The sequence below is a fragment of the Stegostoma tigrinum genome, chromosome 4, assembly GCF_030684315.1.
Source record: "Stegostoma tigrinum isolate sSteTig4 chromosome 4, sSteTig4.hap1, whole genome shotgun sequence".
Lineage (NCBI taxonomy): Eukaryota > Metazoa > Chordata > Chondrichthyes > Orectolobiformes > Stegostomatidae > Stegostoma > Stegostoma tigrinum.
Window position 1 is genome coordinate 68,305,826 of NC_081357.1, and position 121,896 is coordinate 68,427,721.

Below are 121,896 nucleotides of genomic sequence, written 5' to 3' on the forward strand. Positions count from 1 at the left end.
CCAAATCTGTTGATTTTGTACTCTACGTGTTGGATCTTTGCTGTTTAAGCAAGTAACTTGTCTTGGAAAAAAATTATGACTCTGGGATGGGGCAGGTTGGTGGTAGGTGCAGGACAGAGTCAGATCCATTACCACTGGAAGTAAATCAAAGGTGTCCATAGGTGTCTGAATGCCAAAGTGGGCTGGCTAAAAGGCCTAACTTGGTACTGTGAGATTTTACCCCAGTCTTTTTGTTAAATTTTATGTACTCTAGCCATCAACCCTCATAACCTATCAGCTCTATCCTCGATGTCTATCCTTCCCAGAGTTCATTATACCATCAAGTTTTGTGTCATTTGCAAAGTAAAATTGTGCCCTGCCTATTCAAGTCTAAATTAAGGGGGTTTACATGAATTTCAAATGTTGCTCAAGCTTCTTATACTACTGAGATGGATCAAACCACTGAGATTTTTAACAGCTATGAAAAGCCACGAAACTAAATATGTACTACAACCAATGGAAGACAATCACACTGGTCCAGTCGAACCCTCATAAGTGTAATATTATAAAATTCAGGCAATTCTACAATCCTCCAATGTACGTTCTGTGGCTCCAACTCCGTCATGAATGGCTTTACAATGAAATTAGATAAAGGGCAGTGGACACTTAGACTGATTCAGGGCAGAAGGACAAGCAATACAACCCAGATTAAAGTTGAGTTCTATCACTTCATTCACAGATGAAGTATCATTTTACAGACTGGAAACTTACCAGTATATTTTCAGTGTAACATAACCACGTAGATCAATATCAGTTCACATTAAAAGAACTAATAAATAGTTATATTGGTCACAAAAAGGTTTTTGTTCCATGACATAATTTCTTGCCAGCTGAAGCTTCTTTTTGAAAAATCACTTTATCACTTAATAACGGTTTATCTTATAATATAATCCAAAAGACAAATACAACACATTTGTACTTACCTTTAAAGTAATGACAGGTAGCCAAAGAAATAAAGAATAAAATAGCTGTCAAATGCTTGTTCATTTCCACACGGGAAACAACACCCATATTCAACTGGAATGAAATTATACAAAGTTGACAACAATATATAAGATCGAATGAATAATTCTACATGGAATAAGATATCCATTTCAAGAAAGGCTGTTGGGTATTCTGAATGGCAGGAAAGGGAGAGTAATGGTGGGTAGTTGTTTATCAGACTGAGTGAAGGATTATAGAGCAGTTCCCCAGGCATCTGTAGTCAGAACTCGGTTCTTCATGATATATATGTTGATGACGACTTTGTTGTACAGTAGTCAATTTTAAACTTTGTGAACACCAAAACCTTGGATGCGTTCTGAACTATGGGGGAAATAGACTTTAATTTTAATATGTATAAGACTGATTAGTGGAATGGGAAGGCAAGCCCAGAATGAGATGACAACAAATGCAGAAAAGAGTAAAGTGATTTATTTTGATAGGAAGAACATGAATTGACAAATAAAAATAATTTTTACAAGATTGTAAAAATGAATCATCCATTTTGTATTTCCAACATCTGATTTGAATATCTGTGACCTTAAAAGACTAAAATGGTTTCAAAAGAGGAATGCCTTTGGTGGTCACCTGACTAGATTGATTCTAGATTATGAAAAAAATCAATAATCAAAAATCAGTCTGAACTAAAATTGTTAAAAGGCATTGGAACTCAAATCTGTGTTTCCTGCTTAATTCTCACCTATCTGGAAGTTTCACACTTTGAGACGGAAGTTGCCCGATTTAATCAAAGTTTATAAGATCCTGAATGTTCTTGACAAGATGGATGTGAAGAAGATGTTTACCCTTGTGGGTAAGTTCAAAACTAGGCAAAACTTATAAAATTAGGAGTTGCCCTTTTAGGACAGAGATGAGGACTTCTTCTCACTCAGACTTTGGAATTCTCTGTGCAAATGAGCCAGGCTCATTGAGTATTTTTCAGGAGATAAACTGATTCCTGTTAGGCAAGGGAATCTCAGGTTATTGGGGGTAGACAGGAATGTGGAATTTGAAACACAGACTGACCAGTCATGATCTTATTGAACGGGGAAACAGACTAAAGGCTGAATGGCCTCTGCTGGTTCCAATTTGTATATCTGTGTTGAAATTAGGATGTTTGGTGATTGTATTGTGGGAAGGCCCAGAAACTGCAAAGGAGTTCAGAATGCAGGTTAATGGCAGATAATGAGCAGAGCCATCTTCTGTCTCAAGTACTGTATTTCTAGTCCTTCTCTGAATTTGTATTCGTTGTTGATGACACAGGATCTTAACCTGAAATAAATAGAAGGAAACATGCTGTACATCTGATTTTGTGGAGCAGGCGCAGAAGGAGAACAGGATGAAATTCTATTTAAATTGCACTTTATAATGTCTAATTTGAAATATTTCACACTCAGAATATTTACGTGGCATAAAATTTAGGTTGTAAATGTTAAGACTATTACAGTCATGTCAAGGCGTCCAAGTGTGATAATGCTACATGGAGACAACTTGAATTTTACTACAATTCCTGTAATATTCAAATGTTTTGTCATGCAATTTTTTTCAAATTTTATGAATAAAGTATAATCTTGGAAAGAAAAACTCACCTCTTAAATGCTGCTAGATTTTATTTTCTATTGACTTGATTCACTGAATGTAACCTACGTGCCAGAATTAGCTGATGATTAGTATGCTAAACCTGGCGGGGCCAATGAAAGTGACTGTGCTGCCGACATCATATCCAATGATGCTGACTGACAGATAACTGCAGGATTACATCATTACAGATTCTTGGCCCTTATAATATTAGACATACAATTAGGCGGCACTGAGGTTGAAATTGTAGGCATCTATAGAAGAGTTTGCTCTCTCTCTTACTCAACCAAACACTAACAATTTATTATAAACTATCTCCAATTCTAAAGTGTAAAACTGCATCAGACAATAGATTCCCTACAGTGTGGAAACAGGCCCTTTGGCCCAACAAGTCCGCACTGCCTTTGAAGCATCCCACCCAGACCCAAGCCCCTGTAACCTGTACACCCCTGAACACTACAGGCAATTTAGCACAGCCAATCCACCTAGCCTGCATGAGGAAATCGGAGCACCTGGAGGAAACCCACGCAGACACAGGGAGAATGTGCAAACTCCACACAGACAGTTACCCGAGGCTGGAATCTAGCCCAGGTGCCTGGCACTGTGAGGCTGCAGTGCTAACCACTGAGCCACTGTGCCGCCCCAAATTAGTGCAATCATGTTAGCCATCACTCTCATGACTTCTGATTTAGATTGTTTCAAAAATGACCATCAAAGCATTTTTAAAAAATTCAATGCAACTACCTTCATGAAAGTGAAAATCATAGCTATAAATATATTTGGTCATGTATTCTAACTTAAGCATAAGACCATAAAACATAAGGAGTAGAAATAGGCCATTCAGCCCATTGAGTCTGCACCACTATTCAGTGATATCGTGACTAATCTGATAATTCTCAACCCTACTTTCCCACCTTTTCGCCATAATCCTTGATTCCCTAACTCGTTAAAAATCTGGCTTTCTCAGCTTTGAATAAACTTAACATTGCAGTCACAAAAGCGTCCGTAGATTCACTACCTTCTGGCCGAAGAAATTTCTTTTCATCTCTGTCTTAAAATGTGTGATCCTCTTTTCCTGAGATGATTCCCTCTGGTCCCAGACTCTTCTACTATCTAGCCTGTGAAGTCTCCAAGAATCTTATGTTTCAGTAAGGTTGTCTCTCATTCTCCCAAATTCCAGTAAGCACAGGCATACGTCTCCTCATAAGACAGGCTTTCCATACTTGCTATCAATTTAGTGAAATTTATTTGGACTGCCTCCAATGCCATTATACCTTTCCTTCAAAAAATGGTCTAAAACTACTCAATATTCCAGCTGTGGTCAGATTAGTGCCTTGTATAAGTTTAGCAAAATCAAACTTCTTTTATGTTCCACGTCGTTTGAAATAGAGGCCAACATCAATTTGTTTTCCCAATGCCTGCTGAACTTAGATGCTAGCTTTTTGTGATTCATGCATGAAGATCCCTGCATCCCACTGTTCTCTAGCTTTCTGCTTTCTTTCTTCATCTAATTAATATTCAACTCTTCTATTCTTCATGCCAAAGTGCATAACTTCACAGTTTCCCCCATTATTTTCCATCCGCCAAGCTTCTGCCTGTTCACTTACCATGTCGACATCCCTCTGCAGACTCTGTGTCATAATTTGCCTTCCCACCTATTCTTATGTCATCTGTGAATTTAGCTGTAGTACATCCACTTCCCTCATCCAAGTCATTAATACATATTGGAAATAATTATGGATCCAGCAACGATCAATGGCACTCCATTAATTACAGGTTGCCATCCTTCTCCTAACTGTCTCTTTTATTGGTTAATCGATCCTCTATTCATGCAAATAAACTACCTCCATTGTAACAATCTTTTATCTAATTTAGTAACTAGTGTGTGGCACCTGATTAAAATATATTTAACACAATTAAAATCCAAATGTTGGATTCACGGGTTCCCTTTTATCTAAACTGCTTGTTACCTCCTCAAAGAATTCAACTAATTTATCAGGTATGGTTTCCCATTCATACAGCCAAGCTGACCGGGCTTGATCACAGGTATTTCTAAATACTCTGCTATCATATCTTTTATGACCGACCCAAACATCTTCCCAATAGTTGATGTTATGCCAACTGGCCTACAGTTACCGGTTTGTCTCCCTCGCTTTAAAAATAAAGGTATAGCATTGACAACTTTCCAAGCTCTGGGGCTTTTTCAGAATCTAAGGATTCTTGGAAGATTACTACCAGTCTTCTTCTATCACTGTGGCTACTTCCTCTAACATCCTAGCATGCATTTCACCAGATCCAGAAGACTTATTGGTCTTTCAACCCATTTGTTTCTGTAGCATTTTTTCTCTAGTGACAGTTATTGTATTTAATTCTTCCCTTCCTTTTGACCCCCTGACAATTTACTCATTTTGGAGTGCCATTATTGTCTTTTACTGTGAAGACTGTTGCAAAATAATTATTCACAACCATATCATTTACTGTTTCCTCACCATTATTTCCACAGGCCCATTTACTCAGCTGTCTATTTTCACTTTGCCTTTTACTTCCTTCTTATATTATGTTTAAGAAGCTTGATCTGTCTGTCTAGATACTACTTGCAAGTTTACTCTCAAGGTCCATCTTCTTTTCTCTTACTTTTGAGGTCTCTTTTGTTTGTTTTTTAAAGGTTTCCCAAAAGAGTAACAGCAGTGTTAATGTTTCAATCTCAGAATGACTCTACTCGTTCACCTTGATTGCTTTTGATCAAATTTCACATTTCTAGCTTTGGATAATTTGCTGTTAGCAGTAGAAGTTCAATGTTAATAATGGTGGCTCCCTGAAAGAAGTACATCTCATTGAACCATGTGATCTGTTACAGGACCAGATAAAATTCAACTGCGGAATTACAGTATAAAGTCTGAAATATCTGAACAGTCAGTTTTATTTGAATATTGTACATTTGCTTTTTTTTTACATTTGAGAATAAGCTTAACTAAGTACAACATTTTGTTCTTCAAAGTGCCTTAAATGAATAATAATGAGAAGATACATTGAAAGTAAAATAATGAGGCTGCTCTCTTTTATACTTCCACTAGATAACTGCAAAAAAAGACTTACTTGGAAGGAAACTTGCTCCTGGCCATAAACAGGTAATATAGATGTGTGTTCCTAAGTACCCAAAACATGGCTGCAAGTTTCAACTACACATGCATATACAAACACATTAGCATGCAAATAATTGACTTTTCTGCTCTTCATAGAATAGAGCTGATATACAAGTTTACAACAAAATACAGAATTATACATAAACATTGTAAAATAAACATTCACATTAACTAATATATACATAACAAAATAATAAATTTTTAATGGTAATTTACTTGCAATGCATATGCAAAATGTGTAGATTTAAAGTCAATATAGGTACTGGAGACTACCAATTATAATTTTAGCAAACTTTTCCTTCTGAGCCATATTGATAACAGGAGAGGGATGCTTGCTCTAAAATGTTACAAAGGATTAAAATGTAGTAGTGTTTAAGAAAGTCAGTATGCAAAGACTGCACTTGCTGACCTGCACAGTGCACTTTAAAATGCTATATGATTGAAGTTTTTATATCAAATAAGAAACTTTGACTTTGTTTCTGTGCAGCTCGATTACATACAGCTGCTGCAGTTAGAGGTTTTCTTGCCCATCGTGATGGTAAACGGCGGTTCTGTGGTCTTGCAGGACGTGAAAAGCTCTTTCTATTCAATGTCATTGTCTCAGGTGACAAGATCTAACAGACAGAGGTTTTGGAAGGCACTGTTAAATATTACAACATCCAGTGACAATTATAAAATCTGAACCCATATAAAATCTGATATAGCCTTATAAATATTACATTTGACGTAACATCCCATGGAAAATTCATAAAACATTAATCAGGCCCCACTTATTTTTATGTTTGTAGCTTTAGACAGTTACCTTATAGAAAGAGCATTTAAACTGTAGCATGCACGCACAGCAGTGCTGCTTAAACTGTTTTCCAGAGTGGCATCTTTTCAGGGCTAGAAAATGGTTGCAACTCTTTCTTGATAACTGAGAATGGGGTGGGGGTGGTAACACTTATGAGTGCAAGGTTGGGGGTGAGACGACTTCCAGGGTGATGTTATAAGTGGGGAGAATATGAGAGCTAGAGATAGAAAAGGAAAGGCAGAGAGGAAGAGGGAGAAACGCAGACAGGTGGATATACATGCATCACTTTTGGAAGCCCCAGCATAAAGTGTCAAAACTATAGCTACATGGTAAGGAAAGCTTAGTTAAAACAGACCTAATATACCAGAAAAATTTCTACTGAAACAGAAGGTTTATAAAGTCAGAGGTTTGTCAAATTATAAAGAGGATGTAAAGAAAGATAATTTTCTTTGATTCCAGTGTCAGCGAAAGGGCTATTCATTCATATTTGTTATAGAGTGAAGCTAGAGATTAGAAAGTACACCTTTAGACAGAGGATTGTTGGAGCACAAATATATTGTCATGGGGACTGATTGAGATACAGAGTATTCTATGTTTTAGGGGGAAAGTGGATTAATAATTGAAGCAGAATAAAATAAAGCAGAATGGCAGAGAACAGGACAGTGAGATTAGTTTCAGACTGCTCTTGCAAACAGCCAGCAGGGACACACTGTGTTGAAGGGGTTTTCTCTCAGGTGTAAACTTCTATTGTTGTATCTGATGTAGCTTTGAAATGAACACAATCAGAAGGTTTTCCTTGTAAAATATCCCCATATAGCATGTTTTAAAATTCTTAATATCTTGCATAATGTTGAATATACACATCCTCTCCAAAACCCCTCTCCCATCATCCAGATTCATTTCAAAGAATCTCATGGTTATCTGTCCAAATAGTCAGCACATCTCCAGTTACTCACTTGTTCAGCACAACACCATTTCTGGGGGATCAACCGGGGATAAATCCCAAGTGCTGCTTTTTACAAAAACCACATGCCTTCTTGGCAACAAGGTCTACAGTCATAGGAACTGCTTTCACATTTATGCTGGATTATCTGGCTTTCTACTTCTTTATCCTTCTTCACCACATCCATGTTATTTGCTACCAGTTCCTTGATACAGTCATAGACTCATAGAAATATACAGTATGGAAATGCACTCTTCAGCCCAACTCATCCAAGTTGACCAGATGTCCTACAAAATCTAGTCTCATTGGCCAGCATTTGGCCGATCTCCCTCTAAACCCTTCCTAATTATGTACCCATCCACATGCCTTTTAAATGTTGTAATTGTAACTGCCTCCACCAATTCTTCTGGCAGCTCATTCCATACATACACCACCTACTGCATGAAAATGTTGCCCCTTAGGTCCCTTTTACATCCTTCCCCTCTCACCTTCAACCTATACCCTCTAGTTTTGGACTCCCCCACTTCACGGGAAAGACTTTGCCTATTTACCCTATCCATGCCCCTTTTGATTTTATAAACTCTATAGGTCACCCTCTCAGCCTCCAATGCTTCAGGGAACATAGCCCCAGCCTGTTGAGCCTCTCGCAATAGTTCAAACCTTCCAATCCTGGCAACATCCTCATAAATTTTTTCTGAACACTTTCTAGTTTCACAACATCCTTCTGATAGCAGGGAGACCAGAATTGCACGTAATACTCCAAAAGTGGGTGAACCAATGTCCTGTACAGTTGCAACCTGACCTTTCAACTGCTTTACTCAATGCCTCTGGCATGGGAACCTCATGACAATGAGAAGATCAAATCCATCAATTTGCTTTGCATCTTTGAAAGCATCCTCAATACCAAACATAAACAAAATTCCTGGTCACTTTTGTTAATCTCTCCCTTCCAGGCTTTGCCATTTATTATTCTTACACATACTTGTGAAACTCCTTGTAACACTTCATGTTCCACAAACGAACAAAGCCCAAGTCATTGTATTGTTACTGAGAAAGCACACAAATTGAACTGACAACACTGAGCTAACAAATCTCAACATTCACATATTTTAAAAAGTCCACACTAACAGGTATATTAGACATTAATTCTTCCTATGGCTGCAGTCTCAAAGTCTCTTAAGTCTTGCAAAAACATGGCGAGTCTGTGTAGTAATATTTGTACTTAAATGGTCAATTATTTCTAATATATTTTCTGCTTAAATGCTCCTGCCCACCAGCTGGACAATTGATGGGAATCTCTGTTGGCAAGGCACAGTTAAAGTATGTATCAGTCAGGATTTACAGCCTCAAATCGCAGAAACTCACTGTTCAAGAGCTCATGGCGAATCAGAGTTTGGCAGCTTTCCAATTGCTGGAATTACCTTCCAGAGCTTAGAGTCATAGAGCTGCACAGCATGCAAACAGATTTGTCCATGCTGAGGAGATATCCTAAATAAAGCTAGTTCCATTTGCCAGTATTTAACCCATGTCCCTCTAAACCCTTCCTACTCATATAACCATCAAAATGCCTTTTAAATGTTGTAATGATACCAGCCTCCATCACCACCTCTGGCAGTTCATTCCATACATGCACCAACCTCTATGTGAAAACATTGCCCCTTGCTTCCTTTTAAATCTTTCCCCTCTCACTTTCAAGATATACCCTCTAGTTTCGGACACCCCTACCTTCGGAAAAAGACCTAGGCTATTCGCCCAAATCATGCCCCTCATGATTTTATAAACTATTATAATGTCACCCCTCAGCCTCCAACACTCCAGGGAAAATAGCCCCAGCCTCTCCCTAAAGCTTCCAACCCTGGCAACATCCTTGTAAATCTTTTCTGAACCCTTGCAAGTTTCACAACATCTTTCCTACAGTAGGGAGACCAGAAATGCACATGCTATTCCAAAAGTGGCCTAATCAACATCCTGTTCAGCTACAATATGATCTCCCAACTCCTATATTCAGTGAAATGATCATTAAAGGCAAGTACGCCAAATGCTTTCTTCACTATCCTGTCTACCTGCAACTCCATTTTCAAGTAACTATGAACCTGCACTTCAAGGTGTCTTTTGTTCAGCAACACTCCCTAGGGCCTTACCATTAAGTGCATAAGTCCTGCCCTTATTTGCCTTCCTAAAATGCAGTACCTCATATTTATCCAAATTAAACTCCGTCTGCCACTCCTCGACCAATTGGCCCATCTAATCAAGTTCCTGTTGAGCTCTGAGGTAACCTTCTTCTCTATCCACTACATTTCCCCAATTTTGGTGTCATCTGCAAACTTACTAACCATACCTCCTATGTTCACATCCAAATCATTTACATAAATAATAAAAAAGAAGTGGACCCAGCACTGATCCTTGTGGCCCACCACCACTGGTCACTGGCCTCCAGTCTGAAAAGCTGACTTCAACACCCTCTGTCTTCTACCTTCGAAACAGTTCTGTATCCAAATGGCTAGTTCTCCCTGTATTCCATGTGATCCAAACTTACTAAACAGTCTACCATGAGGAACGCTGTTGAATCCTGACGTCTATATAGATCATATCCACCACTCTGCCTTCAACAATCCCCTTCATTACTTAGTCAAAAAACTCAACCACATTAGTGAGACATGATTTCCCATGAACGAAGCCATGTCAATCATCCCTAATCAGTCCTTGACTTTCCAAATACATGCAAATCCTGTCCCTCAGAATTCGCTCCAACAACTTGCCCACCATCGATGTCAGGCTCACCGGTCAATAGTTCCCTAGGTTTTCTTTACCACTTTTCTTCAATAGTGGCACCACATTAGCCAACCTCCAGTCTTCTAGCACCTCACGTGTGGCTATTGATGATGCAAATATCTCAGCAAGCGGCCCAGCAATCATTTTGCTAGCTTTCCACAAAATTCTAGGGTACATCTGATCAGGTCCCAGGGATGTGTCCATCTTTATGCGTTTCAAACCATCCAGCATGTCCTCCTCTGTAACATGGACGTTTTTCAATGTGTCGCTATTTATTTCGTCATATTCCATTTCCTTCTCCACAGTAAACACTGATGCAAAATACTCATTTCCTATCTCCCCTATCTCCTGTAACTCCACATACAGGCAGCCTTGGTGATCTTTAAGGGGCCTGATTCTCTCCCAGTTACTCTTGAACCTTTAATGTACTAGTAGAATCTCTTTGGATTCTCCTTAACCCTATTTGCCAAAGCTATCTCATGTGCCCTTTTGCCCTCCTGTTTTCCCTCTTATGTATATTCCTACTGCTTTTATATTCTTCTAGGGAATCATTTGATCTCTGCTGTCTATGCCGGACATACACTTTCTTCCTATTCTTGACCAAAATCTCAATTTCTCTAGTCATCCAGCATTCCCTACACCTACCAGCTTTGCCTTTCACTCTTACAGGAACAAACTGTCTCTAGACTCTTGTTATCTCACTTTTGAAAGCTTCCCATTTTCTAACTTTCCCTTCAGCTGCAAACATCCATGCCCAAGTAGTGTTTGAAAGTTCTTGCCTAGTATCATCAAAATTGGCCATTCTCCAATTTAGAGCTATAAATTTTAGATCTGGTCTATCCTTTTCCATCACTATTTTAAAACTAATAGGATTATGATCACTGACCCCAAAGTACTACTCCACTGACACCTCAGTCATTTGCCCTGCCTTATTTCCCAAGAGAAGGTCAAGTTTTGCACCTTCTCTAGTAGGTATATTGACATCCTGAATCAGAAAATGTTCTTGTGCACACCTAACAAATTCCTCTCCATTCAAGCCATTAACATTATGGCAGTCCCAATCTATGTTTGGAAAGTTAAAGAGCCCTACCAAAACTACAATTATGCTCACAGTGATGCTCCAAGGTCTTCACTGGAAATCATTATCGGAATTCTGCAGTGAGGTGAGGATGATTGCTGGAGAGGGGGAGCAGTGGATTTGGAAATGAAGACAGGGAGAGGTTTTTAGTGGCCTATTTAATTCCTGATGGTGTGTCCCTGATGGACATAGTGTCCAATATTGAGTACAGGAACTTCAGACAGTGAGAGTTGGGAAGAAGACAACCGTGCTCCCTTTTCACAGAGCTAACTGTTGCATTCTGGTAAACTCCATTTCAATAGCTTTTCACTACATTTGTGAATGTGTGTCAGGTAAATGTTATTTTTTAAAATTCATTCATGAGATGTGAGCATTACTAGCTGGGCCACCATTTTGTTGCCCATCCCTAGGTGCCCTTCAGAAGGTAGTGGTAAGCTACTGCCATGTCCTCATTTGGGATATTTTTAGTGAAGGAGGCTCTGGACTTTGATTCAGAAACAGTGAAGGAATGGAATAATAGAATGCCATACAAGATGGCACAGATGGTAGGACATTGCAAGATAGAATGATAATGTAGTAAAGTGCCAGCTGGGGAGGGTGGTAGGGTGCAAGATCAGGTACGAAGGAGTTAGGTGTTTTCAAAGCATCTTGAGGAAGGGTGCAGTCAGGAGGCTGAGAAGATTTGGAGATAATAAGAAGGAGTTGGAGAATCAGGGAGAAGGGTTGTGAATGCTGGACAGCTGGATGGTCAATAGACAAAGGGTCAGTGTGGTTGAAGGATCAGACAGGCAGGAGTTTGGAGATTGGGACATTTGGAAGGTTTTGGCGGTTAAAGGTTTGGGGGAGTTAGAGGGTTAGGTGGTCATGGGGATGGGGGGAGACGGAGGTCCAGGGTTTTAATCCATCAAGTACTTCCTGGATAACCATTCCCAGTTAAAAAGACGGATTTATTCCAAGTTTCCAACTCAAATCCAAGGTCAGAGACATTCATGCAGGGCTCTGTATAGCTGGAAAATTGCCAATCAGAAGTTTAAACTTCCGAGGGGCTCCCATCGTATCACTGTGTCAGGACTTCTGAGGGGGTCCAATGCATATCTTGGATGGTATGACTCGTCTCCAACAATCCAGAATTGGAAGATCTGGGTTAAAACATTATTACTTTAACCAATACTTATGGTCAATGCATACCTATTCAATTTAGAATAAAACAACAAAGTTAAAATATACCTACTTCTGTGAAAAAGTGCATATACACTGTGGTTACAATTTGACAAGTGCATTGTAAGCAAAGTTTGTAGATGATACCAAAATAGTACAAAAATAATCAACAGTGGAACCATTTTTGGGAAAAAAACGTAGTTTTGATATCTGGATCAATAGCTGGCGGCTTAGCAAAGGGAAAAAAAGAAGCAATACAAGGGCTCTGTGCTGAAAAGGACAAACAAACAGGATGAAATTAGATGAGAATCAGATTGTGTGCGTGTGTGTGTGCCCATGCTTGTGTGTGACAGGGACAGACTGGGAGCAGATGCCAGGTTTCAAAGCCGGGGGCAGCTCACTTTGGACATTTGTGGGATCACAAATCACTTCTTCTTGCTGTCTGGCAACTAATCACTTGCTGTCACAGCCCCAACCCGTTTAGATGACGGGAGCTCACCCCCAAGAGTTCCTGGCTAATTGTAGGAACACCTGTTCTGCAGTCTAACTCAACTGCTGATAAGAAGCCATGGCAACAGAAAATGACAAGTACCTTCAACATCTCTCACCATTTGAAGAGCCCATGATGTTCCACCCTTAGAAGGTACTAAAACACAACTTACAGCACAGTGAGCAGAAAATAGGGATATTTAGCATACTTTTATTCAATTATGAGCATCTGAACGTTCCATACAGTTGCATTGCGTTTCTCATTGCAATTCACCCACAAGTCAGCAAAAGCAGCAAAGAATAACTGGAATTTCAAATACAAATTAAACCTAGTGCAAAAAGGTCTTCTGTTATCCTCAGTGCTTGGAGGAGATAATTAAAATTATGCTTTTATTCTGAATTTAAGGGCAGCACTAAACATTTTAAAATGTTTTTCAATGACATTTTTCATTTACTAACAAATTGACTAGAGTCTACAAGCATAACTAGCGAATGGTTCTCTGTAGATTTTCTTAAATAGACCATTTTTAGCTCTTTAAAATTGGGTTACTCATTAATTCTTATTCTTTTTGTGACCTTCAGCTATATTGCTAAAACAGTTGCAAGTTATCACTCCTCAATACTTCTTAAAGCAATTTATTTTTGAAATCACTTTACGAAACACTGCCAGACTGCACTGGCACATGACAGATTTCCCGCCAAATAAGAAGCAAATGGGTTTGAGCAGAAATTGAGTGGCGAAAGCACTAGGACAATGTTGGACACAATGTTTAACTGGATTGTGGTTCACACCCAAAGCTGAATTTCTACCCCATAACGGCATTGAAATTTATATAATACAAATTAAAAGGCTGAGACCAATTATCTCAACACCGAGCCTGGGCAAAAGTTCTTATTGTAAAACTGGGCACTATCATGCCATGGTTTCACATTTGCTTGTGGTAGTAGCTGCAAAAGGGCTTCCATGTAGTAACATCATTAAATCAGTGCTGTATATGATCTTGGTCAGCTGCCATCTAGGGTGGTCTGTGTAAATTCTGGCCACTTAAGCTTGAGAAGCATTGGTTCTCTTGACAGTGTGCAGAAGATATATGATTCCAGACCTCAAGAATCTTATGTCTGGGAAATTTGAAAATTTTCGAACTACAAAGGAGACTGATGTCACATTTTTCACTGTATCAAAATGTTCAATTACAGGATCACAAGTTAAAATTAAGCAATAACAATAACATTTTAGTAGAGCATTTTTTTAGACTTCTGTAAGAAACAGCAAGTAAAGCAAAGGCTGTAAGTACGTATGTGAGGTATCTGTTTCTACATCTGGGGGAGGAAAAGAGGTATCATATTTTGAACAGTTTGGTAGGTAAGATCAACATTACTGGAAGGAGTTGTTTGGTCTGAAGGCTTTTAACAGTTCATAATATTTTAAAATCGGCTTATGATTGTCCACATTGAACATAATGCTGACAGAAATAAGTTGTCAATGATAGGTGGAAAATAAAGAAAACAGAAGGTTATCATCAGTAATATTCATGCAAATTGCTGTGTATCTTTAAAAGGATATCTATTAGACTCATACAGCACAGAAACAGATCCTTTGGTCCAACCAGTCCATGTAGAACATAATCCCAACTAAACTAGTTCCACCTGCCTGCCCCTGGTCCAAGTCCCTCCAAACCTTTCCTATTCATATATCCAACCTAATATCTTTTAAATGTTGTAATTGTACCTGCATCCACAACTTCATCACTCTGTGTAAAAAAATTGACTCTTATGATTTTTTAAAATCTCTCTCCTCTCACCTTAAAAATATGTCGCCTAGTCTTGAAATTCCCCATTATAGGGAAAAGACAACTACCATTAACTCTATCTACACCTCTTATTGTTTTCTAAACTTGTTTCAGGTCATCTCTCAATGTCATACGCTCCAGTGAAAAAATTCCAGTCTGTCCAACCTTTCCTTATGCCTCAAACCTTCCATACCTGGCAACACCCAGCCTGATAATATCCTTTCTATAACTGGATGACCAGAACTGGACACAGTATTCCAGAAAAGGCTTCATCAATGCCCTGTACCACCTCAACATAACATCCCAACTCCTACACTCAAAGGACTGAGCAATGAAGGCAAGCGTGCCAAATGTCTTTTTAGCCATCCTGTCTATATGTGACACAAACTTTAAAGAATTATGTACCTGCTCCCCTAGGTCCCTCTGTTCTATAACACTACCTAAGGCCCTACCATTAATTTATATGCCCTACCCCTTGTTTGTGGTACCAAAATGCAATACCTCACATTTATCCAGATTGAACTCCATCTGCCATTTTTCAGCCCATTAACCCATTTGATCAGATCCCTTCGAAATCTTAGAAATCTGTTTTCACTTTCTACAATGCTTGCGAACAGACATCTGCATCCCATGAGATCAGAGAGAAAACAGATTTAAAAGTAGAGAAGCAATATTAACAACACTTATCATACAGGATCACATTAAGAAACCTTTGTTGTTAGGCACTGTTGTCAAACTTAATTTACGCAGCAAAAGTTTTGCTTACCACGGGTAATGATGTCTGTTGGACTGTGACACACTGGGATTGTCCTGGTTTCTTTCTTCCCTCTTGATCCAGGTGAAACATTTGAAAAAGGTGGCTGATCTTATTTGGATTATCGTGCGAAGGTTCTGATAGAGATGCCTGTTGCTTTGTTCTGCCATCAGTAAGATTGGCAATATTTTTCTTCACATGAGAGGAAGGACTTGCTGAGCTTTCATTGTTTCTCAACACTGTTTGGACAATATCAACATTGGACCTTGCACATGGTGATGTTGGACTGGAAAGATGTTGAGGAATCATGTCACCCTTGTCAAACAAGTGGCTGCTGTCCTTATCAGTAATCCAACCAGAAAATCCACTGCTATGCTTGTCTGGTCCTACCATCTTTGTGTTGTTGATGTAATGTGAGTTGTACGGACTAAAAGCTGAATCAGTATACTTTAAAGAAAATTGTTTGATGGCATGGATGCTCCCTGTAGACTGAAGTGCAAAGCTGGATCCTGGGTGGACAGTTGTCTCATTCTGTGCTAATTTCATAAATTTTCCAGAAACAACAGGACCGCAGCTTTCATTGTTTAAAGCTGTTTTGCTGAAGTTATCAGGTTGTTTTGAAGGTACACCGATTGTGGACTGCACAAGCACACTACTGGTACTGCAAACCCCTGTTGTTGTACAGCATGAAAAGTTACAGTCTGACAGACTATATTTGGGTGATTGAGGTTTTGTTTGCCTAAGTCCGGCGCTGAAGTTTTCACCCAGGCTCTGCTCCTGAGATGGTAATACATTTTTATCTGAAGCAAATGTCTTTACTGTTGAACCAAAGCACTTGCTTCCGGATCCAAAACCGAACTTTGTTACATCACATGACCACCTGCTATATTTATTGTTCTTACTGTTTTCAGATCTCTTATCACATTGAATTTGTGGTGCCAAAGTCTTGAAAGGTCTTCCATCTGTGAAAGATTTCTGATGACTTTCCTGCAATGGGGCTTCAAATTTTTTCATAACACGAGGGCTACTGCAACTCTTTTCTGCAATACGATTTTGTGTTGCATAATTACCAGTATCTTCCTTCACCAAATCTTCAAGATCCAGTGGAAACATTAAACTTGCAAGGTACCAAGAGGATGTCCTTGGTGGAACTGGTGGAGCTCTTTTGCTTGAGAAAGATACATCTTTTATGTCATCTCCTCTTGAAAGTCCAGGAAAAACTCCATGCTCATTCTTCTTGGAGTGATTCCAGATTTTCTCATTATGGAGCTTTCCAGAACATTTTTTGAATTCTGAAAGTGTAGGACTTAATGCTTTAAATATATCATTTGATGTACAGCTATTGCCTCCTGAAGAGGTTTCATTTCTCACAACTGTATTTTCATTTTGCTTTTCTTCACTTTCTTGCAGATGTGAAACTGATTTTACTCTGGGTCAAAGAGAAACATAACATAGATGGTAGTATTTTTTAAAAACTACGTGATTAAAAATGATAAAATTATTAACAACATTGAGTCCTCTCTGATTGATTGATTCTGTTTGGTAAGCAATTGTGGCTTCTCTGCTGGTCTAATCTGATGGGAGAGGAGCTTAGGTGACAGGAGATCCAAATAGATAAGTGGTTTTGTTTATTTTGTTTGCACTCTTTGGAGAATCTGGAGAACAGAAATGTTTTTCTAGGTTCTATATTTAAAAAAAAGGACAAGGCTACTGTCACCTTTCCCCCTAACTGTGGTGCCCTCCTGAACCAGAAGTTAGTCAAGCTCAGACCCTTTTGTTTCAGTCCCTGGCAACAATTCCTGCCTCAAGTTTTGGAGGATGCTGATAGTGGCCTATGCAGATGTTTGTCAGGGTTGAAGCAGAGCAGGTTAGAGGAACAGCTGAGGGCTAGAGCAGAGCAGCTCAGAATCAGAACAGAGCAGGCTGAAGGCCTGGTGTAGAGCAGGCTGCAGACCAGAAGCAGAGTGGGCTGAAAGCCCAAAATGGAGCAGGGACGGTTGTTGGATTGGGGACCAGCTGGTCAGACCACATGTGAAAGTTCCCGCGCTAATCTACTGCAATGTAATGTTTATCTGTAATCTATTTTTCTGACTGTAATGTTTATCCTTTTAACTTTATGTCTTATTTTCTAACTTATACTACGAATCACTGTAAGGTAATGTAACATTTTTCTTTTTTATTTCTCTCTTTTGTATCTAGGATTTGTACCAAGGTTCTTTGTATCGAACATGGTGCCATGAGGGGCGACATTGCAAACTTTTCACTGTACTCCTGTCCTACTGTACTTGAGTACACATGACAATAAACCTAATTCTAATTAATAATTAAAAGTTATAAGACATTTTACTGCATAAGGTAGGATCATTTCTGGTTCTCTGTAACAAATATCTGCACAACTTTCAAGCTGATTTACAGAGTCATACAGCCGGAAACAGACCATTCAGTCCAACACATCCGTGCTGACCAGGCATCCCAATCTGACCTACTCCCATTTGTCAGCATTTGGCCCATAACCCTCGAAACTCTTCCTATTCATATACCCATCCAGATGCCTTTTAAATGTGGTCATTGTACCTGCCTCCACCACTTCCTCTGGCAGCTCATACATGACACGCATTACACTTTTCCACAGTGTCTGTGTGGAAAAGCTTCCTCTCAGGTCCTTTTTAAATCCTGCCCACTCAGCTTAAACTTAAATCCCCTAGTTTTGGACTCCTTTACACTTGGAAAATGACCTTGTCTATTTACCCTATCCATGTCTCTCATGATTTTATAAGCCTCTATAAGGTCACCCCTCAGCTTTTGCGAATCCAGGAAAAAAGCCCCAGCCTATTCAGTCTTTCCTGACAACATCGTTGTAGATCTTTTCTGCACATTCAAGTTAAACAATATCCTTCCTATTGAAGGGTGACGAGAATTGCACACGGTATTCTAAAAATGGCCTCACCATTTCCTGTACATCTGCAACACGATGTCCCAACTCCTATTCTCAATGTTCTGAACAATGAAGGCAAACTCCTTCTTCACCGACCTGTCCACCGGTGACTCCAATTTCAAGGAACTACGCACTTGCTCTCCAAGGTCTTTTTGTTCCACAACACTCCTCAGGGCCCTACCAATAACTGAGTAAGTCCTGCCCTAGTTTTTTCTACCAAAATGCAACACTTCACATATATCTAATTTAAACTCAATCCACCTCTCCTAGGCCCATTGGCCCATCTGATCAAGGTCTTCACTGTCCACTATACTACCTATTTTGGTATTATCTGCAAACTTAATAACCATATCTCCTACAGTCATTCCACATTAATTTACATAAATGACAAAAAGCAGTGGACATACCATTGATCTTTTCAGCACACCGCTGGTCACAGACCTCCAGTCCAAAAAGCAACATTCTGCCACCACCCTACTTCTCCTGCCTTCAAGCCAATTTTCTATCTAATTGGCTAACCCCTCTGCATTCCATGTGATCAAACCTTCCTTAGAAGCCATGCAGAATGTTGTTGAATGCTTTGCTGAAATGCTTATAGACACCTACTGGGCTGCCTAATCAATCTTTCATATCACCTCTTCAAAAAACTCAATCACATTTGTGAGGCATGATTTCCCATGCACAAAGCCATGCCGACTACGCTTAATCAGTCCTTACCTTTCAAAATGCGTGTAAATCCTGTCCTTCAGAACCCCTCCAACAACTTACTCACCACTGATGTAAGGCTCACTGGTCAATAGTTCCCTGCTTTTCCTTGCAGCTTTTCTTAAATAGTGGCACCATGTTCGCCAACCTGGAGTCTTCCGGCACCTCACCCATAGTTATTGATGATACAAATATATCAAGGGGCGCGGCAATCTCTTCCCTAGCTTCCCACAAAATTCTGGCAAACACTTGATCAGATCGGAGGGATTTATCTATATTTATACATTCTCCACCTCCTCCTCCTCTATAATATGTTCTATAGGGTGCATACATGAGGATCAATGGTCGGCACAACATTGTGGGCTGAAGGGCCTGTTCTGTGCTGTACTGTTCTATGTTCTAATATGAACTCTTTCAAGGCAACACTATTTATCTTATTGGCCTTAGAATTTTTAACTTTTTGATCAGATCTATCCCCTTTCATAACTATTGTAAAATGAGCCAAATTAATGATCACTTGGCCAAGTGCTTCCCCGTTGACACTTCAGTCATGTGTCTTGCCTTCTTTCCCAAAAAAAGGTCAAGTATTGCTCCATCGATAGTAGGTACATCTGCATATTGAGTAATAAAGCTTTCTTGTACACATTTATCAAATTTCTCCCCATCGAAGCCCTTAAAACTTTGACAGTTCCAGTCTATGTTTGGAAAGCTAAAATCCCCTACCATAGCCACCCTATTATTCTTACAGATAACTGAGATCTTCTTACTTAGTTGCTGAACTTGCCTCTGACTATTGGAGGGCTTATAATACAATCGCTATAAGTTGTTCATCTCTTTCTTATTTCTCAGTTCCACCCAAATAACATCACTGAACATCACTGGATGATCTCCCATGAATATCCTCCCTAAGTACAGCCATTATGTTTTCGCTAACCAAAAATGCCACTCTCCTCCACTCTTGCCTCCATTCCTATCCTTCCTATAGCATCTATACCCCAGAACATTAAGTTGCCATTCCTATCCATCCCTAAACCACAAGCTATGATATGCTTGTCTCATGTTCCCGACCAAGCCCTAAGTTCACCTGCCTCACGTGTCAGGCCTCTTGCATTGAAGCAAATTCAGTTTAATTTATCAGTCGTACCTTGTTCTCTGCCAAGCTCCTGTGCGCCTTGACTATTTGATTTGCTTCCCTCATCTATTATACCAGTCTATATCCTCACCCCCTACCCTGCCCAATTTACTAGTTTAAAGCCTTCTGAGAAGCACTACTTAATCTCTCAAGCACATGGGTCCCCTTCCAATTCAGGTGGAGCCCAACCCTCTTATACAGGTCATTTCTACCCTGAATAGATCTCAATGATCCAATAATGTGAATCCTTGCCTCCTACACCAACTCCTCAGCCATGCATTTATCTGCTCTATCCTTCTACTCCTACTCTCACTGGCACGTCATACTGGTAGAAGGCCAGGTGCTGCTACCCTTAAAAACCTACTTTATAAACTCCTGCCTAGTTTCCTATATTGTCTCTGCAGAACCTCAGTCCCTTCCCTTCCTATATTGTTGGTACTAACTTGTACCATGATCTCTTGCTGGTCACTCTCCCCTTTCAGAATATTCTGCACCCTTTCTGAGATATCCTTAACCCTGGCACCAGGGGGGCAACGCACCATCCCAATGTCTTGCTGTTGGCCGAAGAAACGTCTGTCAGTACCTCAGTCTAGACAGTCCTCTGTTACAATCGATCACTTGAAACCCGAATTACCCCTCATTACCATCGAGCCAGTGACAATAACAGAAACTGGGCTGTCAGTGCTACATTCTCCTGAGAGGCCAACCCCCTCTGACAGTATCCAAAACGGCATACCTGTTTGAGATGGGGATAGACTCCTATACTACCTGGCTATCTCTCCTTCTATTCCTAGCCGTCAGCCCAGGACAGCATAGTGACTCAGTGGTTAGTACTGCTGCCTCACAGCGCCCAAAACCCAGGTTCAATTCCAGCCTCAGGTGACTGCCAGTGTGGAGTCTGTGCATTCTCCCCTGACCTGTGTGAGTTTCGTCTGCATTCTCCAGTTTCCTCTCATAGTCCAAAGATGTGTTGGTTAGGCGCATTGGGCCTGCTAAACTATTCAGTGTCCTGGAATGTGCAGGTTAGGTGGATAAACCATGGGAAATGCAGGGTTACAGGGATGGGGATGGGTCTGGCTGGGATGCCAATAGACTGCTTCCACAGTGTAGGGAATCTATGATTCTATGAGCCATCTACCTAACTGTATCTGTGGTGTCTCCACCATCCTGAAACTGCCATCCATCACGCCCCCTGTTCCTGTAAACTCTTCATTGCTTCTAACTGCCGTTCCAACCGGTCTGATAGGATTTGCAGCCAAACACACTTCCTGCAGACACAGTCTCCAGGAACGTTCAAATTCTCCCTGACCTCCTACATTTGTCAGGAAGAGCACACCACCCTCGTAAAAACCATCTCTGCCTTTCTAACAATCTACAGACCAGAAATGATATAAAAAGAAACACAACACATTTTGCTCAAAACACAGCATTAGCACTATCTTAGGCTCTAAACATTACTCTGGGATAACTTAATAATAATCCTTAACATTAAAGATAAATCAAGAGACAGACCTCATTATAAACATAACAAAAGTGCCTTCACCTTACTCATTATTATAGATTCACAAAAACAAATCAGATTTACAAGTTTTATAAGTCTTAAAATCAAACACTTTGCTGATCAGGCTCAAAAACCAAAGATCATCCTCTTCTCCTGTAGTTTCAGGCAGTGATTTTTTTTGTAGCTGTATGCGAAGCTGGATATTAGACCTCCCACATCAGCTATGAAACTGCACCGATTCTTTGTTACTTCAGTGAAACTAGATTTCCAGAGCCTTTCTACAATTTCTCAGTCTGACAGCTGTGAAACTACACTTGTTATTCAAATCAACTTCATGTAAGGCATAAACCAAGCCATCCCATTGTCAGACCAATGCACCTTGTCAGAAAGTCCTGCAGAGAAGTCATCCGTGAAATATTCTTTCTCTTCCTTCTCCTCCCTATATTTCAATTAGCACAAGACAAAGAAGTATGAATTCCAGCTTAAAATATTGCTAATATATTAATACCTTTCATGGTTCACATTTTTCTTCACATTCTCTTGGTAACTGCACAGCTCTTCACTTACTCTGGCCAATTCTTGTAAAGCCTGTGGAAATGACAAACTGTATGATTCATGTACACAAATATCAGCAACATGGTATATGACACATTGTAATTTAAGAAAATAGACTACTCACTACATTCAAAACATTGGAGACTTTATTGTCATCATTCTGGTTACTTCCAAAGTTTTCAATGCCACCACCGTCCTCTAAATGTTCAAGTGATAATTCCTCAATAAACAGTAGATCACTTCTACTCCTTTCTATGGCTTGATCTGTATCATGCAAAGTAATAGCTTCCATTTCTGCACCACGGGCCTTTGCACCATTTGTATAATGTTGGACATTTTCATCATATGGCTGACTGCATTCGTGTAACTTAAACAATGCGCAATCATCTCTTCTGAAGTTTTTTTGTCTCTGCTCAGGTTTCTGTTCATTCAATTTATACTCTTGACTTGATTTGACATCCCAATAAATCTGCAGATTCAGAAAAAAGAATTATGTCGATAAAAACTGTACTGTTTCAATAATTAGCTAACAAATATATTTATGATTTATTAATTCAAAGTGGAACACAAATGATCATTGGTATCTTCCCTGAGGTCAGTTCATTCACCATTATGGATGAGGTGATATAATTGGTTGCCATAATGTCACTTTCAGAATCTGAAGTTGATACCAGAGTGGATCAAAAACCAAAATTAGAAACAGTTTTTACCGAACACCTATTTGAATAAACACAAAAATACAATGGCTATAAAAGTAGGTCAGAGCCTGGGAAATCTTCCCACATATCTAACATACCTCCCACACTTGCAAAACCTGTGCACCAACTACAAGGAAAAATCAGTTTCAGGGCAGTTATGACATGACATTCTGCCATCATTACTATAAAATCTGATCCTTAACATCATTTTATTTATAGATTTAAAAATGAGCTGTAAGTGTTTCCACTTCGACCTTTTCCTTGCGCTGCTGGAGGAGAAATTAATTCACATGGTGCTTCCAGTGGTGCTGCACTGACATTGTTGATTTCACAGGCACAGGGAATAAATACTGTGAGCCACTAGCTGTGGTGTGTTCTTCATTACTATTAATGGGAACTGCTTTTGGCAATATATTTGTGACTGATGCGCTGCCTGGCCCTGGGGAATTGACATATGTCAATATGCTAGAAGCAGCACTACACAAACAGGTTTCTCCTCCTTTCGGTCCTGATAATGTCACAAATTCCTTTAATCATCATCTTTATCCAGCACCACTTAAAAGACTGAAAATAGCATATTCAAGTTGGACCTATTCACCACTTATATGGAGGAAGATTTTTCCCCATTTTAACAAAATGATGTTGAAAATATTTATAAAAACTTAAAGAACTGTAAATCAGAAATGAAAACAGAAATTGTTGGAAAAGCTCAACAGGTCTGACAGCATCTGTGAAGAGAAAGCACAGTTAACATTTTGGGTCCAGTGAAGCTTCTTCAGAAGTGCTTGAAGTTCTAAGGGTCACCGGAACTGAAACATTAACTCTGATTTCTCTTCATAGTTGAAAATATTTATAACTAAAGCTGGATTTTTCTGAATAGTCATGTAGTAGCATCATTCAAATTTCTTGGATTAGCACACTTGCACCTTTATTCGTGAATGAATTCATTTGCAGCCTGGATCAAGATGAGGTAGCATAATCGTGCTCTAGAGAATTTGCTTACAAGTGAATTTTAAAGAATGTAAATAATTAAAGTGTGGATGGAATGAGCAAAGTTCTCGTGGTTAATTTCAAATAGCACATTCACCCAATTTTGTCTTTGCTAAGGCTTTGGAGTAGAGGGTTATGAAATGACAAAATTGATAACAAAGAAAGCCCAATGTGCAAATTACAGCTCTGGCAGTTCTAAAACTGGCAGTGCCAGGTAATGTTGCATCCTGGCAGAATTTGTGTTCACATCAGATAATACAGCTCATCTTCTGCCTCTCTACTGATCTACATCCTATGAAATCAATTCCTCGCAGCCGTTGACTAGCGGGCATGACAGTACCTGCTACCATGTTTGGTCACATCTTGCCAAGTGTCGTTAATCAGGCTGCACTGATGTAGTGTATTCATGTAGCATTATATGAATTAAGGCATGCTATATTTTGGGTTGCTTCTGAAAAGCCATCTAGCACAATAACTTGTTGGGCCTCTTTGACATATCTATGCTCAGCAGCCTGTTTTCACATGTACATCAAGAACAGGAGTCTTTACCTTCCCCAATTGTTGTCAAAGTAAAGCTTTGCTACCTCTGTTTAGATACAGGTGTGTAGGTACTGTTAGTTGTACACATAGGATTTTTAGTGCATTCGTACAACATGCCATTCCCTTAGAGTTATTCCATTTCTTCTAACATCTGACTTGGGTGTTTCCATTGACAAACTCATTCATGATTCTGATTGAGTTGTGGAAACAAAGGAATAAAAATCTGGCACAAAAATACACAACACCTCATTTGACTTGAGCACTAATAATGATAAACGATGGGCCAGAAATATTCTTAAAGAGCAAAAAATAAGCTTTTTGTGCCTTTTAAATGCTCTTCTGACTGCTGTCTCAGAGGAAGCCTCTGATTTCCATCTAAACCAAACATTGAATCTGTGGATCACACATAAAGAGCATGGGTTATTAATAAAGACCAGCGTGTTTTTGGTGAACCCGAAATCTGATCTCCTAATCAATGGAGTGGAGACACTGCATAATTTCTTCGTCTGATTTTTTTTTCAATGACAGAAAGAAGATGAGCACGCATTATGCCTGTCTGAACTCAATAAAATGTGACATACATTTTCTGTTTTACTTCTCAGTGTAACGTCTTGACCACAGCCAACCAACCTGGTTTAAAATTTAAGCAACAGTAAATTGTCAGTCATCATGAACTGGTACATTCTCCATGGCAATGAGTCTATCAACCTGAGTTGCCAATTAATCCGCACTCCCCTCTCATACGGTATAAATTTTGGTTTTCCTTTTACATTGGTATTATTGCAAATTGTCCTGAAGAGGAAAAGCTTTGACAAAATAATGTATTTTTCTTTTTATTTTACTGCTTTGTTGAACATCTGTAATATATGTGGGAAACCAATAGAAATAAATAAAACATGTGGAATCTGTTTTCAGGCACATGAAATATTTCCTTGTGAATTGAAAATAATTAAGGCGACATAAAATTATGATCTAAAGCAGTAGATTTTTTAAAAATTGGTTTTCTCCTTATGGAATCAACTTTAAGTTCATGTCAAAACAATCTGTGATGTTAATAAATGTCACCTTATATGGTGACACATAAGTTTGTTAATAAGAAAACGTCATTTAAAAATACTCATATTTGCAGTAACATTTTAACATCTTTCCAAACTGTTTCTGCATGATATTTTACATATGCTAAATACAGCACCTGCTCTATCTTCCTCTGCATATCCTTTAGTTGACTTTCCCATTGCTTTCTTTCATGATCAAACTGTTCAAGTAACTCCATCTTTTCCTTGCTCCAGTTTCTCTCACTGGTCTCCAGCTGTTTTTTCAGGTCCATGGCTGCTGAGTGGATATTCGCCAACAGCTGCTTCTGTTCTTTCCTTTCTGATCCAAATACTTCTCTTGTTTCTTGGGATGTTTTCTCTACGTCCTGTTTTTCTGCCTTTACTTCCAGCTAAACAGATATAAGTAATAAAGTAATTTATAAGTATTTCACACCCAAGAATTACTAATTTATAAGTAAAGTGTTCAGGTTTTCAACACTGTGCAGTGTACTGTTTGTTAAGGAGATAACCACTAAAACTAGGCCATAGAATGTTTTATATTTCCAAAGTAATTAGAATATTGACAGTTACTATATATGCAGTACATGTATATATACACACACACAAACTTTTGAACAGTTAAATGGTCTCATTTTAATACATATGTAATCTAATTTCATGGCATTTGCTTTTATTCGTTTAGATTCTTATACTGCCAACATCTGTACTTCTAAATCCATTTCCATAGCCTGATGGCCAAGTTTTGTCCAGTTTTATCTGGTTCTACATGTTTGCTGCAAGACTGTGGAAAATAGATTTAACAGCAAAATTCTTGGAATTTGAAGAATGTTACAAAGGCAGTTGGTAAAAAGCTGTGGAAGCAGTGACCTTAAAATCATGCCACGAATTTGTTAGTCCATATATGATTGCTGCATTAGTATTGAGTTCTTTATTGTTTTAAGAGAAAATAATCTGTGTCTATGTAAATAGAAACTTCATGCAAATGTTTTAAAGATTAAGGCCAACATTCACCATTCAGCATCATTTTGAGATAAAATTATAAAAAATAAAGACATAATAACAATACAATCTACATCCAAGACAATTCCACACAAAACAAGGATTAACAGAATTAATGCTTTTTACGATATATAGCTGTGAAAGGTCAACAAAAGCAATGCACTTTTGAATTATTTGCCTGAATATATACTTACAGGAAAATTACCATTCTGTAGTAACAGTGAATGGGAGCTGCTCTAAGTGTCTAGTGTAGAATCCCTGCACTGTGGAAGCAGGCCATTCTGCCATCACGTCTGCACCAACCTTCTGAAGAGAATGCCACAACAGACTCATTCTCCCCTATCCTACTCCAGCATTTCTCATGGCTAATCCACCTAGCGTGTACATCCCTAAGCACTACTCACAATTTAGCATGGCCAGTCTACCTAACCTGCACATTTTTGGGACTGTGGGAGGAAACCAGAGCACCCAGCAGAATCCCCACATAGACACATGGTGAATGTATGAAGTCCACACAGCTCACGGTTAGAATCAAACCCAGATCCCTGGCGTTGTGAGAGAGCAGTGCTAACCATTGAGTCACCATGTCTTAACTGAAGCTGTTTCAGCACATCAAGAAGTACTGGATTGTAAAATTGGGTGGCAGTCAGTTCTGCCTAAGTGTCATTTAATATTGAGCTTATAAAAAGTTCTGCATAGGCTTAGGAGGGGCATTGAAAATTCCTGTTATAAATTGATGCTCAGATTTTCTTAATATTACTAAGGAGTATCCAGGTCCTGTGTGGTATTTTAAAGCTGGTCAATGTGATAGAAAGTGTATCCACATAATTTAATTGTAACCAGCTGTCCAGGGTTGCTGAAAAATTTCAAAGGTTATGGTGGTGGTGGTAGTGGGAGTGAGACTCTTGTACTAAAGTGTTATTGTCCCTACCTCAGGGCCAGGAGTCCCAGATTCCAAGTCCCATCTGCACCAGACGAAATAACATATTAACATACCTAAGCAGGTTGATTAGGAATATATCTCTAATTTATAAACATTTACCATACATATCTAGTAAAGTGAATCCTCATATCTTTCTCTAACAAAACAGTAGAAGGCAGTGCTCAAGGGTGATATTTTGAATTTTGGGGCTACATTTTGATCTTCAAGGGCCCCTTATCATTTTTACTAATTAACCTATGAGGCGATTCCATTACCTGGTTACAATACTTTCTGTATTTATGTTGACATGTAAGGAATCTCACTCTCACAAAAACAGGATTAGAAGAATTCAGTTATCAATCCTTCATTAAAATTAAAGCAACAACATACAAGGAAAGCATCAATTTTCCAGAAATCATAGTATTGAAAAGTTGGCACAAGACAATAGGCATAACAGCTACAAAAGTTTACTTTTCGAAATAGTTGACATACACTTCTACATAAAAAGTAATCACTTTATCACCCCTTCTTCAAACTGGTGAGATCACAGCTAAGGCATTTCAAAGGCATATGCACTAACTCCAAGAGAGTTGAGTATTCCTTTACTGAGAGGTGTTACACTGTTCTCAAACAGAAGCAGAAATAGCCGCAGCAAATCAGAGCTCTGAAGAAAACTCACTAGATCCAAAACCTTATTTCTGCTTTTTTCCACAAAACTCTATTTTTTGTTTAAACCATCCCCTTTCCTTTGCTGTCTCCTTCTCCTAACCACTGTAAAATCCCCTTCTCCCTCATACCAGTTCATTTCCCTTCTTCTTTCTCAATGTATAGCATTGCAACTCCATGCTGGGATCACCCCTCAGCTAAGAAGCCTACGATCAGCAAACACAGGAGAAACAGCCTGTGATCAGAGAAGCAGTTCCTCAGAGATTCTGTTCATTCTATAATGGAGACAACTTATCTGCCATTGGTTGCTCCCCTGTCTTAAATTTCCTGGGCATTTTGATGGCTTTCTGCTATCCCAGGGTCTTATGAGCCTTGGTCAAGTGGACCTCTGTTCATCAGACTTGAGACCCTAATGATAGTGAAATTTAACATGACAACATCATGTTAAAGGTGTATCAGAGATAATGGGAACTGCAGATGCTGGAGAATCCAAGATAACAAAGTGTGAAGCTGGATGAACACAGCAGGCCAAGCAGCATCTCAGGAGCACAAAAGCTGATGTTTCGGGCCTAGACCCTTCATCAGAGAGGGGGATGGGGAGAGGGTTCTGGACTAAATAGGGAGAGAGGGGGAGACGGACCGAAGATGCAGAGAAAAGAAGACAGGTGGAAAGGAGAGTATAGGTGCGGGGGTAGGTAGGTAGGGGATGGGTCAGTCTAGGGCAGACGGACAGGTCAAGGAGGTGGGATGAGGTTAGTAGGTAGGAAATGGAGGCCCATGATGGACATGTCGTCTAAAGAATGGGAGGGGGAGTTAAAATGGTTCACAACTGGGAGGTGCAGTTGTTTATTGCGAACCGAGCGGAGGTGTTCTGCAAAGCGGTCCCCAAGCCTCCGCTTGGTTTCCCCACTGTAGAGGAAGCCACACTGGGTACAATGGATACGGTATATCACATTGGTAGATGTGCAGGTGAACATCTGCTTAATATGGAAAGTCATCTTGGAGCCTGGGATGGGTTGAGGGGGGAGGTGCACCTTCCAGTCACGAACCATTTTAACTCCCCCCTCCCATTCTTTAGACAACATGTCCATCATGGGCCTCCTGCAGTGCCACAATGATGCCACCCGAAGGTTGCAGGAACAGCAACTCATATTCCGCTTGGGAACCCTGCAGCCCAATGGTATCAATGTGGATTTCACAAGCTTCAAAATCTCCCCTTCCCCCACTGCATCCCCAAACCAGCCCAGTTCGTCCCCTCCCCCCACTGCATCACACAACCAGCCCAGCTCATCCCCTCCCCCTACTGCATCCCAAAACCAGCCCAGCCTGTCTCCGCCTCCCTAACCTGTTCTTCCTCTCACCCATCCCTTCCTCCCACCTCAAGCCGCACCTCCATTTCCTACCTACTAACCTCATCCCACCTCCTTGACTTGTCCGTCCTCCCTGGACTGACCGATCCCCTCCCTACCTCCCCACCTATACTCTCCTCCACCTATCTTCTCTTCTCTCCATCTTCGGTCCGCCTCCCCCTCTCTCCCTATTTATTCCAGAAACCTCTCACCATCCCCCTCTCTGATGAAGGGTCTAGGCCCGAAATGTCAGCTTTTGTGCTCCTGAGATGCTGCTTGGCCTGCTGTGTTGATCCAGCTTCACACTATGTTATCTAACATCATGTTAAACATCACCAGTTCCTTAGCGCTTAATGCAGTGTGAGCTGGGCAACCTTCAGAATGAACAGGATGAGAAAATGAAGCAGAATAGCATAACGGAATGTGATCTCATTCTCACCCCATGTCAACAGCAGTGCCTTGGATCATCCAGTCGTCACTACTCTATAGATAGAAGTCTGTGTAGTTTACCTTCCGTGGATATTTTGGTAAGGAATTTCTAGCTGTGCTGTAAAATCATAAAAAAGTGCAACAGGTATTTGGGTTCAAGCTGGGAAATGCAATCTCAAGGGCTGCATTCATGATAGATGTTGCTAAATTGATTTGTAAAAAAATCACTTTTTTTGAGGTTTTAATTTTGAATTAGTGAAAATTAACACATTGTCATTGAGTGAATATGCATAAATGTAACCAATTAGCTAAAACTGTGCCTGTTATTAAGCTTTTAGATTTGCAGTTAAAACTCATTGAACTGAGTGACTTCTTACCACAAATATCTGCAATGCTGTTCACTGGTATTTACACCCTCCATTTCAACTAGAAAATGCCACAATGAAAGTTACTTTTAGACCAGGTAGATACTGTTCATTGCACAGATGATTAAAACAGTTAGGGGCTAAAATCATTCCACTATTCTATCCATAGTGTACAAATGTAAATCTATTTAAAAAGATTCATATTTTCAATTCAATTATGCTCAAGACAAAGAAAAACAATCTTCTTTAATATGCTTGCTAAACATTGATGGAAGTTACCTAAATTACAAAACTTAAGGCTTAGTGGTAACTTAACTATCAAGGTCTAGATCAAATATTGAGATGTAACTTGTGTCTGTACATATGTTCCTTTCTACACCAAACCACTGACTGTCACCATGCTCTGCGCACAATACATCATGGACCATTACCAGACACTTTCTTGATTATGAAGTGAAATTGTTTTATGGAACACAAGAAGAAGTTCATTACAAATACAATTCAAACCTGATGTTCAATGATAATAAAAAACATACATTGTGCACATTTGGTATTATTCTTGGTGTTGAGTTGAGATGCTAAAAGTAATATATGGCATGCAGCCACAGGTCGTTGTCATGAAATGTATCAGGGAACTTTTTATGAAATTTTTAAAAGAAGTATCTAAAGATGATGTGATTTTGATTTCATGTTTCTAAAAATGTGGCTTTTGTCTGCACAACTAGATTTCTCGGTATGACTTGAGCTTTTTTTTGGAAGCAATTTCAGTCAAGGATTGGACACAACTTGTTTTGTTTTGGTTAATGAGGACGAGGTTGTAGACTTATTCACCAAGCCGGTGTGTGATTGATTGCAGACGTTTCATCACCCTGCTAAGCAACATCGTTAGTGCTCCTCCACTGAAGCACTGGCGTTTTGTCCAACTTGTTATTTATATGCCTTGGTTTGCTGGGGTGTTTGGCATCACTTTAGGTTCTGTTTTTCAGTGGTTTGTATATCAGGTCCAGTTCAAGGTGTTTGTTGACGGAGTTCTGGTTGGAATGCCAGGCCTCCAGGAATTCCTTGGTATGTTTCTGTCTGGCTTGTGCTATTATGGATGTGCTGTCCCAGTCAAATTCGTGCCCTTCTCTGTCCATGTGTATTGAGACCAGCAAGAATTGGTCTTATCTCTTGGTGGATGGTTGGTGTTCATATATCCTCAGTATCAGTTTTTTCCCAGTTTGGCCTTTGTAATGTTTCTCACAGTCCTTGCATGGTGTTTTGTATGTTACATTATATCCTTATTGTCAGTTTTCTTCCAGTTTGGAATACCATGCAAGGACTGTGAGAAACATTACATAGGCCAATCTGGGAGAAAACTGACAATAAGGATACACAAAAACCAACTAACCACCAACAGACACGGCCAATTCTTACTGGTCTCAATACACCCAGTCAAAGAAGGACACAAATTCGACTGGGACAACACACCCATAGTAGCACAAGCCAAACAGAGATATGCCAGGGAATTCCGACCAGAGCTCCATCAACAAACACACTGAATTGGACCCAAAATAGAAACTACTGAAAAACAGAACCGGAAGTGTTGCCAACCACCCCAGCAAACCGAGGCATATAAATAACAAATGGGACAGAGCACCAACGCTTCACCAGAGGCACACTGATGATGTTATCCAGCAGGTTGATGAAATGGCTGCAATCAAATACACCGGCTCGGTGAGCAAGTCTACAACCTCATCCACAACCTGAGCTATAAATCTTCTCAAAAACTTTACTGAAAATCAGTTAAGTCCAGGGAGCTGGAAGAGGTGAGAGACCCTGCTTCAACAGTCATCTTGGTTATGATTGTTATGACTCATGATTAATGAGTTGGCTTCTGCCAAGTAAGTGTCAAATCCTCCAGGTTAGGTAGGTCCAAACATCACTCATTCTCTCATTCTTGTTGTGAAATGTTGCTTAGGTCAGCTCATTTTTTTTTATTGTTAATTTGTAATACTTTAATGTATTGTGTAAATATCCTATCAAATTGTTACACAGTGTGCTGCCAGAAACTAAACATTTTCCTAGAATTCAAGTAGGATTGAGCTTTTTTTTAAATAATTCATCATCATTACTTGATTAAGTGAGGAACTACATTATATCCTGTTTAACAGTAGACAATATAGCACACCTGAGTACCATATGACTGACTCAGATGTAGCCCAGCTTTATTTGAGTGGAAGGCCTGCTCCATTTATTTTTATATCATAGAATAAGAACATGAACCGTTCACAGTCACATGAACAACCTTACATCCTTTCACAGTATTAAATCCTCTGAAGGACTTGGCATTCTATCAGAAGAAAGTTGAGAGGATTGTTTTGTGAAGAGTGGGAAAGGAAATAACAGCTGCATTCTACTTTAGACTAATTTTAATATGCTGTTTCTTGAAAAAGGGAAGTTTTGTCGTTTACTACTCAAGACTCTATCAACTGAATGAGCGCACTTATTGTTATTATACATTTGAGCTACAGATAAAAATAAAATGTATGCATGGCCTACTTTGTAATCTTCTGTATTAACTTTAAATTATATAGTTTCAACATTATATGCAATTTTATCATTTATAATAAAAGCTAATCTTCCACATACCAACAGCCGCATGTGAAGACACAAACTCTAGCAGAACATCTCTCAAAATGAACGTTAACCAACAGTGTTTGATTTAAAAAGGAACTCTCATTAATTACGTAAATCTGAGATGAGTCATGAGGATAAGATAGTATACATCTTCTATTCTGAATTGAAGAAGATATGTAAAATGTCCTGTTATCTTTGTGAGAAATCGTCAAATAACAGAAGCAAATTAAAGAATGGTCTGGTGACTAATGGACTTCTTGTGGAACCAGTCAGGAGACAACAGGAAGTGGTGCCATGCTGATTACTTTTAGTTTTAAAGAAACCAATCAGGAATTGGACAGAAGCCGAAAGAACTGCAGATGCTCTAAATCAGAAACAAAAACAGTAGTTGCTGGAAAAGCTCAGCAGGTCTGCCAGCATCTGTGAAGAAAAAAAATCAGAGTTAACGTTTCGGGTCTGGTGACCCTTCCTCAGAACTGAGGAACCTGGTCTGAAGAAGGATCACTGGACCAGAAACATTAACTCTTGATTTTTTTCTTCACAGATGCTGCCCGACCTGCAGAGCTTTCCCGACAACTTCTGTTTTTGTTGAGGAATTGGGCACATTAGTTAAACAGCTTCTCTGAAATTATTCACACACACCAACGAGTCAATTAGAGCTCAGGATATCTCTGATCACACAGATGCAGTAGTGGTTAGTAATTGTTAGTCTTGTAATCGTGTAGAAATCTTTGCATGGAAAAGTGTACCTGTTCAATACGACACTTCAGTTCTGCTCTCTCCAGGTCCCAAACATATTTGTCACTTGAATATTGATGCTGCAGTTCTGCCCTTTGATCTTCCTCTTCTTTAACCTTAAGCTGAACACCTTCCAAAACAGATGTAAGATCAAATAAAATTCTTCTGTTTTCACGAGCCTAGGATAAAATTTACAACACTTTAGATATATATTCAAAAAGTGGTATTAACTATATATCGTTCATCATGTATGGGTCAAGAGATAGCACTCTCACTTCTGTGCCAAATTTGTTTTGTTTTAAGTTGTTATGTTCCATAATAAAGTTCTAAGTACATAATTTAGGATGTTACTGCTATATAAAACTGAAATAAACTGTATCGTTTAGAAGATAAGTCATTACACCAAAACTCTCTCACGATATTCTGATACTGCCATGAGATTTAGCATCTACTAGGTCAACAGGGTTTCCATTTCTGCTCCTCTGATGCTGCTTGGCCTGCTGTGTTCATCCAGCTCTACACCTTGTTACAACAGGGATGTCTCCTGATTCAAGAATCACCAATATCACCAAGAATCACTTTCAATGGGATTCCAAAGTGTTAAGTGTCCCTGACACTGGGGTGTATGAGTCAGTATTTCAGGAAGGCTAGGAATGAAATTACAATAAAAGTTTCATTTTCCAGAGCTGTTTTGATCTGAAGAATGGCATGTCCAATCCAATTGTTCCACAAACCAAAGAATTGTCAAATTAGATATCAAAATAAGGGGTTCTGTTTAATAAACAGTCACACAGCTCATACCTAATGGTACTGTTTAAAGTAAATTAAGCAGGTCTCTTACCATTGCCCTGGCCAAATATTTACTTTTTGATTCGTATCTCAGAAGCAGGGCAGAACCTTTAAGGGCACTGATCAATGTGAGCTTTCACCAGAAATCTGGAATAATCAGGTGAAAATGAAGACAGGTCTTTCTTAATGCCAAGAATAATTTGGTGCATTTTCAAACAGAGATCCAGGACCTCAAGGCATAATTCTCACTGGACACAGCATAACCGATCAGTAGGGATCATTGCTTGTTACTGGCTTCATTAACTACCTCTATATAGATGGTTCCTATCATACCATCTATTGTGAGGAAACTAGACAGCAATACTTCTCATCATGAAAATCAGAGGAGGTACTTGGCAACTGCAGCTTGCTGATTGTTCCTTCAGACCACCATCCTGGACACTCGGTAACAAAATGTAAGGGTACTCTCCAGGGTACCTGCCACACTTAACCACTCTGTTTCCCATATTCCCCTCAACCCATCCATGGCTGCTTGCATATGTTGTTCACTCAGTCAGTGTCAATTCACTTGCAGGGCACTTCTAAACTTTAAAGCTGAACTTCGGGGCGCACCAGAAACTAGTATTGAAAAGCTGCTGCAAGACACTTTGTGTGTGAGGTCAGGCAGCCAGCTCATAGATTGGACTAGACTGCATCTCAGGAGGACTGCTTGCTTGTTGTCTTTGTGCTCACTCACCTTGAGCTTGCAGCACCTCTGCATGGTCTTTGTATATATTGTCTCCAATTGCATCCCCCGAACCCCTCCTAACAGAGTTACCAAACTCACATTACTTCTGTCTTGCCGTGTCTTGCCACTTAGTGCAGACAAATCCAGGAAGGTCATGGTTATCACCAGTCCTCTGTCAACTGAACGGTGACAGAACTTCTGACAGTGGGCCTTCAGTATGTAAGTCAAAGGTAGTCTCTGACACCAGACCACAAGCTTGGGCATAGTCAGGCCAGCCACTCAGCATCTTGTGTTAATAGAGGGTAATGACCCAGATTTCCGGCTGCCCACCACCTGACTTGATTCTTACTGCCTTAATGCAGGCATCTGCTCCTGGATTGAGAGAAAGGAATGCGTTGAATGAGATGAAAATGGGTGACACAGTTGTTAATGTTGGTGCAGGTCTGATAATAGTGATGAATTGTCCCAAGCGCATGAGTAGAGAGTTCAGAGGGCATGAATGATTAGTGGTGTCATATGTTGGTGGGTGAGAGTAAGTAAGATGTCACAGGCAATAGTGAGGATGGTAGGACATGAGCCTTCATGGAAAGTGCACTCAGTACCAGAGATAATAGCTGTTACCCTAGCGGAGTAAAGAAGGTTATTGACCTTGTGCCTGCGCAGCTGGATAGTCCAGCAGACAGCTGAGACCACAGTGGCATGGATGCCAATGTCAGGCAGAGTCTGCTATCCTGGCCTCCACTGCTGGTCATCTGGGAAAGGAACAGCACAATGTGGTGACATTACCTCATCTATCAGAAGCTCTAGATCCGTGTCCACAAAGTGAGGCAACAGTTTCCTCTTCTCTGCTGTGTTCAGGACAAATGGCAGCCACTGTTAGGGGCAACTCTGTATCTGGACATGTTTGTCCATGTGCATAATGAACTTTTAGAGATGGTGCCAGCACAAGGATAACTGTCTATTCCAGGCTATCTGAACAGTGGCAGGTTCTTCTGGTTATGGCTTGGGGAGAATCAAGCTCACAGAAACAATTGAATGTCATTTGAGAGGCACAGGAGGCAGGTTTGGGACAATATGGCAAAACATTTCGACAGGTTTCAGAGATTGAAACCCTCCATGAAACTCAAAGAAAATTACACAGCCAAATTATGACAGAATTCATTCCAGATTTTTTATTAATTAATTAATTAATTATGGGATGTGGCCATTACTGGCTAAGCCAGCATTTACTACCATCTTTAGTTGCACTGGAGAACATAATGGTGAGCTGCCTTCTTGAACCACTGAAGTCCTTGGGATATAGGGGTACCCTCAATGGTGTTAAGCAGCAAATTCATGATTTTGAACCAACAACAGTGAATGAATGGTGTTATAGTCCCAAGTCAAGATGATGTACAACTTGAATAGGGGAATTTGGTACATGTCATGAATTTGGAACGTGCGTTGAAGGAACCTTGTTGACTTACTATAGATCTTTTATGAAGGTATTCTTAACAATGCACTTAGAAACCATTAGTATGATCAAAGCTAATAAGGTTTTTGAACAGGAAATCATGTCTAACAAATTTATTAGAGACTATTTTGAGCATGTAACTAGTTTGGTAAAAAACTGGTAAATGTAGTATACTTGGATTTCCAAAAGGCATTCATAAAGGTGCCACACTAGGATTAATAGGCAAGATAAGGGCTCTTTGAGTTGGAGATAACAATAATAGCATGGATTTAAGTTTGGTTTATGGGCAATAAGCAAAGCGTAAGCATAAATGAGTTATTTTCAAATCTGCAGACAGTCCCGAGTACAGTATTGAAAGGATCTGTGCTGGGCTTCAATTATTTAAAATCTATGTTAGTGACTTTGACAGACACAAAGTAATTATTGACGTTTACTGACATTACAAAGCTGGGTGAAAACACAAACTGGGAGGATACAGAGAGGCTGCAAAGAGATTATCCAGTCACTTATTTAATTTCTGCTTATGCAACACTGCTCTACACAAACTGGCTGCCGTGTTTTCTCATATTACAACAGCAGTTACACTTCAAAAGTGAACCCTTGACTGATAGAAGTTGTGGAAGGTCCTGAACGCAATTTCCATACTCATTCACAGTTCTTTCAACTAGCATGGAAATATAATTACTGTTGCCACTCAGCAAATAGAGCATGCAAAATATTATTTGCAGTTCACTAAATAACTTATGTAACTACTCAAAAACACCCGCAGAATAGTGGTAAATAACCAGTCAGTATTTAAAACAGATTATTTAATTAAGTATTATTTTAAAAGTCAGTGTCACTGTCAATGTTCACAATACAGCAATCTTAAACTTTTTGACTTTTTGGGTGCGAGGGTATTTAATGAACCAAAGGAAGCACGAAGAGTTAACGTGCTGGAGTTGTTATGCATCTCTAAACGAGAGAACCATTTGAGTATCTAAATTTTAAGCTCCAGATTTTACGTTGATAAACTTCACAGAAAGTACTAAAATAGAAACAGAAAGTGCTGGAGAAACTCAGCAGGTCTGGCAGCATCTATGGAGCGAGAAACAGTTAACCTGTCCCGTCCAATGTGACTCTTCATGAAGTAGTATCTTTTCTAATAACCGCAAACTGTTAACTTATTTCACGGTAAATTTAGAACTCAGCGTGAACAAGCTGTAAGCTGCTTCTTCAACCCGGGACTTTTATTTTTATACGATCTGACTTGTGAATGACGTTAATGGAGGGCCACCCTGATAAAGAAGCGAATGAAATGTTCCCCAAATAACTTTATCCCTCCCTTGGCCTCGCAGAGACACTGTCCAATGAGTGTACCCTAGTGCACCGTATTTACTTGGATCTCGGCGAGTTCCCTCAATAACATTTCCTTTTCTTTCAACCAGACTTCTTTCTCTTGTCTATTGCGACTCTTCGCTTCCTCGAATTTCTTCCGCAGTCGGAAAAGCTGATACTGGAGTTCGTATCTATCAGGGCGCGTTTCGCAGTCGATCAGTGGCACAGCTCCCCGCTGTCCCGGCTCCTCAGAGCCGCCTGAAGTTGACATGTTTCGGAGCGGAACGTGGCTCCTCTCGCTGCCTCTGGCCTTTCTCGCGCGACTCCCTGCACTGCTCCAGCTCGAAACTTCGCTCGCACAGCCTCCACCGGAGAACTCTGCAAGGCGTCCGACCGCATCCCACTTCGCCGGCATTCTCGCCAGCAGTGAAGATGCTTTTCTCTCTCCAACCCAACACCCGCCCCCCTCCTTCTTCTACCCCGCGCCCTTCAGCTAGATAAGGAGTGGACAGCCGCTCCATCTAAAACCCACCCTGGCTCCAGGGAGCTGCTAATATGGGTCAGCAGCATCGGTTACACACGGCGCCCGCTCGCGAGGTCGTCAGGCATAACACATCTAACACCGCAGATCCCTACATTTGTTCGTGTCTGGTTTTGTTTCACGGTCACCCCCACCCCCTTTGCTATCTAGCACCCCAAGAAAATTATCTTTAAAGGCGCCACACAAATGCAACCCTCTACACCCACTGCCCAAAGCGCCCAACATCCAGGTTCCTGAATACAGTTAGGGATGCGAGGAGGCTCCTCTCGCACCTTGGAGAAAGGAGCGAGCTGTTCTCTCTCCAGCTGGTCCACACACTTTCAAAACTTCTAGTGCTTTGAACCTAACGGTCGGTTGTTGGATGGAGAAAACAAAACGCCACCAAGTGCCAGGTTGACGGGCCGTTCCTCCCGAAGACAACAGAACAGCTGGCTATATTCTGGACATAATCGGCAATCGGTAGACGCCCTGGAACATAATAACTGCTTTAACTGGACAACAGGAATTCACCGAATAAATGCAATTTTCAGTGCATCAGCTCATAAAATTAAATGAATTTTATCATTGACCCGGTCTAGTTTACACGCTAACAGTGCATCTGCCAGCAAGCACCGCTATCAAAAATAAACAGAAGTGTGTCGTGTTCTTTCTCACCTGGTTTCCTCCTTGCAGTTCGCCCCAGCCTTGCCCCTTTCTGAACAGGCTGAAAAAGCTGGTCTAGAAGTGAGCGGGACGCTGGATGCAGAGAGTTGGCGCGGCTTTCCGCAACCTCTGTACGACCCCTTCTGAAAAAGGCAAAGAGGCGTCAGAAACATTGTTCACTTTCTCCACCAGCCCAAAGCAGCTCAGTTCAGAACATGTGACTTGCAAAGAGACTTTGCCGCCTGTTTATACAAGCTAAGGTCTACCGCATGAAATTTGACCCTTCCCCCGTCTGCTCCCAGATCGAAGTTTACAATGAACACGGTGAAGTCAAATAATTCAGGGGCTTCTAGAGACAAACTCAGACTGAATGTCACATTCCGTTTAGCGCGTTAATCCTCCGGTCACAAACCCTTCATGGGCACAGCCGCCAGGATCGGTCAGCATGGCTAAAATAGCTCCTCGGACTTATGTGAGATGTAGGAGCTTCTGATCGACTCCCACATTGTTGGTCATGGAATTTACTGTAACATAAACTTGTCGCTTGTCCTGCCTAAAACTGATGTGAACATAGGCAGTTTATCCTTGGTACAGAACTGAAATCTGCGCCTTGTCTTTGCATGTTTATCATTACTGGTCGTGTATGACACACATGGTACACAACCGGATGTTTACAAGTGAAAATGTGTGGCGAAGGATCACAACTGAAGTATAGGGCAACAAACGTTACATTGAGTGACCCAAATGACCAGGCTTCTAGATGCTTTTAATGGACTTACGTCAATGACGATGTGTTAATGAAACCAACCAGTTTGTGATGAATTTAACCATTTTATGTCATCACATTGAGCAGACCTATTACATTAAAAATCAACTTGCACTTACATAGCGCCTTTTGCAACCTCATGTCCAATTTGGCTACAAGCAAGTTTGGCTGCACAAATGACAAAGCAACAATGAACAAATGACAAAATGTGAGGCTGGATGAACACAGCAGGCCCAGCAGCATCTCAGGAGCACAAAAGCTGACGTTTCGGGCCTAGACCCTTCATCAGAGTTTTGTGCTCCCGAGATGCTGCTGGGCTTGCTGTGTTCATCCAGCCTCACATTTTATTATCTTGGATTCTCCAGCATCTGCAGTTCCCATTATCACCAATGAACAAATGATCTTGTGTTTTCTGAGTGACACGGATTGAAGCACATTGGTGATACCGTCGCTCTTCTTTTCAAAGAAGTGTCATGGAATCTTTTAAATCCAATGGGCAGTTGAGGTTGGTTTAATGTTTCTTATTTAAAAAGTTGCGCCCCCAAAAGTGCAACACTAGGTTTCGCACTGGAGTGTCAGACTTTATTCTTGGAGTAGGACTTGAACCTGAACCTTCTGACTCAGAGGAGTGAGTGCTACTCCTAATAGGTCAATCATGAAGGTAAATTTATAACACCGGTTTAAACTACACCCGTTTCACTCACCTGTCACAACGTTCATCCTAGTCTCCTGTTTCCACTTTCTTTTCCTTCTTTGATCATTTACAGGAGCATTTATTTCATAAATGAATGAACACATAGTTAGTATACACTTCCACTGTTCATATCAAAATAATAATTTATTACCATTATGCACAAAAAATCTAAACATTGAAAATATGTAACTGATCAATCAAGTGCATCAGTGGGAAACAAAAGCCAATGTTCATGATCCTTTTCTCATCAAAACTGGAAAAATAGTCAAGATGAATTGCTGTTAAATAATCATTATCCAGATTGGAGGGTGGATGAAGAAGAGGAAGGAACAAAGGTAAAGGTCTAGAAATAGGATGAAAAGCAGTAGTGACTAATTAACAAAAGCTTTGACAGTGCACAATAAGAGAGAGTGATAATGGGCCAAGTTTGGTTCTAATTAAAGTAATCTAACACAAAATCTCATTTTGTTTCTCTATCCACTGCTACTGAATCATCTATAAATATTTCCAGAATTTTCAGCTTTTATTGCATAGAACAAAACAGACAGCACAAAGAGAAACCGCTTGGTCCACCATGCCTTGGCCTGTTCTCTGCAAGAGCAACCCAGCTAGTCCTAGCTCCATTCATTTCTCTTCTTCCTGTAGCTCAAAATTCTCTTCAAATAATAATCCAACACCCATGTGCTTCATATTTCCAGCATCTAAAATAGTTAACATTTGTGATACATTTTCCAGCTGCTTACTGTCAAAATCTTGGTTTCTTGGGTCAAAAAGATATGGAGCATGGAAGCAGATTCTTTGGTCTAACTCATCCATGCCAACCACATAACTTGAATTAATCTAGTATCATTTGCCAGCATTTGGCCCATATACCTCTAAGCCCTTCCTGTTTGTATACTCATCCAGGTGCCTTTCATATATTGTGATTGTACCCAACTCCATCACTTCCTCTGGCAGGTCATTCGATGTATGCACCAGCCTCCATGTGAAAAAGCTGTCTCCCAAGTTCCTTTTAAATCTTTCCCCTCTCACCTTAAACATATGCCCTCTAGTTTTGGACTTCCCCACCCCAGGAAAAAGACCTTGTCTATTCACCCTGTACTTGCCCCTCACGATGATATAAACTTCTAAAAGGTCATCCTTCAGCCTCCAATGCTCCAGAGAAAATAGCCTCAGCCTATATTCAGCTTCTCCCTAAAGCTTAAACCTTCCAACCCTGTCAGCATCCTTATAAATCTTTTCTGAACCTTTTCAACTTTCATAACATCCTTGCCAGAGCAGGGAGACCAGAATTGCACACAGTATTCCAAAATTGGCCTAACCAATGTCCTGGACAGCCACAACATGACCTTCCACCTCCCCCAATGACAAAGGGAAGCATACCAAACACCTTCATCACTATCCTGTCTACCTGCAACTCCACTTTCAAGGAACTATGAACCTACACTCCAAGGTCTCTTTATTCAGCAAAACTCCCAAGGATCTTACAATTAAGAGCATATATCCTGCCCTGATTTGCCTTTCCAAAATGCAGCATCTCACGTTTATCTAAATTAACCTCCACCTGCCTGTCCTCAGCCCAACGGCCCATCTGATCAAGATCCTACTGTACTCAAAGGTAACCTTCTGCTGTCTGCTATACTTCCAATTTTGGTGTCATCTGCAAATTTGTAACCATACTTTCTATGTTCATTCCAAATCATTCATATAAATGACAAAAGCAGATGACCCAGCACTGATCCTTGTGGCACACCACTGGCCACAGGCGTCCAGTCTGAAAAACAATGCTCCACCACATCTGTATTCTACCTTCGAGCCATTTCTGTATCCAAATGGCTAGTTCTCCCACTAAATACAACTGGGTTATGGAGTAAGAACTCTTTATTTCTTCAACACTTGGAACACTGTGGCATTTTCATTCCCAATTGTAGATTGTGTGTTATGTTTGAATGTTTGCTTTCCATAAGATCATCTCAAGACTGTCAATCTACTACTAACAGCTTGAGAAGTATAGCTTTTTTTTCTGTTGCGTGTCTTTTGGTTATGACAGAGACATTTAGTTTTTATGCTCAACAGAGTGAACTCATGTTAAAAAAAGCGAGTTAACCCACTCAATCCATCTCGTCTTATCATTGATACATAAGCCAGCACTGAGAGGTACAAACACATGAGCTAATGGGAAAAGGTAACTGAGAATAATAGTTTCTGTTGGAAGGGCAAATATATGTACATTTGGAGATAAGCCAAAGGCAAAGATCAAGTGAACATAATAAGGCTTAAAAATAATGTAGGCCTTGCTTTCTAGCGTAGTTGTTGTTCCTGAAGTTACTTAAGACAAGCTGAGGGCAACAAATTTATTCTAAAATGACTGGATTTTTGCTCAGTTATACATGGAAAAGATTTATCTTATGAATTAAACATATGTAAGTTAATAGCAAAACATTTACTGTGCAGATAAGAACTCTCTTTAATCATTAGCGCGCAGCTGGCATTTAAGGGGGCTTCCTCTCTCCACAGATGATGCCAGATATGTTCTCAAGCACTTTATAGTTTTCTTTCAATCTCCAGCATTCACAGTACTCTGCACTTATTTGACTTGTATTTTGTGTGCTATAAAGAAAAAGCATCAACACTTCACTAACTCTGTTATGACTCTCTTACGACTCTCTTGGCCAGCATCCAGTATGCTACATGTATATTTATTTTGTTTACCAACATGGTACCTGACTTTATCGCAATCAGCTAAACGGAACTGAAGAATTGGTAAGATGCTGTCACCACGCTGAACTGTTAAAATATGATTTGTTGTTCTATACCGTTCCAAGTCCACAAAGGAGGTAACAGGAGTTTGTGAAAACTATACAGTGCACGAGAGAAGCATCCTTAGAATTTGTTTCGCAAACACTGTTACGCTGAACTCATGTGGAGGGTGGATTTTAAAACAGGTTGCTGTCCCCAACAGCAAAACAGAAAGTGGGTACTTCACCAGTGCTCATGTTTGTTGTTGGTTCCTGACTTTACTTCTAAAATTAAAATTAAAAGGATCAGTAATGTACACAGCAAACGTATGATCACATAGCAGAGGAAGACTTTCTGTAGTAAAACACATTGGCTGACAATTCGGCTTGTGTGGAAAGCCAAGAAAAAGCTTCATCCAGAAGGTATGAAAAGATATCTTGTTTTTATAAACTATATTCTCTAGTTTAAATGCTTACAAAAACAGATAGTTTCTTGTCTTAAGATGGTGGCTAGTAAATATAGAATGTCGTCTAGAAACCTCCCATGGAATTGTCATCTTCCTGAGATATCCATTGCGTAGACATTCTAGTGAAATACACACAGAATGCATCATCACAGACAGGTCTGGTTTGAAAGAAACCATCAAAACCTATTATTCCTGAGATGGTGTGGGTGACCTCACAGTTTACCTTTTAAACACATGATGGATTTTGGCCAGATGCACCAAAACTATCTTGTTTAAAAAGAAAACAGAATCACTTGGAAGCCTAGTCATGTGACTGAAGCTTATCATTTTGAACAGCTTAAATTGTACAGTTTGATGTCATGCCTTGGTCTGTTTTCCTCATAAGGACAGAAAACAGCAAAGGAGCTCCAGGCTTAGCTACAGGCTGCTTCTGTTCTCAACCTCTCATGCAATCTGATTTGCAGAAACCTATACTTTGCCAGAGAAGTGAACAAACTCCCACTTGACAAGAAACATGTTACTGTACCTTCAGCTGTCTCCACCTGCATGTGAGTTCCAATGAAGAGGAACTCTGCCAGTCTAGGCAACCGAAAAAAAACTCCATAAACGTTGATTTACTGATTTCTAACATAACTGCAAAATTTTGTGTCTTCAGCTATTTTATGTGAAGTGAATAGAATTGGCTGAAGACTGGTATCTATGATTGTGGGGATGACAAGTGGAGGTCAAGATGGATCATTCACCCACAATGGGGATATTTTTGGAGCCTCTTCCTTCAATTAATAGTGTTGAAGAATTGGTAAGATGCTTCAATTAATGGTGTTGAATTTTCCAACACCATTCATGCCTAGATGTGGCAGGATTGCAGAACGTATATTTGATCCATTTGTGATGGAAATGCCTAGCACTGTTCAGTACTTGCTTACTAACTGATGCTTACACTGTTTGCCATGCAAATAATCCTGGTTTGTAGCTTGACAAGTGGTCTCCTCATTTTTACATATGTTCGCTGCTGCTTGTGGTACGTTTTGCTATACCATTCAATAAACCAGTATTGGTCCCTCAGATTGACGGTAGTGGTAGAGTGAGGGATGCGCCAAGCTGTGAGATTACAAACCACAGTTGAATATAATTCTGCTGCTGTTGATGGCACACATCACTTCATGGATATCCAGTTATGACTTGCTAGATCTGTTCAAATCATTTCCATTTAATGGTAATGCCACACAGCACAATGGAGTGTGTCTTCAACTGGGGGGAGTGGGCATCAGTAAAGGTAATCAACAAGCAGTTTCCCTGCCCATGTTTGTTCTGATACTGTCAGAGTTTACAGAATCACACAAGTTTGTGGCACAGAAGAAGGCCATTTGCTCATCACACTGGCTCTTCAAATGAGCATGATCATCCTGTTTTCTCTCTATTGTTATTTCTAGCCAAATCAGCATCCAATGCATTCTCAAATGCCTGATTTGAACCTGCCTCCAACAATATTCAAAGCACTGCATTCCACTTCATAACTGCTCACTGAGTGCTGCTTTTGAAAATAAGTTAACATCTATGCCATCTCATTCTTGTTCATTTTATGAATGGGAGAGGTTTCTTCCTATCTACCCTGTCCAGCCTGCTCATGATTTTGAAAATCTCTAAGATCTCCTCTTAGCCTTCTTTCTCCAAACAGAACAGTCCCAATTTCTTTAATCTATCCTCATAGCTGAAGTTCAGTATTCCTGGAACCACTTGAAATTTGCTTCTGCTCGCCTCCCCAGTGCATTCCCATCCCTCCTATCATGGATCACCCACGCCATTATTCCATCTGCTGGATTGAATCTGAACAGCAAAAATTCCTGACATGTAAGTCACAGTGATTAACTGGCAACTCCATTTGCTCCTCTGGCCTTGTATCTTGGACAACAGTTTCAGGGCACACTTCATGGGCAGTGAGTGCACTCACTCCCCTACCCAGTCCATGAATGTCAGCACTGGACATGGAGCAGCCACACCACAAGCTCATGGCACATCTTCAATACACTTATTACATGGCTCTGGACTTCATGCTGCACTTCAGAGCACACCAGCACCTTTCATTGCAATGCTGCTGCCAGGACTCTTTGCATGCAGAGACAGGCATCCAGCGTGAGGATTGGACCAGGCTGCACCTTATAGCTCCTTGCTTGCTCTCTTAGCACTCATTCACTCCGCATTTGCTGGATACTAACAGCATCTTTGCCTCACTTGTCTTTTTGCGTTGTGCCCCTCTGTCACAGCTTAAAAGCAATTTCTTTTTGACTTGCCTTTCCACACAGACACAAAGCCAGGAGGCTTGTACTAGTTGTACTGAGGTGGACAGCGTGCTGTGTGGTACTGTGTCAATCTGAAACCTGCACCATGTTGTAGTGCATTACTATGATGACATGTTATGCCTGGGGCTCAACAGGTAAGGTGTAGAGATGAACAGCTAAATAAACAGTTTGGTGGGAATATGGCGATGATCAAACGTAATGCGTTGATGAAGATGGCAGTCAGAAGGGGGATATCAGAATTTGGGGATTCGCTAGACTGAGAAGCCATCTATGTGACTCATTCTGTGAAGCCCAACTGCTGTTTTCTTCCATCATGATCCAAATAGCAATGGAAATGGAAATGGGTGGCACAGCTGTTAGCACTGATGCAGGCTGGGGAAAGTGGGTGAGTGAGTAGGCAGCATACAGGTAAAGCAGAGTTAATAAGTGGGGGGACTGGATGGGTGAGAGTGCATGACCAATGATGTTGAATGCAATAGTGACAGCAATAGACCACGAGACTTGGCGGCACATGTGTGCAGAAGAGACAGAGGTAGTTGAGAAAAGATAGTGACACTTCGACTCCATGCGGGTAAAAGTCATTGACCTTCATCTAGGTTACCTGGCATTCCTCGAGACCACAGAAACAGCAGAGCCAGGCGGCAGTTGCAGACCAGACTGGCAGGATCTGACAGTGTGGTCTTTCTGGTCCTGGGACAAGACAGCAGCTCTTCACTACGCCACTCCATCCACCAGGACATTCAGCTCCCTGGCCGCAAAGTGGGATGTCACTTGCTCTCTGTCTGACACGTCTGGGACAATTCACATGAATTGTTCAGGGTAGCATATGTCATGAACTTTATTCTTGCTAGAAACTGTCGAAATTGTAAACTGTTGAAATTGTAAAGTCCATTTCATTCATCCATTCTTTTGTCTTCCAATTAATTTGTGGAATTATACATATTTGCACAACAATACACAAAAATTTTCTGCAGTATTTCAAAATGGCAAGGCAAATGGGGCTGGACATTATTTGGCAGTTGGGAAGATTCTGTTACATAGCTAGTGAATTTAATTCTGTATTATGCTTATGTATATTTTTAAAATTGTTATAGTAATGCAGTTTACAGCTTGGAAAAATTCAACATTACATCTTTGAAAGATCTTGTCAATATTAAATATTTTAGTACCTCCATAAACACACCAAAATGATGCTTTTCTCTATTTTAATTTTACAACCTTAATTTTTTTTGTCACTGGGTAAATCATAGTAAATAGTAAAACTACTCATCTATCCTGTTGTTACGTCAGAATGGGATCACAGCGCATGATTCAGCCAAAAACTGTTTTAGGTTTTATTTTACTGGCTTATAGACATTTGAGATGGCATTCCACTCTATTTTACAGAGTTCTTTGGAAGAGTAAACAAAGTTTTCACACTTTTCAAACAAAGCTGCAAATGAAATGCAGTCTTAACTGACATCAGTACAATTGCTCTCTGTTGATCAAGCTAGGCTTTTATCAATATAAAGTTAAAGCATAAAGGTTCTCTCTCCAATAGGTCAGTCCCTTTCTCTAACAGATCAGATCAAAGCAAAGGAGAACTGAAAATTAGAATCATGGAGTCATACAGCATGGAAGCAGACTCTTCAGTTCAAACAGTCCACGCTAACCATGTTCCCAAACTAAACCAGTCCCAGTTGCCTGCATTTTCCTATATCCATCCAAACCTTTCCTATTCATATACTTATCCAAACGGCTTTCTAATATTCTAATTGTGCCTGCATCTACCACATCCTCTGGCAGTTCATTCCGCATACAAACTATTCTCTGTTTAAAAAAGTTGCCCCTCACCATGTTCTTTTTAAATCTTCCTCCTCCCTAGTTTTGAACTCCTCCACCTGAGGGAAAAGACCCTTGCCATTCATCTTAACTATGCCCCTCATGATTATATTATTCTCTATAAAGCCACTCCTCAACATCCTATACCCCAGCAAAAAAAATCCTAGCCTATATCTATAACTCAAACACTCCATTCCCAGCAACATCCTGATAAATCTTTTGTGAACCATCTCCAATTTAATATTATCCTTCCTATAGCAGGGTGACCAGAACTGTACACAGTCCTCCAGAAGAGGCATCACCAATGTCCAGTGCAATCTCAACATGACATCCCAACTCCAATACTTGAAAGTCTAAGCAATGATGGCATGCATGCTAAATGCCTTCTTAACCACCCTGTCTACATGTGACGCAAATCTCAAAGAATTATGTGCCTAGAAAGTGAAGAATTAAGGAAAAAAAATTGTAGTGTCTTTTGGCTGAAACTTGAAGCTGTTGCAAGCAGCACTCCAAATGCTGGCTAGCTATTACTTCCTATGCTTAAGTTAGACTTTTATGAACAACTACTTATAGAATCATCGAGCCATACGGCACAGAAACAGACCATTCAGTCCAACCAGCCCATGCCGAACATAATCCCAAACTAAACTAGTCCCACCTGCCTGCTCCTGGCCCATATCCCTCCAAACCTTTCATATTCACATATTTATCTAAATGTCTTTTAAATGTTGTAATTGTACCTGCATCCACCACTTCCCCTGGAAGTTCATTCTACACACGAGAACCACCCTCCATATAAAATGTTTTCCCCCTCATGTCTATATTAAAATCTCTCTCCTTTCACCTTAAAAATGTGTCCGCTATCTTGAAATCCCCCATCCTAGGGAAAAGCCAACTACCATTAACAGTTAATAAAATGTAAGGCTGGATGAACACAGCAGGCCGGATGAACACAGCAGGCCAAGCAGCATCTCAGGAGCACAAAAGCTGACGTTTCGGGCCTAGACCCTTCATCAGAGAGGGGGATGGGGAGAGGGAACTGGAATAAATAGGGAGAGAGGGGGAGGCGGACCGAAGATGGAGAGTAAAGAAGATAGGTGGAGAGAGTATAAGTGGGGAGGTAGGGAGGGGATAGGTCAGTCCAGGGAAGACGGACAGGTCAAGGAGGTGGGATGAGGTTAGTAGGTAGATGGGGGTGCGGCTTGGGGTGGGAGGAAGGGATGGGTGAGAGGAAGAACCGGTTAGGGAGGCAGAGACAGGTTGGACTGGTTTTGGGATGCAGTGGGTGGGGGGGGGGGGAAGAGCTGGGCTGGTTGTGTGGTGCAGTGGGGGGTGGGGACGAACTGGGCTGGTTTAGGGATGCAGTTGGGGAAGGGGAGATTTTGAAACTGGTGAAGTCCACATTGATACCATTAGGCTGCAGGGTTGTCCAACCTGTCAATCTGTCTCTGCCTCCCTAACCGGTTCTTCCTCTCACCCATCCCTTCCTCCCACCCCAAGCCGCACCCCCATCTACCTACTAACCTCATCCCACCTCCTTGACCTGTCCGTCTTCCCTGGACTGACCTATCCCCTCCCTACCTCCCCACCTATACTCTCTCCACCTATCTTCTTTACTCTCCATCTTCGGTCCGCCTCCCCCTCTCTTCCTATTTATTCCAGTTCCCTCTCCCCATCCCCCTCTCTGATGAAGGGTCTAGGCCCGAAACGTCAGCTTTTGTGCTCCTGAGATGCTGCTTGGCCTGCTGTGTTCATCCAGCCTCACATTTTATTATCTTGGAATTCTCCAGCATCTGCAGTTCCCATTATCTCTGATACCATTAACAGTTGGTGGGTTTAGCAGTGTAAGGTGAATCATTGATCTCGATGAATCAAACTACACTTAACTGAAAATGTAACACAGTGTAACTCAGGGACCAGCTACAGTAAGTGAAGTGAACACCGCGAATGATCTCTCCCCACCCTGATCTGATTAACTACATAATCCAAATAACCTTAACTCTGGCTACTAGCTGACCGGACTAAACTTCCCACACCTGGCAACCCTCACAATCTGACTCCCCACATGACCCACCATCTCTGACTATCCATTCAACCCACTGCAACTATCCAAATGACCTGTGGTGACTACTCCTTGACTACAACTAATCCCTAACCATGTTAGTCCCCACAGACCCAACTACCCTGTCAACCTGGCTCATCTACCATTCAATCCGATTAGCTATCTGACCTGCAATGACTATCTGTCAATCTGACGACTCACTTGGCCACAAACTGACTTACCTGGATGAGAGTCTGCAAATATAGTCAGAGAACAATGCCGCTGACCAGAAGGTGTGTATTATGGGTAGATTTTGTTAACTGGTGGTACATCAAGTGGATGGATAGTCAGTGACAGAGACCCACCCTGCCTGGTAAAAAGGCAGGGTTTCGGTACATCAGCACCCTGTCCAATTAAGTTCCCTATCTGTCTCCAAGACTGCCATCTCCAAGAACAGAAAAAATCCATCTGTAGTGTTTAATTGACTGTTCAATCATTAAACTCTAGTCACAACCAGTCAGGGCTAATGAATTTAGCAATTGTAGCTGTCAGGGAACAAGAAAGCAAGTTGATACTGTACTTGGTAGCACGAATTACAGGATGTTCGTGGTAAGTTTATTTTGCCTCTGGGACAAAGAAAACGACACAATGCCATATTGCGAAGGATAAATGTTCATACTTGCTGACTCATCTGAAGATTCTCTAACAATTGTTGAACTAGTGAGGTCATTAGCTTACCCTGACACTAAAATGGGAGTCTTGTATTTGTACAGGAACAGTTACAGCAACAGCCAATTTCAGTGGCACACTTAAATAGGGCAACTGCGCCAGGTGCTACCTCCTCCTGAATTCTGCAGATTTCTCAGTAGATTGATTCTCTGCTGGCAGTGCCAATGTACAGTACATTAGTGAATGCCTGGCCTCCTCTAATTTCTGTAGAGACAAGCTGCTTTGTTCGACTTGACTGCTGCATCAAGCACAAGGGAACTCCCAACCAATATGCTTGACACACTGCTTATTTGTAATAGTATGCTCCCTTTATTTATAGGCTCTATGTACTAAAATGAGTTTGCTGGATTTCACATAAACATCAGTTACTCAAATACAAAAACAATTCTGTTCCTCATCTGTAGAACATCTAAATGGAGACAAAAAATAAGCAGTCAATAAGATTTTCTTTCCTGTTCATGTGCTCTTTAAATCAAGACAAGTACAATTTGCTTCAAAAATCATTTACTTTATATGCAGCGAGAGGGTACATTCCTCTGCAGTCTGGCATCGTGATTGCACATGCAAATCTTTGTTAGACTTTCAATGTATCTCAAATCCCAATCTGAAATTTTTCCTGCATCAGTATGACATTCAGAGTCTCTACCCAGCATGCAAGCCAGAGTCTAGAGGTCAAGTTAAGCATTATTCCACCTAACCTGAATCTTCAACTCAAAAATAGGTATTCACTAAATGTCATGATAAATAACTTCAATTACTGCTTTAGCAATATATCTATGTCTATGTCTATGACTTAATAATTTCAAAATAAGATATAACAACACATATTCTTTAAGTTATGTTTCAAGGCACCAATGTTAGTTTCAGATTTTCTGGCATTCTGACAGTTAACTTGCTTTTGGCAATGCCATTTATGTTTCATACTTCGCGGTATAACCTAGCTTTTCAAGGTTACACAATCTAACCTGAGATTGTCTCCAGGCAGCACAATTAACACAGAAATCTGCAATGACATAAAGCACATTAAGAAAATTCCTTCTGTAAACAAAATTAATAACTGACTGTTTTCCTTGTACTTACCAAGCAAAGCAAATGAGATACAGTCAATGTGGCACAATGTTTACAGTTAATCCACTTATACTTCACAGCAAAGATTTTCCACACAGCATGCAGAAATTAGTATTAATCACCCATCATCAAAAGCACATAGTACTACTTATATGGTCAAATGTCTTCACTCCTTAAAACACCGCCATGTCTCTATAGATTGCCAGAAACAATGCTAGCAAAGCATCAATATGCTATAACATACTATTGACCTTACTTGGAGGCTCAAATTTCTTTGTAACTCTGGAGAACATCTGTCATAAATCTGGTGAAATCTGTTGGAACAGCTCCAACCTGGCTAGGAACTGGCTAAATCAGTTAAACTAAACTAATTTGGGACTTTTGCAAGTAGTAGAGCATCTTCCCAGCCGTTACAAGACCATTTGCAGGAGAGAAGGAGAAAAATAACTGCTAATACTGAGGTTTTACCGATGTGGCTGTGAAGGCTCACAATATACATCTGAAAGTGGGTATTCCCACTCAGATGAGATGTACTTGTAGTGAAAGAAAGATGTCACTATGCCCTGGCAAGGGTGTACAACCGAGAAAAATGGTTTGCTCCCACCCCTCCCCAATCCTCCGAAGCTGAAAAGTATTGTTTTGATTTTTTTTTTAGTGAGCTGTTTTGACTTGATTGTGTACAGCAGGCAACAGAAATAGGCCCATAATGAGATGCCCTCTCACTGAAACTCCAACAGCACATACGTCATCTCAGTTGTGCAATGATTAAATGTCTAAACTATGATTAAAAAAAATAAAATTATCTTTATCAACACAATGAATAATTATTACTACAGTGAAAATCCTGATTACAATTACCCATGCTATTTAGTGAACACTGACATCCACCACAAAAGTTTCAAATGTTGCATAAACAATTGCATGCAGTCTTATTGTCTTGTTTAGACCTCTCAATTTTGAGTGAGGTAAAGATAAAGCCATGTCAGTCAGAAATGAAATTTAAGGCCTGCTATATACCACTTAATCTGTCTTCAAATTACAACTTTATACATATCACAATGTCCAAATTATACCTTCTGGTTTCAAACAAAATTGGTAGTTTTTTTAAAAATAACATAACAACTTAAATTGTTCAGCTTAAAGTGCAAAATGAACATTTGCTGGATGCACGTCTCTCACATACACGCGCGCGCACACACACATGCACACACACACGCATGCTGTCTCTCTCTAACTAACAGTTCTTTTCAAAAACTAATATCTCACCATACACTACAGATTCTAGTGATTCTTGCCCTCAACTATTCTAAAATCCTATACTAACAAACCAAATCACCCAATTTTACAACAAATGAAAAGTGCACTCACTACGAGTAACCAACATAAAAACATCAAATTGTGTGTCAAAACTGGGTATAAAATGTACGTGCAGGAAGCTAAACAATTGGCATATCAGATTTTGAAAGAAAGACGTCATTAGCATTATAACACATTGTGTAATCTAAACACATAAGAATATATGGGCACAAGAAACAATAGAAGTAGACCAAACGGCTCATGAATTTACTCCATCATTTAACAAGATAATGCCTGATAATCTGTCTCCATCTACTTTGTGGTCCCCTTCCCATAATTCTTTATTTCCTGAGAAACCATAAATATATGTCTTCCAGCTCTAAATATATTCAACAATTGAGCATTGACAAACCTCTAGGGTAGAGAAATTCAATGATTTACATCTCTTTGAGTGAAGTGAGTTCTCCTCGTTTCAGTCCTAAATGAAGAATCTCTTACCCTGAGACTGCAGATGTAGGTTATGGTTTCTCCAGATAGGGAAAATAACCTCACAGCATTTACCCTGTTACTCCCCTTCTAAAACCTTTTGTTTCAATGAGATCACTTTTCATTCTTCCGAATCACAAAGAGTATATATACATTTCAATTCTCAAGAGTGAATCTAATGAATTTCCAGTGCAACATTTTCACTGTGAGTACATCGATCCTTAGAGATTAAAACAGCACCCAGTAGTGCAGGTGTGGCACTGCTAAACCCCTGCACAACTGTTGCAAGAATTACTTATTCTTCTACTTCAATCTCTTTTCAATATGGATCAACATGTCATTTTTTTAAACTTCATGATATACTAGCATCCTAAATTGTTGTGTTCCTGTGCATACGTTCCTCTGAACATCAATCTTTAGGAAATTCATGTCTTTTGAATATACTAAATGACATTTTCCCAAGCCTTGAAAAACATGGCAATGTCAAGAAATGTAGGAAAATAAAGTGGAAAAGAAAAAAATACATTTTGTCTAAACTTTTTGAGGACAATTTGCAAGAATACCAATTCAACACTTATACAGCATGAGAGGACAGTACTAATTGATTGGCAAGTGAGCACTGATTAATAGAGACATTGCCATGTGCTCATTAACTGCCAAGTTTTGTTTGAATTTTAGACCAGCTAGGTTGATTGATTCCTCAGAGCATTGCCGTGAGAAATGAACCAGTGAACAGACACCGAGTTTGTCAATTTGAAACAGGAATGATGTATGCATATAATCCTTCCGTTCGCAAAGAACAAGGCCCTGTGTTACTTCCAGCACAGGCAAGTTGTGATATACGGCATGCCTGACTAAAAACCCTAAACTGATCACCAGTGTAATTCTTTGCACACTCAGGATTAACTAGCAGATATTGTCCAGTCATGGAATTACGTCTGATGCTGAACCCCATTTCATGTTTTGAAACAATGGGCTAATTGGATATGGTCAGTGATAATCAAATGTGAGGCTGGATGAACACAGCAGGCCAAGCAGCATCTCAGGAGCACAAAAGCTGACGTTTCAGGCCTAGACCCTTCATCAGAGAGGGGGATGGGGAGAGGGAGCTGGAATAAATAGGGAGAGAGGGGGAGGCGGACCGAAGATGGAGAGTAAAGAAGATAGGTGGAGAGAGTATAGGTGGGGAGGTGGAGAGGGGATAGGTCAGTCCAGGGAAGACGGACAGGTCAAGGAGGTGGGATGAGGTTAGTAGGTAGCTGGGGGTGTGGCTTGGGGTGGGAGGAAGGGATGGGTGAGAGGAAGAACCGGTTAGGGAGGCAGAGACAGGTTGGACTGGTTTTGGGATGCAGTGGGTGGAGGGGAAGAGCTGGGCTGGTTGTGTGGTGCAGTGGGGGGAGGGGATGAACTAGGCTGGTTGAGGGATGCAGTAGGGGAAGGGGAGATTTTGAAACTGGTGAAGTCCACATTGATACCATATGGCTGCAGGGTTCCCAGGCGGAATATGAGTTGCTGTTCCTGCAACCTTCGGGTGGCATCATTGTGGCACTGCAGGAGGCCCATGATGGACATGTCATCTAGAGAATGGGAGGGAGAGTGGAAATGGTTTGCGACTGGGAGGTGCAGTTGTTTGTTGCGAACTGAGCAGAGGTGTTCTGCAAAGCGGTCCCCAAGCCTCCGCTTGGTTTCCCCAATGTAGAGGAAGCCACACCGGGTACAGTGGATGCAGTACACCACATTGGCAGATGTGCAGGTGAACCTCTGCTTAATGTGGAATGTCATCTTGGGGCCTGCGATAGGGGTGAGGGAGGAGGTGCGGGGACAAGTGTAGCATTTCCTGCGGTTGCAGGGGAAGGTGCCGGGTGTGGTGGGGTTGGAGGGCAGTGTGGAGCGAACAAGGGAGTCACGGAGAGAGTGGTCTCTCCGGAAAGCAGACAGGGGAGGGGATGGAAATATGTCTTGGGTGGTGGGGTCGGATTGTAAATGGCGGAAGTGTCGGAGGATGATGCGTTGTATCCGCAGGTTGGTAGGGTGGTGTGTGAGAACGAGGGGGATCCTCTTGGGGCGGTTGTGGCGGGGGCGGTGTGTGAGGGATGTGTTGCGGGAAATACGGGAGACGCGGTCAAGGGCGTTCTCGATCACTGTGGGGGGAAAGTTGCGGTCCTTAAAGAATTTGGACATCTGGGATGTGCGGGAGTGGAATGTCTTATCGTGGGAGCAGATGCGGCGGAGGCGGAGAAATTGGGAATAGGGGATGGAATTTTTGCAGGAGGGTGGGTGGGAGGAGGTGTATTCTAGGTAGCTGTGGGAGTCGGTGGGCTTGAAATGGACATCAGTTACAAGCTGGTTGCCTGAGATGGAGACTGAGAGGTCCAGGAAGGTGAGGGATGTGCTGGAGATGGCCCAGGTGAACTGAAGGTTGGGTTGGTGAAGTGGATGAACTGTTCGAGCTCCTCTGGGGAGCAAGAGGCGGCGCCGATACAGTCATCAATGTACCGGAGGAAGAGGTGGGGTTTGGGCCCTGTGTAGGTGCGCAAGAGGGACTGTTCCACGTAACCTACAAAGAGGCAGGCATAGCTGGGGCCCATGCGGGTGCCCATGGCCACCCCCTTAGTCTGTAGGAAGTGGGAGCCTGGGAACCCTGCAGCCATATGGTATCAATGTGGATTCCGCCTGTGAACCCTGCAGCCATATGGTATCAATGTGGACTTCACCAGTTTCAAAATCTCCCCTTCCCCTACTGCATCCCTCAACCAGCCTAGTTCGTCCCCTCCCCCCACTGCACCACACAACCAGCCCAGCTCTTCCCCCCCACCCACTGCATCCCAAAACCAGTCCAACCTGTCTCTGCCTCCCTAACCGGTTCTTCCTCTCACCCATCCCTTCCTCCCACACCAAGCCGCACCCCCAGCTACCTACTAACCTCATCCCACCTCCTTGACCTGTCCGTCTTCCCTGGACTGACCTATCCCCTCCCTACCTCCCCACCTATACTCTCTCCACCTATCTTCTTTACTCTCCATCTTCGGTCCGCCTCCCCCCTCTCCCTATTTATTCCAGCTCCCTCTCCCCATCCCCCTCTCTGATGAAGGGTCTAGGCCCGAAACGTCAGCTTTTGTGCTCCTGAGATGCTGCTTGGCCTGCTGTGTTCATCCAGCCTCACATTTTATTATCTTGGAATTCTCCAGCATCTGCAGTTCCCATTATCTTGGATATGGTCAGTAGTTTGCTTCTGAGGAAGGGTCACCGGAGCTGAAACGTTAACTTTGTTTTCTCCTTCACAGATGCTGCCAGACCAGCTGAGTTTTTCTCGCAACTTTGTTTTTGTTCCTGATTTACAGCACCTGCAGTTCTTGTGGTTTTCACTTTGATAAGATATTGTAATGCAGATGTCCTTGGCTTTATTGAGTGGTACACTGGAGAACAGCAATATCAAATGGGCACATGGACACATCTCATTCTCAATGTTGAGAAAAATATTCCAACTTCTCCCGTAAACCTCCAATGGCGAGATCAGAGTCTCAATGGTAAGTGGTGACTTACATTATTTCCATAAATTTGCAATTCATTAATAGTCAACTCATCTCAGTTATGTGTAGCTTACAATTCTCCTCTCTTCTCCTGATAAACCTGCTGATGACAATTCATGACTTGAAAGTCAAAATGGTTACTTGGTGGATGCAATTCACCACTTGCTTCTCAATATCTCAATTTTAATGTCACTTCATCAACATGTCCTTGGTTGTTTCCTGGATGGAATCATCCACAATCCTTTGCTCACTGATGTTGGCATCAAAATACCATGTTATCATGACTGATTTTTAACAAACTCAGAATCCACTCAGCCATTCAGGAATTTGGAACTCAGTGAGACCTTTGTCTTGCATGCTCTTGCTAAGTTGTTTTACACATTGAGACACACAGGCATCTTATGCATCTACAAAAAATGTATCTTATGTTTTTGAGTTTACTTACTTAGCACTCACTTAGAGGTAGACAATCTCTGTAAATTGCAAAGCTTTTTTGTCAAAGGGCCAGCAGGGTTAGTAGTTGTGGAAAATGGGGTGAACAAGTGTGTTTGTGTAGAGATGCTAGACATTGATGATGATTAGATTGGTAGTCCAAGAATGTCAGTAAGGTTTGGTGTTGCAGCGTGGACTGCAGTAGATCATCTGTCAATACTGCACATTCTGTCTAACCTCGGAGCCAGCACTGAATGAGGCCAGCAGGCCAAGCAGCATCAGAGGAGCAGGAAGGCTGACGTTTCGGGCCTAGACCCTTCTTCAGAACAGTCTAGGCCCAAAACGTCAGCCTTCCTGCTCCTCTGATGCTGCTTGGCCTGCTGTGTTCATCCAGCTCTATACCTTGTTATCTCAGATTCTCCAGCATCTGCAGTTCCTACTATCACTGAATGAAGCCACTATGTTTGATTCCTTGATCTCTTTTGGCAGCCTGTCAGGTAAAGGGTAGGCCTCATCTTGACCGCCCATCCACCAAGAGTCCAGGTTGCAATCTGGGAAGCAGGCTGCCAGTTTCCATTCTGAAGAGAATTTAGTTTCCTAAAATGTCAGAGTGTGAGATAGTGACTGGTTTTGCAGCATCAAAGTAGTGTGTGTCTGGGTGTTAAACATGGCACCAGGCACTTGTACACTGGTTTCATATTTAACGAGGCAAGGAGCAGAAGATAGACAGTTTGAGCTCTCGGGACACGCTGAATAGGTTAGGGTTATTTTCTCTGGAGCGTCAGAGACTGAGGGGTGATTTTATAGAAATTTATAAAATCATGAGGGGCATAGATAAGGTGAATAGTCAAGATCTTTTCCCGAGAGTGTGGGAGTCCAAAACTAGAGGGCATAGTTTTAAAGATGAGAGGGGAAAGATTTAAAAGGGACCTAACAGGCAACTTTTTAACACAGTGGGTAGCATGTGTATGGCACAAATTGCCAGAGGAAGTGGTGGAGGTTGGTATAACTACAACATTTAAAAGGCATCAGGATGAACAGGAAAGGTTTTGAGGGATACAGGCCAAATGCTAACAACTGGGACTAGATTAATTCAGGATATCTGGTCATCATGGGCGAGTTGGACCGAAGGGTCTGCTTCTGTGCTGTACAGCTCTATGACAAAATATTGTAAGAGAGTCACTGTGAGACATGATGGAACACCTGCAAGAAACTCCCCAAGAATAACAGTCTACATATGAGAAATTCCAGCTCACTTTGTTTTTCTGTTCTATCAGTGACACTTTGCAACATTATTTGCCATCTGGACCATGTTGCTCAGTCACTTAACCCGTATATAATTATTCACAACTACTTTACATCCACCTCACAGCTTAAATTTGCACACAGCTTTTGTATTGTTACAAAATTCTATGTGCATAAAGAGAAATACATGAATCAGAGTTGTGCATTAATCAATTCCCACTCAAAGGTTTACATCAGAGTACTGGAATCCAAGAAAGACTTTGCAATTATCTGCGCTCAGCCTAACAGAATTATTAAACAGATTAAGTAACCTCCATTGTATTTTAAAAGTCATTTGTTAATGTTCAGCAACGCAATCAACCATTCCAAAATTCTGGCAAGCTCTTTGAGCAAACAAAATGCAGCACTTTTCAGAGGTAAAGTGATCCTGTTAGTTTGTTTGCAAAGGGATTTTCACCTTGGAAATATCAATAGTCTATTAAGCTAGTAAAATAGAAAGTAAATGGATGGAGTTGGAGTAACAGAGAAAGTAATGAAGTCTAAATTAGGATTACGTTACATGTAAAAACCAAAATAAAGTTTTGTTCTGAGGAAGGGTCACCGGACCTGAAACGTTAACTCTGTTTTCTCCTCCACAGATGCTGCCAGACCTGCTGTGCTTTTCCAGCAACTTTGTTTTTGTTAATGCACAAAGTATAGTTAAAATTCATAAGTTACTGACACAGATGACCATGTTACATTATGATGTGGCAATAACAGAGACCTGGTTCAAGAAAGGACAGACCTGGTTTAATATTCCTAGTTACAAGGTATTCAGAAACAAAAACAAGAAAGGAAAAAAGAAGAAACAGGAAGAACATTACAGTACTTGAGAAAAACGGTGTTTCAAAGAGTTGAAGGACAAAATCAATTTGGTATAAGAAAGGCTAAATTACATTGCTCAATGTAATTTATGAGCTACCATCTAGTGAGAAACTTGCAGAGGAATGAACGCATGAAGTAATTACAGAGAGGTGTAAACATCATAGAGTAGTGAAAACAGGGACATTAATTGCCCATATTTAAACTGGGCTAGTGGTAATGTAAGGGATGGTGAGGCATAAGCATTCTTAGATTTTGTTCAGGAAAATCTCCAACTGCAAGAAGTATTTTGCTCATATCAGTATTTTAACAGACTTAACATTAAATCTATTAAGTATGTGTGAGGTTTAGTTGCTGCTTAAGTTCAAAAACCAGAATAAAAATTAACTTGGAACCTCATTATAATATTTAAATCACGAATTCATTTCCTTGGATCAAGCTAGTTGCCCAATCAGCTTTTCACCTATATTAAAGCCAGAAGTGTGAAGTTTGAAAGAGAGTTCGGATTGGGGTTTTCATTATAATACATTGAGCCATTTCCGGAACCCAATTGACCCATTTTCTGTGGTTAAGATTCCCCTCTTCGTGTTAACTAAGTAAATTTTGCACGTAAATTGAAGAAAGATTTAACGACTTTTTAAAAAAAATTGATTTATTATTGTGACATGTACCTAAGTAAAGTGAAAAGTTTTTTTTGCATGCAGTACAGGTAGATCATACTATAAAAAGTTCATAGGGTGACAGGACAGGTAAGATAAGTTGTAAGCAGTCAAGTGAGGAGCAAATTTATTATACAACATTAGTATATGAAATTTATGATCAGCTTATGCGTTCCTGTTAGTTTTATGAAAACAATATTCTGTCATCTGCATATTTATAACATGAATTTCATTTGATTTAGATGATATACTTGCATGTTAGATATGATTTAAATCTGTCAGAGGCATTTCAGGTTATAATGCAAGTACCTTTTTAATAACATAATAACTGTTAATGAGTGTTAAGAAACCCTGCTGGCACAGGAAATTAATGATTAATGAACAAGTGTCATATTTCATTTCTTCAGGTGTTCAATTTTCCACAGAGATTACAAGAAAGTCATTTTAATTTTTTTCTTTTACTTTTCCTTTTCAACTATTTATTTTCTGTTAATCCAATCTTTCTTTCCCTCTACTTACATTTCATACCTGAATTGACTGTGGGCTCCCAACTCGAGCGCTGCTTTTCATTCGTACCAATTTTCAAATGTCATTGGTTAAGCTTACAGATCCTATTTTCCTGTATCTCTGCTGTGCTTTAATCAGCTTTCATTTTTAGCTAATTGAGGGCAAAAGCTTTGTGAGCAGAAGGGTGCAGCAGCAAGTATAACTAACAGCCATACAGTACGTAATAATATTTGCATTTGTGTCCAATTCTTTCAAATAGCATGCTGTACCAAGAAACCAGGTGAGCTTGCCACTGTTACCAAAAAATTGACAACAATTCCCTATGATCTTGAGTTGCTCACCTTGTGATTTGGTCTCTCCCCCAAATGTCTTCCCTATTCAGTTCTGGTGAAAGATTTGACTCAACATAGCAATTAAGTTCATTTTTCTGTATATTTAAACACACACACAAGTAGGAGTATGCCACTCAGATCGTGAAGATTCCTCTGCCATTCAATAGGGTCATGGCTGATCAAATACTCCATATTCCCACTGATCCCAAGACACTTTCACTCCCTTGCTAATCAAGAGTCAAAAGTTAGACAAACTTTGCTATAAAAATATTCAGAATATTCAAATATTTCAAAGACCCATGAACCTCCAATGAATTGGCAGTGGTTTAAAAATAATAGGTTACCCATTTAAGCCAGGATTAAGGAGAATTATCAGCTAAGTGTCATTTACCGACAGTTTCAAAGGGAGCTTCCCTCTCTGAGGTCTGGTGACAATTCTTTGCTGCTCACATCATTATGTTTGGACCATGTATTTATGGTGTTGCACCTGTACTATCATCTGTATACCAACAGCAGAAATACTCACATTGCTGCGTGACCTTCTAGAATTTCAGTAAGTCAGCATATTTAAATTTTGATTTTACACCAGGTCAAATGTTGCCAACCACACATAGCCATTCACAAAGCACATAGTGAGAGAAAAATAGAAGCTCATATTCATAGAATCCCTACAGTGTGGAAGCAAGCTATTTGGCCCATCGAGTCCACACCAACACTGTGAAGAGCTTCCCAACCAGACCCATCCACTACCCTAACCCTGTAACCCTGCATTTCCTGTGGCTAATCCACCTCGCCTGCACATCCCTGGACATTATGGGCCATTTAGCACAGGCAATCCACCTGACCCACACATCTTTGGACTGTGGGAGGAAACAAGAGCACCCGGAATGTGCCATCTCAACACAGCCCACCAAGGCTGCAATCAAGCCCAGGTCCCTGGCACTGTGAGGCAGCAGTGCTAAACCACTGAGCCACCTGCTGCCTGGCGTTATCATTTCTGCCGATTGTCACTGTAGTTACCAGAATCAATAACAGTCAGTCTACACAGGCCTCCATTCCTTACAGCCAATCATCTTAGAATTCCATCTAAATATGTGGAACTTCTACTCGCATATTGAACATGTGTGTGACTCCTTATATGATTGATAGACCACATTGTTGGCAATTTCACAGTTATTCTCCCCAACCTTGATGCAACCTCTTCACACCATGTTGCTCCACAACTGAAAAATAAGAAACTAAACTGATGCTGGGATCAAGCTTCTTTTACATGGACAGATTTGGAGAATCAACTGTTTTTACTCTGGGATCTGACTGAAATGATTTGAGGGATAAGTTTCTGTTCAAGCGTCTGGAACTATTTAAGCGAGATAGAACCAGAACACAGAAATTTGACTTGTAAAGATTAATTTACATTAGCTTGGAAGAACTCAGTTGTGACCTTTCACATTAAATATTTTTCTGTATGGTGATTATGAATTCACTACACACTTTAAAATGAGGGTAGATCCTGTGAGGGGAGACATCTCAGGCTGGAGGAGGTAAACAGGGAGTGGGGACAAGTGAGATCAGTGACTGCAGTCTCCTGCAGATTGCCTGCTTGCCTTGTAAGGAGGAAGAATTTCCCACAGTTTTTACTAACATCATCCTGAGATTGCCTGCCACAGGAGATTGTCTGAGTGGAGGATGAGTTTATCGTGGCTGCAGGTTATCAAGTGTCTATTCCTTCCTGTACACATATGTTCTGCATTGCAAGGATAGTCCACCCTTAAAACCTGTCTCCAAATACTGTCACCCCATCAAACCTCACCACCACCCTCAGTGAACTATTCTATCACCCATGATACCGTGATACTATCCACCTTATCAAACCACAGTGTCCTCTTCAATTTTCCTCTGGCCATTAATGTAGAGGAATATGTCTGTGCCTATCACTAATGCACTTAGCTAGAGGACTTCTTTATCCAAGCATTCTGTATCCAACCTGACCCTGGAAAATTTTACCAATCCTGTCAACACCTCTTCCAACCCTGATATTGTAGTGATTGTAATGATGTCAACCAGCTGGATCTCATTGAATATGATTTCCCTGATTGTGACTGTTAGTCTGGTCCAACTAGGGAGACCTGTGTGTATATCGAAAGGAGAGATACTGACACTCTGATGCCTGACTCTGCACGAGGCAGTACTATAGTCAAGGACTATACATTCTGGGGTTCAAATGCTATAAGAAGAATAGAAAGTGAGGCAAGAGAGGAGGCGGGGCGTGGGGGACATAGTGTTTTTGATTAGGGAAAACAATACTACTGTAATTAGACAGAATATTCTTGAGGGATTGTCCAAAGAAGCTATATCAGTGGAACTCATAAATTAGAAGAGGTTGATCACATTGACAGGATTGTACTATACACCCCTCAACAATCAGAGGGAAACTGAGCAGCGAATATGTAGAGATCTCAGATGTGTGTAAGAATAATAAGGTTGTAGTGGTAGGGGATTTTAACTTTCTATAGACTCGGACTGCCATAGTGATAAAAGCATGGATGGGGAGGAATTTAATAAGTGTATGCAAAAAAACTTTCTTTTTCAATAATGTGAATGTATCTACTAAAGAAGGAACAAAACTTGACCTTTATTAGGAAATAAGCCTCAGGAAATGGCTGAAGTGTTAGTGGGGGAGCACTTTGGGACCAATAAAGTGGCATGATGGCTCAGTGGTTATCACTGCCACCTCACAGCACCAGGAACCCAGGTTCAGCCTTAGGTGACTGCCTGTGTGGAGTTTGCACATTCTCCCTGTGTCTGCATAGGTTCCCTCCCACAGTCTAAAGATGTGTAGATTGGGTGGATTGGCCATGCTAAATTGCCCATAATGTCCAGGGAGTGCAGGCTCGATGGATTAACCATGGGGAATGCAGGGTTATGGGGACTGGGCAGGTGGGTCTGGGTGGGATTCTCTTCAGTGGATTCATGTGGACTCAGAGGGCTGAAGGACCTGTTTCCACATAGTAGGAATTCTACTAGTTTTAGAATAGTTATGGGAAAGGATAGGCCTAGTAAAGAAGTTAAAGTTCTAAATGGGAGTAAGGCCAGTTTTGATGGCATGAGACAGAAACTCTCAAAAGTTGACTGGAGTAGACTGTTCACAACTGGCAACTGGAAGATTTTCAAAAGTGAGATGATGAGAGTTCAGATGCATTATGTTCCTGCTAGATTGAAGGATAAAGCTGATAACAGTAGTAGGGAACAATGGATGAATAAAGATATTGAGTCTCTGGTCAAGAATAAGGAGGTGGCATATTTTGGGTATAGACAATGGGGATCAAGTGAACATATTGAAGGAGTGTAAGTGCATTCTTAAGAGGGAAATCAATTGGGCAAAAAGAACGGAATATAAGACAGCCTTGGAAGATAAGATTAACAATAATCCAAAGAGATTCTACAGTACATTAAGAGCAAAAGAGCAACTAGAGAAAGAAAAGGGTCCCTTAAGAACAACGAGGTCATCAATGTTGGGACTACAGGAAATGGGAGAGATACTAAACAAATATTTCATGTCAGTATTTACTGTGGAAAAAAGTATGGAGGCTAGGGTACTCAGAAATAAATACTGTTATCTCGGAAACAGTCCACATTACAGAAGGGGAGGTGCTGGAGGCCTTAAAAAACGTAAAAGATGGATAAATTTTTGGGCCCTGATCAAGTGTATCCTGGAATGTTGTGGAAAGTTAGGGAATAAATTGTGGTGCCTCTAGCAGAGATATGTGTATCATCTACAGCCATGGGTGAGGTGCTGAAGGAGTGGAGGGTGGCTAGTTTGAGAAAAGCTGTAAGGAGAAGCCTGGAATTATACGACAGTCAGCCTTACAATCAGTGGTGGATAAATTGTTGGAGGAGATTCTGAGAGAGAGGATTTACGTGCATTTGGAAAGTCAAGGACTGATTAGGGATAGTCAGCATCGCTTCGAGTGGGAAAACATGTCTCACAAATTTGATTGAGTTTTTGAGGATGTAACCGAAAAGTCAGATGAGGGCAGAGCTGTAGATGTTGTCTACATGGACTTTAATGACATCTCTTAACAGGTTCCGCATGGTAGCTTTGTTAGTAAAGTTAGATCACACAGGATTCAGGGAGAGTTTGCCAACTGGAGACAAAATTGACTTGATGGGAGGAGATAAACAGTGGTGGTGGGGGGTTGTTTCTCGGACTGGAGCCCTGTGACCAGCAGTGTTCTGCAAGGATCAGTGCTGAGTCCATTGTTTCTCATCATTTATGTAAGCCATCTGAATGAGAATTTAGGAGGCATGTTTGGAAAGTTTGCGGATGACATCAAAATTGTTGGTATAATGGACAGTGAAGAAGGTCTTCTGATATTACAAAGGGATCTTGATCAACTGGGCCAATGGGTTGAGCAGTAGCAGATAGAATTTTATTTGGGTAAATGTGAGGTATTGCATTTTGGTAAGATGAACAAGGGGAGGACTTATACAATTAATGGTAGGGTACTGTGTGGTGTTGATGAACAGAGAGACCTAGGAATTCAGGTACATAGTTCTTTGAAAGTCACATCACGGGTAGACAGGGAGGCTAAGAAGGCATTTAACATGCTTGTCTTCATTGCAGTACATTGGTGAGGCCATCTTTGGAATATTGTACATAGTTCTGTTTTTCCTGATATAGGAAGGATAGTATTAAATTGGAGATGGTTCAGAAAAGATTTACAAGGATGTTGCCAGGAATGGAGGGTTTGAATTCAAAAAATAGGCTGGATGGGCTAGAGCGTCAGGGGTTGAGGGGTGACCTCAGATTTGTAAAATCATGAGGGGCATAGGAAAGGTGAAGTGCAAAGATATTTTCCCTTGGGTAGGAGAATTCAAAATTAGGGGGCATATTTTTAAGCCGAGAGGGGAAAGATTTGAAAGGGACCTGAAGGGCAACTTTTTCGCACAGTGTGGTTCATATGTGGAGACAGTACTGGATACTGTAATTTCCCCTGTTGATTCAGCCGCTCCTAAGAGCTGTGCTGTCTCAAAAACAGTTATACCAATACTCAAGTCTATTGTTCCACCCAAAACCTTGCAGCACTATCTCATCAACAGCCCATTCAATAGTCATTGAAGGCAAATGGCTTGCATATCTGTCTGGTTTGTCTTCATTTAATTTGACAGTGAATGCTGCGAGCTTCCTGGCTTGACATCTCAATTCCACTGTCTCATTAACACCTATTCAATATGATCAAAAAAGGCGGCAGTTTGCCTGTCTCCCTGGTCTGATCCAATTCCCAGCACAATGTTCAGTTGGCCAGTTTTCCCAGCATGCCATTTAGTTGACCTGCGTTGCTTTCAGTGTCCCAAAACAGCTGTTATTTTATTTAAAAGAAACATTCCACGAGCTGCAATGAAATGATCCGCTCAATGTGATGTGTGCAGCCAGTAGCACTGAGCACCAAGTGGAAGCCATTTATGTTGCCAAAGCCCACTTCCCAGGCTGTAGCACTGATATCATCAAGGAAACGAGATGAAGCGATGTGATCTAATATAAACTACAACAGGACCAACCATGATAGATTTGTGGATTGATGATTGAGATATCCTACATTAAGTTCCCAGTGAATCCTTCAAAGCAGTCAGCTGCACAATAATTTACTTTAGCTGCTGCCTTGGCTGCTGACAAATAAAATGGCCACACAGCCTGTTAGAAGTGCCCATGACTGAGCAGCACAAAATGGCTGATGGCTGCCCATGGCTAATGCAGCAGAACATGGCTGACAGTAGTTACAGACCCTGGGAAAATATTTTCTTAATGTAGTCTTCACAAGTAGAACAATAGTAACTCTGTGGATTTCAGGTTACTGGACTGAGATAGAATGTGCAGCTGCAGTTGTTTACACATAAGACATAAATAAGAACATTTCACACTATCTCTCTTGAATTATTTAATCAATCGGTTACAATATTAAGAGCAGGCTGTAGTTAAGATCCTTCCAATAATCATAGGTATAGATTCCAAAGTAGTTATAGCTCTACCTATACACAAAAAAAATCACTAAAAGCGTTAGAGCAAAAGGTTCAAACCAGTCTCAGACAGTAAAAGCAGCCCCCTTATCATTACAGGGAGGAAACAGAGTCTGGGGACCATTCATGGGTCTGGGGTCCAACCCTTCATTGTTCAGTGATATGATTAACTTAATTGGAAATGCATTGCAATTGCTGAGTGCGGGAGAACATCCCCGGGTTAACGATTATCAACAGATAAACTGAGTGCATGACAACAAGTAAATTGCTGAGACAAGCTTGAACTGTATTAGATGCTGTACCAGAGCCAATTACGAAGCAATAACTTATTGCTTCGTGTACCTTATTGCTCTGACAAATGAAGATATACTGAAAATAAAACTGCAATAAATTACCTAACATCACATCATGTATCAGACTCTCATTGAATCCCTACAGTATTCAAACAGGCCTTTCGGCCCAACAAATTCACACCGACTCTCAAAGAACAACCTGCTCAGACTCACCCCCTACCCTATCCCTTGTAACTTTGCATTTTCCACGACTAATCCACCTAACCTACACATCCCTGGACACTACTGGCAATTTAGTATGGTCAATCCACCTAATCTGCACATCGTTGGACTGTGGGAGGGGACAAAACCAGAGCAAACCCTCACAGACACAGGGAGAATGTGCAAAATCCACACAGACGGTCACCTGAGGCTGGAATTAAACCCAGGTCCCTGGTACCGTGAGGCAGCAGTGCTAACCACAGAGCCACCGTGCTACCCTCTCGTTGGAAAATATATGAGATCTAACAGAGCCCTTCAGGTTATAAGTCCTGCTTCAGCACAGGGTAAAGTTCTGTGGCCGTATCCTAGGACGTCCCTAGTCTGAAACAGCATTACTCCTCAATCATCTGGAGGGAATGACACTAAGAACAATAATCTTTGGTTTTCTTGTGCTTCTACATCCTGAGGGGACCTTCAGCTCTTCACAAGGAGGCTGTCTGACAGCATCTAGAGGTTGCTGCTGGTCCTGGACTCACTAACACATCTGTTCCTCTATCTCTGTGCCTTTGCTGTAGTGCGAGTACAATGATGATGAGCCCTGCTGTGGCCAGATCTATTGATCACGGTTCTAATGAACATATCTGGGAGAATATCAGAAACTAAATAGGTCTTCTGTCTTGTGAACGGTTAGCATTTGTATCACACACAAATGATAGTTTGGTATGGTGCTTGATATAGCAGGACTTGGAAGCCTCCAGCAAGAATAGCCTTGGGACCTTTGATAAAGTGAATCTTATTCTGACATGTATAGCATAAGTTCATAGAATATCATCGAATCTTTACAGTGTGGAAACAGGCCATTTGGCACAACAAGTCCACAGTGACCCTCAGAGCACCCACCCCCGACCCATCCCCCTCTTTTACACATCCTGGACAGTATGGATAATTCAGTACGGCCAATCCACTGAGCGTGCGCATCTTTGGACTGCGGGAAGAAACCAGAGCACCAGGAGCTCACAAGTAGAGCTTGCTCTCATGCGTGGACTCAAAAAACACATACTCAGTGTGGTGGCAGCCATTTTGCATTTCCATTTGCCATCAGGGATTCAGATGAGGATGGATGGCAATACAGGTTGTGCTGCGCAGAGTGACATGTCGGCACATCGTACGTGTCTAAGTATCAAGAAATGTCAGGTTTCTTCTTGGGTTGTGAATTGTGATACATATAGTGATTAATCTGCTTAAACTGAACTATGACCCCACACTTAAAAAATGAGGAAATGAATCAAATACTCGTACTTTCTCAGTATTATTGAATCTTGAGCCGCCCTCAAGAACACAACCACAACGGAGCATTACTTAATGGACCTCAAGTATTTTAGTCTGTTTTATATGACAGTAATAACTCAAAATTCTGTAATATTATGATTTCTGACAATAATTGGTAACATTTTAACATTATCTCATAAATGAGAAATATGACAACAAAAAACACTTCTGCAATAGATTCCATCAATAAAACTGACATTCAGTGAACTCGTTGCAAGGTATTAAATCAAGAAATCACCTGCAAGTAGAGGAGGTCTTTTCAAGATCCTCTTCATCTCTTGCCAGGACACATATCCATCCTTCAAAGGTATCAAGGTGGTTGCCAGTTGCAGTTCTAAATATCCAATCATTTTGCCACAGAAAGGTTGTTGAAGTAACTTGAATAAATGTTAGTTCCACTTTAAATCTTGCTCTCACAAGTATTGGGTACAAATCTTCTCAAAACTCGCTATTGGGTACAAAAGACAGCCATATTGGAACACCGATAGGCTTTGGATGCTCACGAGCTCCTCTAAAAGCCAAATGCTGAATTGATATGATTAATTAAATGGAAAAATAGGTTCAAACACTTCTGATCGACAATTACAAGTGAAATGTTGGGAAGGACTAAATTCTGTAGATACGGGAGGAGTTGATTGACAGGAATTTCCACCCAGGCTGTAGTACAGTTAGAAGTTCTGAAAAATCTGCGAACAGAATACTGGTTGAAGGTCATTCCTCAATTTCCTATGGACACACAACAAAAAAGTTCTTGGTTAGAAAAATTTGTTAGAAAAATGCAAGTGGCATATAATTAATTTTTAGCCAAGTTTAAGACTGGACTTTGCCAATCCCAAAGTAGGCAATTATCTAATTCAGCTGGTCCAAAGAAGTACAACTAACTTGGAAACCATTACAATTGGCCACAGTTTTACATGGAAGAACAGAAGTTAGTTTAAACAAGGTGACATTTGCTAAAACCATGACTCAGTATATTCACTTGCCGATTGTTAAACAGGGCTTAGAAACTTTCCCATTTCTGAGCGGCACATATGGCAGACTAAACACATGGTACTGCTTGTTTCCATGGTTAGACTTTCCTGGAAACAGTTTTCAGCCTGTCACATGAGGCCATAGCTTGAGGGCCACCATCCAACATCGAAGTAACGTTACTATCCAGCCGAAAAAGAACATTAGCATTGAACCAGAACGAGACCAGTGCTCTGGTATTTGGAATTGATATGTGGAGCACTGGTAATTGCAACAGTATCTCCTTCAGGAAACTCTCCTGTTCTTGCTACTTGCCACAGGTATAGTGGAAGGATTTACAGGCAGTCTCCAGCCGATTGGTATGTGCTCGTTCTCATACAAGGAATCCAAAACTTATCTCACTTTTATGATCTCTTCCATAGCCCCATATCAAATGGTAATCTCCCCCGAAATGATTGAATGCTTCAACTCTTCTCTTTGGTAAGGAAATCTATGGTCAAACTACTTTGGTGTAAAAAAAAATTCCTGGTCCCTCACCCCTCACTTATTAGCTTTAATCTGGCGAGGCTTTGTCTGCAATCCTTCTATGGCAAGTATATCATTTCTTGAGTAAGGAGACCAAAACTGCACACAAAAAGCCAAATGTGACCTCACCAAGAGTCTGTACAGCTTCAATAAGACTTCCTTAATCCTACAATGAAGTCCAATATATCATTTACCTTCCTAACCTGCTGCAAGGACATGCTTGCGTTCAGTGACTGGTGTCCATTAACATTTCCTAAACTATCACCATTTGAATTAATACCCTGCAATTCTGTTTTTCTGACTGAAGTAATTAACTTCACATTTATCTACAATATATAGCATCTGCCATGCATGTACCCACTCAACTAGTCTAAATTCAGCCCATTGAGTCTGCACCAGCAAAACTATGTAAATCTATACCAATCCCATTTCTAGCACTCGGCCCATCGGCTTGAATGTTATGAGATTTCAAGTGCTCAGCCAAGTACTCTTTAAAGGCAGAGATAGTAGGACCTGCAGATGCTGGAGAATCTGAGATAACAGGGTGTACAGCTGGATTAACACAGCAGGCCAAGCAGCATCAGAGGAGCAGGAAGGCGGACGTTTCAGGCCTAGATCCTTCTACAGTTTCTGAAGAAGGCTCTAAGCCCGAAACGTCCGCCTTCCTGCTCCTCTGTTGCTGCTTGGCCTGCTGTGTTCATCCAGCTCTACACCCTGTTATCTCTACTTTTTAAAGGCATTAAGGTTTCCCACCTCAAATACCTTCCCAGCACTCATTCCAGATTACCATCACACTCTGGATTTAAATAAAAAACTTTTCCTCAAATCCCCGCTAAACCTCCTGCTTTCCACGTTAAAATTATGTCCCTTGTTACTGACCTTTCAACTAAGGGGTACAGATGCTTTGTATTGATCGTCTACTCGCTCATAATTGCATACACCTCAATCAGGTCGCTTCTCAGCCTTCTCCACTCCAAAGCAAGCAGGCCAAGCTTATTCAGCATCTCTTCATAGCTAAACTTCTCCATAGCAGACAACACACATGAATCTTGTCTGCACCCCCTCCAAAGCATCATTCCTATAGCGAGATAACTAGAACTCTAGACAGTACTCTAGCACACTGACGTCAGTGCAATGCTACCATTCCTGCTGTATTGTTACTTAATCGGGTGATACACTCTAAATTGGAATATGAATGATATTATGTTAAATCATATGTGCATTGCTAATCCATTATTAGTAAAATACCTGTAATCCATTTATTTCTTGATTTTTATTTTGACATGTTTAATATGTCAGTGCATATTTTAAATCTAGAATTTATTGGTGATGTTATTGAGTGGATCTTAGACCACATGGCATATCTCCATTCACTTACTTAGCAATGTGCACTGAATGTTGTAAATAGTTAAATATTCTATTAAAATGTGGGATGGGGCTCTAGTGGCACAGTAGTAAGTTCCCTATCTCTGGATCAGGAGATCCAGATTGGAGTTCGACCTGCTCCAGAGGTGTGTTATAACATTCTTGAGCAGATTGATTAGAAAATATCTTAAAATGTTGAACAGAGCCATCTACTGATCTTCAATTAATGTTGTGCGTGGCAATTTCTTGGTTTTGGTCTTAAAAGACAATAGATTAAAAATAGCTCTTCATTGCACAGAAGATTACATCAAAATATGACCTCCCTGTAGTCTTGAGTCTCTTCATCCTGGCATAAGAAGAAATGTTTTGGACCTCAAGAGAAATGGCCAATGGCTGAATTTGTGACATGACTCCTTATTACCTGATTCATTTAAGAATTCAACAATATGCAATTCTTCAAATTTTGACTGAGACCAAAATTAACACGAGATCAATGGGCTCATGGAACAAGCCACAAGACTTAATTCTTCACATTGAACTAATCTGCATAGGTCTAACACATACCATAGTTTCTTCCGTCTCAGTCCAGAAGCAGGAAAGGAGAGTTAACTTTCAAAGCGCTTCAAAGAAAAATAATGTCTACCTGTCTCAGGGTCTTCTGACTTCTGTTGAAAAGTGTCCTCTATGAAGATTTCCTCAGCAAAAAATGCATTTGCCTTTTTCCTGAATCCTAATCCCATTTCAGATTCTTTATTCTGAATGGGCTTTCAGAAACCATAAGTTTAACTTTCTAACCACGGACCACCAGCATAAGAAGGCAGACTCAATGGAAAAAGAAGTTGTTATTGTTACCGTGATGCCACAGTGAAACAAACAGCACTTCTTTCCATCTTCTATCCTTACCTTTGTCATAAGAATTTGTTAACTTTATAGGGAACATACATACAATTAAAGTACAGCAACTGTTATAACTGTTACATCTCAAATTATCACCTCACATCAAACTTAACAAAAAAGGAACAATTCAGATCACTCACCCAATGGCTTCATATAAAAGTTCATCTTGAAAATTGGTAGTCTCCAGTATTTTACAAAGCTTTGCATATGGTAATCCCGTAATGTCTCAAACGCTATGTGTGTTATTTTGTGTTTACAGAATTCTTGATGATATATTAAAATAAATAAACAAACTAAAAAGGTGGTATACTCAAGTAGATGGAGATTCTACAGAACAAAGAAAAGTGTGAAAAGAAAAACCAATTTGAATATGGTAGCGTAGGACAATGATGAAAATAATACAAGCATGAGTATAAGCAAAATAATAGGTTGAAACATCTGGGCAGGCAAATACAAAAAGCAAGAATTACTATTAAGTAACAATCATACATGTAGCAACAGTAGCAATACGGTTTTTCAGTAAACATACAGCTATACAGATGTCACAGTACCATTTTACAAATATGTTATTGCAGATAAAACATTAATCAACTTTCAATGTACAAAATTAATGACTGTTGCTGAACTTTATATGTCATGACAAATAAATCTTGCAATGCATACCACTGATCTTATACAGTTTCTTGGAACTGAAATATAACATTGAACTAAATCCATGAGATATTACACAATGTATTACCTGAGAATCTACCTGAATGTTTTTATGTACTTCAATCATCTCCTCTCTTAAATGTGATCAAAATCTAGTGAACTGCTGCTTTGTGCTAAATGTGCTGTTACTTACAATATAATAATCAATAATATACCAACCTACAGTATAAGACATATGATGCAGAAATGTAAATCATAGAATGGAGTTGACAACACTTAACTATATTTAGCATTGACATTGAACTTGCTCACCTGACTGACAGACAAAGGTTCTTCTGTATTTTTTTCATCTGCTGTTTTTGGAACCTCTAGTCTGTCTATGAAGGTCTGCAGCTCCTTCCTAAATGCTTTCATCTGAGCATTGATTCTGTAGAGAAGTTCGTGTTCTCTGATTCTGCTGCTGTCATCTTCTTCCTCCATTCTGCCAAATAGGTCACCATTTGCTACATAAATTCTTGCTTCAGTTATAATTGTGCTTGTGTCTGTAATCAATCGATCTATAGTTCTACTCAGTCGCTCCGCCTCCAGCCGTATATCTGACATTTGTTGTCTGTCCTTGAGGTTTTTTTGGAGCAATCTGCCATCTGTAGAAAATAAAGACCTTGGCGGAGTCTGTAAGCACCTGATATTGCGAACTTCTTCTGAGTCACTTTCCCCACCAATGGGACCTTCTCTTTTCCTATGCGGAGGCCGAGAATCATCATCACTTTCTTTTTTTCCTGCATCACTTTCTGCATCACTATCTCGGGGGCTGCCACGGATGCCCAAATGGGAAGCCAGGTCATAGCGCTGCATATTGGACATCAAAACACGATTTTCATACTGGAGTTGCATGACTTTGCCACTGAGTTCATTGATTTGCATCCTGGCTGCCTTTAGTTCTTCTTGAAGGACCTCTGTAACTTTGGAGTTATCACTATTCCGGGAAGCATCCTGCATGTTTCCTGTTTTATACTTGTATTTACTGACTTCAGCGGAAAGTCGTTTATTTTGGTCTTCCAAGTCAGCCAGATTTCGTCTCAGCAATTCAGCTTCATCTTCAACAAGCTGCAGGTTCTGTCTTAGTTCTGACACAGCTTCACTTTGATCCCGAAAAGATGAAGCACCAACACCAATATAATCTTCACCACTTGCCCCTTCTTTTTCATAGTGGCCCCTTATATCATCTAATTCAGCCTTCAATCCTCTGTTTTCAACCTCAAGTTCCACAATCTTTCTCCCTAGGATATTCGCTTCTTCTTCCACCAGTCGGAGACGAAGTTTTAGTTCAGCTTCTCTGGTTGTAGGAGGCCCTCCTGCTTCACCTTTTGGCAAAGGACTGTCCAGATCCCCATAAAAGGATCTGTACTTTTGCAGCTCACATTCAAGTCTATCCTTTTCTTTGTCAATTTTTGCCATTTTCTTCCGCATTAAAATTGCTTCTTCCTTGACAAACTGTAGCTGGCATTTTATGTCATCGTTGTCCTCCTTGGGGCATAATTAACAAAAAAAAAATCCTCATGTATACAATATGAAGTAACAGATATCAATGGAGCATCACAACCAAGCAAAGCTGATTTTACAAAGCTGAGAATCAGAGTATTGGTACAATGGTTTATTTTCATGCTTCGGAAGGTTTTATTTGAATAAATAATCTCAGACAGTAGCCTGTGAGCAGTTTAAAACAAAAAACAACTTATATTTGTATATCCCTATTAACATGATCACACATGCCAAGTTCTTTAGAACAATGTTACAAATCAAAATTTAACTCAGAGCTTTATATGGTGCCAAAGCTACATGAGATGACAGAAGCTTGTTCAAAGAGATGGGTTTTTAGAGGAATATCTTAGGGGAAAAAAGAGAACTGGGAGTAGTGGACATGGGAAGGGTAGTTTAAGGAAGGAATGCCAGGATTTAGAGTTAAAGGCACAGCCCCTTTTTATAAAATCTCTACAGTATGGAAACAGGCCCTTTGGCCTAACAAGTTCACACTAACCCTCAGACATCCCACCCAGACCCATCCCCGTATAACCCACCTAATATACACATCTCTGAAAGCTATGGACAATTTAGCATGACCAATCCACATCTTTAGACTGAGGGAGGAAACTGGAGCACCCAGAGGAAACCCACGCAGATATGGGGCAAAAGTGTAAACTCCACATAGTCACCTGAAGGTGGAATTAAACCTGAGTCTCTGGTGTTGTAAGGCAGCAGTGCTAACCCACTGAGCTACTGTGCACTCGAGACATCAGAATTAGAGCATAGACATCACAGAGCATTGCCGAGGTGGAGGAGAATACACAGAAACAATGGGGCAAATGCATGGAGCAATTTGAAAGAAGAATGAGAATTGGCATTACTCAACCAGGAGAAAACTTAGGGCTGACAGGGAAATTGCATATGAAACTAATGGATCATAGAGGTGCTCTTTTCAAATTAAAATCCGTCTCAACTTCTTGAAGCACGCCAAAATGTATTGACAGCATTAATTTGTTCAAGACTATTTTATTAATCATCTGATCCAGATTCAGGTTTGGGAGGAAAGGTGTCCCATGCTTCTAGCTCACTCATTTGGTTGAGAGCAAGTCATACTCAGAATTTTAAGGCTTACTGTATTTACATTAATCTGGCAACAATTTGTATAATATCAAAATTGGAAGTTAATTTCTTTAAAGCCAAACTATTTCTATAGATAGATTTTCCTTACAATATTTAACAGGTTAATTTGAACAGATTGAAAGACAAGCAGCTATTGCTGATTGTCCTCAGATGCCAATGTTGCCACTTATTGGAATAAGTTCATCTTGAAAGGACAGCTAATTACTGGCAGTCAGTTCAAAATTTCTTGGAACCAGTAGCTACTTAATAACACGAAAGCCCATGCTCTTCGAAGGTAGTATACTAGCCAGACAGAGGATTAGATAACTGATGGGCAACAGAGAGTCAGGATAGAGAGGCATCTTCAGGATGGCAACTTGTATCTAGTAGAGTGCCATAGGGATCAGTTTTGCAGTCGCAATTATTTGGAATATATGTGAATCACCTGGATGAGGAAAGTTAATGTACTAGTCAAGTTTGCAGGTCACATTAAAATAGGAGAGAAGGGAAGTGGTGAGGAAGGCACAAAGAGTCTGCAGATGGTTGTAAACATGTTACATGGGTAGGCAAAAACTTGGCAGATGGAATATGATGTGGGAAAGGTTTTGGGTAGGAAGAGCAGAGGAGATGAATATTATTTAAATGGAGAAAGACTATAGATATCTACAGAAGAGGGATTCAAGAGTCCTCATTCTTGAAATCACAAAAAGCTAGTCAAATAACTGCATAGAGGCTGGTATTCCATCACTAAGTCACCCTTTATTTACTTGTGCACAGGGCCCATCTCTCCCAAATGGCATCTGGAGGGTTAGCACACATTATTTGCTCCTTCTCCAGGGATACCCAGGTGAGGGCCCAATCCCCTGTTTATATTGGTCAACCAGGGCTCCCTGATTGGCCCAGGTTAACAATTCCAATCAAGGATCTCTTAGTCAATAAGATCAACCTGGTCCCAATCACTACAGCTAGCATCTGACTTCAGTGTAATAAGGATGGCAAATGGAAAGTTTATTTCAAAGGAAATGGAACATAAAGGTAGAGAGGTTTAACGAAGCCTACACCAGGCATTAGTCAGGCCATTGCTGGCATATTGCAAACACCTCTGGGTCCCTTATTTAAAGTAAGATATAATGGCATTAGAGACAGTCCAAGAAGGTTCACTACACTGATACCGGGTATGAAAGGACTTTGAGTAAAGATTGAGTAGACCAAATTAACTCACTGAATTTTAGAAGGCTGAAAAGTGACCTTATTGAAACATTTTTAGAGGACTTTAAAGAGTGGCACAAAGGTTGTTTCCTCACGTGAGAGAGTCTAGAACCAGAGGGCATAATCTTAGGATCAGGGTCACACATTTAAGCTGGGAATAAAGAAAGATTTGTTCTCTCAGAAGGGAGTCAATCTGTTGAATTCCTTTCTGCAGAGGACTGTTGAGTCTGGCCTGTTAGGATATTTAAGTGTGAAACAGACAGATTTTTAATCAGTTAAGGAATCAAGTTTTTAAGGAAAAGGCAGAAAAGTGGAGTGGATAGAACAGATCAGCCATGATCTCACTGAATGATAGAGCACATATAATTGACTGAATGGTCTACTTCTGCTCCTACATCTTATGGTTTAAGTTGCAATTTTCTTAAGTCAGTTTCAAAACCAAAATACAACTCTGAAATAAAAAAGTACATTGTACACTTTTAAGTTACTTCAGACTATATTTAACTTAATTTACTGCTTACATTGCATGGTTATGTTGTCCGAATGTCTCACTTTCTAATAAATGCATAAAAAGGAACAGCCAGGGAGAATTTTAATGACAAGATTGATGTGTTGGGGTCAGATGAAGATTTTAACATTTGAATAGTTCACCCGAATCCAGCCTATGTATTGCCATGTTTAACAAAGGTGAGACCGACATTGGATAACCAACCCACTTCTGGAGACATAGTTGGTTATTTTTAAAGAAAATTCATTCAAGGGATGTGGGCGTTGACAGCTACAGTACTTGTTGCCAACACCATGTTTCTATTGACATGGTTGCTGAGAGCTGCCTTTGTCAATTACTTGCCAGGAGGAGACCCAAAATTCCACTTGGAAGGGAGTACTATGCTGAAGAAATAGTCAGTCATGCTGCTACTGAGCTATGACTGTTGATGGACAATGAAGTCACTTACCTAGAGCAAATTCTGCACCATTATGGTGCTCAACATGTAAGTCATCAATAAAGGGAGCATGGAATGTGATACTCATCAGTAGGTTTCCATTCCATCAGTAGATCTGGTGCCAAGAGACTCATGGAGTCCAGAACCAATTTTAAAAACTCACAGAGCTACTCCTTCCCAAATATAAACCACTATGCTACCACCTCTGTTTGAACTTTCCTGCCGGTGCTGGTTATGTGTGAAACCTTTTCTGAATTGTGTGATTTCATGAGCATGACTTTGTCAGGCTATTGCTTGATTAGTCTGTGAGACAGCTCTGTCAATTTTGGTACCCCAGTAAGGAAGACTTTTCAGGATTGAGAGGGCTGAGTCTTTCAATGTCATTTCTAATGTCTTAATCAAAACAAGTTGAGATGTCTGTTTTTTTGAGACTTTTTAACCAGTTGATACAATCAAATGGCTTGCTCAGCCAAGACTCAAGCTGTATGTCTAGGATTGAAGGAAGGCCTGAAGGACGGCAGTTTTCATTCCCATTAGTGAACCAGTTGAGTTTTTTGTGACAGTTGCCATTGGATTCATGATCATCATTAGATTTTTGACTTAAAATTGTTTTTAATTTCAAACTGTACCATCTACTGCTATATTTGAACCTGGCTGCCCAGGACATTACCTGATTTACCAGTTGACTATCAATATTGCTGTGACATTTTGTCCCTTAATTATTTTAGTAAGAATGACAACCTCACATTTAACATGTTTTCTGGGTTTAAACATGATCAACCAGATTATCCAGGTGTCAGGAAATACAGCAGCTCAAGAGATACTCCACAGAGAGAGAGAGACTAAGTGCCTTGACATCATTTCCTGTGGGCCAGGTGAAACAGCAATGCTTCCTCCCAGATCACCAAACTAGCCAGCTTCCCTTTCATTGCGGCACAACCCATCCTGTCCAATGCAGCCGCTCCTTACCCACCTCATTCTGAAAAGGAGAACTGAATCTATTGAATAAACCCCACTCCTAACAGAGATCAGACTCACAACTACCTGCCCATCCCTACTAGCCTTTGCAGACTCCTTACTGATAATACAAGTCTATTCTGGAGTTCTCTGCGTCCAAATAGTGCCCAAATCTATTCAACAGGTTGATTTCAAGTCAGGGATCCTTCTGTAGAGAAAAATAATATGTACGTTCTGTAGTCAAATCTCTACAGCATGCAGTGACCCAAAAAATACAATCAACAGCACAGAAAATCTGTCTTCAAGACTGAACTCTGAGGGGATGAGTGAATAGTTTAAAAAGTGTGGAAAACAAAATATCATGGATATTGGAAATCTAAAATGAAAGCAGCACATGTCCAAAATACTCAGCAAATATGGTAACATCTGTCACGACAGAAATTATTAAAACTTCATGTCGATGACCTGTCCTGAAATGAAAATGATACTTGCCCAAAATTTTGGGATGAGAGCATCTTCTTATTGCACTTCTTCTTGGTAGAACAATGGTTTTTACATGTAAAAGTATGTTACAATCAGTGGAAACTATGCTCATCAAACAAGGACAGTTAAAGGACATTATGAAAAGGTGCACCCAGGTCACATCTGGATGCGAATAAATGATGCATTTAAAGAGACATGGGAAAAGGACCAGTCCATTTAGGTCATCAATTAGTTATGAGCAAATTAATAGATATCCTTATTAAAATTTGATAAGAAAAATAACTAATACATTTTCAGTTGGCCATCCACAATAATAATCTGTGCCATCTTGTTGATATGTAATAATCTGAATACTTAGAGAAATTTGAAATTCCACCTAAAAGAATTTTTAAGTTTTGGCTTCAATCATTGAATCATATAAATTTAAAGCACTGGAAGCCTTTCGGTCTGTGCATCTGAGAAACAGCTAACCAGCCAAATCCTATTGTCCATGTCTAGGTCTAAAAGTTTGCAGGGCACGGCATATTTGAGTACCTTTTAAATACCGACAGTTTTTGCCTCCATAACCCTTTCAGACAATGAGTTCCACATCTCTCGCATCCTTTAGATTAAACAATTTCTCCTTAATTCCCCATTAATCCTACTGTCAATTATGTTAAAGGTATGCCCCCTGTTTATTGCCCTCACTGTGAAGGGAAAAAGATGCAATTCAAGAAGCAAACAAGTAGTTCATGAGAAGCAGTGAGACCAGAGAGAGCAAGACTGAAACTAAATACAGTGACAGTTAGTGCAAGAGGAGAAAAATCGTCCAGAGAGAAATGTGTGAAAAGTCCTCAAATAAAAGCAGTCGCAGAGAATTGGCAAAAGTCTATTTCAGCATTCAACTTCTTAGCTTCTGAGAACAAAGTGAAGGGAAAGGAGTGTGGACCTGACAGGATGCTGAGAAGTTTTCAGTAACAAGTCCTAGAAATCAGAGCTCAGTCTGAATGTTCAGTGCTAACAGAAAACCAGCTTAATTTCAAACTGTACCGTCTACTGTTATGTTTGAGCCTGGCTGACAAAGCCAAGGATACGCCAATAGGACCCTCTGGAAATATTGGTGCTGAAACAGGAAGAGGAGTCACTCCAAGTGATTCCCTGGCTATGGGTTAGAGAGATAAGAATGGAACCAGATGGGAGTTTCAACACACTGGATGACTGATATGGGTATGGATGATGCAGCCAGACAGGTTGAGAAGGACGAGGAACCTTGTTTGGATGGAGCTTCACATCAGTTATTTGTGAACATTCTGACTGCATTTTCAGCCAACCCATCACTTATCAGCCACTGTTGGGACTTCTATTCCATTAAAGGAGAAAGATCATGTCTGTAAGAGTCATTGGCTAAACAGACAGGCAGCAGCTCTTTAGTCCCAGCAGCACCATTAGCTGAAACGGCCACTAATGGGACTGCATCTAGCTGAGAGGACACAACTGTAGACACTATACTCATAACAACGTGAGTGGAGTCTGAGGTTATTGGAATCAGTCAGGAAGGCCCCGGAAAGTCTCAGTATGAATTTGGTAAGGATAGGAGAGTATGTTGAGGGTGGATTAGGCAGGGTGGACAACTGCTGTAGCCACACTATCCTATTATGTGCCAGAGAGTGCTCAATCAGGAGGAAATTATGCTCCGAGTCCGCAAGAAGGTTACCAGGATTCAAAAGTCAGTCTCCCCATCTGGTGAACAGCTTATCCAATGCTAATCATATGCTAGTGGCAGTGGGCAAGCAAATGGTTAAGTGACATCAGGGTAGGAGGGCCATCTTCTACCTTCTCCACTGTTGGTCAAATGACAAAATGACATGCACACCATCTTCCCCACTTGCCTGCTGACCTACCTACCTCGTTTCACCAGTTAGACACAGTTCCCAAGTTACCATATTCTTGTATTTATGAATGACTATTTTATATTATCCTGTACTGAATTCCAACATGCATACCAATTGACTTACAAACATATTAAAGAACAGAACCCATTCACAGCTTGGGAATTGCCTGTATAATTATAACTTTTAATTATTTCAGAGGACTTCGGATATGGTGAACAGTGACTGTGTCATTCAATTGTTGATTGTATGTGCGGCCTGAGCTACTTCGAATCTCAAAAGTGGCCATCATTCCCATTGGTGCTGCTGGGACTGAAAGAGCTCCTGGCTGTCTGGTTGGCCAGTGATTCATGGAAGCGATGTATGCTCTTTCTGAACCAACAAATATCTTTAAAACTCAACTAGATCAATTTTATGAGTAGTCTAATGTGATCTCTTTAAGCAGTGATGGAAAGGCTACTCTAAGCTAGTCCCAATGGGTACATTTTACTCAGCAAATATTCCACCCATATGCTCTGGGAAAATGTATTAAGTTTCTGAACACCGAAAGATCACAGGAGGTCCTGCAGACCTGACTAAATGAAGTGAAACAGATAGGCACTCTGAATGACCACATCCAAGGCAGGCTGGAAATACTATTGGGCAAACTGAGAATAGGATGAGGCAATATGGTCTAAACAATGATTTTTTGAGTGCTATTACCCTGTTCCTGCTCCATGAGAAATTAATCTCCATAAGATTTTTAAGCTGAAATGTGAACAATTAATCTTGAAAAAAAATGCATGTTTAAATATTGATTAAGACTGCTATCTGTAACCAGCACTAGTCTTCAAAAGATTATCAAAAATTTGATGTCATGCTACCAATCAAGTAGTAAAAATTATTCTTCGTATTGCTAGTGATCATTTCACATATTCTCTTTAAATCATTGTCAATAAATTGGTACAAAGTGAAATTATTTAATTTTACAAATAAAAGTTTTCTATTATCAATAGAGATTGTTTGTACTATACAAAATTAAATTACTGTTAAGTGCAAAATTTTTCAATATTGAAACATAATCACAATACCTCATGAGTGATCTGTTGGGATTTCTTTTCAGATTTTTGTAAGTCTTTACTTCCACGTCGCTTTAATGCAGACTAGAAAGAAAATGATATCAGGTATCACAAGTTGCAACACAATCATTAATGATGAGAAAAATATTACCAACTACTGACAAGTCAAATAATACATTCATGAAAAATCCTTTGGAATATCCTTACCAAGTACTACACCCAACATTCATTTGTTATAACAAGGTGTAGAGCTGGATGAACACAGCAGGCCAAGCAGCATCAGAGGAGCAGGAAAGCTGATGTTTCGGGTCAAGACCCTTCTTCCTGCTCCTCTGATGCTGCTTAGCCTGCTGTGTTCATCCAGCTCTACACGTTGTTATCTTAGATTCTCCACCATCAGCAGTTCCGACTATCTCTGTAACATTCATCTGTTATACTTTATTTAATTTTAATATATGAAATTGCATAGATCTTAAGCAACAAATCGGCAGAACAAAAATCAGCACACAACCTTGTAAAGAACAGGTAATCTTCATTCATATTCAACTCAGTTTTAATGAACTACACTGTGTAAGACCAAAAGCAGAATTTAAAATATTTTGGCACAAAATTGTGCAATTCTCGTCCCAACCCCAAATGCTATATATGCTAATTTTCTTAGATAAATTTATTATTTTAGAAAAGCTCTGTTAATTTTTATGCAGCTGCTGTGTCTTATAATAGAATTGTTTCATTTATACATTCAAGGTTTTAAAATTAATTGCACCGTATATACTTCTTAGTTACCCTTCAGTAAACTTAGCATTGCACACATACCCATCTTTCTTATCTGCCATATCCAGTACACAAGACTTGCAATGTAAACTTAATGCAAGTATTTTCAAAAACCAGTGTTTAGTAGGAACTGCTATACCATACATGTCGGGTGGCACAATGGCTCACAACAGCAGGGATGCAGGTTCAATTCCACCCTCAGGGTCTGTGTGGGTTCCCTCTAGGTGTCCAGTTTCCTCCCAAAATCCAAAGATGTGCAGGTTAGGTGGATTGGCCATGCTAAATTGCTTGTTGTGTTCAGTGATGTGTAGATTAGGTGGGTTATATGGGGATGGATCTGGGTGGGATGCTCTGAGGCCCAGTATTGGGTTGAAGGGCCTGTTTCCACAGTGTAGGGATTCTGTGTATTTTCAACATTAGAAATGTGTGATAGATGACAGCTGCTATTTTACACTTGAGTATATTATGCATAACAGACAGCTGCCTGGCAGTTTTACAAGAATAATTCAATTATTTTCAGAAATTGTTTTAGACCAGTATCTTTTTTGTCTTAGTAAAAAAGAGGTTGAAATTAACTTGATTTAGGTTTTGGTCTGTCCCATATTCGAGGGCCAGAATATTTTTATTACCAAGCTTCATTTGCCAGTGGTAAAGAACATATATGAAGAACTGCATGAAGGTTTGTAAGAGACACAGAATGTAGTTCACTTATTAACAGTCTCTGACATATCCATTTTAAAGTCACAATCTGTAGCATCTGCTGAAGGAAAAATAAATTGGTTTTCTTCAGCTTTAAAGTAGTTACCGCAGTGAACTGTAAGAGAACGATTTTTTGGTTGCTGCAGGCCTGTCGGTTTTTTTTTCTGGTCCAACAAAACATCAGTGTAACTCACAGCCCAAGCTATTCAGATAACTGATAACCAAATATCTTGCTGTTCGTAGGGAGAACACCTTTGTCATTGGTTTGCAAACTAGGGACAAATGATCAATGTGCTAATTTGGAAATAACACCTCAGCTCCAGTTCATCACCATTTCTGCTGGAATTCACAGCTACATAAACAGAGCTGACAACAGATATCAAATTCCTTATTTTCAAACCAAGTGGCCAATCCTTGTGATTTTCTAATCTAAAACTTTTTTTTCCCATTTCAATCCACAGCTTTAAGACAACACAGAAGTAAAATTTCTAATAAATGTACAACAAAATGCAAATAGAAAGAAGCACATTTGATTTTTGTAATTAAAGTTGAATTTTGAAGCAAACTTCTGAGTAAAACAAATACAAAAAAAACAAAGCGAGTAGGGGAGAAGGAAACAATTTGAGAGTGAAGATCTTAATACATTCTTTTGTGACTGACCTAAGTAAAGGAAGAGTGAATAAAGGGATAGAAAAGAAGTAAATCATATGGGACCAAAAGGAGAGAAGAATTGGGCTGAAATGTGTAAGTGATTGGAAGGAAACCTTTGATTGCCAAAGCTACCAATGAAAATACAATTAGGAATTTTCTCAATCGTGCCATGTTACCCAACCTATTGAAATATGAAAGAGCACAGAGTTTTATAATTATTAGGACAGCTAGAAAGGTGAGACACAAAATCAACAGGCAGAGAAAAAAAACTACATGAAGACATCAGATATTGATATGAGAACTGCCATATTGTCTAAATTGGAAGTGCAATAATGGAACATCACATATTAGATCTCTTAAGAAAATGCTGAAGTACTACACAGGACAATGATTACAGAACTGCAAAATAGTCTCAGGATGTAGTAGTACATTGAACTGGGCTCCCAAAGGCTAAAAGGACATGGGAGGTGTTCCTTAGGTTCTAAAACATTATAAAGATCTGGTAACATGGTAGCAGGTTAGGACTGGCAAGAGTGATCCTAGTACCTACAGGTTTCCAGGATCAAGTTCTGCTGGATTGAAACCATAAAAAACAGCTTGGGGTTAAAGAGCATTAGCACTGTTCTCCAGATTGGATTTAAAATGGAGAAGAAATGACTGAATCTAGGCTTGGAGGGAGTGAACTAACAAAAATGTCAACAGTACTCCATGAAATTTTCGAGAACTTGAGGCTAGTGGGATTTGGCAATACTGAGAAAAAGATAAAGATTTCGCATCATTTTGGAGATTGTTTTTCTTGGAGAATTGCAATGCAAATTGCCTCTGACCTTTTATTAGGACCAGTGAACCCTCACCACCATTGGATACTGCAAATCATTACTGTGCCAACTGAAATAAGTTCCCATGATTATCTTCTGGCATTTAACCAAGTAAGTGTAAAGGTTATGCTCATTTAAACAGAAAATCATGGTTTGGGGACACGTAACATTCTGACTTGCATCCTGATGTGAATCAGGAGTATGTTACTGGTGAACTTGCTGACCAATGCAATCTTTAATAAACAAAAGTTTTCATTACTAACATAATTCCAAATTGAAAAAAAGGTAATAATGATGCAGTTTCCAAGTCTGTTTTATAAATACAAACAGAATATTACAGAAGCACCGCCAGTCTGGCAACATCTATGGAGAGAGAAACAGTTTCATTATTCAAATTTGCTACGACTTCTTCAGAATAATGAAAGATTCAATATTATTATTAATTTTTACCAGAACAGAACTTGTTCAACCTCAAAAATGATTTGGGAGATTTTTTTTAGTACATACAGTCAAAATTGATAATAGATTAAAAATAATTAAATATCACCAATTTCTATTTACTTCTCTAATTAGCAAATTAAAAAAAAATCCACTGTTGTTTATGTTCACATATTGCTTTAGTTCATCTGTGATTTCGAGAAATCACAATAGTAACACATAAGGTACATCAGAGACCACATTGATAATTAAAGCACATCGGAGAGGGAGAATTAACATTTTTAGAAAAAAGACAAAGAAACTCAGATCCTCATAAGGTAAAGAAAACTCCTCAGATACACAGCTTATACTCCAGTAACATTTGCATTGTGTGTGTGCTTAGAATGCACATGATTGAACACATTATGGGGCAAAAAATATTTGCAGAAGCTCAGCCCTTAAGAAACTGACTGTCATCTTCATGTTAAACTGAAACACTAAGAGACACAAATGACAATATCGCACATACAATTCATTTTGTTATTGTAACTCTTGCTTTTTAAAAAAACTGTGTTTGATTCCTTCATGTGAAATTTAGGAATTATAGTTAATGAGGAAAAAATAAAGCCTTCAGAGGAAGAATCTGTTCCCTGGTACCACCTAGTGATCACAGCAGGGAGCTATAAAGTCATAAGCGTTCACACAAGTAGGAAATGCTGAAAATGCTATGCAGGTCTGACAGCAGCTGTGGAGATAATCTGATGAACAATCATAGACCTTACATATTAAGAATGTCACTCTCTACACAAAGGCTGCCCAATCTGCTGAAACCAACATTTTCTGTTTTTACTTCAGATTTCCAGTATTTACAATATTTTGTTTTTGAATCAGAAAATCCTAATGTGACAGGGGAAACTGATATTGAAATACCAATGCAATGCCAAAGTGAGACAGAAAACCTGATAAAAAGTGTTGCATATATGTGTTTACTGTCATTATTTCACATTGTCCATCAACTTTGGCTCAGTCTTGACTTGGAATCAAAGGTTTATGTGTTCTAAATTCCACTCCAAGACTTGATCATGGAAATCACATGGTTGACATTCCTGTCTAATACTGAAGGAGTATCAGAAGTAGTGTCTTTTGGCTAAGATCCATACCAAGACCTCAACTGCCCTCTTAGGCGATGTAGAAGAACTGATGGCACTGTTTCGAACAATTTTACATGTTTTAACCCCTTTGTCTTTGGCAATGTTTATTCCTCACAAAACATCACATAAAGAAAATGATCGTTTGATCTTTACTATAATGCTGTTTATGGAAGTTTGCTATACACAAATCGGTTCTCATATTTCCTTTATTATAAGTTCTTCACTTCATTATAATTCACTTGTTGTAAACCCCTTGTGCTGTTCAACAGACAAGTAAGACTTTATACAAACACAAATTTTTCTTTCAATATATAAAATGATCTTGTTTCTAATTCAGTAGAAATAATCCTTACTTTTACATGATGACAGATTTTATAGTTCACCTAATACGATGCATTTTATACGCACATTTTAGATTCATAATAAAATGCTGAAGTTCATATCCATGCAAGTAGAAAGTAATAATTTAAGTTTGTGAATTTTTGTTGTGTTTTTAATGAATGAGTGTTTAATCATTAGAGAGCATATTCATCATTTTAAACTTTAAGGAATGGTGATGACACTGTGACTTTAAGGAAGTGTGTTCTGTCCTTTTTATGAAGAAAGAAAGGTTGAGAGAGGGGTACCAAGCAGTCTGCTTCAACCCAATGAAGTACACAGCTTGAGGGCCTTGGAGTCAACACAGTGTGGAGCTGGAGGTACATAGCAGATCAGGCAGCATCAGAGTAGTAAGAAAGTCAACATTTCGGGTCAGGACCCTTCTTTCTCGAGAAGGGTCCTGACCCGAAATGTCGACTTTCCTACTCTTCTGATGCTGCCTGACCTGCTGCATTCCTACAGTTCCACACTGTGTTGACTTTGACTCTTAGTAGCTGCAGTTCTTGCTATCTTTTAAGCGCCTTGGAGTTCTTTTAAAAAGTTGGAACAATAAAAGCCACCAGCATCTGCAGCTCTTATTATCTCTGAATTGGTGGGGTCAAGCTTCCACAGAACCAGGATTTCATGTGGTTGGTTGGCTCACCGAGCTGGTTTGTTATTCCGCAGATGTTTCATTACCCTGCTGGGTAATAGCAACAGTGCAGCCTCTGATGAAGCATTGTTGTGTTTTCCCACCAGGTATTTAAACTCTGGAGTTCACTGAGCTGGATTACCTCGCTTCCAGGTTTCCTTCGCAATGGAGTATATATGGGGTCGAGCTCCATGTGTTTATTGATGGCTTTCTTAGTGGACTACCAGGCTTCAAGGAATTCCTGTGCTTGACTCTACTTTGCTTGTCCCAGGATTGGTGGGTTCTCCTTATTCATGTGGATGGAGATGAGTGAGTATTGGTCGTGTATTTTTGTTGCCGATTGATGTTCGTGTATCCTTCTGGTTAATTTCCTTCCCGTTTGTCCAACGTAGTGTTTGTCCCTCTGCTGGGAATCTTGTATATGACATTGGTCCTGTCTGTAGTGGGTACTGGATCTTTGATTTGGGTGAGCAGTTGTTGTGGGGTTGATGTGGATTTGTGTGCTACTCTGATGCCCAGTGTTCGTAAGAATCCTGTGGTCAATTCAGACATGGTCCTGATGTGAGGTAGCATGAGGAGTGTGTTGGGGCGTGCAGCATCTTCTTGGTGTCACTCGTGTAATAGGCATCTTATGACCCAGTTTTTCAGGTATCCATTGTTTTGGAATACCTGGAAAAGATACTCTTCTTCTTGGCATAGCTCTGTGCTGCTGCAGTGTGTTGTTGCCCCTTTAAATAATGTTCTCACACAACTTCATTTGTAGGTCTTAGGGTGGTTGTTGTTGAAATTCAGTACTTGGTTAGTGTGTGTGGCTTTTCTGTGCACCTTTGTTAGGAATTCCCCATTTGTCCTGCATTCCACCGTGACATCCAGGATTGGGAGCTGTTTGTTCTTCTCCTGTTCTCTGGTGAATCTGGTCCTGGTGAGAGTGTTATTTATTAATTTATGTGTCTCCTCTGTTCTGATCCGTTTAAAAATGACGAAGGTGTCGTCCACATAGTGTATCCATAGTTTTGGTTGGATTAGCAGAAGGGCTGTATTTTCAAGTCTCTGCATCACTGCTTCAGCTATTACTCGGGAGATAGGTGATCCCATGGGTGTCCCGTTGATCTGTTCGTATATTCGGCCATTAAAGGTGAAGTGAGTGGTAAGGCATAGGTCCAATAGCTTCAGCATGCTGTCTACGGAGATGGTGTCACTGGGGTCATGTTCTTGTTTTAGTAGTGTTGTCATTGTTTCTCTTGCCAGTGGTATGTCTATCGATGTAAATAGGGCAGTTACATGAAATGATACCACGGTCTTGTTGTCAACTATCCTTACGTCCTTGACGAAATTGAGGAAACCTTGGGCTGAGTGGATTGAGTGGGGTGACTTGCTGACGAGGTGCTTTAGTCTCGTTTGTATCTCCTTGGCCTATCTATGTAATGGAGTGCCTGGCAGGGGGACTGTGGGTGTGAGAGGTACTTCCAATTTGTGTACTTTCAGGAGGCTGTAGAATCAGAGGGCATTAGTTCCTTCAGGTTTCGTTCTTAAGAAGTCTGTTTTGTTGATTGATCTGGTTTGTTTGAGTGTGGTGAGAATCTTGTTGCCAAGCTGAACTGTCTTGTCTGTCTGCACTTGCCTGTACGTGTTCTCGTTGGCTAGAAGTGCATGTGCCTTGGAGAGGTAGTTCCGTATATTTAGTATTACTATCATGCGCCCTTTGTCTGCTGGTAGTATTGTGATATTCTTGTCCTTTCAGTTCTTCTAGGGCTTTCCTTTCAGCTGTGTTGAGGGTGTTGTGTTTGCTCTTTCTGGTCAGTGTCAGGATCACAGTCTGCCTTATGGCTTGTTGTGATTCTTCATTGAAGCTGTTGGTCCTCAGTGTGGCTTCCAGTGTGGCTAGGAATTCTTGAACCAGAGTTCAAACAACAGGTAGGAGAACACAACAGCACTTCATCAGAGGCTGCACTGATGATGTTACCCAGCAGGGTGATGAAACATCTGTGGAACAAGGAACCAGCTCAGCGAGCCAACCAACCACAAAATCCACAACCCGAGCTACAAATCTACTCTAAAACCTTAGAAACCAGGATTTTAATTTTAGCTTTCAATTGCTTGGGTTTGCTACATCTCTCTCTCTCTCTCTCTCTTTGCTGCAGCTAAAACCTTGGGAGCCCCTGCTGATGGAATTGTAGGTGAGACAATCTATTTTACTGACTTTGCCTCTGCCAAATGTGTGCTTATGGAATGTTACTATATAGGAAAAGTTATTGACTAAATTATACAACAGGCCAAGCAGCATCAGAGGAGCAGGAAGGCTGACATTTCGGGCCTAGACCCTTCTTCAGAAAAGGGTCTAGGTCTGAAGCATCAGCCTTCCTGCTCCTCTGATGCTGCTTGGCCTGCTGTGTTCATCCAGCTCTTCACCTTGTTTCCAGATTCTCCAGCATCTGCAGTTCCTACTATCTCTGAGTAAATTACAATTTTGTTAAGTATTTTGATAGAGTTACAGTTACGCCAGTTGTTTTCTTTTAGTGTTGTTTTGTCTGTATTTTAACAATAGTGTATGAATAAAGCGTGTTTTGCTTCAAGCCTGATAGTTTAGCCAAAGTAATTGCATCCAGAATACAGTGCCTGGCTGTTGCCTTTAAAATGAGAAAAACCTAGGGTCTTGGCCATCTCTTGGACATGTTCCGAGGGGAACTGGTCTGGTCTGTAACAAACTGGAGGCTCTTGTCGTGATCAAAGTCTAGAACTGTAGGTTGGGTTCAGGATTATTGGATGCAGAGTGGTGAGCGTTGGTGTTTTTTAACTTAGGATGTTGCATTCCGTTGGTTTAAAATAGAGTGTGCCTTTTATAGTAATGGCTCTTTCAGTCACTAAGAGATTCATTCCTGGGACTGGGAGAGTTTTGGGAGCTTTACAGTAAGTGAGAAAGGCAGAGCTTTTGGAATTGTCAAACAAGTTGAAGTTGAGCTGCCTGTGGCTATGTGGAAAGGGGAAATAATTGCTGCAATAGCTGTACATGTCCAATTGCTAGGAATGCAATCAGAATCATTGGAGGTAACTAAAATTCAATCACAAATGAAGCAGTTTGAATTAGAAGCAATGGCAAAGGAAAAACAAAAATAAAGAATAGTCCTGGCAGAACAAAAAAGATAAAAGGAAGCAAAATAGTTTGAATTATGATTAAAAGCAGAGAAAAGAGAAAAGGATGGCCCTAGCAGAAGAAAGTGAGAAAGAGAGATTTTGAACTCTGAAGTTGGAACTGAAAACTCAAAGTTGACTTGAAATGGCGGAGGTAGTGTTGAAAGGTAGGCGTAGTGATGAGAACAGTGATGGAGAACAATCCCATCATAACCAAAGACCTGTTGGGGATCTATTTAAATACGTCGAAGCATTGCCTAAATTTGACAGGAAGGATATAGAAGCCGTTTTCATTTCATTTGAGAAAGTGGCTAACAAGTGAAATGGCCGGTGACCATAACTGTAGTGTTGATCCAAACAAAATTGGTAGGTGGAGCTGGTGAGGTATTTACATCACTACCAGAGGAGGTATCTGGGGAGTACAATGAGGTGAAAAATGCCACTTCGAGTGTATATCAGCCAGTACCAGAAACCTATAGGTAATGGACAATATTTTAGGAATTTAGGAGGGAACCTGGTCAAACATACAGAGTTTGAATGGATCAAAATAAATAGTGTTCATAGGTAGATAAGGGCATTGAAAATAGATCAAACATATGATGCTTTTAGAGATACAATTATTTTGGAGGAGTTCAAAAATTCACTGGCTGAAGTAGTGAGAACTCATGTGGAAGAGGGGAGAGTTAAGACTGTGAGATTAGCAGTAGAAATAGCAGGTTATTATAAGTTGGCTCATAAATCAAAGTTTGGCTTCTGACATGAAACTCAATCCTTGAGGGATAGAAATTGAGGAAAAAAGAAACGCTCTTAATTGTCCAAATATCAACGGGGACTGCCATAGTATTAAAGGTTTGGTGGGTGAAGAATTTGTTAAATGTGTTCATGAAAATTTTCTTTATCAATGTGTAAATGTACCGAGTAGAGAAGGAACAAACTTGACCTTTTCTTGGGAAAAAAGGCTGGGTAAGTGATTGAAGTGTTAGTAGGGGAACACTTTGGGACTAGTGATCATAATTCTACTAGTTTTAAAATAGCGATGGAAAAGGATAGGCCTTGCATAAAAGTCGAAGTTCTTAATTGGAATTAGATAGATTTAAATGGTATAAGACAAGAAATTTCAAAAGTTGACTAGAACAGACTGGTCACAAGTAAAGGGGCAACTGACAAGTAAGAGGTTTTCAAAATTGTGAAAACGAGACTTGAGAGGCATTATAATAAAATGTGAGGCTGGACGAACACAGCAGGCCAAGCAGCATCTCAGGAGCACAAAAGCTGACGTTTCGGGCCTAGACCCTTCATCAGAGCTTTCATGTTCCTTTTATGGTGAAGGGCAAAGCTGGTGACAGTAGGGAACATTGGAAGAATAAAGATTGAGGTTCTAGTCAAGAATAAGAAAATCTTATCAGATATGGACAACTGGGATCAGATGAATCTCTTAAAGGATATAAAGAGTGTAAGGGCATTCTTAAGAGGGAAATTAGGAAGGCAAAGTGGGAATATTAAATATCCTTGGAAGATAGGGTAAAGGATAATGTACATATTGAATCCCTTTGGATTAAGAGTTAAAGAGAACGAAAGAGAGAACAGACTTCCTTTGAGATCCATGAGGTTGTCTATGCGTTGAGCCTCAGGAGATGGGAGAGATACCAAATTAATATTTTGGGTCAGTTTTTATTGTGAAAAAAGAAATGGAGGCTGGAGAACTCATGGAAATAAATGTTGATATTTTGAAAACAGTTCACATTACAGAAGAGGATTGCTGGAAATCTTAGAACAAATAAAGGTAGACAAATCTCCAGGACCTGATCAGGTGTATCCCAGAATGTTCTAGGAAGTTGGGGAAGAAATTGCATGGCCCAGAGCAGAAATATTTGGTACGAGAGACAGAGTAGTAGTGGAGAGTTGATTTGTGGACTGGAGGCCTGTGATCAGCAGTGTACCACAGGAATCATTACTGTATCCAGTTTTGTTTGTCATTTACATAAACGATTTGGATGAAAACATAGGAGGCATGGCTAGTAAGTTTGCAGAAGACACCAAAATTGGTGGTATAGTGAACAGGAAAAGAGGTTTCCTAAGATGACAATTGCATAACTCTTCAAAATTTGCATCATAGTTGGACAAGGTGGTTAAGAAATCATTTCGCATGCTTGTCTTCATTGCTCAGACCTTTGAGTAAACGAGTTGGTCCATTATGTTCAAGTTGTACATGATGTTGGTGAACCTTCTTTTGGAGTACTATGTGCAGTTCTGGTTGCACTCTTACAGGAAGGATATTATAAATTGGAGAGCATTCAGCATGGACTTAGCAAGATATTGTCAGGAATGGAAGCTCTTACTTATAAAAATAGGCTGGGACCTTTTTTAACTGGACAGTAGGAGGTTGAGACCTTTATAAAATCATGAGGGGCATAGATAAGGTGAATACCAAGTTTTCTCTTTCCATAGGTTGGGAGGAGTTCAATGCTAGGGGACATTTCTTTAAGGTGAGAGGAGAAAATTTTAAAAAGGACAGGTAAGGCAACTTGTTTTGCACAGACAGTGGTTTGTGCATGGAATGAACTGCCAGCGGAAGTGGTAGATGCAGGAACAGTTAAAACATTTAAAAGTCATTTGGATAAGTACATCAATAGGAAAGGTTTGGTGGAATATGGGCCAAATACGGGCAAGTGGAGCTCGCTTAGCTTGGGAACATGGTTGCCAGGGGCTAGTTGGACTAAAGACTCTGTTTCCATACTATATGGCCCGATATCTCAGGTGGTAAAAGAAAAGGAGATCTCATTGAAGATGGCAAAGATCGTTTACCACAGGGTAAAAAGGAAATCCACAAAGGGGAAGAACAGTGAAAAAGCTAAGGTGTTTTCACAGCAATAAAGTAGGCCTCATCAAGCCACAGCATTGGTGGTTTAGTAAAAACAGTGAGCAGACAGATGTGGGAAAACAAGATAAGGCAGATAGTTTTATTGAAGAGATAAAGGAAACCACAGCGGAAGCAAAAAGCTGCAAAACAATGTAAAACCTGATCAGGGTGCGTTTATGATAAAGAACCTCACCTGGGAGGCAGTGTGGATCTTGCAGCTGCTCCTGGGATTGCAGGCTTAAAGATTTATGACAGTTTTGTTTAATGGTTATTACAGTTATTATATTTCACTAATATAAGATTTTCAGTCATTTTGTTTCTTCAACATCCCAAAAAAACCAACCACAAACCAAAACTGCGATTTAACAAATGAACTTTTTTTTTCAAAACAAGCTTTTCAGGGTCTATAGTGAACGGCTGAGGTTTTTTAATTCTAAATTCAGAAGTTTAAAAAGACTATGTGTTTTAAAGGCCTTTTTTCACATTGTAAGGGATTTTCTTAAAAAGCACTGAACAATGACTTTTTTTTAAAATAAGGAGTTCTGCTTCTGTTCTGCAGAATCCAACACATTATCAGCTTTGGAGAATTCTTTTCTTGAAGCAACTTATTGAAGATGAGTTGCTTTTTATTCCGTTACTCAACTAAGTGGTTGATTTTATTTAAATTTTATGTACTTACTTTTTTTTAATTTTAACATTAATTTTCATTAGATAATGAAAAATAGGCAAGCCAAAATACAAAACCATTTTTATTGGCCTGGACTGCATAAGGATGTGTTTGAACATGTCTTACATATCAGGAAAACCTCAGGCAGTGATAAAGCCCCCAGCACCCTGAATATCCATTCTCAGATCTAAGGAACCTTTTACATCTGTCTTAATTGATTGCATAGGACCCCTACCTAAAACAAAAAGTGGAAATCAGTATTTGTTGACCATAATGAAGGTGTCTACTAGATTATCATGGCCTAAAGGATTGTAGAAGAGTTAACTCATTTTTTAAAAATTAGATACAGAATACCCACAGAGATACATTGGATCATGGGTCAAATTTTACATCAAAATTATTCAAGAAAGTTATGGATAGCTTAGGAGTAAAAAACTTCAAATCTACTGTGTACCATTCAGAATCAGAAAGAGCATTAGAACAGTGCATCAAACTTTAAAGATCATGTTGAGAGCTTATAGTCAAAATTATCCAGAGAACTTGGATAAAGGAATTCCATTTGTACTTTTTTTGCTGTTATGGATGCATCTAATGCATCAACTAAATTTAATCCATTAAAATGAGTTTTTGGGTATGAGGTGAGAGGACAACTTGAGTTAATTAAGGAGAAATTGGTGAGTCAGTGTTCAGAGACCACACATTTGGACTGTGCATCAAATTCTAGGGAAGATTAAAAAGAACGGGTGAGTTGGTTGCACAGCATTTACAAGTAACACAGCATGTAATGAAACAAGAAGCAGGCAAGAAATTAAAAATTAATAGTTTTTTTTAGAGGAGATAAAGTGTTAGTATTACTACAAGTGGTAGGTGGACCTTTAAAGGCAGGGTTTAGTGGGCTTATCAATTCAAAAGGAAATTGAGTGAGGTGAATTATTTAATTAAAAAACACCAGATAGAGAGAAATCTCACAATGTGTGTCATGTGAATATGCTCAGGAAGTGTTTTGACAACGAAGAAAAGCAGAAGGAGAATGTACTACTGGTTACAACATAGGGTGAAGAACCAAGTTCAGATGATTCTGGGTTGGACATTCCTTAAATTAGATTGGGCATTGAGGAAGTTCTCAAAAATTGGAATAAATTATTGAGTTACTTTCTATGGAAAATTGAAATGACCTTAAAGAATTAGTACAATCACATGGGGAGATATATGACAGTAATCTGGGAAATACGAATCTGAGTATGCATGATCTACAAGAAATGCTGTACCAAATAAGCGACATCCTTATAGATCTAATCCTCTAAAGTTGGCACAGGATCAAAATGAAATTGAACACATGCTCCAAGACAACATAATTGAAGCAAGTTGCAATGAATGGAGTTCACTCATAGTAATGGTTGCAAAGCCAGATGGTACCCAACGATTATGTGTACACCATCACAGTCAATGCAGTTACAAAACCTGAGTCGTAGCCTATTTCACGCTTGGAAGACTGTATTGAGAAGATGAGGGCAAGCAGCCTATATTTCAAAGTTGCACTTACTCATAGGATACGGGCATACAATTATCTGGAAGAGCAAAGGAAATTTCAGCTTTTGTGACACTGAATGAACTGCACCAGTTGAAAGTCATGCCAGTTGATATGAAAAATGTGCCAGCCACATTTTAAAGACTAACCAAAAATGTCATTTCCAGACTATCCAACTGTGTAATGTACATAGACCATCTGGAAATTTTGACTCACACATAGAAGGAATATTTGGAGCATGTATCGGAATTGTTTGATTGACTTCAGGAGGTGGAGGCGGGCGTGGAGATAAACCTGGCTAAGAGTAAGTTTGCAAAAACCCAAGTCAAGTACCTGGACTATGTCTTTGAATGTGGACAAATGGACCCACAGTATGTGTAAACAGAGGTTATTGGGGAGTTTCCATATCAACGAACAGGGAACTCCGCGTGGCATGGTGGTTCAGAAGTTAGTAGTGCTGCCTCACAGCGCCAGGGACCTGGGTTTGATTCCACCCTCAAGTGACAGTCTGTGTGGAGTTTGCACATTCGCTCCATGTCTGTGTGGGTGCTCCGGTTACCTCCCACAGTTCAAAGATGTGCGGGTTAGGTGGATTGGCCATGCTAAATTGCCCGTAGTGTCCGGGGTGTGTAGGTGAGGAGGATTAGCCGTGGGAAATGTAGGGTTAGAGGGAAAGGGTAGGGGCTTGGATCTGGGTGAGATGCTTTTTGGAGGGGTGGCGCGGATACTTATTAGGCCAAAATGTCTGTTTCCACACTGCAGGGATTATGATAGAAGTACTACAATTCCTGGGATTGAGTGATTATTACTTGAAGTTCATACCAAATTTCAGCACTATGGTTGCTCCATAGACTGACTTGTTGAAGTGGTGCAGAAAATGTCCGTGGATGGAGGAAAGTCAGAAGGCAGTTGGCAGCCTGAAAATTGTGTAACCACTGTCCCAATATTAGCCATATCTAATTACTCAGAGCCATTCAAAGTGCTATTAATGCGAGTGATGTGGGTGCCGGTGGTATACTCTGGCAAGAAGATAGAAAGGCCTATTGGGTCTTTTTCCAGAAAGTTGAGTCATCATCAACAGAAATATTCCATAAAGGAGAAGGAGATCTTGAGTTTGGTGTTGGCATTGCAACGTCTCAACATTTTCTTGCCAGTAATGTGTCTGAGAGAATTGTATATACTGATCCTAACCCCTTAAAGCTTTTGGAAAAAGTTAAGGATAAAAATTTCATGCTATTTTTTGGAGCTTATTATTGTAGCCATTCAATTTGAAAATTATACATGTGGCAAGACAAGAGAACATAACTGCTGACACACTGTCGTGACTTTGGTAAAGGAAGATGGAGGCATTCGGTGGTGGGAAGAAAATGGACTAAAATGGACTGTAGCAGTGAATGTTTGCATGCTTCGAGGTAATGTAATGTATATGTATTGTAGTATATTGATAGCATAAGCTAAAGCTTTTTAAAAAGAAGCCATCGTTACGTATTTATGACTCACTTTTATAAGGGGAGAGTTGAGATGATACTATGGCTTTATGAAGTGTATTTTGTCCTTTTTTTTAAATGAAGAGAGATTGAGACAGAGGTACCAAGCAATCTGCTCCAAGCCAATAAAGTGAACAGCTTGTGAGGTGTTAGGTTTTTTCTTTAAAAGTTGGAACAATAGAAGCAGCTTGAACAGCTAATGCCATGTTCCCAAAGAACCAGGCTTTTAGTTTTGGCTTTCAAAAGCAGTTAGGGTTGTGAAAACTGCTACAGCTTTCTCCCTCTTTGCTACAGCTAAACATTTGGATTCACTTCCTACTGCTAGAAATGCATACGAGACAATCTATGTTACTGAATTTGTCTTTGCCAATGGCGTGCTAATGGGGTTTTACTATATTGTAACAGTTAATGAGCAGTTCACTATTTTGTCAAGTATTTCAATAGGGTTCAATTCTTTTCTTTCTTTTTTATTATGTCTCTATTTTAACTAGAGTCATAGGGATAAACAGCACAGAAACAGATTCTTCGGTCTAATTCATCCATGCCGACTAGATATTCTAAATAAATCTAGACTTACTTGCGAGCATTTGGCCCGTTTCTCTCTCAATCCTTCCAATTCATACACCCATCCAGATGCCTTTAAAATTGTACCAGCCTCCTCCACCTCCTCTGGAAGCTCATTCCATACAGGCGCTGCCCTCTGCATGAAAAAGCTGCCCCTTAGATACCTTCAAAAACTTTTCCCTCTCACCTTAAACCTACGATCTCTAGTTCTGGACTCCCCTACCCAGGGGAAAAGGCTGTGGCTTTTTACCTTAATAATGCCCCTCATGATTTTATAAACCTCTATAAGATCAGCCATCAGCCTCTGATGCTCCAGGGAAAATAGCCCCACTCTATAGTTCAAACACTCCAACCCTGGCAAACCTTGTAAGTCTTTTCTGAACTCTTTCAAGTTTCACAATAACGTTCCTGTGGCAGGGAGACCCTAGAGCTGAATGCAGCTTTCCAAAATTGGTTTAACCAACGTTCCGTAGAGATGCAACATGACCTCCCAACTCCTATACTCAATGCATTGACCAATAAAAGCAAGCATACTAAACACCTTATTCATTATCCTGTCTATGTACGACTCTATTTCCAAGGAGCTAAGATGCTGCACTCCAAGGTCTCTTTGTTCTGTAACACTCCCCTGGACATTACCATTAAGTGTATAAGTACTACCCTGATTTGCCCTTACAAAATGCAGCACCTCATATTTATCTAAATTAAACTCCATCTGCCATTCCTCAGCACATCTGGCCATCTGATCAAGGTCCCATTGTACTCTGAGACTCTCCATTACACCACCCATTTTGGTATCATTTGCAAACTTACTAACCATACCTCCTTTGTTCATATCCAAATTATTTATATAATTGACAAAAAGCAATGGACCCAGCAACAATCTTTGCAACATACCACTGGTCACAGCCTCCAGTCCAAAAAGCAATCCTCACCACCACCTCTGGCTCAAAGGTAGGAGACAATCTGCATCCAAATGGCTAGCACTCTTTGTATTCCATGTGATCTAGCCTCGCTAACTAGTCTACCATGAAGGACATTGTCGAATGCCTTACTGAAATCCATATACATAATGAGCACTACTCTGCCTTCTTTAATCTTCTTCATCACTTCTTCAAAAAATTCAACCAAGCTAGTGAGACATGGTTTCCCATGCACATAGCCATATTGACTATCCCACTGATTAGTCCATGCCTTTCCAAATACATGTAAATCCTGTCCCTAAGAATCCCCTCCAACAACTTACCCACCACTGATGTTAGGCTCACCTACAGTCTATATTTTCCAGGCTTCTCCTTGCCATCTTTCTTATAATAATCACATCACATCAGCCAATCACCACTCTTCCAACACCTCACCCATGGCTGTCGATGACAGAAATGTCTCACAAAGGGGCCCGGCAATCAGTTTCCTAGCTTCCCACAGAGTTCTAGGGTATACCTGATCAGGTCCTGGGAATTATCCACTTTTATGCGTTTTAAGACATTCAGCATCTCCTCCCGCGTAACATAGACACTTTTCAAGATTCGCTATTCATTTCCCACATTCTCTATCCTCCACATCCTTTTCCACAGTAAACACTGATACAAAATACTCATGTAGTATCTCACCCACCTCTTGTGGTTCCACACAGAGAGGGCTTTGCTGATCTTTAAAGGGACCTATTCTCTCCCTAGTCACACTTTTCTTCTTCATGTACTTGTAGAATCGCTTTGGATTCTCCTTAATCCTGCTTGCCAAAGCTATTTTATGTCCCCTTTTTGCCCTCCTGATTTCCCATCTTGAATATAATCCTACTGCCCTTAGGCATGCTAGAGATTCACTCAATTCCTGTTGTCTATACGTGACAGATACTTACCTAATTTTCTTGACTAGAATCTCAATTTCTGTAGTCATCCAGCATTCCCTACATCTACCAACCTCCTTCACACTAACAAGAACATACTTATCTTTGGACTCTCATTATCTCATTTCTGAGATTTCATAACTCATTTCATAACTTTCCAGTTATCCCTTTAATTGTGAATATCCATTCCCAATCAACCTTTGAAAGTTCTTGTCCAATACTGTCAAAATCAGCGTTCCTGCAACTTAGAGCTTCTAATTTTTTTGGTCAGGTCTATCCTGTTCCATAACTACTTTAAAACTAATCGAGTTATAATCACTAGCCCCAAAATGCTCCCCTCTGGCACCTCAGTCACTTGCTCTTCCTTACTTCCCAAGGTAAAGTTAAGTTTTGCACCTTCTCTGATAGGTACATCCACATACTGAATCAGAAAATTTTCTTGTGCACAGTTAAATTCCTCTCCATCCAAGCCCTTAACATTATGGCAGTCCCAGTCTAATTTTGAAAGTTAAAATTTCCTACCATAACCAGCTTATTATTCTTACAGATAACTGAGTCTCCTTACAAATTTGTTTCTCAATTCCCTGCTGACTACTGGGGTATGTATAGTACGGTCCCAATAAAATAATCATCCCTTTTTTATTTCTCAGTTCCACACAAATAACATCACTGGATGTACTCCCCGGAATATCCTCCCTCACTCCAGTGTAATGTTATCCCTAACCAAAAATGCCAGTCCCCCTCCTCTCTAGCCACCCCACACCACACCCCCATCTTTCTATCCTTCCTATAGTATCTATTCCCTGAAACATAAAGCTAGTGGTCCGGTCCAAACCTAAGCTACATTTCTGTAGTAGCTATGAGATCCCAGTCCCATGTTCCCAATCATGCCCCAAGTTCATCTGCTGTAGCCTGTCAGCCTTTGAAATAAATGCAGCTTGATTTATCAGTCCTGCCTCATTTTCTGTCTTGCTCGTGCTTGCCTTGGCTGTTTGACTTGCTCCTTTTTTCAAATTCACCAGCCTCAGACCGATCTCTCTTCTCACTTTCTCTCTGGGACCCACACTAGTTTAAACTGAGTAGGTCTAGCAAATCTTGTGCCAGTGCCTTTGTCCCCTTCCAATTCACGTGCAATCCATCTTTCTTCTACAGGTCACTTCTACCTCAGAAGAGATTCCATTGATCCAAAAATGTGTATCCTTCTGCCCTGCACCGGCTCCTCAACCACATATTGATCTGCTGTGTTCTCATATTCCCACTCTCACTAGCATGTGGCACCGGGAATTATTATTATTATTATTATTATTATTATTATTATCCTGAAGGACCTATTTTTTAATGTCCTGCCTAATTTCCTACATTCTTTCCTCAGAACCCCATCCTTTTTTCTTCCTATGTCATTGGTACCAACATGGTCACTCTCCCTTTTGAGATTATTTTGCAGCCTGTCCAAGACATCCTTGATCCTGGTACCAGGAGGACAACTGATCATTCTGATGTCTTGCTGTCCGCTGCAGCAATGTCTGTCTGTGCCTCTGACGGGAGAGTACACTATCACAATCAATCACTTGGAACTTGACATACCCCTCATTATAGTAGAGCCAGTCTCAGTACCAGAAATCTGGCTGTCAGTGCTACATTTCCCTGAGAGTCCATCACCCCTTACATTTGTATGAATAAAGTATGTTTTGCTTCAAACCTGATCGTTTGACTGATTAAATTGCATCCATTATGCAACGCCTAGCACTTGCCTTTAAAATAAACAAATGTTAGGATGTAGGCTGTCTCCTTGACATATTTTGTGGAGGTTTGGTTTGGTCCATAACAGGGGGATTGAGTTTAAGAGTCGTGAGATCTTGTTGCAGCTCTATAAAACTTTGGTTAGACCGCACTTGGAATACTGCGTCCAGTTCTGGTCGCCCTATTATAGGAAAGATGTGGATGCTTTGGAGAGGGTTCAGAGGAGGTTTACCAGGATGCTGCCTGGACTGGAGGGCTTATCTTATGAAGAGAGGTTGACTGAGCTCGATCTCTTTTCATTGGAGAAAAGGAGGAGAAGAGGGGACCTAATTGAGGTATACAAGATAATGAGAGGCATAGATAGAGTTGATAGCCAGAGACTATTTCCCAGGGCAGAAATGGCTAGCACGAGGGGTCATAGTTTTAAGTTGGTTGGTGGAAAGTATAGAAGGGATGTCAGAGGCGGGTTCTTTACACAGAGAGTTGTGAGAGCATGGAATGCGTTGCCAGCAGCAGTTGTGGAAGCAAGGTCATTGGGGTCATTTAAGAGACTGCTGGACATGCATATGGTCACAGAAATTTGAGGGTGCATACATGAGGATCAATGGTCGGCACAACATTGTGGGCTGAAGGGCCTGTTCTGTGCTGTACTGTTCTATGTTCTGTGTTCTATAACAGAACTATACTTCTTCTGGTATATGCATGAACACAAGTGGATAATTAACAAGTTGGCACAGTAGGCGAAGAGATAGGACGGTGGATGGAAATTGGCTTTAAGTTGGCAGAGTCATGCAAAGCCATGGAGATGCAGGAAGGGCATTAGGTTCATGTCTTGGCCTTAGTTGGATCACAAGGATTGTATGTGATGTGGGAAAGTGATGCAGTGTGCAAATACTGGAGGAATGTTTTATGTTTCCTTCCCCCTTGAATTAACTAGGTATCTCAATGGATCTAGTCCTGGAACACTTTCAATGGAGATAAGGTGCCCTTTGCTGGAAGCAAAGTAGTCTTTGGGGTTCTAGAAGGCATGTTTATGCACAAAATGTGCATAAATCCATTGTAATTGCCAACTTTTCAAGGAATTGTCTGAAAAAAACTGCAAATTTAAAAGAAGTTACTTTGTTACTGGGGATTTGTGCTATATGACTGATTTCCCAATCTAACATTTGCACAATGTCTATCAAGTGCTATCAAGTAATAATTTTGAAAGCTTACTGGAGGGAAATGTTTGTTGGCATTAGGAATTTAACACTTAGCATTAAGCACTGAAGTAAAATGTTAGCTTGCCTAAGGGATTAGTTTTTGTTATCAACTTTTTGCCCAAAATTTACATCACCACTAAACACTGTCCGCACACCTTTTGAGATTTTCCCATAGTTTTCTAGGTGTTGTGAGTTGGAAAGGGAAAAGCAAAGGCGAGTACGTAGGGGGTAAAACTTGGTACAATCATTCCTCCATATATGCAATTATTCTGTTTCTGTGAACTCCCACAAATGATGAAATTCATGAGTGCAGAGCCTGTTAAAAGTAGGTTAAAAATCGCAGATAATCGAGTTCATCTGTGGATGATAAATTTTATTTCCATTTATTTTTTGACACGGATAGGCGAATTTGTGAGTCATGAATTCATGGATGCAGAGGATTTACTATATAGCGATTGTAAAGGAATGTGGTGATGAGTGATGGCGGAGGGTGGTACAGAGGCATAAAGGACCACGGGAGGCAGGTAAAAATGCACAAGCTAGGACATGCAGTATGTGGAGTAACAGGAAAGGGTAGAGAAGCATATTGTGCATGGATGAAGGATGTGAAGCTGAGGGTGAGTGAGCATTTCTATGTTTTAATCTTTATGTTTAAAATTTAAGCACAGTGCAGGAGCTCTGAGGCATTATTTTTGCCCAGTTGGCCTTAGGAACTGGCAAACTCTTATGTTTGTTGACTTTGGCTCGTTTGTTCAGAATTGAAAGATAGCTGATGTATGGTGGCCATGTTTAAACGTGTGGTTCACAGTGCCAGGTTTTCTCCCAACTTTAACATCCAAACCTGGGAACAAAAAATGTAGCCTTGAAAGAGTGTGGCAACAACTCTTCATTTTTTGTTTATTTCCAGACTCTCTAGGGTATTCTGTCAAAGAATAACAAAAGAGAAAGCAATGCCAGAGACACCTTGGAGTGTGCTTGCTAGAACGCATTTACATCCACCAGGGAGGAATCTAGTATTCAATTAACAGTGTGCAAATACATATATATCAAATACCATAAGTATTAGCGAAGAAAGTGCAGGTAGGAAGCAGAAATATAACAAAAATATCAAATATGGAAGAAAGAATTACTGCAGTTTTTAGCACAGGATAAATTTCACAGCATAATATATATTGCCCAGTCACTATGCTAAGATACTGTAGTCAGGTCTTCAATGGCACTTTTCGTCATCCTATATTTAGAGTTATGTATGCACAAACTTCCTGAAAAAGGATCAAGCTAGGCACAGAAAGTTAACTGAAGCTTCGTTTTAGTTGTCAAAAAGTGAGAAGATGGGGATCTGGTGAGAAGTAAATAAAATGCAGAGAAAAATGCTCAAAATTAAAAATATAAAATGGAACATAAGCAAGGAATGTATACAAGATGGAAAAGCAAAACACATGAATTGGAAAGTCAGTGATTCCAGACCATGCAGGAAGATGCTCAACTATTGTTGCTAGCAGTAGTTCCCTCTCTCAGGAGCAGGACACAATGAGACATACGGCCATTTTAATCAACAGAATTTGGTAAGTAACAGACTAAATATTTGCCCATAGGTTGTACCCAGATGCATTCAAATAAAAGAAAAATTTGCAATTAATTAGCACTTTCCACAATGTTGGGATGATCAAGTCACTGTAAAAGTCAATGATGGACTTTCAAAGTGTAGTCATTCTTATGATGTAAAAAAAAAGTAGCCAATTTCTCCGCAACAAGACCCTAACATGATAATGATTAGGTCAGAAACAATAAAATAAAAAGTTCTTTAATCACCATGGAGAAGCATAGAGACTGAAAATAGTTAGACCAAAGTTTCCTAGAATTCTGTTGAAGGAACAGGAGTTTAAGCAAAGGTAGCAGAAATTAAGGAACAGTTCACATTTTGTTCATGTTAGCCAGCCAAGTAATGTCATTGGTAAATTGCTAATTCCTTCAAACATCATTATTTATGATGCTCCATTCCGTGAACTTGTACCTTTAAAGTAGGTGAATGCACATGCCCAGATATATCAAGCTTTTATGAACTGCAAGGTTAGACAGGAAAAACAGCAAGTTACCACCATACAGGTTATATTCTCAGGAGAAATTAAATAGCTCTTGAGGGCTGATCAACGATCGAGGTTGTCTAACTAAACAGATGAAAGCAAAATCAAAACATTCTAAATTCTACAGTTCTAGTGAACACCTCTCACAGATTCCTTAGGCTACAAAGTACTTTCGGGATTATAAACTAATTTTAAGAGGCAGTGGATTTGCTCAATCTCATCAGCAGTTATGCATATTCTGTTGGGCTACATGTTTTAGACATGTCAATGCTGGTGAATCTCAATGTAATAGATGCTAATGATTTTGTAGCAAAATTGACTATGGAAAATATCCAATGTGACAAGATCCAACTGGAACTGCAAGCACAGCTATTATTGGATGAGAAATGTCTCCACCACAGAATACAACTTAATTCTGAAATTGAGTTTGGAATTCACTCTGCAATGTGTAAATTTGGAGCTTGACCTATGTAGGCCATTTCTCTTCTACTTTTGGCACAGTGCTCCCTAGTGGCAGGATTAATACAGCATGAGCCTCTTCGTGAGTATGTCCACAAATTCTAAAATCTATTATGCCTGTTACCGATCTCTGGTGGAATGCTTTATCAAAATCAACATTTTTAATCATCTTAGTAGATTGTCTTGCTGCACTATTCATAGCTATCAGCATAATCGTATTCTATAAATAAAACATATTTAAGAACTGGATGATACAGTATTGAGTCGGCTACACTGGGCAAGTCGCAGCATCTGAATGGCTAAAATAAGACTTCCAAAATGAGATTTCTACTCTGAGCTCTGGTATAACAAGTGGTTACCCATAGGTCAGGGAAAATGCCTTAAGGATGTCCTCAAAGATTCTCTCAACGCAATGTCCTCAGACTCATGGAAATCACATGCTCATGACTGCCTAAACTGGTGAAGAAAACAATGGGACAATATATTTACGAAAAGAAAATCATGATTGTTCGACCTGTCCCAGTCAGTATTGACTGTACATGTGCATAAGCCACTAAAGGAGCAGATTTAATTAAGGCTGAGACAAAGTCAGAGACTCAAGGCTTTTTAATCCAGTATTTTAATATCAGAAACCCAAATTAGAGATTGGACATCTAGTGACACATCTACGGAGTACAACTGTTCAAACATTTGGAATTCTATTTTACGGACCAAGCAATGGATGATCCTGAGAAAAGAGTTCAAATCATCTTGTTTGCCATTGTGAACAAGGAGCAGTCTTTCTGTAGTGATTAGAATCATGGCTATTAACTATGAGATTCTTGACTTGCCCAGGTTAACAATCCAGTCAGCAAGCCCTGGTTGACAGATATAAACAGAAGATTCCAGCTGTTGTTTTTACTCATGCCTGCACAAGGGTGCTGGCAGAAATAAGCACTGCTGCAATATGGGAGTAGTGTAGGGGCTTGTATAAAGGGAAAAGAAATATATATAATAACATATAACCAAGAGATTAAAATCTCCTTAAAAACAAACAGGAGATTCTGTTGAGCACTGACTCTGACCTGGCCGATGACGGCCAGTGAAATGAGCACAAGTAAATAAATGGTCACTTGGTGATACGATACTGGCTTCTGTGCAGTTATTTCACAATCATAAAACCATGCCCACACTGACGGACTGTAGTATGACTTTGCAAATCTCTTGTCACTAATTCTTTAATAATGGTTTCTAACAATTTTTCTTAAGTTCTAAAAGTTTTCTCATTAGTTTTTAATCCCCATTAGAGGTGATCATTCTAAGTTCTAAAAAAAAACAAAATATAACCAGGAGATGAGAATCTCCTCAGTTGAGAACTGATTCCAAGCTAGCTGGCCACGGCCAGTGAACTGTGCTCTAGTAAATAAAGGTTGGCTTGGTGATGGGTTATCAGCCTCTGCGTGTTTACTTCAGTGGCGACAGGAAAAAACCGGATGTGCTTGAAGAACATTTGCTTGCAACTTGTCACTTTGAGGTGGGTTAAGCATTTCTGGCATCAGGGCTCTATTTGGGAAGCTTGACTCATTTGACCCTGTTGTTGAAGACTGGGCAAAGAATGCAACATCTTTTCTGGGCAAATGACATTGGGGCAGATGAAAAGCAACAAATAATCCCTCTGATTGCGTGTGGGCCCGTAGGATTTTCACTTATAAGAGGCAACAGACACTAAAACCTCCCAAGAGTTGACAGAGTTGGTTATGGAATATTATGGCCCTAAACTTCCTCTAATCCTGAGATGCCATTGGTTCTATTCAGCTGTTAAAGAACTGGGAGAATTCATATTGGGGTTTTTAATGAGGTTACAATGACTAGCAGAGGCATGTGATTTTTCAGTTAAGCCTGAATGAGATGCTGAGAGACCATTTGGTAAGTGGGATTAATGATGTAACCATGCAGAAGTGCCTAACAGCTGAATTCCAACAGAAAAAGAAGAAAAAACATAGAAGCAGAAGACTCAGTTGAGCAGCGACTCCGAGCTGGTTGGCCGCAGCCAGTGTACTGTGCGCTAGTTAATAAAGAATGACTTGGTGATGGGACCTGGCCTCTGTGCAGTTATTTCAGAGACCAAAACTGTGCACATTATTCAAGACATGTTCTCACCAATGCCCTGTACAACTGAAGCTACTCTGCAGATCAGAATTCTACACATGGATTAGGATCTTTGTTAATGGGTTCTGTGGAGTTAAATGTGTAATTCACAAAAAAGTCAGTTGTCCAGATGTTGCAACAACACTAACACTTTGTCTTCAAAGCTGAATGCTGCTTTCAATGGTTGTCATTTTCTATAAAAAAAATATAAACAGGAGATTCAGAAGGCCTCCTCAGTCTAGGGATTGGCTTTGGGCTGGCTGGTTACAGCCCATGTATAGCGCTTATATAAATAAAGGATGCCTTGATGATGGGATACCAGCTTCTGTGCAGTTATTCCGCTTTCCATGGATGACAAAAGATCTGAAAGATTCCGCAACTTTTTAACTGAACGTCAGTCTAAAAACATTTGAGAAATCTTAAACTGGACAGTTTTGTTAAAATCCTCTATAAAAGTCAACGTAACATTTCCCTTATTTTCAGCACCTGGTGTACAAAGACATCCAGGTCTCAATCCCCCTCCCCTTTTCCAAAATCCATTGCCATTCAGATAATAATCTTTTTTCCTATTTTTGCTACCAAAGTGGGCAACCTCACATTTATCCATTTTGAAGGGATCATCAATATGTGTAATTAATTAACCTGACAGTAAATTGAATTTACCTGACAGTAAAAGTTGAATAACACTGTACCAACCATAATTCTCTAGTAATCATAATTTCTGACACTAATTTATTTTTAAAAGCTGGTCACTGCAAGCAACTATCACTGAAACTAATGGCTTGACTTCTTTTAGAAAAGAAAGGTAGCATTTCAGTCTTAAGTTTTCAAATCATTCCACGCAACAACAGCAACCTTGATCAGAAATAACCAGCATTGTAACATGGCCGTAAACACATTCTATTCTTAGTTACTAATTTCTCATGAGGAACTTCTTATTAAAGTGCATTTTAATTTATCATCATTGCCCATTTCCAGTGCATGTCAGAAGACACAAATTGTATGACAGTATGGAATTGCAGTAAATATAGATTTTACTCCAATGCTCATTTATTCTTTAAATATACAGACCAACTAAAGCAATTTCCCTACACATACTCAGAATACAAAAATGTCCAAATGCAAGTACTAAGCAACAGATGCACAAGAGAATGAAATGAAATGAGCTAATCACATTGTAACTAGCAATCAGTGGTGATGGCTAATTGAATTTGAGGGAACCATGGTTTGATTAGTGACCAAGTGACATATACAATTATACTATCTCAGAAAATTGAGTAGATCCAATAATCATGAGATTCTTCCAAACATAGTTATAAGTGATATCCAATTTGGATATCTCTCATAGTACTGTGCCTCAGGAAAGTCGACTCCTTAAGGGTAAAGAGATTACTGAACTAGGCAAGAAGAGTATTTACTAAGCAGATCTTTTTCAATGAAAACTGCTCTTGAAGAATTTTAACAAAAGTAGTGCTGTGAGCAATGAAAATCACCCCATGTCTCAGTTATACTGTTGGAACACATTCAAGGAAAAGGCTACAATCCCTCAGATGCAGAACAATCAGTTCTCAAACTAATTTGGACCCTCCTTAAGAACTTTTAACAGGAGTGAGAAGAATGAATAAGGGATGGGAGTCATCAACTTTTAAATACATTGGAATTGTTTCAAGATTTTAATTAAAAGGTTCAATTTTGGTGACAGCATTTTTAGTTTTGTTATTTTACTCCTGTTTACTTAATGAGCAATGTATACAAAATTAATTTCAATATGGTCAATAAAGTGAAATTGAACTAAATTTTCAGTTTGCCTGAAGCTTAGTATTCTAAAATATTATTAAGCCAGCATAAGGAACAGCAGTGGGTGAGTTTACAATCAAACAATCTATGTTTACGCTGTGAAGATGAAAATAAATCTTCAGTGCTAGATATGACAGCCATAACCTTTGCGTTATACATGCAGATTTCAGCATCAAGTAACTTCACTGATGATTATGCAACTTAATATGTGAAGCTACCAACAATATCCACTGTCACATTTTCAATGCCAATAAATGGTGTTATTGGAACTTCCTAAATCATGTCTTTTGCCTTCCTGACACTGATGGTCAAGTTAAACATTTTCCAGGCATTTTAGAGTCTGTCCATTTACAGTGCAGACATTCCTCAGTTTGGAATGCTTGTGTCGCACTGCCAGCATACAGCAACTCTGATAAGGACTTGGCTCACTTTTGCTGTACCTTTGACAGGTGGAACACTACCCTGAGTCATACACCAAGAAGGACACTGTCACTGAGGAAGCTCTTAACACCAGAGGAGGCTTACTTGTTATGGTAGAGCTAGGTATTGTAACCAAGGTGCAAAGCTTTGATCCCATCCTTGGGAAAAGCTGCAGAATTTAATCTGGTATCATCAAAATGTATCATGCGCCTGTAACTGACTGCTGCAACATCTGCACAAACTTCATTTCCCCTTGCACAATTGAGAATAATGCCACAAAATATGCATTATGCAACAACTGTAACCCTGAACAAAAACATGGGTGGCTACATCAACTACAATGCTTACTGAGGCATTTCTATGCTTGGTATCGGGGAAAAGTATATGCCAGTGTTTCTCTCATCAGACTGCATTACTGCCTGGTTTCAGGTTTGCTGACTAATTAGGGCAAGCAGCTATGATGAAAACTCACTTCAGCCTATTCCAGATGAAATATTTAAAGTAATAGCTTTAAAGTTAAACAATGTCCAGGTGTTTCAGCAGAGGAAGAAATTGTGGAATTGCACTCACAGCATTGTAGGGCAAAACTGCATTTCACTGATGCCTCTCCAGAGATGTTGGCGTGTGTCATAAGCGGTCACAGGGTCATGCCCTCTCTGTTGAGTTGGGTGCAACACCAACCAGCTTCTCAGACCATCATGTACATCTTATTGCACACACATATCACTCTCAGTGACCCTCAACAATCATCCACTCATTATCCTCATTTATATATCTACTCTCTCTCTCCTTGCAAGAGGAAGCACAGGGGCTGCCCATTCCACCCCAACAGAGGCATTGGAAATAAGCAGACTTTCATCACAGCCGGTCATTGGCAACAGGAAAATCAGAGTCTCTCAATTGCCTCTGAACAGAATTAGATACTGTGTAGTCTTAACAAACAACACTTACTTAAGCTGAACTGATGTCATCAGCCATAAAACATGATCAGATTCATAATGTTGTCATCACACCTTTCTACCTGGACACTGCAACATCATATATTTTATCTCCCACAAGCCTATCCCAAAAGTTTCTGAAGGAGGAAAATGATGATTGCTTAGCGGAAGTCACTCACTCTGAGGATGCACCATCACAGCACTCATGCAAAGAAGCCCACAGCTCAGATACACACACCTCAATGGAACCTGTCAGACAAACAGTGAGCTCTCAGGTGGTGTCTCACATCAAAATTGAAGAAAAGTAGGTGGTGAAGACAGAAATAGCAGTACAGCATCTTAGATGATCCAGGACCTTCTAAACTCTGCTCAACTGATGTGGATACCGAGCCTTGAAGGATACCATTGAAGGGGATAATTCTGGGGTAGCAGCAGGAAATATCTGAGGTGCCATCAGTCTTTCTAACATGCTACATACACTTGAGGGAGAGATTTAAGGATTCATTCTCAAAAATATCCAAGATAATGCCATAATATAGCTGGCCTTTACAAAGATGCCCACAATGATGGAAAGAGTGGCTACCTACATGTAGCATCAAAAGCGAATATCAAACAAGTTCATGTCAGCCCTCACCCGGACTTCCATGTACAGAATACCAGTTTAAACAGACAAAATAAATTTTAAAAGTCTAACAATGACCCTGAAATCATTGTTAATTATTGTTAAAACCCACCTGTATTGTTAATGTCCCTTAGGGAATGAAAACAGCCTTCGTTACCTGGTCCAGCCTACCTGTGACTCCAGACCCAAACAAATGTGGTGAACTTCTAACTACACACAGAAAAGGCTCTGCAAGCCACTCAGTTATACCAAATCGCCAAAATGTCTTTAAAGAAGGAACAAAACTGGACACGAGATACACTTCACTGCACCAACATAGGCAACAGAAATAACAGCTGTGAATTGTGAGCTGAAAATAAAGGTGACCTTTGGACTGTGAGTAACAGTTTTTTTTTAGTAAAAAAGGAGAACCAACAAACTGAAATTTGTTTATGAGGCTGGGCCTGAAAGTTGATTGCAGGTTGATTCTTGTTCAGAGAACACTCCAGATGTTTCAGTTCCAGAGATGCATTATTTTCAAACAGATGGCACATTTAAAATTTAAAAAAGGCCTCACTGAGAAGCAACAAGTCTACCAAAGAGAAACCAAAGTTAAAACTGGTTTTTGAACCATGTTCAAATGAGAAGGATTGAGCCTACAAAAGCAACCATATAGAAGTTTGAGTGTTTACATAGAACATAGAACAGTACAGCACAGAACAGGCCCTTCAGCCCACAGTGTTGTGCCGACCATTGATCCTCATGTGTGCACCCTCAAATTTCTGAGACCATATGCATGTCCAGCAGTCTCTTAAATGACCCCAATGACCTTGCTTCCACAACTGCTGCTGGCAACGCATTCCATGCTCTCTCAACTCTCTGTGTGAAGAACCCGCCTCTGACATCCCCTCTATACTTTCCTCCAACCAGCTTAAAACTATGACCCCTCGTGTTAGCCATTTCTGCCCTGGGAAATAGTCTCTGGCTATCAACTCTATCTATGCCTCTCATTATCTTGTATACCTCTCCTCTCCTCCTCCTTTTCTCCAATGAAAAAAGTCCGAGCTCAGTCAACCTCTCTTCATAAGATAAGCCCTCCAGTCCAGGCAGCATCCTGGTAAACCTCCTCTGAACCCTCTCCAAAGCATCCACATCTTTCCTATAATAGGGTGACCAGAACTGGACGCAGTATTCCAAGTGCGGTCTAACCAAAGTTTTATAGAGCTGCAACAAGATCTCACGACTCTTAAACTCAATCCCCCTGTTAATGAAAGCCAAAACACCATATGCTTTCTTAACAACCCTGTCCACTTGGGTGGCCATTTTAAGGGATCTATGTATCTAATTTTTCTTTTTGGTTTATCCCTTCACTGTGTCTGTCTTAGACAGTGGGAGGCTAGAATCAAAGAAAAGTAGTTTTACATCCTAGACATGAATTAGATTGCCTGTGGTTTAGCTTTGTCCTGCTGAAGCTACTATATTATTAATAAACTGTTACATCTTTTGTTTAAGCTCTCAACCTGTGTATTACATTTATTCACTAAGTATGATACTGGTTATTCAAAAGGTTTGGGTGGAAACTATTGGTGTCAATTTTGATGGTCATTGAATGTTACTGTGTTGTGAATAGAGGGATGAGAGGCTGACTTGATTTGTGTTGTTACACACATTCAATTCAATTTCAGTTGTGTGGAAAAATAACCAGAGGTAACACTTGAAAAGCTTTTATACACAGTGGTAAGGATTTAGAATGTATCCCTTGCATGATACTGTGGAGGATACTGATTAATATTTGAAATAAAATTGAATAATCTTGTAGCAAAATACAAATGGAGGCATAGGTGGGGAAAGTTGTAGGACTGACTGGATTTCTCTCAGAAACAAACAGCACTAACTTAATGGCTGATTGGTTTCTTTCTGTAGTGCACTGTTCTGTTCTCTAGGAGCCAAAGCATAAGGTGAAAACACTTGACACAAGCTGCCAAGCATTAAAGGCATTATGGGTAGGCAGGGTGGGATGGGTTTGGAATTGAAACAAGGGGCCCAGACACCAAAGAAGCTCCAAGGCTTCAAGATTTCTCTCCCAGCTGCTTGCACAGACCAGGTGCAGGGTATCCCGCCACTGACTTCTAATTCACTGTGCACATAGTCAAATTTCTACCTCCTTCATTTTTACAAAACTGAAAAACAAAATAGCCCCAAACATGACACAGGGATTCTTAAGCTTTTAAGTTCCACACACAAAAACATTTTGAAATGAACATAAAGTCTGAATAAGATTGGTAAATGTTGGAATTATGAGTTGGCATTATTTCTGAGTGAACATTGAACTCAACTTATTGAGTCAACTTTTCATGGGCTCCTAAAACCTTGTTTAACGTAATGAAGCAATGTCACACGAACATCTTCTTTCACTAGCATTATTAAAGATAATTCCAGAGCTTGTAATCTCTTCTATACTATTCTTGACCATGAAATGGTCACCAATATTGTACTCGCCTCTTTTATCTTGTCCAGTTCATTCTGTAAAGCTTGTTTGCTGATCTCAGCTTCTATCAACTGCTGACGTAAGGTTTCATTTTCCTCCTCTGTTTTGGTGCGTTTTTCTTCCACGTTTTCCAATTCATGGTGCAGTCTGACAGACACATCTTTGGCAACCTGGAAGCGGTGACAACAGGAAATAGCATCATCCTCCTCCTCATTGAAAATAAAACAAAAAAAAGAGGCAGAGCGGGGTTAAAATGCAGGCAAATTACTTAAAAGTCTCAAAGCTGTGGAAATTGTGTGATATCACTGACAACTGGAGGAACCCCATAGCGCCCAACAGACTGAAAGTAAGTTGACCTTGAGGTCCTGCTCGAGACTTCTCAGTAGCTCATTGTCCATCTCGCCGGTTTGGGCGAATCGCATCCTTTTCCTCTCCGTCTTCCGCAGGCGGTACTGCAGGATTCGGCAGTTCTTGTTGGCGCGCTCGAGCTCCCGCCGGAGATCCTGCAGCTGACAGGCGTCCTCCTCGTAGAAACTATCCCTCATTTCGTCCATTTCGTTTCGCATCTCCTCGATCTCCGTCTGCCGAAACAAAGATTTAAAGAAAAAAACGCATCAACGCAACAACAGAACTAAAACATAAACACAAAGCAAACCTCTTCCAAATCTGCGGCAGGCGTTTCCCAATGCAATGGCCATCATGCAAACTGTCAACATCAGCCCCAGGGCCAACACTGCAGTTCCCCTACCCACGGGGAATGAAGTCTCTGCCCAACAAATCCTCTTATGTTTTTGAGAGTGTGGTGATATTGTTGGATTCTGTCCATTCGTATCCTCAAGCAGAAAGCCCCATCTCCCCTCCCCTCCCCCAATCTCTATTTGCAATGTGCCAGATGCCGTCCCTACCTTGAGGCCCAGGTTTTCCGAGCGCAGTTTCTCGACCTCATCTTGCAGGCTCTTTTCCTGCTCTGTCATCGCCTCCATGTTAGAACCACCCGCCGGCCTCTCGGGCTCCGGCGCCGACGACGCGTTCTTCGTGTGCATTATCGCAGCATTGGGCGGCGGCGCCAAGCCCGCACTGTCCGTCTGAAGGCCGAGCCCGGAACCGCCCCCGACACCTTCCTGCTCCGCTCCGTCTGCCGCCTCCCCTTTCCCACCTCCTCCTCCTAGAGGCTGCTGCTCCCCTGGCTTTCCTCTCGCTGCTCTCTCCGGGATGGTCCCCGCACGGCCGCTCTGAGCGGCGGTCAAATCCGAGTTCTTGCTCTGGATGAAATGGCAGCTGTCCCCCTCCACCTTTCTGAGATTCTCGGGAGAGGCGGCGATCTCCTTTTCAGCACCAGCTGGACGGACAGCAGCCCCAACTCGGCTCGCTTTCTCCTTGTTGTTTGCAGTCCCCTGGTTGGAAACCCGACTCGGGTGGTAAACCTGTTTCAGTGCGGTCGATTTGGCACCAAACGACGTCTTGATGGAGGGTCTGGAGTTAATATCGCGGAACCTGGCGGGCGAAGCGGCTCGCTGCTGTTTCTTGTTGTTAGAATGCTGTCGGTTTTCAGCAGCGCCACTGGCTGGGTTCATGGTGCTACTGTCATCTAAACACGATTCTCAGCCGGCTCCAGACATACCGCTTAGGTAGTTATCCACTTCCGTGCTGCAGAAAATTTCAATTTACAACAAAACAGACCCCTGTAAATTACAAAATAACAAGAAAGCTTACTTTACCATTACGTGTGACTGTATTTAATGTAAACTGTTTCATAGGAAAATGTAGGCAGGGAGACTTAAGTCAACGCAAATTGGATTCAAGATGCTAATCTTGGCGGTAGCTGCAACAGGCCCGTTAATAAATACATTCCTAACTTAAGTGCGATCGTTAATTTGCACCATAATGTTGCACATCAGGAATAATTTGAGTTTTATAAATAAGGCATTATTATCATCCATCTTCAGTACTTCACAGCTGCACGAAAGCTAGATGTGGAACCCCAATGAATTTTGTATTATTTTGTGATATTAAGAATGTCTGTTATTTTCAGTGAAAAAATAATAAATGCCTAAATATTAGGAAATTAATTATGTGAATAACACAAAAGATAATATAGCTTTATTGAATCAAATTTTAAAAACTAAACCAACGACTTTCTAAATCACCCATGAAAGCTTATCAAAGTCTGTAACGATGTAAATCTTGCCTGGGGTGCAAGTTAAACTGGGGTCTTGTACTATGTCCAGTTTCTTGTGAGAATTGACAACTAGATGAAGTGGTACATTACCTTTGTTGTTATATTTCCAAGCCTCAAAATTATAGAACTAAATTATGTCTATCTTATATTTTCAAATTGGAATGCCTAACCTATGGTGGTAGTTCCTTAAGGTCTTCTCATTCTATCTACTATCAAATCTGGACAATTATTTTCAAAGTATTCATGTCATTACTTAACAATAATATTTCCTTCAATTTGCGCCACCCACCAAAAAGTGCATTTTTTTGCATTCCCACAAGTTTATTGAAATTTGGAAAAAAACAACTGCCAATGATCACAGGGTATACTGCTGTTTTCAGAGGATACCAGTAATACTTGATATTAGAAGGAATTGCAACTAATGTTTTGATATTTGTAGATATCAAAATGCGTCAATTGTTGCAGGAGATTTTTGCGAGTTTGTTTATACTTTCTATGAAGGCAATTTCCAGCAACACAAAAAATGGCTGCATTAACTTATCTTCATTCTTCATCTTCTGTATTTAATCAGCAACTTTACCCAAAACTGGTTGGCCATTTTTTGCCCTTAGTAGTGAACTTATCTAATTCTGATATTTGTGCAAAAATATCATTCCCTCTTTGGCCACATATTCAATGTTCCTGCTGATAAAGTCTGTTTTAAATTTTTAATCTCACATTTGCTTTTAGTATCCTTCCACTGGATGCATGCATGCATTTGTAAACAAAATGGGCACTTAATTTTTTGCCATATTTCTTCTTCTACAACTAGGTTCCCCTCTTCATTGGAGATGTACACCTTTTATTATTTCTTCATCGCAATAATGTATATTTCACAATGACAATATTGTATGATTATATTACCTCAAGATAGATACCTGTATAATAAAGAATCATTTTGTTTTCAGTGGTACAAGTACCTGTTTTCACAAGTATTATATGACTCATTTTTATTCCTGACAAATTCATTAAAAAATGTCTTAAAGAGGTCCCTATGTTCAGGTGCCAGTATATTATACAGTACTAAAGACTGTATACAGTAAATAAGAGATAATGGGAATTGCAGATGCTGGTGAATCTGAGATAACAAAGTGTGGAGCTGGATGAACACAGCAGACCAAGCAGCATCTTTGGAGCACAAAAGCTGACGTTTCGGGCCTAGACCCTTCATCAAAAAAGCATCTGATGAATGGTCTAGGCCCAAAACGTCAGCTTTTGTGCTCCTAAGATGTTCCTTGGCCTGCTGGGTTCATCCAGCTCCACACTTTGTTACACAGTAAGTAAGTATGCTTTTCCTGTGATTTCACAAATAATGTATTGCCAGTGTCTACATAATTATATGAGGTCTGAGAAGGTACGAGATATTCTCCCAATACAGGACTGAATTTAAAAGAAGTGCAGATCAGTAAAATACAACTCTATTGACTGGGTAAAGAGCTCAATCTGTGATCTTTTGAAGCACGCTACCTGAGATCTTACTGAAGATGCAAGCATCCCCAATTGGGAACAGATTAAAGTAAGAAAGAAATACTGACAAATTCAATTTGTGAATGAGTTAATGAAACAGTAAAACTTAAACATATATCATGTAATATTTATATGATATAGCCATATAAAGAATAAAATGGCATTTATGTATCAAAGTACAAGTCCTCAGGATGTCCCAACTATTGAAGTAGGTAAAAGCATAGTCAACTTTGTAGCAATGACATGCAAGGAGTTACACAATAGTAAGCATGTGAGCAAGACAGATATTTGAACAACTGAAGAATTTAGGATAAATTAACCAAATGATAGTTAACTGGAAAAACATGCTCAAAGGGACAACGGATCAGACACAGAATAAATACAACACTGTTAGAGGCCCAAATCTGAGCAAATTCCTATCAGCCCAGCTTCCCACATGGAATGCAGCGGTGGTGAATTTCCCTACTGAATAACTTAAGAAATTTTTTTCTTCAGAGTTGTGCTGAAAACTAGAAAACTATTCCAGCATGGTATCAGGGATGAACAGTATCATTTTGCGAACCTTCTATCAAGCTAAATGAAGTTTAAAAATATTTTATAACTTAAAATTACACAAAATTCCCTCCCTATTTGAATATATGTAACTTAAAAATATCAGTTTGATAATTAAGAGTGAAGCAACTTTTTAATTGTTTCAACACATTCTACTTTGGTTTGTCGAATTGGTGCAATATTTTTGCAGTTTGTGATAAGGCTTATAGAATCATCTTTGGGTGAGTCACAAAAATTACTAATTACATTCAAAACTTCTATGCACTACAGAAATCATGAGATTTCTCTACACATTGGCCTTCACTAATGTTAACCAATTAAGTAGTAAACATTATCCAATTCCAATAAATACTTTATTTTATGAATAAGTTACAAATTCCAAATGTCTGTAACATCAGACATTTTCGGCAGGGGTCCTTCCACTATCTTGTAAGTGGACATGCATCATGTTGTTCATGACAAAACTCAGAGATTGGAGATTAAAAACTACTGACAGGTTCCAACAGTGGGCCAGTATTGAAATTGTGCGCACCCTACGTAAAAAAAAAACAAACCTACCATTCTCATGTTGCAAAAGGACAAGTGGATGCTTAAGCTCTGCACCTCCAGCTGGTAAATCCATGATATAATGGAGCATGTTCCATGTTCAGAAAGGTCAGTTCCAACACATGCACACATTTTTAGGCAAGCGGTGCTGCTCATTCTTTGTACCCAATGTCTGTTTGGAAGGAGGCCAATTCAATGCTTATCATATTTTGTCTAATGACCAGGCAATGACTATTAACCTGAGGATCTAAGAGGCACGGGGCATTCTTTTTTGCAGTTCAGCTATCTTCCAGAACAACACATCTGGGAACTAAGACCGAAACCATGTCAACCAACTGTGGCAGAACTGCCAATCTGATATTTACACCAGGTTAGAACACAGTATGCCAAGGCACTACTGGGGACTGACTAACCAGTCTAGCTCACCAATTGGAATTGGAAAGGTAATCACAGAAGATTGGGATTCCGACCATTCAGTTCCAGAACCTTACAAGCAAATCTCCTAATGGTGCAAAACATATGATGGAAAGCAAAAGGTGTATTACTAATACCCTTTGCTAGCAACTTGCATAATTTTAGTTGTTTAAATTCAGCAGCATGCCACATTCTACTCACATATGAATGCTTCAGTTAACCTGGCCATCCTAAAGTCCTTGATGGGATATGATGCGTTCTTAGGAAGAGTAGCATGGGCAGGCATGAAGGCTGTCCATACATTTCAGAAGACCAGAAATAATAAATCTCATTAGTGTCCTTATTCCCAATCACATCCGTTGTCTCTCTGTACACCCTTTGCTTTTTCAGTACCACAAGCCAAATTGCTCCCTGCCTCTTCTCAGACTATCTCTACGCACACTGTCATTGCTGTAATATGTACTCTTACCCAATTACCCCACTTCTTGCAAAAATCCATTCCTGTTCACTAAACCAGAGTGTTAAATCACTACAAAAGCAATCTTCTTTCCCTATCCCAGTTTAGATGAATTATAACACATGCAGCTCTAAAGAGCGATTACTAACCAGTCTGGGCCAGGATTCACCTACGTTAGTAATTGTCTAGTGCAGTTTTCTTTAAGGAATACCCCAAAGACATCTAATCTTTTCGCGTTGTTATTTAAAGGATAGTGGGTGGATATTTGGAGTGTTACAATTTGAATGACATGAAATACTTCGTTCTCAAGATATAAAAGAGGTTACCCTTTGTTCTCAAAAATTTTTTTTAATGAAATGTGAGATTGCTTCTCAGAACACAATGTAACATGAAATGTACTCGTAACCATCTTGTTCCTTGGGCGCGGCTCAGTGGGCGGAGATACAGGATCTAATATTTAGATACCAATAATAATAAAGTATACCTTAGAATACGTGAATATTTTAAGTCTTCCTGCTGGTACACTATTAACTTCAGAGAGAAAAAAATTCACTGGAAAATTTCCTAACTCCTCCATTTCCTACAGGAACGGAAATGATTTCTTCTTTGGCGTCCTCCAATAACCGGGAAAATGAAGCGACATCCCTGTAGCCGCTATTGTGCAAAAGTGCCGTGGCAGGCATTTTTCAACACCCAATAAAGCTATGAAACAATGACCGCGGATAAATTAACAAGTAATATCGGAGGAGTCAGTCGTAGAAAAAAAAAACAAACGATTCTTCATTAACATCATTAAATCTAAAGTAGAAGTTTTATTGGCAAAAATCTGAAGGTACTGTTTTTTGTTCTCTCTGCGAAGATGCGCCAGTGAGTTTAGCAAATGAGCCTCCTGGCTTGGCAAGGCGAAGGTCTTAGGAAGAAGAGACTCACCGTGTTCGGCTAGTGTTGCTCGAAGGGCTACCATGGCTGAGTTCGGCTTGCTGCTTTACTCGCATCTGCCCCCCTCCCCCTGCGGACTTATTGCCCTGATAGACAGACAAGATACTCAGAAAGGGAGGGACTTTTCATTGACTCTCTCCTGAGGCGGTCCTAGGTATACGCCACTTTCGATCAGCTGAACGACCGGTGTTCCCGACATTTGCTGCGATCTTACAGGAAGTGACACCTATTGTACAACAGAGAAGAATGTCTTTGTTTCTGGAACCTCGCTACTTTCCCTTCTTTCAGATTGCCAGCGTCTTTATTTCCACGACTTAAAGAGACACTGCCCGAGTGTAAAAGCGTATTTCTTTAATGCTTATTTTTAATGTAACTGTGCCTCCAGCTGCACTTTATTTGATGTGGCAATGCCTCTAAGAAACTAGGCATGGATACCGAAGAATCCAACAGACCTGTAACACAGCTAATAATTATATGCAAACATTACATTCTTCAGGCACATATTAGTCTCCGGGCTGACATGAAGCAATTATGTTGCAAAGGAAAACGATGCTTTTAGTTGCGTGCCATCCTTCAGGTGATCCCAGGCTAAGGTGAAATTTGCTATTTTCATAGCCCAGGTCAAACGTTGAGATACAATATTAACAGTACGGAAAGGCCTCTGTAAAGGTCAAAAATCACGCGACAACCAGTTTGTAGTCGGACAGGTTTATCAGAAAACACTGGCTTTGGAATCGCTGAGAATGGGAACTGCAGATGCTGGAGAATCCAAGATAATAAAATGTGAGGCTGGATGAACACAGCAGGCCCAGCAGCATCTCAGGAGCACAAATGCTGACGTTTCGGGCCTGGACCCTTCATCAGAGAGGGAGATGGGGTGAGGGTTCTGGAATAAATAGGGAGAGAGGGGGAGGCGGACCGAAGATGGAGAAAAAGAGGATAGGTGGAGAGGAGAGTATAGGTAGGGAGGGGATAGGTCAGTCCAGGGAAGACGGACAGGTCAAGGAGGTGGGATGAGGTGGCTGGTAGGAGATGGAGGTGCGGCTCGGGGTGGGAGGAAGGGATGGGTGAGAGGAAGAACAGGTTAGGGAGGCAGAGACAGGTTGGACTGGTTTTGGGATGAAGTGGGTGGAGGGGAGATTTTGAAGCTGGTGAAGTCCTTTGGAATCTCTGCTCATTTTTCAGGCATAGTGTAGAAGAGGAACTATACCAAGACAGAATTTATAAGCAGAAAGGTAACAATCCTAAAGATAGCTCGTTGACTGCCTCCTGTTGAATTTTCAGTA

The 121,896-nt window shown here is 40.2% G+C and overlaps 1 protein-coding gene across 8 annotated transcripts; it reads right to left on the minus strand.

Annotated features, from left to right (window-relative positions):
• Positions 1-5,519: 5,519 nt before the first annotated feature.
• Positions 5,520-120,815, minus strand: LOC125452497 (protein SOGA3-like). Of its 8 annotated transcripts, XM_059645396.1 has the most exons (14): positions 120,602-120,815; positions 114,923-115,699; positions 114,374-114,598; positions 114,029-114,187; positions 82,574-82,645; positions 73,712-74,926; positions 72,889-73,186; positions 69,231-69,718; positions 40,653-40,699; positions 39,195-39,325; positions 38,813-39,008; positions 33,725-33,892; positions 30,002-30,109; positions 25,905-26,015 (listed from the first exon to the last, which is right to left on the minus strand). In XM_059645396.1, exons 2-7 carry the CDS (start codon positions 115,589-115,591, stop codon positions 73,076-73,078), a joined length of 2,451 nt encoding a protein of 816 aa, XP_059501379.1. In that variant the 5' UTR covers positions 115,592-115,699; positions 120,602-120,815; the 3' UTR covers positions 25,905-26,015; positions 30,002-30,109; positions 33,725-33,892; positions 38,813-39,008; positions 39,195-39,325; positions 40,653-40,699; positions 69,231-69,718; positions 72,889-73,075. The 8 variants fall into 8 exon arrangements, with proteins under 8 accessions (XP_048386965.1, XP_048386966.1, XP_059501379.1 ...); XM_059645394.1 differs by lacking the exon at positions 38,813-39,008 and having other exon boundaries at positions 114,923-115,664; XM_059645397.1 differs by lacking the exon at positions 38,813-39,008 and having other exon boundaries at positions 40,653-40,696.
• Positions 120,816-121,896: the final 1,081 nt, after the last annotated feature.

What these genes read in the sequence shown, in the direction of transcription:
- LOC125452497 (XM_048531008.1), bottom strand. Translation starts at nt 38,414, where the DNA reads ATGCCGGCGAAGTGGGATGCGGTCGGACGCCTTGCAGAGTTCTCCGGT. An exon ending in TCTCCAATGTTTTGAATGTA is followed by an intron (nt 22,377 to 22,467) that starts GTGAGTAGTCTA and finishes TCATTTCCACAG; the next exon opens with GCTTTACAAGAATTGGCCAG. An exon ending in AACAGACATCATTACCCGTG is followed by an intron (nt 6,353 to 15,527) that starts GTAAGCAAAACT and finishes TCTGTCTGTTAG; the next exon opens with ATCTTGTCACCTGAGACAAT.